The 144,179-nt window shown below is 34.6% G+C and overlaps 6 protein-coding genes across 13 annotated transcripts in view; 2 read left to right on the top strand and 4 right to left on the bottom strand.

Moving 5' to 3' along the window:
- The window catches only part of LOC106668953 (epoxide hydrolase 4-like), a 12,648-nt gene extending 10,032 nt beyond the window's left edge, over nucleotides 1-2,616 (bottom strand). Inside the window, exon 1 of the mRNA XM_014398173.2 lies at nucleotides 2,341-2,616. Within this exon, the coding sequence (XP_014253659.1) occupies nucleotides 2,341-2,562 (222 nt within the window). The 5' untranslated portion in view covers nucleotides 2,563-2,616. The remainder of the gene's footprint in view (nucleotides 1-2,340) is intronic.
- A 31,895-nt stretch (nucleotides 2,617-34,511) lies between these two features.
- LOC106668911 (ubiquitin-conjugating enzyme E2 R2-like) lies at nucleotides 34,512-59,916 on the bottom strand. 2 transcript variants are annotated; one of them, XM_014398093.2, is made up of 6 exons: nucleotides 59,709-59,916; nucleotides 59,423-59,638; nucleotides 45,019-45,105; nucleotides 44,850-44,947; nucleotides 36,361-36,495; nucleotides 34,512-35,700 (listed from the first exon to the last, which is right to left on the bottom strand). In XM_014398093.2, exons 2-6 carry the CDS (start codon nucleotides 59,597-59,599, stop codon nucleotides 35,481-35,483), a joined length of 717 nt encoding a protein of 238 aa, XP_014253579.1. In that variant the 5' UTR covers nucleotides 59,600-59,638; nucleotides 59,709-59,916; the 3' UTR covers nucleotides 34,512-35,480. The 2 variants fall into 2 exon arrangements, with proteins under 2 accessions (XP_014253579.1, XP_014253578.1); XM_014398092.2 differs by having other exon boundaries at nucleotides 59,423-59,892.
- Nucleotides 59,917-64,200: 4,284 nt separating this feature from the next.
- LOC106668942 (kinesin-like protein KLP2) lies at nucleotides 64,201-84,363 on the bottom strand. 4 transcript variants are annotated; one of them, XM_024225466.1, is made up of 14 exons: nucleotides 84,263-84,363; nucleotides 76,956-77,064; nucleotides 76,148-76,297; nucleotides 73,753-73,913; nucleotides 73,554-73,688; nucleotides 73,201-73,428; nucleotides 70,141-70,333; nucleotides 69,948-70,073; nucleotides 69,660-69,787; nucleotides 69,512-69,576; nucleotides 69,369-69,418; nucleotides 66,870-67,010; nucleotides 66,403-66,606; nucleotides 64,201-66,340 (listed from the first exon to the last, which is right to left on the bottom strand). In XM_024225466.1, the coding sequence occupies exons 1-14, from the start codon at nucleotides 84,346-84,348 to the stop codon at nucleotides 66,257-66,259; spliced, it is 1,860 nt and encodes a 619-aa protein (XP_024081234.1). In that variant the 5' UTR covers nucleotides 84,349-84,363; the 3' UTR covers nucleotides 64,201-66,256. The 4 variants fall into 4 exon arrangements, 3 of the variants coding, with proteins under 3 accessions (XP_024081234.1, XP_024081236.1, XP_024081235.1); XM_024225468.1 differs by having other exon boundaries at nucleotides 84,280-84,355; XM_024225467.1 differs by lacking the exon at nucleotides 84,263-84,363 and adding an exon at nucleotides 79,180-79,339.
- Nucleotides 84,364-85,239: 876 nt separating this feature from the next.
- On the top strand, nucleotides 85,240-90,056 carry LOC106668929 (neurochondrin homolog). Its single transcript, XM_014398130.2, has one exon. It carries the CDS (start codon nucleotides 85,736-85,738, stop codon nucleotides 87,947-87,949), a length of 2,214 nt encoding a protein of 737 aa, XP_014253616.1. The 5' UTR covers nucleotides 85,240-85,735; the 3' UTR covers nucleotides 87,950-90,056.
- A 569-nt stretch (nucleotides 90,057-90,625) lies between these two features.
- On the top strand, nucleotides 90,626-94,809 carry LOC106668932 (peroxisomal membrane protein 11B). The gene is made up of 3 exons (XM_014398133.2): nucleotides 90,626-90,863; nucleotides 90,932-91,050; nucleotides 94,285-94,809. The coding sequence occupies exons 1-3, from the start codon at nucleotides 90,808-90,810 to the stop codon at nucleotides 94,740-94,742; spliced, it is 633 nt and encodes a 210-aa protein (XP_014253619.1). The 5' UTR covers nucleotides 90,626-90,807; the 3' UTR covers nucleotides 94,743-94,809.
- Nucleotides 94,810-103,780: 8,971 nt separating this feature from the next.
- LOC106668920 (muskelin) lies at nucleotides 103,781-129,434 on the bottom strand. 4 transcript variants are annotated; one of them, XM_014398113.2, is made up of 16 exons: nucleotides 129,143-129,416; nucleotides 119,429-119,507; nucleotides 118,380-118,449; nucleotides 117,760-117,902; nucleotides 117,478-117,682; nucleotides 115,609-115,798; nucleotides 115,198-115,433; nucleotides 114,902-115,015; nucleotides 114,676-114,842; nucleotides 114,408-114,606; nucleotides 114,121-114,318; nucleotides 110,482-110,555; nucleotides 110,184-110,295; nucleotides 107,168-107,307; nucleotides 106,994-107,096; nucleotides 103,781-104,500 (listed from the first exon to the last, which is right to left on the bottom strand). In XM_014398113.2, the coding sequence occupies exons 2-16, from the start codon at nucleotides 119,470-119,472 to the stop codon at nucleotides 104,339-104,341; spliced, it is 2,157 nt and encodes a 718-aa protein (XP_014253599.1). In that variant the 5' UTR covers nucleotides 119,473-119,507; nucleotides 129,143-129,416; the 3' UTR covers nucleotides 103,781-104,338. The 4 variants fall into 4 exon arrangements, with proteins under 4 accessions (XP_014253599.1, XP_014253600.1, XP_014253601.1 ...); XM_014398114.2 differs by lacking the exon at nucleotides 119,429-119,507 and adding an exon at nucleotides 118,513-118,654; XM_014398115.2 differs by lacking the exon at nucleotides 129,143-129,416 and adding an exon at nucleotides 118,513-118,654.
- Nucleotides 129,435-144,179: the final 14,745 nt, after the last annotated feature.

Raw genomic sequence — 144,179 nt, 5'->3', positions numbered from 1 at the left:
TCCCTAACCAACACCACAGTTCAAAAGCTGCTTCCTTTGCTCAGCCTTCCCTATGTTCCAGCACTCGCAGCCATAGGTTATTGCTGAGAATACCATTTCTTTAACTAAGCGGACTTTTGTTATCAGTGTGTCTCTGCTCTCAACTATTTTATCAAGATTTGCCATTGCTCTCCTTCTAAGAAAGTTTAACTTCAACCCAGCTTTTGTAGTTTCTTCTTTCACCTTCGTCAGAAGGCTCCTCAATTTTTCCTCAATCAATGTGGTATCTTTTACATATATGAGATTTTTAATATTTCTTCCAGCGATGTTAACTCCAATTCCTCACGTCCAGCAGGATGTGTTCTGGGTACAGGTTGAATAGGTAGGGTGAGAGTACACAACCCTGCCTTACTCTGCTCTGTTCTTACCGTTGCTATTTATACAGATAGAAATCGACAGATAGAAAGGAGGCAGACAAGATGACTTGGTATATACCACCAAGAACTTGCCACAATTTATGTGATCCACACAGTCAAAGGCTTTTTTCTTCATTGTGATGGATACCAGGACTGGAGAAGTTTCCCCTGCAGCTCTCTAGCTTATTACTCCTTCCTGGCTCCATTTCTGTGGGCTATGTGTGTGTGAATTGAGCTCCCGGTGTGCCGATGTTCTTTCAACAAATTCATTTTCGAAGGGGGTCGAGAGCAAATTCAGTGTCACTGAGATCCGATCCCGCCCCCTACCACCATTGATGAATGCCGTGTTAATTTTCATTTCGGCCTCCGGTCCCCTTAGGCGTCAGGAAAAAAGTCACAGGCGCCTGTGGGAATTGAACCCAACACCGCGGGAGTTAAAGGCTTTATAATTGTCAATAAAATAAAAATAGATATTTTTCAGAAACAAGGATCCTTTGCCTTTTCTAAACCCAACTTGTACGTCTGCAAATTCTCGCTCCATGAATTACTGGAGACAACCTTGCAGGATCGATAAAGATTTTACGATACGGTAATACGTAAATGTAAGGATGCCCTTAAGTTTCCAGAGCATGCCCGGGTGTCAACTCGCCTAACGTGAAAGCACCTGAACAGCGTTAATAGAAAAAGAGAAAAAATAAATAAATAAACATCAATAACAATTCACAAGGCTAGCAAACTGTAAAAGGTACTTTTGTAGACCTTCCCTGCAATAAACCACCGGCGAGTACCGTTACGCACAGCTCGGTGACAACTTATTTATATCCAAGAATTGCGAAATGAGAAATTTCCTTACAAATCTGTTGTTTTAATACTTCCTAATAAAGAATATTAAGTTCCACTAAAAACTTTTCCATTTTCTTGTTTCGATAATTTCTTGTTCTTTTAAATGGCACCTTAAAATCTACTCAAATATGGTTATATGTAACGCCTCTCCTTTTCATATCAAACAAGACCTTAGATAAAATGTATAATTAATTAAAATAATCAACACCGTCAATTATGACTACTAAATACATATATGTTATTATTAGTAACATTGTTCTATATTTTATACTGTAGAAATACATATTTGGTTTGATTGTTATCATGGGAATTCATGTTGAATTCAAAGAATAATGTGTAATGACCGTTGAATTTAATGAAAATTAATATCAAACTTGTCCAATTAAGAAATTTGACGATAAAAACAATCAAGCGAACAATGAACAGTTATAAATGAAAATGAAGGCATAAGGGTAAATAAACACAGTTTTCAAAACGAACTGAACGTTACTGACCTAAAATGAGCAACAACTCTGATGGTCAATTTTGATTGGTCATTTTTGAACGATAGAAACAAGATGACTACGCAGTAATGATAAAGAACATCACGTACGAAAACACTAGAGAAAATATAAACAATTTGACCAATAATTATAAACGTGAACTCGTAAAGGGAACATAATAATAAACATGTTTCCTATACACAAGAATACGAATTTGGTATTCCGTGACCTTTACAACATGCTCCTCAGCAGTTTGAATGTTGTAAACTTGGTCAATTTAATGTTTACGACGAAGAGGTAACACGACGGACAAGATAACATAGCGTGTAAATAAATATCATTCCCATCTCATTCTAGATAACTTTTTATACAAAATATTTATTTCATGCGGGTTTTTTCCAAGTTGGAATGTATGAAAAGAAGATTTAAACAAGACAATATTGGCAAAAAAATTAATGAACTTCGTTGGTAATTAACTTTTTTATGAGGCATAAAAGTAAAATATTTTCTGATAAATATTAAGATCAAAGGGATAAATTGAAACGAGATATTCACACAAAAAAATGCAAGTCGTAAATAGTAAATACCACAAACGTTAAAGGATTAAGCTTCTTTCTTACCTGAAGTTGAATGAACTTGTGTGTTCCAAAGTGAGGATTCTCAAGGGCCTGTGGTCTGGCACGGTTTTTCACAGTCCAGGAATATTTTGAGGGTTTTCTTAAATAATGGAAAACTATTGTAAATAAAATTACAGCCGAGTAGACGAGGCATAAGGAATAAAATATTAAATTCAACAGCACGTTTAAAACGTATATTCTTCCGTAGTGACGTGCCCACTCCATTGGTGCTCTGCCTGCTTTTCATCATCCGCCTAATGCCCTACTTTTAAGGACTCGACCCTGTGCAAAAGTGCAAAATATATATTGCCCCCTCCCTTTAGCGTTCCCCTCCATTGTATGAGATTGGCAGGACATTGCCTCTGGCCCTGTGAAGAATGCTTACTGTACAACACTCGTAAATTTGTCAAANCAAAACACAAATGAGGAAGGGAAAAACATCTATAAAATATGGATGCTTGAGTCAAAGTCATACACCACTGAAAACGACACATATTTAGTGAGTGTTGCGGATTGATGATTTTTTGACAAATTTACGAGTGTTGTACAAAAAGCATTCTTTACAGGGCCAGAGGCAATGTCCTGCCAGTCTCATACAATGGAGGGGAAGGCTAAAGGGCGGGGGCATTATATATTTTGCACTTTTGCACAGGGTCGAGTCCTTAAAAGTCTGTATAAAACCTAAGTTTTCATCCCAGCGAGAGTGATTTTCGGCATGGGACGCTATAATCGCTGCTTTCAAATTCTTTATCTGACGTTTCGCTAGACTAGGATTGGGATAATGTCTGATCAGGTATTGTTTTCGCGCCCCGAAAGCAAACAAAAAGTCGTTATACTTTTTTGAACGAAAAATGGCTGCTATCAGAGCAAATTGTACCCCGAAAACCAAAATTATTAAAAAGTCTATTTTACTTTTACTAGAAAACGCGTCAATGGCCAGAAAAATATATTGGAACCCCTTATTCGTTTTCGGCAACGGCCCTACCAAATCAATAAATAATCGTTCATTCGGTTTACTAACGACAATTTGCCTTTTGCCCCTGTCTGGTCCCCCTTTGACCTTTGACAGACTACGCACTGCGCTATCCTTTTCTTTACAAATCGCCGCAATCCAATCCAGAAAAAAACAATCTTAGCTATTGTTTTGGTAATGCCCTCGTGCATTCCAATCTCAGAAGTGTGGTAATACTCAAAAATTACGCCTTTTAACTTCTCTGGCACCACCACCCTCCATTTATGAGGTGATAAGCAATATATTACTTTATTATTTATCATTTTGTACTTTCCTTCGTGTCGATTCGCTTTAATTTCGTCCTATATTTTGCTTATTACAGGATCATCCTGTTGACACTCGGAAAAATTTTGAAATATTTCTGGCAATTTCGTTAACATCGGTAACATATGTGATATCTTTGGGCTGACTCTCGGGAGGATCACAAGGATTTCGTGATAAGTAATCTGCAATCGAGTTCTTTTTGCCCGGCAACTAATGCACATTGTAAGAAAAAGGCATCAATTTCATGATCCACCTTGCTAATCTTCCACCCTGAGATGTGATACTTTGGAGAGCTTTCAAAGCCGAATGGTCGGTATGAAGTTCTAATGTACCTATCTCTAGATAACTTCTGAATTTGTCCACGCCATATACCATCGCAAGCATCTCCTGTTCGTAGGTAGAATAATTTCGTTCGTGAGCATTGAGGCATCTGCTCTTAAATGCAGTAGGGGTGATCTACCCTCCGCATCTTCTTGAGCCAGCATTGCCCCAATCCCTACTTTTGCAGCATCTACATATAAATGGAATGGTCTGTCAAATCGAGGCAACAATAATATTGGCGCCTTTGTGATTCTTTTGCGTAATTCTTCCCATGCATCTTGCTGGCCATGTGACCATTCCATGACTGATCTCTTGCGTCGCAATTCGTTTAAGGGTTCTGATACCACAGCCAAATCGAGTATAAACTTAGAAAAAAATTGACTGCCCCCATAAAATCGGCAATTTCTTTAGGAGATTGTGGTCTTTTTATGCTCATTATAGCCTTAATTCTGTCCTCTTTTATTGTAATTTTACCGTGCTTCACTACATGTCCAAGGAATTCAATTTCCGTTTTCGCTAATTGTAATTTCTTTGGATTAACTGCCAAATTAGCCTGTTGCAATCTTCGTAACACCTGTTCCAAATGTCTAAGATGGAGTTCATACGTCTCCGAATAGATGAGCAGATCATCCGAATATGGAAGTAGGAATTTGTATTTAAATTCACCTAAAATTTCATCCACCAAAAGCCATAGCACTTGTAAAATCCAAAAGGGATTTTGTTATAAGCATATGTGCCAATTGATGTTGAAAAAGCCGTGTGTTTTCTACTTGCATCATCCAATGGTTAACTGATGATACGGTTGATTTAGATCCAATATACTAAAATACTTTGCTTTAGATAAAAAATCGAAACCGGATTCTAAAGTGGGAAGTGGGTATTGTAAATATTCTATTTTTTTAATTATATATATTATATTAAATTAGTTTGTTTCTCTATTAAATTTTGCTGATGCATGAAGTGTGTGCACGGATGTGTACTCATTTTCGAGTCCACGCATTGGCCAATTGGATATTTACGAACAGTTTACTAGAACGATTTTAAACTTTTAGTTTCATTGTTCAACTGTTTTACGCAATTTTTAAAGAGATTTTTTTTTATTTTAGAAGAAAACTTTTCCGTTACAAAAGATTAAATGGATTATTTTGTTATAATTATTTTGTTAATTTGAAAGGATTTTCATGTAATGGCATGTGTGTTTATAAGGTCACTGGCGAGGTGGTAAAATACCCGTAAACCAAAAGACATTGCATTGAAATTTATTTCAAACTAACCTTCTTGATGTATCTCCACTTTGACGTAGTGAGGGGACTTAAACACCAAGAGATACGAATTTATAAAAAAAAATTATTAAACTCAACTGTTGCTTTGTTAAGACGTACTGACCACCTTTGTTAAAAACACCAGTGGATAAGGCAGGGATCGAACCCGCGACCGTCAAAAAAGAGTGGTACCACATTTCTTACATCAACGACCCCACGATGTTATTTTAATGCGATAACACGGTAATTACTACAGAATGAGAAATCCATCCAAGCGAGAAGTTGGTTTTCGACCCGTAATAAAAGCATATTCCCCACAGGTGTGAATGATGATATTTATTGATTATTCAAAAATCTACACCTCTCCTCACTTCACCCTTTTTCACCTCCCAGAGACAGGCAATCGGGTCCAAAGAATACATAGCCAAGACCCCTCATCACTTCACCACCACTTCAACTGTTCTAGAGCCAGCATTTTGTATCTACTGATACGCTCGTAAACCAAGCAGTTGTTGAGAAAAAGCAAATAAACGATTAAAAAAGCCGATATTTTTTATTTCTTTATTTTTCGATGTAAAACGTCCTGCAGGGTCGATTGGAACAATATTTCACCTAGTAAACGAAGCAATTTTCGGGGAAAAACCAGGAAAACGAGAAAAAAATTGATAAAATTTGATTTTCTTATTCGATATAAAACGGCCTGCTTGGTCGATTACAACCAGAATTCAGCTTGTAAACCACTTAGTTTTCGAGAAAAACGGGGAAAAACTGAAAAAAGTTTTATAGTATTACCCGATGTAAAACGACCTACTGGGACAATTTGAATAGGATACGCTCTTAAACCACGAGAAAAAGCAAATAAACGATAAAAACCGATAATTTTTATTTTCTTTTTCGATGCAAATCGACTTGCTGGGAGCAAAATGTATGCTCTTAAACTAAATCCAAAGAAAAAAATGGATTTTTTTTTAATTTGTTCGACGTAAAACGACCTACTGGGCCGATACCACGCAGTTTTCGAGAAAAACGAAAGAAAAAAAAAGTTTTAATGTATTATCCATCCGATGTATTATCCTACTGGCTCGATTGGAATAAAAATACGCCTGTAAACCACGTAGTCTTCGAGAAACACGCAATAACCGTGGGAAAAAAAGAGAGATTGTGAGAGATAGAGAAGGAGAACGCGCTAGTGAGAGAGACAGACAGAGAGGAAGAGAAACTCTAATTTAATTTCTATCAGACGGAGTTTAGCAGTTTAAATTTGGACGATTAGAAGTAAGGTGTAAATAGTTTGTGATGAAGTTGACCATGAGGGGCGATCCTCATTATTGTATTCATGACATGCCTTTTCCAACGGCAGTCTCCCTTTTGCCACCCGCACAGCAAACGACTCCCAGTGTTTCTGAGGACATCTTACCATCACCATCTACACACCGGGTCAAGGTACGCTTACTTCAGCCCAGCCTATAAAAGTCATTACATTACATCCTGTTTTTGCTGTACATGTCGTTCCGGCATTTTAGACAGCTTTGAAATTATAATGTAGAACTGGTTAAGATTTGTACAATGTTTATTACCATTTCAGGCTTAGTTTTTAAAGAGGGAGAATGTTAGGATTTAACCTAGCTCTGTAAAACTGTTTCAGACTTGACTTGCCCACACTAAAGCAAAAGTTTATTTATTTATATTACAATATACAAACGGTTTTTTTAAAAGAAAACGTATTGAAGTACAAAGAAATGTAGACGTTTACTGTAATAATTTAAATTCAAACAATCATTAATATGAAATTTGGTCGTTACCGGTCATTTTATTCTACCTGTCCTCGCTGGTTGGTCTATCAGGAGCTTTACGGCATTTCGCTATCTTCAGTGTATGATTCTGTTAAGTCGCATCTCCTGATCTCCACTAAGTCTTTCGTTTTGTCCGGTACGCCTTGTAGTGTAACAGACTAAAAATTTGAATCGTCCACTATTGTGAAGCTCCACCACCCCTCAGGCAACATGGAGGACGATCACAATTTAACAATATTAACAATTACAAATTTGGACAAAATAAATCCAAAAATACACACTTGTTAGATACTGAAAAATTTTCCTTGATAGAAAAATGTGTGGCTTATCTTAAGAATTTATTTATCGCTTTAACTCCGTACCTGTTCATCTTCAGTCGGGTTTTCTCTAAAAAAGGTCCTAGATTGGGACATATCCGATAATCAAGCACATAATTTGTACCTTTAGCCAATAAAATCCGCATTAATAACCAGATGTGGATTCCAGTAAACACTGCGCCCATGGTTGTTGAAGATTTAAGATATGAAGAAAACAGTCTTTTTTCTCTCCTCTAGTTAGTGTTGTTAAATTGTAGTTGTTAAGAAAAAAGCTAGTCTCACACTTTTCGTGAATTTTGACCTTCTCGCTCTGCTTATCATCTTTCGGTTGGGCTGTCATTTTGTTTTGGTTTCTCATGATCTTTAGTGCCGGACCCACCCATCTGTAGACCAAGATGACTGGTAAAAACAGTTTCGTATAAAAATGGCGCACCTCAATGCATGCTTGCTTGTATCTAGTCGGAAGTCTGAACTGAATGCACATAGTAACACGTCCTTTGTCATGTGTGAGAGGGCAAATTATATTCTTTAAGTTGGGAAAGACAAACAGAAAGATAACAACCAAAATCAAAAATAATTCCTAAAAAAATAACTTCTTTTCACTTCAAGCACACACTAATTGCAAGAAGAAAATCATCAAAGCTCTCCGAACTCAAAAACCAGTCTCATGCTGTTGTATATGCAAGATGACACCTGCTCGAGATGTTCAAGCAGATTCTCTCTTATCTGGAAATATTACCAAGTTGCACTTGAGAGTGAGATTTCCATCTGTGGTCTGCTGAAGAACCTTCAATTTGAATCTTACCGAACACATTGGTCTGTCAGAAGCGTTTCGGCAATACGCAGTGTGTGTGTGTGTAACTGAAGATGGCGTCTGATAGACCAACCCATCGAGACTAAAATCGGCCGATAAAGGTTCAATCAATTTTTCCTTAGGAAATTCAAAATAAATCCTTATTAGTGGTTTTAGTTTTTTTTTCTTTTTTAAACCGGGGCTACCAACAGAGAAGTCATTTCAAACCCGAATTCACTGGGGGGTGAGGTACCGATGGAGTACCTGCCCTTTGTTGCACATTAATCCCACACTCACAATAATTGAATTACGTACAAATTATATACATATACAAATAACAAACAATACACATAAACAGAGTATGTACAGTGTAATATGTGAGGAAATAATCTTAAGAAACAGAACAGGGAACCCTATATGGCGTTTTCATTAAACAGTTGGAACTAAAAAGTCCATAAAAATTTACAGATTGCCTTTATTTTTTTTCCAAATAAGCTGTTTATAGCAGCCGGAGATCCTACCCACTCACGCATGAGATCACAATGTATCTCAGAACAATAAAGTGGCAAATGATTTAACTACCTATTGTTCCTTGAAGTTTTAGAAATGTAGAAGGCTCGTGAGTCTTTTCGTAAGCATTTAGACAATGTCCCACCTGCTTCTGACTTTCATTCGGCTCCGTTGACTAAATTTCTCTCATAAACCATAATGTATTTAATTACAAAATTGCGATAGCTCAAGATGTACAGTTTTAAAATATTAACATTTGAGCTGTGAGAGTGGGTTTGTGTGGCTAAAAATTTGGATGTAAATCGAAAAGAAAACGGCTCTGACTAATGACAGCGTAGTCATATTTACGTTTAACTGTGTGATGTGGCTAAATATGCCAGATATGGAGATCTAGATGAAATCGTTATGCAATAACAAAATAACAAGTACTGACAAAAAATCGCCTTTTCATTAACGTGCTTGGGTCCAGAGGTGAACAAATTTTGTTGCTTTGAAAGAAACGTCGATGCTGTCTTTGTGAAAAGACGTTCTGATCTTTATGACAAACACGTACAAAGGCCCCCTCTTTCATTTTCGAGCTGAATACTAACTAATTTATTAATACTTTGTTTTCCTTCGTGTCCTCTTCTATCGAACGATGCGGGAACTCTATGGAATATATAAGTAACTATGAATATGTATTATTCTGTAAAGTTCAATGCCCTCTCAATTTTTACAATGAATACTATTTAAAGACCTGCGTGTATATCATTTCTATTGGAGACATTTCAAATTTCTATACACAAACGTTCCCCCTTGATAAAACTAACATGAAGAAATGGACGTATTTATTTATATACACATACCGATCAAAGACAATTTCACAAAGAAAATAAATCACAATGTTGTAAACAATTTTAAGTATCAGGTAAACAAAATAACAAGAACCACAGCAACAACAAACAATAACTATAGTACTAAAATGATAATTATAATAATAAAACAAGTATTTAACTTACTCAAGCTCTATGATTGCAATCTCGAATTAAATACACAAGGCTTCATCTTTTAAACTTCTATGAGAGAAATTGAGTCAATGAATCCGGGGTGAAAATCAGCAGCAGGAGGGAACATTAAGTCTAAACGTTTATTATTATAAAAAGACTCATGGGTCTTCTGCATCTTAAGACCTTCAGGAAACAATACTTTTACAATTTTTTTTTTTTAACGAGGGTTCGCAACAGCAGAGGTTATATCAATCCTCGGGGTGCCGGTGTTTTTGAAAAAAAGACCATTTGTAAGTATGTCGGGTTCGAATGCAGGGCCACTGGATTCGAACCCGGGACCTTTACCTTACAGTGATGAGCGCATAAGGCTGCTCGTCCATTGGACCGAACTACGACGGCCGTTCAACTGCCGAACTATTTGACCAAACGGACGACCGGCAATATAGCCGAACGCCGTCGTCCACTGTAGCCGATTTTCGTCAGTTCACGACACAGTCCAAATGGATGTCGAAGATTTGTTGCTGCTCGAAAATTCTTAGTTTGCATACAAATGGAATGAAAGAAATAAACAAAAATTTTGGATGTTCCATTTCTAAAGCTATCCTTGATCACAGCTTTCGCTGGACATCTCTCCGATGTCACTCAGTGGATCACGAATGTCCCAAGAGCCTGCTCCTCAATCGCACTTATCAATTTTTCGCAATCCATCGAAATGAAAACGAAACGAAAAGGTAAGCAAAAAGCAAAGAACGGCGTTAAACAATGGTGAACATTTGATGTCACGTGGTTGATAGTTGAAGTCGAAGTACGCCTCATCCCCGATCTACCTTTTGGAAAGAAAAAAATATAGTCGAAGTAACCATTCGGCCGAATAGACTGGAAAATCTAACTTTATTTGGATCGGAAAGTGCTTCGGCCGTACACGGCCCAACACGACCGAACGAATTGGTTCTAATGGACGCGTTCTCATTCGTTTCTTCGCTTTTGGATCATCCGGCCCTATTCGGCCGAATGGTTACTTCGACTTCAACTGTCAGCCGAAAACGGCTCCAGTGGACGGCCTACAAACCGTTGCGGCCACCGACGCCCCCGCCTGCTTATTATTGAGAGAAACATTGTGACTTCATGACTGAGTCGATAGGACCTCCGACTGCAATAAACAGCGTCGTAACAAACAAAAACTTCATTCCATGAACTTTTTAGGTTCAACTGTTTCATGAAAAAGTCATTCATGATATATAAACGATTCTACAAATATTTTTACAAAGAACTTTAGGAAAAACAAATTAGTAAGTAAAGAGCAGGATTTATTTTGTAAGAATAAAATTAAAGGTACTTCAGCAGAACACAAGATGAAATCTCGCCAAGAAAACAAAAGTGCAACTAGGAAATATTTGCAGATATAATAGTAGAGATGTAAGAATGTCTCCTGGATTATCCAGGGCAGTATCGAGGCGGATTTTCTGAAAATTTGTCGACCACTGCAAACTCAATTCATTATTTCTTATCGGATACCAATTTTCAATTAACACTCAAAAGCCAAAGTCCGTTCAACCTGGATTCAGTCATCGTCAATCTTGTCCATGTTTTAAGTCGCCTCAAGGTGATGATGGATCTATGAATTGTGCTCGTAGAACAAGAGTGAGATATAGATATGATTAAAGCTTTTTTATCTATGGGAAGAAGGAGGATGCCTCTTGAATTACTTCTACTATTTCCAACTGTTTAGCACTTCTTCGTCAATCCTCTTCTCCTTCCAATTGGTGTACCGAAGTTCAGCTTCACATTGAAGCTCATTCAACTTATAAAAATCATCGAACTTCGTGATTGTTTCTTCTAAGTTCTTAAAAGAAAACTTCAGCATCGATACGGATGCCGAGATAAAAGAGAGATCTGGATCCTCAGAGAATCTGCTCTCCAATACAAATAAGGAATGAGTTGACACAATGGATAACAATTGCGCTCATCCATTTTCATTGGTGGCAGCAGAACAATTAGAGCGATATTTTATGTGTTCTACCAATCCTGGAGGCTAAAGGTTGACCATAAACTTTTCAGTTATATTTGTTGCTAAAGAGTAAATTTCTTTCATTGTATCGACACTTTCCTGTGATGTTTTACAAGAGATAGAATTTTTGACATGGTTTGAGCATTAAAGGAGGTCTAGACCCTTCGATAGTAGATTACTCACTGTTTGCGCCGGAATAAATAGTTTTAAGAACTAAAAAATGTATTTGTTTAATATTAGATTTATTTAAATGTAATTATTATTTTATTCCGTTTTGTTTATATATTTATTTTCAACATGTGTTAAAACAATCATAGATTTAATATAAGTGATACAAGTGGCATTAAAATACGGTTGGCCCTGCAAACAAACAATATCTAGTAGGCCCGTTTTTTTCGCTTGGAGGCAGTGGCAGTGTTTTTCGAACCTTTGATCTGTGCGCACCTACGCTGTTTTCGTTCCGTTCCCTAACCTATTAAATGTTTGTCGCGAAGTGAACACCTATTGAAAAAACCTGATAACCTCGGCGAAGGCATCACATCACGCACGTCACCTGATCCCCGACCATCTGAATCTGACCTCGATACCTACCGCTACCTCGATCTGAACNATTCCCCCCCCCAAAAAAAAAAAAAAAAATTATAGTATTGATTGTTTATAAATTATATTTTTTACTAGATTATCTCTCCAATTCACCTTCAAATAAAGAAACCCTACATTCAAATTCCTGGAAACGGATTGGGAGGTACGCTAATAATTGCAGTAAAGCCCCTCCCGCCAACACTCACGATTGGTTTTAATATTGCCAAATACTTGGCCATAATGTAGGTCGAGAATAAACACAGATTTTGTGGCAGCACTGTTGTGAACTGAAACTGAAATGTATTTTTCTTTGTATCAACATTACCTTCTTTTGCTACTTTTTTCAGGTCCTACACTATTTCTACAAAATGTGTCATAAACAATGAAATACTGTAAATGTAACTGCTATGAATTTCCATCATAGCAAGGATAGCGTCCAATATGAATTTAAATTCAGCCAAGTTGGACACTTCGAAAAATTAAGTTTAAAACCCAAAACGTATAGAATTAGAAAAATGCAATAATAACTAAATATCTTCCCTCACAAATTAAGTTGTAATATGCTCATCTGTGCTGTTGATTGATCCTCTGCGATGTTCTTTCGCCTTTCCGGTATTCAGCCGAGAAACGATGATCAACTTGAAGCTCGCAGATTTTCTCAATTGTTAGAACAATAAGGTTCATATACGCTGAACTCAAAAATCAGTCCTACCGACTGCGTCAGTATAAATACTACTAGTTGCACAGCACCTCAAACAACACCATACAATATACAATTGTTTGCACAACACCCTCAATTGTGCAATTTGTTCGTAGGTATATGGAGGATTTAGATTACTACCGTTCCTCCTAGGCTCCGTACGAACCTTTTCTGTCGACGGCTGGGCTGGCGGATATCACTCCTGTGATTTGAAATTAAAAGAAAACTAAACTGAAAGTAACTTTTAAGCCTTGAAGTAAGGAATTTAACACTTCGTATGTTCGCAAGGAAGCAAGACATTAGTTTCTCTCGGTCGCATGAGAACAAGTCCCGTCAGGAGCAAGTTACGGACGCAGTCCCTTATCGGCCCGTTTAGAGATTAAAGCGCAAGGGAATGGGTCAGCATTTCAACGGAAACATAAATATTTACGCTAATTACTTTGGCGTAAACAACTAAAAATGAGACATCTACGACTTCAGCGTATCAACCTGCCTGGAAATGACACCGAACTTCTCTTCGAAACGTCAGGAAAAAACTGAAGCCGTACCTCCCTCTGGCATTTAGACGACCAGCATTCGATCTCGACCACAACCTCAGCCACCCCGGTACCCTCCCAGGTATGCTCCCGAAAACTGGTCAGATAACGTTACTTCTGGCCCGGGATGAACCTTGACGTCGGGGAAACGACGAAAAGTTGTTATCTTGTCAGGGGGCAAAAGTACGACGACACATAGCTACGCCCCTCGGAACCTTCGAGGCTGCCCGGAAACTCGAGCACGTACATCTAAATTTGATTCGCCCTCTTCCACCAAGCTTAACCATGATAGACCGTAACACGCATTGGCCAGAGGATATCCCAATAACCAGCATAGTCTCCCCAACATTCACCAAAGCGTTTTACAATCATTGTGTGACTTGATTTAGGATTCCAGCAAGGATAATTACCGACCACGGCCGCCAGTTCGAATCTGAGCTCTTCATCAATCTCACCAGGTTGCTAGGGGTTCAGCGAATTAGAACAGCACATTACCACCCCAAAGTAACGGCACGAAGGAGCACAAGACCCTGAAGACAGCACTAACGGCCCAACTGGAGAATACGTCGTGGACAAGAATTCTTCACTCGATATTGTTTGGATTACCAGCGGCAGTCCGAGCAGACACAGGTTTCAATACTGCCGAATTCTTGTACGGACAACCGTTGAAATTGCCCGGGGAATTCTTCGCACTGACTACTTCCGTATCCGGTATGGACGAAACTACCATTCTTTTAAAACAGCAGATGGCCGAAGTACGAGACGCGTCGAACAATAAAAAAGTCTTTGTACCAGGCGACCTCAAGACGACTACACACGTCTTCCTGCGATAAGATGGACTGAAGAAGGGTCTTACAGAGTGTTGGAAAGGTCAGAAAAACCATCAAATTTCCCGACAGAGCAGTCAACGTCTCACTAGATCGCGTAAAACCGCCGGACATCATAGGTGATACAACTGAGACGACCACAGACTCTGCACCGAAAGAAAAACCGGGGGTGACACGACGCGCCAGAGTGATAAAGAAACCCGTAAGATTCCGAGACTGAAGCATCAAACCACTAATGAAGGCCTCGCGCTCCGATGGTCAATTGGGAGGAGGTATATGTTATGCGTTTGCTCAATTGACCGTTGCAACTCTAGCTACATCTCTAGCAAGCACACATTCGTTAGTAATATCGAAAGAAAAGTTAGCGCGAGCATCGAGACACACAAGGCCAGCAGCCAGAAGTTCGCGTCACACCACAATGCTGCCAATCAGAAAGGAACACCACCACTCTGGAGGGGTACAAAAGCGGGCCGACCTCACCCTCCAGTCAGTCTAGTTCCAGACGCTCGACTGCCGCCTCTTCAACGCTCATGTTCTACATCGGACAACTCAGCGGAACGAATCATTCTCCATCGCCTGATCCCGATTCGACCTCGCCTGACGAGAGTTTCACTAATTGCCTATCAACTTTACAATAAGGTACAGCCCTACCTAGTGAAAGCACTGCCGCATTTCAACGGCCCTTCTCAGGGCCAACAGAGCGCAAACACTAATACCTTGCCACGATAATTATTGTCTCCAATCTTGACTCCACATTGCAACTCTTCCTCTAAGACATTGGTGAATAGGGAAAACAGAAGTGGACTCAGTGAGCAGCCTTTCTTTACTCCGTAGCTCACATCCACTTTTGAGTAAGACACTTTTCAGTCCAGGCTGTTGCTGTCACCTCAGTGTTCAGTCGCTTCAAGGTGTGAATGGATGTGCACGATATACCGATCTGTGATAATTGACTAGCAAGTAAGTTGTGATCAGTGGTAGCGAATGAAGCTTTCAGGACAACAAAAACGCAAAAAACGCTCGACGTTTCAGTTTTATGAACTCGAGAGAGTGAAAACGTCATCTATAGTGGAATAGTATATTTTTTAACTAACACCCTAGAAAAATTTTGCACGTATAAATTCAAAAGTTGACTTCAAATGATTTTATTTGGTATGTGCAATAGGTAATATTAATTAGATTTAACTAGAGCAACAATAGGGTCTAGTGTTCCTCACAATTTTTACTAAGGTGTCGATGGAATAAATAAACAGAGTCCCATCGTCCCAATTAGTGTTTTGTGACGTCAAATATAAAAATTGAATTTGAAATTGTTTTAATTCTTTATTAAATTGCTTCTAGAATTGTTTCTTTCTGGTAGAACTAACAATAAGTCAGTTTTAACAATACCCATTTACTCAGTATTTGCTATTGTAGCCGTTTTAATTGATTAAATGCGTCTTGTTTTGTTTTTAGGTTTCAGAGAAAAATCGACTGTGGACACTGCGATGAATAAAAAAGCAGGTTTAGATAGCCGGCAAGATGTAGGCATAGCCGAAAAACATATTGCGGCTATGTCACATCCAGCCATCTCTCGAACCTCACATCTTCGTCACTCCATCAAAACATCAATCCATTTTTAATTATTTATAATCTATGTATGTTTTTAGTTGGTCCTAGTTGACCAAAGAAATTATTTAAATTGACTTATAATTTTTGTGTAAATGCGGTTGAGATGAAAAATAGTATCACAAGTGGGATCCCCCCCCCCAGCAGCAGAAGGTCGTGGGTTCGAGTTTCGCTCTTGACAGTGATTTTTAAACTCAATCACACTTTACATAAAAATTATAAATCAATTTAAATATTTATAATATTCAAACACAAATTTTTAATATAGTTAAATCATATATTGCACTTCCATATTATGTACAATGAGTAATGCTTATGTATGTTATTATAAATTTTATGATTTTTTTTATTTGCCAACATTTTTAACCAATTAAGAAAGCAGGTTTGCACATTACATTTATTCTATTTTTCTCAACAATAAAACGAGTTCTAAGAGTACGGAAAATAAATATTCTTAGGCAAATTGAAATTAATTTGAAAATATCATCAGTATCATTGTTCGCCAGTAACCAATACAAAATGGCGCTGACGAACACCACCGATGATAGAAGAGAGGAAATTATAAAAAGAAAGGAGTTTATTGTTTCGGCACCAATGGAAATATAAAGTTCCGATTGAATGAGGGATAAATGGAGGTAAAACAAGAATAATGAAATAGAGGATGGAATTAAGAATCACCGAGTAGTAAGAACGCCAAGTCGTACACGTGGCGCGATGTTCTTCATCAAACATCTGTAGGCGATTTGATGCGTTGTTCGGCGATGATTAGGCCAGAGCACCGACCGACCTAACTCCAGTAGAGGCGATAAAGATGGATGTAGAAATCAAAGTGGCGATATGGCAGTGATATTATAAAAAGGACTTTCTTGAGGATAACGATGGATGATATTTTGTATAAGTGACCGTTAGTCGATGATTATTCGGAAATCGTGAGATGCTGTCTGGTGTGATGTAGGTTTCAGAAAAACATTTTCTTTATCGTGCCAACGTTTCGATCTTTATGGAGATTATCTTCAGGGCCTGGGATTTACAAACATTGTTTAATTTTAACAAATACATGTAGGGTGTGGAAAAAGTGAATTTATACTATAACGTTGTGGGAGCGTGTATTTATAACGTTGTGGGATTAATATGGCTATAAAAAATAAAATAATAAGTCTGTACCTGTTAAACATAAAAAACTTCTTACATTAATAACAAATTAATGAATCGAATATATCATATAAATGGTTACAACTAATTTAGTAAGGAAAAGGGAATATTTTTTTATGATAGAAAGTAATTAAGTGTAAAGTTATTTTTTTGGTTTCCTTTTCACTGGACAAGTTGTATAGTATAGTGTAACGAACCTTGATGAACGAACACCACTTCACTAGAAGTATGTGTATGGGTTGTTTTTTGATATAAAGAGTGCGTTTGTCAGACTGTGGTGGCCGTATGCTAAATTGCGGCTACTCAGGATGGGAGTGAACGGGACATGGTATCGGGTTCTGTCCAGTTACCTGTCACAAAGGAAGATGATTATGCGTTTAGGGCAGGAAGAATTTTGTGTGAATGCTGAGAGAGGGTGTCCGCAGGGATCGGTTCTTGGCCCGTACCTGTGGTGCCGTGTGTTCAATCCGCTTCTAGGTGCGTTGGGAGAGAAAGGGTACAAAGGTAGAGCGTATATGGATGATCTCAGCTGCCTGGTTGAGGGACGCTCCAGCAGATCCAAGCTCGTCGTTCTTTTCAGAAGAAGGTACATTTTTGTAGACAATGGCACCCCATACTTGGCCACCATCTCGGCCAGTTTTTTCTTCCTCGTGTAAAGGCGGGGTATGTTAGAAAAATGTGGTCGGCATCGGCTATAGTTACATCATCACAAGGGCAGATGTTCTTATCGGCTAACCCGATTTTATGCATGTGGTATGGGAGCCTGTTGTGGCTAAAGCTGTATAAGATAATGAAAAAGTGACGAGGCCGGTTAGTCTGGCCAAACCAAGGCTTGGAGGGTATACTAGGCTTTACCTCTGCGTAATAGCGACCCTCAGGGGTCTTTACCTGGTCATATATCTGTAGCCGATGGTTTTTTAATGTTTGGTTCACATGTGCGATTAGATCAATATCTGTCGTAATATTTACTACTTCTCCACTACTCCGCGCTCTATTTGCCAGGTCATCGACTTTCATATTGAAACGATTGTTACTATGTCCCTTAACCCATAAAAAATACACGTCCGCTCCCTTTTCCTTAATCATTAGGGCATACTGGCGGATGTCTTGTATAGAAGGGTTTCGGGGGTGCTTATCGGATTTGAGTGAATTAATGACACTTTGGCTTTCAGACAAAATTACTATGTCCCTCCCAGCATTTGGAATTCGGAGGTAAAGCTCAAAAACAGGTAGAGGAGATAATTAGAAAAGAAATAGGTGCGTTTGGAGAAATGATGTTACAGGAACTTAGGGCGAATGAAAAAGGAGAGAAAGTAGAAAACAAAAAACAGAGAGAGAAGGTGACACAAACTAGGAAAGAAAATAATAAAGAGGTAAGAAAGAAGGGAAAATTAGAATCGAAAGCATTAGGAGAGGCACCGTCTAAGGTTGGCAAGGGCAGTACTTATGCTCAGGTCTCAGGCCCAATGCTTGCAAGTGGTTTTGGATTCGTAGTGGTGCATGGTGAGGCTCCTTGAGAGTAGCCCAGGGGTATCTTAAATATCCCTGGACGGTGGTTAGTATTCCACTTAAATAAAAAACTGGTGCCGGCCCGTCTGTCGGAAGTACCTACGCTAGGGGTGCGCCTCCACTCGGGGTTTCGATAGAGTTGCCTTCTCTATCGAGCGGGAGTAGCCCTGCAGAAGGGCCAAGCGGGGAAGAGCCTTTTTTTAAGGCTCTACGTGAAAATCTACGGTATTGAACACCCCACCGTAGACGGAAGCGTGTCGCTTCCCTTCTTGAGAAACGATCCTGTGCTTGCACGGGGGACCGATATGGCCCTAAGGCTAAGCGCGGTCTTAAAAGATCCTCATGTCCTTCTCAGGACCTTGAGCAAGATTGGGAACGAATGTCCCTCCCAGCAAAGGATTAAGCATATTCCAGAGCTTTGCGGATTGCTATGCTTTCGGCTGTAAATATTGAGCATACGCTAGGCAGTTTCAAAAGCTACGTTGCGTTTTGGATCCATCTGTGTAGATCGCTACGACATCCGAGCAGAGACCGCCCTCGACCACGCATTTTACATTTTCCGGACTGTTTTTCAAATCTTCCACTGACATTACGACATTTAATACTTTTTTCAGGTCACCTATTACCCGTGAGACTTGAAAGCCTCGACCCAGGAAGAAGTTAATTGCTTCGCATTGAGGAACCACTCTATATACTTCGGAAGCGCTATAGTGCGGTGCGCAGAGGTTAAGAAAAGATGTTGGAGGGTAGACTCTAGTGAATGGCTTATTACTCCACACGAGCTTGACATTCGGGTTAATACGTATTTACAGGTGAGATCGTCTCTTCGGATACAAGTGGTGGAGTTCCAGCTTCAACTAAAAGAGCTGATGTAGGGGTTGATATCATTGCGCCCAGCGAAATACGAATCCCTCTGAATTGCACTTGATCTCATTTTTTCAAGTGTGTTTTGGCTGCATTGGAGAAAAATATACACCCATAACCAAGGCGAGATTGGACAAGTGCTTTGTACGTTGTTAGACATGCTTGAGGGTGTGCCCCATATTTAATTTTTGCCATACATCTTAAGACATTGAGCGCTTTTTCGCATTTTTCGGCTAAGTATTTGATACCATTTTACCAACGGCTTCGGGGCTTGGGTTTGGGGCCGATTTCGCTATACCACTGCAACTTCCTTTTAGCAACCTGATTCTAGACCTTACTCAGCTTGTGGATGTTTCCCTGTTAAGAGAGTTGCAGAAAACAGTCCAACTTTTCCTTTTCTTATCATAAAACAGTTTCCTGCAATTTCCTGCCGCTTTCTGAAGTGCGTTATAACGTTCTTGTGTTGGGTTTATACTATATTCCTTTATAGCACCCTGTTTCACATCCCAATATCTTTTACATTCGTCATCCCACTAATATTTGGGTGTTCTCCCCGAGCAAGGTTTGGCAGCAAGAGGTCGTTTCTTTCTACGTGGTATAGAGGTTTCAGCCCCCTTCCATAGGATATCTATCAGGCCGTCATAGGATGGTGGTTTGATTTCCTCCATCAGATTCTCAACAGCCAGTTACACACACCAGTCAGCTTTCTTAAACAGCCAGCGTTCGGTGTCATCTTTCATATTAGGAGGATCTGGTGTGAGAGAAAAAGGTTGTCACAATTGCGTACTGGTCGGAGCCCACATGATCCAGAAGGGTGGCCCAAGAAGTTGTCAGTGTGGTACAGCCAGTTGCAAGGGTAATATCGGGCGCTGACGGCCTTTGATCGGGTTTTCTGATCAATGTGGGCGAACCGTTGTTTAAGAAGCATAGGCCTTGCTGATCTGCGGCATTCATCAAAGAGTCTCCAGAGTAATCGGTGAAAGAGCAACCCCAGGCGGCACCATGGGCTTTAAAATCGCCTCCTATGATCGCTGGGTTAGTAATACATTGGCTTAAGACATTGAGTCATTCCGCCTCTGGGATCCTATGCTGTGGTTGGACGTAAATGGATGCTATAGAGCGTAAACGGGTAACGGGAGATTAACGGCCGTTATTTGGATGAAGTCGCAAGAGTTGTTTATAATTGAAGGGGTGAAACATGTTTTCTCATGGATGAGGATAGCGGCACCACCGTACCCATCACTACGGTCATCTCTTATTATATTTTATCCAGAAAACCGGACATGATCCGAATTTTTTAACCAGGTTTCAGAAAAATTTATCTGGGCCTTCCCTCCTAATTATAACGTCTAGAGTGTTTTTATTAGCTAGCAATGATCTAATGTTGATTTGTAATAGTTTAATTTGCGGTTTATGTGCCATAATAATATAATTATTTTAACAAAAGTAGATTTCTACTAACCAGGAGAATGGAGATATTATTGTTAATAGATGTATTAGAGTATTTTTGTATTTTAAGTAACAGACAGATGAGTCTATTTACACATCAACGTCCATATTTCGTTTACATTTCGAGCTTAATTCGTCCAAATTTTGTGGGTTATCTGCGACTAGCTAAATAGACCCTATTTTACCAACGGCTTCAGTTTTAGACCATGAGGATTTATTATTCTGTATGTCCTGTACCAATTTAATCAAACTCGATTCATATTTTTCCAATTCGGTGACTGTATATGGATTGTTTTTGATTGGCCTAGACGGCATAATTAAATTAAAGTCGGTTTGTGGTAAAAACGTTTTGTTAGTTATGGGGGACGGTACATTATTAGGAGTACGAGTTGTCCTAACTACAGTTTTACGATACTGTCGGCGTTCATTTGCCTGAGCGTGGATGGGAATTGTTCCTCGTACGTCGGGTACCTTTGATAATATATCGAACCTATTAGTTGAGAGTATGGAAGCATAGGATGATTCCTCGGACCGTTTTCGATTTTCCTCGGCTCTTTTCAAATACACTTCACAATTCTTGCTATCTGACATATGTTTCTGTTGACAGTTGACACAACAGGGTTCAGTGCTTGGGCAGTCCTTCATTTCGTGATCTGCGCAACACTTATTGCAGCGTACCTATCCACGACATTGATTCGCCGCATGGTTGTACCTAAAGCATTTTTTGCATTGCAGGAGTGGCAAAATGTATGGTTTGACTGGACAATAACTGGCGTAAATGGTAATGTACTGTGGGATATATTGCCCCACAATGTCACGACGCATGTTTCAAGAGGGATTATTTTGACATTTTTCCGTCTCGTTCAATTTTTTTCATTCGCTCAACAGAAAATGCCGGAATCACGGATCTATTTAAAAGTATTTCCTCCTCAGAAAGCACTAAATCTACACCCCTAATTACACCTTTCTTTTTCACTGCAGTCAGGAATGTAGGCAATTGTGGTTTTTTAGGGATTGACATTTAACAAGAAAATTAGCTGTTTCCCTGTCGTGCATCCAAATCTTTAGCTTGTTTTTTCCTATTGTGCGAATTTGGGCTATACAATTATTGTTTAAGGTAGATTCCTCTTGGAAAAGCCTATTGCCGAATAGGATTGGGTGGGCATTGCCTAAATTTAAATCCGGAATTGTACTTTCAGCAAACACAAAGTATGGACCTCCGTGATCTTTTCCATATTGGTTGTTTGAACGTAGGTTTTGGAAATATAGGCGCCGAGTTTCTTTGGCTGCCTGGAATTCGTCTTCTGTCGTCACCAGAACTTTGAATCTCGAATTGTAATTTCGGGTATCCTCGTTCGTACGTTTATTATTTGAATACATTAATACTAATTCATAATATTTGAATTTACAGCTCTAGGTCCTTTTGGGGGCACAAAATGTCTTTTAATTTAAGCACGTGCTTGGGTTTGGACGGAACTTCGACTCCAACCTTTTCCGCCAGGTGGGGGGGCTTCCCCGGATCAGGACTAGTCTCGAGGCCGATGTTGGGCAATAGTAACCCCCCAGTAGTATTTTCTATTGTTTCTTTCCAACTTTCAAATTCGGAAAGGCTTGAAAAAGTAAAGAATTCTGTTTCAACGTTAATATCATGAAAATATTGAAATGGCCAGTAATGTCTTGCTTTCTTCCATTCTGGCAAATCGGACATGTTAACATGTAAACATGTTAAGCTTTTGTTGAAGGGAGCGACAACCTTTTTTTTTTGTGTGTGATTATTTAATTTATATTTTGTCGAAAATTTACAGCCACAATCTTGGCAAATAAGGTCCTGATCATTATTGTGAGTAAGTAAATGAGCATTTAGGTCTACTTTATTTTTATATTGTTTTTCACACACGTTACACTCAAATTTTGGTCGCAATTCGTGGGTTTTTAAATGTTTTTTGTTTTTAAAGAATAGGGTGTTGCCAGTTGTTTTTGGCAAGTGGAGCATAAAAGTTTAATTTTCGATTCACATCGAAGGACCGACTCGGATCCGCCGGGAGTATCGGAACTTTGTGAATCATGTTCCATCATTATAATCCGTATTCAAGCCTGGGTCAAATCAAAAATATCAAACAGTAGCAGTTCAAATCGCAATCAAATGTGCAAGCCAAAGGCAATCCAAAAGTAATTAATCAAGTAGAATCGCACAGCAAGTCTAAACCAACAGTATTGCTATTTCAACAAAATCATTTGTCAAAGCGTGACAAACAACTAGACGTGTGAAAGCGCAGTGAGGCATCCCAGAGACTTCAGAATTTCGACAAGGGTTGGGAGCCGTGGTGGGGGGCTTGGTATGGTGGGGGCGTCCGCCATCTTGGCTACTGTCGTCCGGACTTACAAATCCGAGGACGACAAAACAGATTTAATAAAGAAAAATAAAAAATACAACAGAATATTCTTAGAGAAAAAATGAAAGAAAACAAATAGGAAGAAAATAATACGATTTTTCGTGAGAAAGTTCACTGGATTAAGCGTTGTTAATCCCTTGGAGCGACAAACACGGCCGATGTTTACTCCTCTAAGGCTCAGGGGCAACTGTTGCTAATGGTTCGGCTAGATTATCCTTTCAGGATTATATAGATGGGGATAAATAGGAAAAGGAAAGTAAATTGTTGAAAAATTAGACTGTAAAATTGATTGATGTGTGGAATGTGATGAATGTTTTATATGTTATATTATACGTTTTGTGTGATGTGATGTTATATGTGTGTTATCGATATTGAATTTGATTAATGATATTGGCGTAGCTGCGACTGAGTTTACATGTGTCTGTTCTGTAATTGATGCTGTGTTTATCTCTGTTGATGTAAACCATTTCTAAAAAGTTACGTTTATGTTTGTTTTGTTCTGGGTGTAATATTTTTGGCTTGTTGATGTCGAAATTGTGTTTGTGTTCAAAATGGATGAACGCGGAGTTAAAGATCGTATGGGGATTTGAATGGCAATACGTGGAGATTCGCGTGGCGATGAAAGAGTGATCTTATGCGGTAGTTAATTACTATTGTTCAACACTTAGGGGACATGACAGGGCTGTCGGAGAACGGGAGAAGAGAAGCGACGGAAAAGACAAAAGCTGGAAGGTTTTTTTTTTTTAGAGAGAGAGAGAGAGAGAGTAAGAGAGAAAAAGGGAAGAAGGTTGTAGATAGAGGGGTACTGTGTTCGTCATAAATCGGGCGTTTTGACGCGCCCGAACAATCATATCAAGAAGATATTGTAATTTAGTTGATTTTAGTGTTTTGCAAATATTTTTTTTTTTTTTATAATAATGTTAATTTCAAATGCATTATGTTTAGTGGTCCAAATTACTTCTTTCAATTGATTTTTCTTTTTATGTAAGGTCTTGGTTGAAAAGAAAAAGTTAGTGTCACGAGCGGGATTCGAACCCAGCCGAAGGCCGTATTGAGGGAAGCAATCCAACTTGAATCGAGTTAAGCATGTCCGGAGCTTGGCAGAATGTTCAACATAAGCAATGAAACCATTCGCTCTAGCTTACACCAACTTGGGAAGACATGGAAGCTGAGCAAATGGGTTCCTCAAAAATTGACCAATGATAACAAGCTTCAGTTTGCCTTTAAACATTTGCCTTCCATTGTGGCACAAAGGAAAATTTTTGACAAGAATATCTCATACAATGCAAAATGGATCTGTACAGTAACACCAGGAGGTGGTACCATTGGCTGTCACGAAATGTCACTGTCCCATTGACGAGAAAACCAAATATTCACATTGGTTTCCACACACCATGAAAATCACATCAAAAAAGGTGATGATTTGTTGGTGGAGTACGGCAGGCATTGTTTTAAATTTAACACAAATTAGGTTTGCTGTCAATTATATATTTAAATAGACCAAATTGGTGTTTGCGAAACATGGCTATACACAGTACAGGAGAGAATTATTTTCCACACACAGAACGAGTGTGCCGTAAAATTAACGTAAAAAAATCTCTAATTGAGTATAAATAAACCAAACCTGTAAACAACAACAAATAATAATGAAGGATTAAATAGAATGAATTATCTCCCTTAATTTAACAGTGCTTTCGAAAGATCTATGAAGTTGATAAACATATTTGTTAAATGATTATTCAGAAATCGTGAGATGCGGTCTGGTGTGACGTAGGTTTCAGAAAAACATTTTCGTTATCGTGCCAACGTTTCGATTTTTATTGAGATCATCTTAAAGGCCTGAGATTTACAAACATTGTTTACGTTGAACAAATACATGTAGGATGTGGAAAAAAGTGAAATATATTTTTTTATATTCAATTAAAGTATTTCTACTCACTCAAACTGTAGTAAAAAAACACTTTGAGCGAGTAGAAATACTTTGATTGAATATAAATAAATATATATTTTGCATTGTATAAATTCACTTTTTTCCACATCCTACATGTATTTGTTAAACATAAACAATGTTTGTAAATCCCAGGCCCTGAAGATGATCTCAATAAAGATTGAAACGTGGCACGATAAAGAAAATGTTTTTCTGAAACCTACATCACACCAGACCGCATCTCACGATTTCTGAATAATCGTCGACTAACGGTCACTAATAGCCAAACATATTCGTTAAAATTTCGAAAGTAAATTCCACAATTTATGGAAGAACTTTCTGCAACATCTGATAATTGACATTAAAATCTGATGTCAATGTAACGTGGCCTTGCATTAAAATGAATTTATCACCAATAAAGTGCGCGTATGGTACCATAGCCTTGAAAGATGACAGCCACGTACAATTGTGCATTACGTGCACCGCCACACTGCACCATTCCAGTTATGTTGCATGGTGGATAGCGTGCCCTAAGTCTTCGATAGACTCGCTGACGACCGTCAAAAATCGATCAAGTAGGAAGTAAGGAAACAGACCAAGAGATGTAAGAAGAAGAGCCGAGGATAACTCAGAATTTTTTTACCTCTTTATCATTTTATTCGGTTCTAAAGTAACGTAAAATGTCAGGAAGTAAGAAAATCAACCGAGCCGTCCACGAGATATAAGAGGAAAAAGGGGAGAGTAACTCAGAAATTTTTTTGACTACTTTTCCATCTAATTCGGTTCAAAACGGACGTCAAACCTTAGAAGTAAGAAAATCGACCAAGCCGTTCACGGGATATAAGAGGAAAATCGATGGGTAAGTCAGAAATTTTTTTTTACTACTATCCCATCTAGTTTGGGTCAAAAGGGACGTAAAAACGTTTGAAGTAAAAAATCCGACCGAGCTATCTACGAGATATAGGAGGAAACGCGATGGGTAACTCAGAAAATTTTTTTAACTACTTTTCCATCTAATTCTGTTCAAAACGGACGTAAAAACGTTAGAAGTAAGAAAATCGACCGAGCAGTCCACGGGATATAGGAGGAAAAGGGGTGGGTAATTCAGGAAATTCCCATCTAATTCGGTTCAAGAATGAGGAAAAGCGGTGGATAACTGATTTTTTTCCTCAAAATTGCATATCGTTAAAACGAAAATTCTAGTTCAATAAAAAAATGTTAAGTGACTTTTTAACATCAAAATTGCTAGACCACCTTCCTTTATTTTGATGTATTAATTAAGTTTAATTTATAAATATTAATTATCAACTTTCAATTAATTAAGTAAAATATTACTGGGCGTTTGAAAATAATAGAATGCTTAATATTGTTTGAAAGACACAAAAAAAATGAAAAATTGCGGTGGGCCTGAGATGATCTGAGCTGTTTGTCGGCTTTTCCTCCTTTGTATAAATCGTAGGCCGCCTAATATCATAGAAAGTAGGACTTGCCGACTCGGAGCTACTAAGTGACAATATATAAAGCCGGCTCCAGACATGCGGTATTCGCCGAAGGCCGCGGAAATTTTTGCGGAATCCCGACTAGTGTGGATGGACGCTCGGCTATTCGCCGAATAACAACATCCGGTGCTCGGCTTTTTGTCGGTTTTCTTGTCCACTTCAAAGGGCAGGAATATTTGTGATGTAACCACGCTTAAAATATCCATACATTCGAGAAGCTGTTTTTACTATCCGTTACCTTTATTTATATTGTGTTACTATCCTTCAACCACTGTCAACTGTTCAAAATCAACAGTAAGTGTATACTTCTATTTAATACTATTTGTTTTTCATTAACAAACGATTCTTAACTAGTATAAAAGTATTAATTTACATAATAACAACAGCTTTTTGATTAGGAATTGACTGGCCCAACGCAACCGTTCTGGACTTCCTCGATATTTATGAAACGGAATCAGTAATTTTTTGGCAAGCAGCTCATGGTAATCATAAAAATCGGAACGAGGTCGAAAGTAGGATGGGGTACCAGTACTCGGTGACTGATTAAAAAAAAAAAGATTCACTAATGGCATCATTTACAACTTGTCTCAAAAAAATCAAGGAGAGCTTAAAAAGCGGAGCAGGTGCCGAGGACATTTACCACGGTTCCCGTGTCGCGCGATCTCCTGATTCGTGACACCACCCCCCTTCTGAAATTCTTCTTGATCCTGCAGAATATGTACCCGAGACTTGGTGCTGAATGCCACGAAGTCCATCATCGCCATATCGAGCGAAGAGGAAAAGCTGGCACGCCTTGAGTGCCTGAAACGAGTCAGTCCTCTCTCTTATTAGCTGAGGTGACTGTCCAGGAATTTCAGGGGTAAGCTCTTCCTAGGAGACACCTAAAAGATAATTATCCTGACGTCTTAACCAAAACATTAGGATGTACAAGGGGATACTCGTATGACATTGCATTGAAGGAGGGGGCTGTCTTGGATCCCAGAAAATCAGGGATTTGCTATCGTTCAGGGCCCGAGCGGTTCCAGAGCCTCAAGTCCAAGATTGCAGCTCTTCTTGAAAGTAAATGTTATACAGAACGTTAATTCTCATTTCACGTCCCCATGTTTTCTTGTCCCAAAAAAATCTAGGGGAGAAAAATAAAAAGATTTTCGTTTGGTCGTGGATTATAGGACACTGAATGATAAAATTCAGTATATTTCACATCCTACCCCCACAGTAGAAGATGCAATTATCCATTTAAGAAACGGAGTGTACTTCACCGTTTTTATTTAAATTCAGCATACAATCAAATACCCCTGACTAGACAGTCACAAAAATTAACGGCATTTCAAGTCCCGTGGGGCGTATATGCTTTTAAAAGAGTACCATTTGGGTTGGCAACTGGATGTCAAGTGTTGCAAATTTTCATGGAAAAGACATTTAGGATTCAAGTTTTTCAAACACACGACAAAATTAATAGACGTATTTGAGGAGGAAGAACCACTAGAAATCATTTAAAACTACCATAGAGGAATCGAAGAAATTACGGAAAGAATCAAACGTTGTTATTATTGGCCAAACATGAGAAAAGCAACTCAAAATTTCATCAACAGATTAATTGGATTTCAAGTCCAGCGATGAAAGATTCGGCTGAGGGTAAGCATCCCTTTTCATAACGGCGTTCAGCTTTCGAAAATCAACACAAAATCTGTGACTCACGTCAGATTTCCGCACCAATACCACTGGAGAGGACCACAGACTCGAAGAACGTTCCACCACTCCTTCTTTTTACATTTTGTCCAGCTCTCGATTATCAACTGTTTGAACCGCGGGGGAGACTGGATAATACCTCTGTTTTATAGGTTTACTGTTGCCAGTATCAATAGAGTGTTGTACCAAGTCCCCCTTTCTTAACATTCGCAGACGCAGCCTGCCAGTATGCCAAGAATTCTTTCAGTTTCGCTTCTTGTTCAGGAGCAAGTTCAGCCCTTTCCACAGCGCAGCAGAAACATTTACCTCTCAAGTCACCTCTTCATTAAACATCCAACGCTTATTTTTCAGGTCAGGTACAATACTCATTGATTCCCAGAAATCGATTCCTAAGATAAGCGAGTTCACTAAAGATGGGACTATTAAAAATGCAATTACTTTCACTCTGCCAGCTAGTTCCATGGGAATCTCCACTTTGCCCAACACCTCGCATTTATTACCATTTGCGGTTGCTACTTTCAGATTATCATCCTTTTGATTCTTTAATCCCAAACTGCTTAATCTTTTCCATCTTGGTCCTCCAATTAATGATCGGCTGGCTCCGGGATCAAGGAGTCCAATGAAATTAATTCCAAAAAGCAAAACCCGTAGATGAGGTCTCCCATCCCGTTGTCTTGTCAATTGCCAAATTGGTCTGGACGGTTGGCTATTCATAAAACGCTTTACAACCGCCACCCATTCACGTCATTCTCGATCTGATGTGAACATTGAAGGTCTGCCCGAACTTTGTCCACTTAAGTTCGGCGACCCTCGGCGTTTCCCGACGGCTGTCCGCTTTCCTTATGTTTCTTTTCACAGTTGGTACACGTTTTCACAAGGCGCTGTCGGCAGGCCTTATAAATATGACCTATGTTGTTGCAGTTCCAACATCTCACGGGTGGTGATCGCGTAGCCACCCCTTCCGATGAGCTGGTCGGGACATCAGGTTTTGCCCTAATTACTCTTCCTCTTGGCCCGCGATAGGCTAGATCTTTCCATCGTACGTCTTGTTGGGGGCTCCTCGTAACGTGCTGACATCGTGGATCCTATTTTCAGCTTGTCAAAACCTCTTCTAATTCAGTGATAATTCGATAGGTGGTCAGAGGAAGTAAAGCTCGACATTCTCCCATAACATTTCGTCCGATCATTGAGAGATTTTGTTCTTTAAGCACTAGAGGCAGGAAAACAGGGATTACATTTTTGCAATGTATATAGCTAGGCTCTCTCTCATTCGTGCCTTGAGTCCGGTGAACAATTTCCTCCCATAGTCGGTGATCATAGTCCACATCAAGAAATGGTCGTCTGAGTTTTGCCACCTAAATACTAAAGCCGTTCCGCCAAGTATTCACTCGCTGAGTGGAATAAGTCTACTTTAGAGTCGCCTCTTGCGACTCTTCTATCCTCTTTATCGTCGAGAAAGAAGCATAGCGATTGCGTACGGACATGTGTGAAAATGAAACCCCATTTATAGACCTTTAAGTCTTGACTACTTCCAGTTGTGCTAAGGTATTCGGATAACATAAGATTCGGGCGCACCTTAGGGAATGGCTGCGCTGCTAATTGATAGTGACCGGCTAAGATTTCTAATTTGTTCCGCTAAATCTTCTTTTTCTTCCCCACTACCCTCAGAAATGTTTATTTTATCTACGCGGCCTAGTATGTAATAGACGAGTCCCAATTCGTTTCATTTCGTTTTTATCTGTCTCATCAGCCACTTCCACCAGTTCTTTTAATGTAGCCAATTTGGTTTGGAACTGAATTAATTCTTCTGATGCCCTTAAATCCAAATAAATGTCCTCTAATTCATCACTTCATGTGAGTGTCAAATGCTTTAATTAAGCGTTTTCTTAAGCTTTCTTAATTAAGCCTTCGCCAGATAGGCCTCTTATGATTAGTTCAAACTCGTCTTTCAAAAGCCTGTCCAGATGGCCGTGAAAGAGTTTGGAGAAGGCCTGTAGAACGGTATAGTCGGTGCTGCACGTTAGAAACTGAGCCATGTTCTGGGGGCGGCATATTGTGGGAGGCACATACCGAGTTAGTGCCAATCCTAGGAGGGGCCTTGAATGCTTTAAGGTATGTAGAATTGATTCTTGAAGATCATGTAGTGCCTTTTATGCCGTTCATAGGCTCTGAATCGTGGCTCATGCATGATAATGCCCGTCCTCACAAGGTAAGATGTTTCTGAGTACCTGAACACCACAGATATCCACACCAATGATTGGCCAGCAAGAAGTCCCGACCTTAACCCAATCGAGCACGTTTGGGATTATCTCAAAATAAAGGTTCGGTCACGAGATCCACCTCCTACTACCCTTGAAATGCTAAAGCCAGCTGTATTGGAGGAGTGGTACAATATACCCCAAGGTTTTCTTCAAAACCTTTTTACGCGTATGCCAAGACGAGTGGAAGCAGTCATTAAAGCCAGAGGGGGCAATACGTCTTATTAAATGTAAATTAAAATTTAAATTGTAATTTAAAAGTTAAAGTTGTAAAAAAGAAAATTTTAAAAAGTAAGTTTTCTAACTTTTTTGTTTATTGGTAGAAATATTGTAATTTATTTTAATAAAACTTGTTTACGTTCAGTTTAAAAATGTTTATTATAGACTTCAGAACCTTTTTTTATTATGAAAAAAATAGTTGTTTTCGTAAAATTCAAATATTTCAGTGTTGCGATACTTTTGACGGGGAGTGTATAATGTTCCTAGGCTCAATTTTAGAAATTGAAATTCATTCTATACAAATATGGCTGTGACTAACTATATTAAACGTAGCCCTTGAAACCGTTTGATGACGGAAGGGAATTTGTTATCTTTTGACAGCATATATAAACTTAAAAAAAGTTATTGTAAATTACATTAAGTTAATTCATTGTAATGATTAATAGTATAAAATGTATAATTGTGGAAGTTCCTGTAATTGAATAAAACTAACGGAAAAACGTTGGAAGTACGAAAATCCACCGAGCTATCTACGATATGTAAGAAGAAAAGCGGAGGAAATTTTTTTGAGTTGTTTCCCATCTAGTACAGTCCAAAACTAACGGAAAAACGTCGTTAGTAAGAAAATCCATCGAGCCCTTTAGGAGATATAAAAGGAAAAGCGGAGGTAAACTCGAAATTTTTTTTTTGACTTGTTTGCCATCTAGTACGGCCCAAAACTAACAGAAAAACGTTGGAAGTAAGAAAATTCATTGAGCCGTCTAGGAAATATGAGAGAAAAAGCGGAGGAAAACTCGTAAAAAATTTTTTCACTTGTTTCCCTTCTAGTACGGTCCAAAACTAACAAAAAAACATTGGAAGTAAGAAAATCTAACGAGCCGTCTAGGAGATATAAAAGGAAAATTTAGTTGCTAGTGCTGTATGGCTTAGAGTAAATAGTTAAACGGAGAAAACTGTAAAACCGAAAATATCTCTGAAACGTCCGTACATATCGGGCTGAATACCGCACAGCAAGTAAACCTGAATACCGCACATCGTGTGCAGTACCCAGCCGTTTAAAAATGCCAGTACCAATCGACCATGTATCTCTAAAATATTCATTTTAGTAATAAACCCGAAACACAAAAAAAAAAATCATCAAAATTTGCTTATATGTGGTTTGAGAGAGTGTGTCAATTAAAGGAGTGAGTACTAGGTGTACGTTTCTGTTCTATTTATTTACTAATTTTTCGTTCGTACATGTACACAAACCAATTTAAAAAACAAAATTATAATAAGTTACAGCATTTATTGGGTTTAGTGTTCTGACAGTTTGATTACTAATATTTAGCAGCAAAACTTTCATTTGAAACAGTAATTATCAAAACGGGAAAGAAGTAATAAGTTGTTTTATAAATGAACAATATTATTGTGATATCAAAGACCGTCCAGGCTAAAAGTTTTCCACATGTATATTTCTAGGTTAATATGGGAATACAAAATACACAACTTTTATTGTTATTATTTACTACTTAATCCCCTAACTAAGGAAATGAAGTGTTATAATTCTACACAGTAAACCCCCCCCCACTTATTTTACTTATTACCAGATCAGGTCCTAATTCCATTAATTAATTCAATTAAAATGTATCTTCATTTCTTCACACTGTTCATTATAATGCCCAAGTAAAGTTGATGTAGTTATACAAAACAAAAATAATTTGTTTTTATTTACTAGCAAAAAAATAATGATAAAAACATACCTGAAAATTAAGTACACTGGAAACAAACATTAAAGTTAGAAGGAAATCAATACAAATGCTAAATTTGCATAGGGCCCGTCTAAATTTTCATCAAAATGACACTAGAAAGCTTAATAAGGTATAAGTTTGAAAAAACAGGCAACAAAAGATTAAGTAATACATAAATTTGATTAAATTAAGAGCACAATTTTCAAATAATTCTACGAGTCATGCTTTTCACAAGAGTATGTTACCAAAATTTATAAGAAACAAACCTTAATTAATTCATGTGCATTTGAATTTATTTATTATCAAATTTATTAAAGATGTATTTTTTCACTTATAGATAACTGCTATTTTAAAGCACCAAATTTCACTAGCACAATTCAAATACAACAATATTTTTTCTATATAAAAAACTCATAAGGTTAAGTTAGGTAAAAATTAGACAAATGTAAAAACAATTTTTTTCTTGTATTAAAAGAAATCAATTAGTTTGTAACACAAACTATAAAATAAAGAATACATTGTTTGCATATAAAAGGAGAAGTTAAGGGTACAGGTAATGGTAAGTGTCAATGGAACTGTTACAAAGAGTAAAGCATAAAAGTTAAATGTTCTGATCAGAAGAAATGTTACAAGATTAAAACAATTTCACCCACTCAAAGATATAACCCAATGATATTACAAGAAATTAGTCAATTCCCACTTTTTATTCAAACCACACAAAAACAAATTGAAAATAAAAATTTCCTTATATCACAGAAAATAATCTTAAAATTTGTACATTGGTTTAGTTTGCAAACGACAAAATATTACATTAAACAGTATTACAATACATGTTGTTATGAAAACAAACTTATCGGTAATAAAGATGGATAACACAGAACCAGACATCAATCTTTAACATGGACAAGAGCAATTCGTATAAAAGAAGAAGGACGATATATTTTTTCAATCTGAGATTTTTTTTTATCATAATACAATGTACCAAATCTCTTATGTAGAACAGGTATGTCTGAAAGAAAATATGAATAATTTCGATGTAATGTAATATTAAATTGTTAAGTAGCTTGATATATTTTCTTGTGTAAATTAAATTACGTTTTTACATTAAGTTTAAAACTAAGAAACTAAAATATCATAAGCCCAATTGTTAAAAGGACAATGCCTAAACACAGAGAATTTTCAAATCGTCAAATTTTATTATTTTTGAAAGCTCAATTCAGAAATTTTTTAAAAACTATAAAATTAACCAATATTATTGGTGATTATTATTGGATTTTTACCAAATAAAAATTAAATGCTTTAGTAATGTTGTTTGTTTTAAATTGACAATCAAAGCCTAGTTAAACTCAAACAATTAAAAAACTTTTTATTATATTACATATTTTGCTTCACTCAGAATGAAAAAAAATTTATCATTAAAAGTGGTTAAAAATAAATAAATAATAAACTAAAATGGATTTGTCCAATTTTGATTACATGTTTTTTAAAAATATAAATTTGCTAATATAATTGAATTTGGTATTTATCATAGTGCAGGTAACACAATATTCGTTAACCAGACAGCCAATGAAAATAAAAATTCAGCAGTGATTTGAACTTAGTGATTTTCCCTCTTGGATGAATGATATATGGCATTTTCCAATCATTTTGCATTTGAACAAAGTAAATTGTTAAATTCTTAATGTAAAAAGATGAAATTTAACTAAAATTTGATAATATAAGCTTAAATTGTCAAATTGAGTTTGTGTTTGATGATTTAAATATATACAAATACAAAATATACATGTTTTTTGTTTAATTTATTTATGCTAAAAATTATTTAATAAATTTAAATACATATACACCATTTTTAGTAACATAAAAATCAATTTAAAATGTTTTCCTGAAATAAATGAAATTAGCCCTAAATTTTTAAATAAATATTTACAAAATATATTAATGGATGTAACTTTTTTTTTGTTTTTTGAGAAAAAGAACAAAAAAATGCAGGCTTTACAATTTTTATAACTGAAACAAACTGGTCATTGGGATAACACATTTATGCAGCCGTCTAATCAGACAAAAATTAAAAAAAATTAATACCTGCAATTTGTCTCATTTTTCCCAGTATAAATTACATTGTGCTGATGCAAAAACCCTAATAATATCACCATAATTAAATCAGAAATATTTATCTGGACATTTTAAGATTTTTAATATATGAACAATAAATATTGAAAAATAAACAATTTACCAATGGAATCCGAATTCCACAAACAATAATTTATTACTCCATGACAATTAAAAATAGAAAATAAATAAGAAAGAGAAATCGCCGTTATATTAAATATATGTAAGAGGCCTGCAATACTGTTCTATGCCAATGACCAAAATAAAAATGATATTTAACTATAAACAGTTTGTATGTTTACATTACTTTTAAAATAATGACATATCCATAAGCATTTGTTGGATGTATATATATACAAATAGAACTTCTCTATTTTTTTAACCTCAACATTACAGGCATAAAATAACATAATAATGAATTTAATTTTAAATGTTCCTTATTATTTTGTTGTATGATTGCCTGATCAATAAACAATCTTTATTACAATTCACTCAGAAGTTTCATCCAATTGTTTCACAGCCTTTTCTTTAACTTACTAAATAAAATTGTAAAAAGACTGAATGCCTTAGAGTTTGTAATAATTACATTGATTGTAATGATTATTATTACCTGTTGTGTTATGTAGTTCATTGTCAGGCAACCACCATTACAGCTTAGTGGACATTTAATTTAATGTTTTTCATTGCAAACATTGAAGTACTTCTTCCATTATATGCTTACTCTGTTTGTTTAATGTATTAATTTTAAAACAAACACAAATATTAGCACGCTTTCAAAATGATGAAACAATTTCGGCATGGAATAAAAAGTGAGACTGTAAAACGACCATCATGATTCTCCATTTCCACTATCATCACCATCTTCAAAGTCATCTTCTGACATTTCTTCATCATCATCTTCAATGTGATAGTCATCTACATAAAAATCTGTCATGTCCATGTTTTGTTCTGGGGCCCTTACTCTAGTTTTTATGCAATAATCTTCCAGTGTCATAGGTATTTCCACACCATCTTTTTCAGCTTCTGCTCTTCCACCAGAGACTTGTTTTCTGTAATGGAAAAGGCAAAAATCAATCTTTTTTTTCAATTTTAAATAATTTACAAAAATAATATGGATAAAATCAATCTATAAAATAATTTCCCACATTTACGTTAGGTAACAACACAATAGACCCTTCCCTATATACAAATACCATTCCACAAAGAAAACCCCTTTTTCGAAGCTAGTTGTGAGGTGTTGGTTAAAGAAAGAGAAATTGCCTTAAAATTGAAATTAATTTTTTCCCCTCATAATAGGTAAGTTTTATATCATCACGCTGTGAAATACTCATCCTCTCTTGATGGTAAATTTATCAAATACACTATCTCCCTACAATATATATTTTTTTAAATTTATTAAGACTTAATGTCTTACTTAGTGTCAGTAAGTAGAAATATACAATTAGTCAATTTTTTAATAATATATGGGTGGGCATATGTAAATATTGAGTGGGTAAACCATAAATATTGCTGATTTGCCTAACCTGACCCTCACATATGGACGTACTAAAAAAAATCTAAAAAAGGCAATTATTTAGCAAAATTTTAATCAAGTGTCCTTTAAAACCTTAAATAGATTTACAAATTCTAAAAAAAATCCATATTTCTGGAGTGCCTTAACAAATCAGTGCCACAATGAATGTGTTGTCCAATTTTCACCAAATGATTACCTTATTATATTTTCGTATTCTTTATCTTTTCCTTTCGAATCTCTCCACCTGCGGTACATCACTGATGCATCAACATTAGCGGGACTGAATGTGTTTGGTTCATTCAGCAAAGAGATCACCGACAACAAAATTGTTCTGAAAAATAAAAAATGAACAACTCAACTGAAACTCACTAAAAAATAAAAAAGGGCACACTAGATGCATATACAGGGTCAGCCAGATTTCAATGCATCTTTTTATATAATTAAAAGCTGTACTATGTTTTTTCTTGTTGTAATTTAAATTAATTGTTTATTCAGAGATTGTGAGATGCGGTCTGCTGTAGCGTAGGTGCCCACGTTTCCATCTTTATTGAGATCATATTCAGGGCCTGGGATTTATAAACATTGTTTAAATTTTACAAATAAGTGTACGATGTGGAAACATGAATTTATACAATGATAGAAATTTTAGATTAAAAAAAATGAATTTATACAATGCTAGAAAATTTTAGATTAAAAAAATATATAATGAATTTATACAATGCTAGAAAATTTTAGACTCACTCAAAGTGTTTGTTTTCCATGTAGATGTGTCATTCTTGTCTGTCGTGTTGAGAGTGCCAGTGAGAGATATTGATGTTTTACGTTTGTATACGTTGGATTTTGAAGGGGTGGGGAGGGAATTCGGGAATAGAAAGACATTTTTTATATGAGGAGTCGGCTTCTTTGAGGTGAAAGGAGCCAACAGTAGGAAAAAAATGGGGAAGGGTTCGGCCTGATTATCTTTTCAGGATTATATAGACGGGGATAATTTGGAAAAGGAAAGTGAAATTGTTGAAGAATTAGACTATGTAGAAATGTTTGATGTATTGAATGGGAAGTTGTATTATATGTTTCGTGTAATGTGATGATGCATGTTATCGATATTGAATTTGATTAATGATATTAGCATAGCTGTGACTGAGTTTACATGTGAGTTCTGTAATTGATGTTGTTTATCTCCGTTGATGTAAACCATTTCTAAAAAGTTGCGTTTGTTTGTTTTGTTCTGTGTTTAATATTTTTGGATTGTTGAAGTTGTGTTGGTGTTCAAAGTGGTCGGTAGCCAGTGCTGTAGGATTTTGTTTGGGCTTTTTGCAGTCATAGATATGTTGCTTTACTCTCTTATCCACATATTGGGATGTAATACCGATGTAAGTTGCTTGACAATTTAATCAAATGATTTTGTAAATTACGTCAGATTTATTTGTTACTGGTGTGGGATTTTAATTTTGGAAAAAAGTGTGTGAAGAGTGTTTTTGAAAGCTATTTTAAAGTTATCGGAAGAGAGCTTCTTGAACAAGAGCTTCTTGTTCTTGTGGTGAAATGATTTATGGCTTAGGGTAATAATTGCGTGAATAACCCTTTGGTCGTGTTTATTATTGTACGAAGAGGATGGTGAGATGTAAAGTTGAGATAGCGATCTGTGTTTCTTGGTTTTTAACACCAGATACCAATCTGTGATTAATGTGCCATCTGGTTGTTTTATTACGATTGTATCTAAAAATGGTATTGTTTTGTTCTTTTCACCTCAAAGAAGCTGACTCCTTATACAAAAATGTCTTTCTATACCGACTTTCTTCCCCACCCCTTCAAAATCCAACGTATATAAACATAAAACAGCAATAGCTCACTGGCCCTCTCAACAGGACACGCAAGAATGGCACAATTACTCAGAAAACAAACACTGAGTGATTAAAAATACTTTGATTGAATATAAAAAATATGTTTTGCATTGTATAAATTTCCTTTTTTCCACATTCTACATGTATTAGTTAAATTTAAACAATGTTTGTAAATCCCAGGCCCTGAAGATGATCTCAATAAAGATCGAAACGTTGGCACGATAAAGAAAATGTTTTTCTGAAACCTACATCACACCAGACCGCATCTCACGATTTCTGAATAATCATCGACTAACGGTCATTAATCACCATACATTTATTTTTATTATGATAATCAAAATTTGTTGTTGATAAAAATTGATTTTATTTATTTATTGATAAACGCATTTAAGACAAAGGAAACTACAATTGTAAACATTAGAAGAAACATAGTTAAAGATTTACTAGAAGAAAAAAACCAACACATTTTTTCCTATGGTGCATTGAAATATGCCACCACCATTTCTCAACTAACATTTTTACCTTAAGGTGTCTCTAAAACTGACCCACCCTGTATACAAATCCGTACAAACTTACTCATAGTACTGATTTAATTGATATCAGTTGCTCTGGGGTATTTTTGTACCCCAGAGCATTTTTTTTTTAATGTCTTGTAGAATTTGCATAACTAAAAGAGTCTATAGTCCATAATCTGATTTTTATTTATATTTCACTTTTCATGTTTCCCATAAAACCCCTAACTCTTAAAATAATTTCACCACTGTAAATTTGATTACAGCAATGGAAGGAGCATTAAAAATCCTGTAAGATTTTTTTGTATCCTTGAGGAAACAAAGTACAAAATCAGTTAGAATATAGATTTTTCACAATTCTTGCTTAAAGTTGAGTAATATTTTTGTGGCTCAGTAAATAGGTTCAAAAACCAACCCCCCTTCCTAGTAGTGAAAGCTGGGAAACGTTCGTCGCCTGCCTAACAGGATGGTTCATAATTGATCATCCACGTCATGGCACGGTGCTAATAGGCTAAAGGAGATCTAGTGTCCTACCCTTTAAGTGGGGTACTTAAAAAACCACTCCTCACTAAATGAAGTCATACCAACCCCCCTTGTCCCAGCACCTGTCAGCATCCACTATCCCCTCATACACAGAATCCTTGGGCACAAAACAGCATCTGCCCCAATCAATGGTGTTATGCAAACTGTCCCGAGTGACTCATTGGCACCCATGGTTAAATGGCTTCTTGAACAGTGCCTCTCTGATGCTGGGCGACCTCAGAGAGTAATTAGCCTTACTCCATCATGCGGGGGGGGGGGCTCTGATGGGGTGGACCATTTTGTTCCTTAGCAACTCGTAGGAATCTTATGAGTAAAGAAAATGAAATTCAAACAAACCTGAAGCAGGACATCAGTGCTTCAAAAGGTCACAATTGACGTCTGGAGATTGACGTTCAGCCCACAAAACAAAAGGAGAAACTACNGATGCTACGTGGGAAACCAATCACAACACAAACGAAGAGCCCAGTACCTTCAAGTACACAGGAAGAAACACACCCCTCTTGGGAAACCAAAAGGGAAGAAAAAGGTTTTCGCAGAGCACGAAAACTAAGAGAGCCAGGCAGAAAAGATGATCCTCTCAGGGAGGTGCTATGACCAAATGATACCTGAGGGCGAAACAATCAAGGGAAACACCAGAGGAAGATGGTCAATGATAGAAAGGCCAAAATCCAAAAAGAAAAACTGGAGACAGGAGCAATGTTCATCCACCCATCCAGTGAAAGGGCTAGAGAGCTATCTCTAATCCCAAAAGAACTCAGATGAGAAAAGAAATAAAGCCATCCACATCCCAGGTACAGGACAGGGCCAAAGTTGTTGCTCCAAGTATCAGTTACGCTAATGCAACAAAAATGATACACCCTGGCCATTCTACCAGAGGAATACCCACTGGTAAAACTGACTACAGAAAAATTAACCCATCTGGAGGAAACCCTCATCAATGAAATTGCGAAAAGATGGGAAAACAAAATACAGTTTGAAGGAATACACTTCAGGGCAAGCATGAATGTCCTTGACTGTCAGGATGGCAAAACTGTAGAGTGGTTACAGGAGATAACTCCCAAATTGAAAGTTAGCAAGGAAAAGAAATTAGTAGTAAGATTGCAGAGGATGTTCCGTCCGAGACCTCATTCTATTGCAATGTTCTTCCCTAGGACAAAGTGGGAAAAGAACAGAAAACCCTAGGCATTGATCAAGGCACAGAGCAATGGGATCAGCGCTGAGGAGGGGAAAGTACACTCAGTTAAAGAGAAGGGGCCTGGGATTGTCATGTCCTGGGCATTGATGAAGTTTCATCAGAAACGATAATAAAAAAAAGGACGCACCCTCACTTATCATTTCGGGAGGCCCCTATAGGCTTGAAAAAGGGAGAAGGGGAGGAGGATACAAAAAGGGAGAAATCCCACACCTCCACCCCAATAATGCCCCCCCCCCCGCATTCAAATGTAGCAGGCCTCTGCAGTGATACCACCAACTGTGGAGACTACTTCCATAACCAGGTCCTCCTGGGAACCCAGACCCCTCCTATTTAGCCAGAAACAAGAATGCTCAGTGAGGAGGAGAAACCTCCACCTCCCCCAGTTCCCTTTCAGTTCTCATCTCAATCGATCAACCTCTCAATCGTTAACCTCAAGTGCACACCTCACCTAGCATTGAAAACCCTAAGTTTAGCCCTCTTGCACCCAAATCCCTGGACCCCGAAGTTTTCCCAAATTTTCATCCATTCCAAACCTTTTCCAGTGTTCCATCTACCCTGCAGGTCACCAACTTCACGTGGCGGGGCCTGTGGATCTCCATCAATACTTAAACATACAGTCCACAAAACCAAGTAAGTGTTCCTTTTTTTCTTACTTCCTATTTTTTCCTCATTTGATTTTTTTTTTTTTTTGCTAGCCCAAACAAGCTCAATATCCACAGGGGAAGAAGAAAAATTCTGTGGAGAAATATCCTTAGTATCAACAGCAACTAGATTACACAAAGCACTAGCAAAAGACAGAGTAGACATAAACACTGCCCTACCTAAAGAAAGCAGAGGGTAGCTATACAGAAGATGCAAAACAAAAAGCAATGCTTCTTCTAAGTATACATTTTCCAGGCAGTACTTATGACACACCCCTGGAGAATATGAGAGCACATAAACACAAGAAAGAAAACTGGAAGAAAGCAGCTGAAATATGCACAGAGAAAAAGATCCTCTGGGTGATCAACACTTTCAGCCCATATAAAGCGCCAGGAACGGATGAGATTCTTCCCATCATACTACAAAAAGGAGCAGGAATAATAATCCCAACACTGCTGCGTATACATAGAAGTATCTTAGCATTAGGCTATATAATACAGACATGGCATGAGGCAAGAGTAGTGTTCATACTAAAAATAAGGAAAGAGACCTACACTACCCAAATCCTACAGACCAATCGGCCTAACATCCTTTCTACTGAAAACACATGAAAAGCTGATATACAACCATATAAGAAGAGTGCTGAAAGACAAACTACTACCTCAGTGTCAACATGCATATATGCATAGAGCATGCTTTGTACCAGTTAACTAGTGACCTGAGGGAAACACTGGAAGTAAAGGAAATTGCAATCTGCGCATTCCTCAAGATTGAAGAAACCTTTAATAATGCATCTCATGCATCCATAGGGAAAATACACTAGATCAGACCACGTCTAGATGGATTGGAGAAATGTTAAGAACCAGAAAAGCTGAAACGAGCATAGGAAAAACACTACACAAGTCAGCACAACCAAGGGATGTCCACAAGGAAGGGTATTGTCACCTCTTCTATGGAGCCTAACAGTTGATGAACTGCTCGAAACTCTGGACCATGAAGGAATAAAGTGTGAGGGCTATGGGGATGATATAGTCCTGGCACCACATGAGGCAAATAACACTCAATAATACTGTGATAGAAATTTAAAAAGAGGTTAAATATCTGGGCATCACTGTAGGTAAGACATTGATATTTAAGGAAAATATCGGCTCCTCCATCATGAAGGCAACACAAGCTTTGATGGTATGCAAAAGAATAGCGGGGAAAAACTGGGGAAGAAGACCAGAAACTCATGTTCTTACACGAGGAGGCATAAGCCTGGGCTGATAAAGCAGATCAAGTAACCAAATGAAAAAAAACACAAAAATACATATACACACAAAAATACACATAAATACATACATCTGTGTAACAGGAGCGATGAGAATATGTCCCGCAGTTGGTATGGAAATGATATTGGGATTAATACCCCTATATCACATGATAATGAGGACAGCACAGAAAACTATTATTAGTATTATTAAAGAGAAACCTCCAACAGGAATAAAAGTAAAATGGAGAGATAGCAACAACATAATGAATGACCATCCAATTATCAAGGCTCCAAGAGACGATGTGAACGGGATGTTTGAATTTGATCAAAACTTCCAAATAAATTAGGTACCAAAAAAGAATGGAAAAGAGAGAAAAACACCTCCTTTAAGAATGGCACCATCTATAGGTTACCCAGATGAATCTAGAACACAAGAAGGTACAGGGGCAAGTAGGAGTAATCGGTCCCGGAACCAAATACTCAGAACCCATGGGAAAATACACCAGAATCTTCCAAGCTAAGGTCAACACAATCGAGAGATGTACTCAATTCAACTTGAATAAATGGTACAAAAACTCTTAACATAGCTACATAGCCAAGCAGCCATCAAACCACAAAGCTCGAACATCAAAAGTTCAAAGATGGTGTTGAACTGCAAAATCAAACAAACAGTTTAGGTATGCTGAACAGTCAGTCTCTGCTGGGTGTAGAAGGCAATGAGAAAGCGGACACGCTTGCAAGAAAAGGGGCTGATATACCGCTGATAGGACACTACCAATGAGTACCTCAGACAGAAGGTTAAAAAGAAAATGAAGGAACAATGGAACCTTCTCATTGGACACAAACAATCCAAGAACTCTTACCAAATTTCAGAAGGAAAGAAGAATAGAATTTATCAAAGGAAGCAGAAAAAACTGTGAATCCTAACAGGATTCTTAACAGGACACGACAAACTAAACAGACATTTAAAGAAGATTGGCATGACCCAACAAGGCATGTGCAGATTCTACAAAGAAGCAGAAGCAACACCTGGCACTATACTTGCCCACAGGAGGAAGTGCTTTGGGACATACAATGTGACCAAGAAATTCAATCACTGAAACTGGGCCTACTAATCGAATTCCTTAATGAATTAGGGCTCACCGGTGAGCTATAGGCAGAACAGAGGATACAACTCTTAAAGGCCGCATATATTACACACCCTGACTGATACATCTACATCTACAAATACTGGCAAATATGGCACTTGCAAAAACATTGTCCCTACTAATAAGCTTTAAAGAAATGTATTTAATTTCTCAAAAGGCTATTTCACCCGTGTAAACATTTAAATGCTAAAAATTTGATTTTTTTGGTTACAAATGTTGGTACAAAATTGAACATAAGCAAATACAAGCTGCTAAAAATTACACTCAATGTTGAAAAAGAATACAAGCCGGGGAATGTTTCCACATAGATTTTACTGTTTTTTAAAGTACATTGTGCTTCTGTCAGTCTCATAAGACTGCCTCATAGAAATGATTCAGGAATCCAGTCCTCTCACGAGAGAAGAGAAGCAGTATGAACTCTTGAGAGCAGTAAAATCTGTCAGGAAACAGTGCCAGACTTTTATTCTTCAAGAAGGTGAAAATTTTGAACAATTAACTCTCGCACGATGATGAGTTTTTCCTCTTGTGTCATCTATTTTTCATTTGTTTAATCTATCCTCCAATGTATTCCTCTATTAGGTCTTTGCTGAACGTGAAGTAATTTTGTTTGAAAATTTTTGAACAAAAATGGTTATTGCCCTTTGTACAGTTAAAAAGATGTGTGGGTTTATTTAGATACCCTGATCACGGGCCATGATATAATGTTTTTCCCGTAGAAATTTGTTTGGTTGTTTTCAAGTAAAATAAGTGTTAATATAAGTCAATTTCCTCACTCTGATAGGAAAAAGTACCACTTAGCCCTACTACCCACACGCTAATCCCTTACCTTTCATCTATTGTCCTGTTTTTTCCATTTACCCCAAAGCTCTCACTTTTCAGTTTGTATTCAGTTTCAGTGTTTTATACTTGCATGGATGACAGTTTGAAAGTTTCCTTGGCATAAAGAACAAAACATTTTTCTTGACTATCTACATTATCTGCTCTGGTAAACATTTAGCGGTGACCAAAAAATGGGAATGTATTGTTGGAAATTCAGAACGTAATAATTAGGAAATAAATAAATCTTACAGAATTTTTAATGTACTTTCCAGTGCTATAATCAAATTTACAGTACAGTAATTATTTTATGAGATTTGGGAAAAAAGGATTTGGAAAAAGTCATGAAAGTTGAAGTAACATGAAAAATGAAATATCTCGAATATAAATGAGAATCAGTCTATGAACAACAGACACTTTTTAGACTCATTTAATATGTAGAGTTACCTTCTGCAGTATTGACATCTGTTAATGGGACACCCTAATATAAATACATTATTACAAATTACAATACCCAAGTTTCTTTTTGCCAAGTGGTTGTCTAATATTTTTTTATCTCTAAAAGATAAGTCCTAAAGATTTTTTGTAAAATAAATGTGGAAAATGCTATACCACAGGATCCCCCAAAAAAATAAAATAACTAAGCCTATTAAAATGAAACATTTGACTATATTTAATTGGTCATTTCACAAAATAAATAAATAAATAAATAAAATAAACTAATAATAATAATTACCTGACATTCTGGGTAGGTGTCCACCTTTCACAAGGTAACTCGCCTGACTGTGGATCATCAACCGGAGGATGTAAAATGGAAATGCAAATGTCTCCATTCTAGAATTACAAAAATAATTGTAAATTAATTAAACAAAATTAAGCAATAAATACAAAAATATAGAAATTACCTCATAAACATTTGGATGCCACACTTTTGTGAGAAAACGGATACTAGGAGGAGAATATGGATAGTCAGGAGGAAATTTCATATGCGCCTGCAATAAATAATAAAAATTATTTACAGTAAATTAAAATTTAGAAAATGTACAAACATAAATATTTTATTTTATGCCAATTTTATTATTAAAATTGTATCATATATAATTGACAAGTGTTTTCATAGATGCTTAATTACATTTCTTTAAATTTAGGTAATTGGTTAAATTGGTGTTTTGGCTATTTTGATTACGCCCAATTTATCATGTAAAATAGCTCTCTGGTATTTAAAAATAATGTAATTTTATTACGTCTATCTAAGTGATATAATTTATATGACCCAATATTGCGTCTCCGCAGCGCTAAGTAGACGAAGTAAGCAACAAGCAGAGCGTTTGTTCAATTTGGGGGTGTAGCTGAATAAATCGGTTTAAAGTGTTAGATGCATTGACTCCTTTTTTACTCAAGAATAATTTAAGACCTCGGTATGGTCTGTATGAAGAAACAAATTCAATTGTCATCTGCCAAGCTTTTGACCCCTTTTAAGGTAATCATCAGGGCAAAACTATCTTAAAGATGTCTACAAATGGACAAAATTAAATTTGATAAATGGGTTGAAATACCTTTCAAAGACCAACTCAGTCCCAACATTGCCAAGGACTGTAATAGACAGTTAAATAGAGTGTGGTTACAGTCCCTTGCAATGTTGTAAAAAATTTGAAACCATCTATTAACAACTTAATTATGTCAATTTGTAGACATCTTTAAGATTGTTTTGCCCTGATGATGTCTTAAAATAGGTATAGAGCTTGGCAGATAACAATTGAATTTTTTTTTCCATACAGAGACCTACTAACATAGTTTTTCTGTTTGTTCGTATCAAATTTCGACCCAGAACAACATCACACAAACTGGATTCTTCATAAAGGCAAATTCCAAAAAAATCATTAAAATAAAAAATATCTGTAACGGACAAGTGTTATTAGGAAACATTAATGTAAATAAATTAGAAATCCCTGAAGGAGTGATTATCATAAAAAACAACACAGCCCTTTGTGTGGTGAGAAAAAACACCGATAATAATATAGAAATAAAGTTTGAGCACCCGATTATGTTTGAAAACATCAATGACTTCATTGTACAAAAAAATACTAACAACTTCAACATGATGACTCAAACCAAACCAAACTTTGACCCCAATAAAATTAGAACATTTAAATTCAGAAGAAAAAAATGCTATAACCAACCTAGTGACATAATTTTCTGACATTTTCTACTTAGACAGAGATAAACTAACCTTCATAAAACAAATTACGCACAAAATACAAACCATAGATGAAATACCTGTCTACTCTAAAAGTTACAGATGCCCGCAAATATTTAAAGATGAAGTAAATAACCTAATAGAAAAAATGTTAAAACAAAATGTAATATGACCATCATTTTCCCCATACTCAGCCCCAGTTTGGGTTGTCCCCAAAAAACTTAACGCTTCTGGATGAAAGAAATGGCGCTTTGTCATAGATTACTGCAAGCTCAATGAAAAAACTGTTGAAGACAAATATCCCATACCAAACATAACAGACCTACTCGACAAGTTAGGCTGATGTAATTATTTCACGACAATTGAACTTGCATCAGGTTTCCATCAAAATGGAGAAAGACAGTATATAGAAGATCACATTTTCAATGGAAAGTGGACTACATGAATTCCTACGAATGCCTTTTGGACTAAAAAACTTCCTGAGGATGTTCCAAAGAACAATGGCCCATGTATTACATGAACTAAACAACAGGATATGCACAGTATACCTAGATGACATAACTGTATTCAGTACACGCTTACAAGAACATATAGACCGACTACTACAAGTCTTCCAACGGTTACCAGACACAAATTTCAAAGTCCAATTAGACAAGACCAAATTCCTAAAACACTACGTCAGTCATCCCCCCCCCCAAAAAAAAAAAAAAAACAACAACCAAACAAATAAAAGGATTTCTCGGACTATTGGGTATTACAGAAAACTTATCCCCAACTTCTACACCTGATGCAACTTCTACACCATTAACAAACCATTAACAAAATGTTTAAAAAAAAAAGCGCAAAAATAGACATACACGACCAAGAATACCTGGAAACATTTAACATGCAAAAATTAATCATCAATGAACCTATCCTAAAGTACCCAGACTTTACCACAACATTCCACTTGACCACTGACGCTAGTAACATAGCGTTTGGGGTTGTCGTGAGCCAAGACTTTGACTGTTCAGACTTACCTGTAGCATATGCTAGCCGAACACTTTCAGACACTGAAACAAAATTATCTACAATAAAACATGAACTTCTAGCTATCGTATAGGCAGTAAAATACTTCAGGCCCTACCTATACAGAAAAAAATTCCTATTTTCTCACCATTGCAGTGGCTTTTCTCAATAAAAGACTCTGTATCAAAATTACTGCGATGGAGACTAAAACTGGAAGAATATAACTGTGAGGTTAAATACAAAACAGGACAATTAAATTTAACGCAGATGCTCTATCTAGAGTAGAAATACACATAAACGAAGGAAACTTTCTCAAACCCGAGATTTCACGTTCACAAACTCTAGACCTGGACAAAATCTTAACAGAAGTGCTAGAAGACAGAAATGTAAGCTCACCAAACAAAAAAGTTAGTGTCCCACTGGTCAAAGAATTACTTAACGTTTACAAAATCGACACACATTTTACCCGCACATAACATACACGATCAAATGGGATGATAGAACAACTACACTCCACAGTAGCAGAGCACACACGAGTACTCAAAAATAGAGAAGAATTCAATGATCAGAATATGGAAGACAAACTTAATTATGCTATATTTGCCTACAACAGTACGACATATTCTGCCACAAAGCACACACTACTTCGAATCCACAGTGGCCACATAAATAGAGACTCCCTACTAGATATAAATGTAGACAAACAATTAATTAAAGACCGCATAGCAACCCACAGAGAACGAGCTATTATTACATGAGAAGATTAGGGAATTAAGCCAAATCAACAAAGAGAAATCTTCTAACAAACGGAACGAAAACAGGGAAACCCTCCTGAAATCCCCAAAGAAGTTTACATGCAAAACGCACAAAAACAGAGCAAAACCAAAGATCGTTACAAACCAGAAGAGATAGACTGTTTCCGAGAATGTGCATGTAGGTCGTCTTTGGGCAAAAAGGACAGCTATGGTTTTCAACATCAAAATTTAAAGCCTTTTTCTAATAACCACTTACTTACATCATTTAATGCATTTTACGTATAGTGTTGAAGAGTTTCAATATTTTTACTGGTAGAAAATAAAACAACATTATATTAGCATACAACATTACTTCAACTGGGAAATTGACACACTCTAAGACTTTATTAATGGCAGCGCAAAACAACATAGCACTTAATCTCTTAACAATCTTGCAGCACCCTGTTTTCTTGAGCAAACTCGCCTGAGACAGTACCACCGCACCTGACTCTAAAACTTATATTTTTCAAGAAATTTTCTATGAATTTCATAACATTCCCAGTAATGCCGAAACTTAAAAGGGTATCTAAAATTGGCCTTCTCCAGGTACAATCAAATGCATTCTCCAAGTCAAGAAACACTGCTAGCTAGTTTTCCTTTTTACTGAAAGATTCGCAAATAGCATTCTCTAACTTTGTAAGATTATCCCTCGTACTTCTCCCCTGTCTAAATCCACTTTGCCAAGCTGGTAATAAGACTATCTATCGTACTCTAAAAACCAATGAACCCTGCTAGAGATAATTTTTTCTACCAGCTTACACATGGAGCATGTAATAAATATTAAGCGATAACTGGTCACCTCTGGTGCAGGTTTACCTTTCTTTAAAATAGGAATAGCAATGGCTGTAGAAAAGATTTTAGGAAATATACCAGAGACAAAAATTCTGTTTATTGCTTTTAGCACGGTTTGTTTATCGCTGTTTGCCAGAGTTTTGATGAAGGAAATACAAATGTTATCGGTCCCGGCGATGTATCTTTGCGCGAATTTAGTACTGTAATGAATTTGACTTCACAGAGTGGTTTGCTCAAAGGATTGGTTTGGCTGCATGATGCACCACAAAAGGGATAATCTCATGCCGTGCCTTTATTTCTTTAAATATAGTGGAATAATTTGAAGTAGCCGAAATTTTGTGAAGATGTTGGGCAAAAGGATCAGCAATTTCTTTAGATTCAGTTAGGAAGCCATCGTTATCTCCTTTAAGGGAGGTAATGAGTGGGCTGTAACTGCATCCTTTAATTTTTTTATCGTGTCCCAATAAACAGACATATTGAGCATGCTTTTCTGCCACATTATAATTTCCTAAAATTTCACTGGAAGGTTGTCTTAGGAAAATACTAAGGCATTTTTTCCTATTTTTGGTCGCTTGCCAAGTCTTCATTCCACCAGGGAACTGTGACCTGATTGATTTGCCAAGTGCCAGGCCCCTGATAACGATTCTTTAAAAAAGTATGAACGATAATTGGAAAATGATCAGAACCATGTGAGTCTTTTAGACTTTCCCATTTCAAAATGGGTTGCAGAGTTGGACTTGCAAGACTAAGATCTATTACTCAAGTTTTATCAGACCTAGAACAAAAATGTGTTGGAGATCCATCATTTAATAAGTTTAAGTTACATACATATATAATTAATTAAACGGACTTTCCTGAAGTATTCGTTTTATCCCTACCCCATAATGGGTTGTGGGCATTAAAATCACCAAGAATAATGACGGATTGTGGAAGTTGATTGAAAGCTATAAATAACTCCTCAAGTATTACTAAGTCCCCTCTAGGATGGTAGAGGGAACAAACCGTGAATTGAGGAGGGGTAAGTATCCTGGCAGCTATGATTTGTAGTCCAGAATCTAAGTCAATTTGTGAATATGGTACGTCATCTCTAATTACTACGACACCGCCACAAGCAATCTGGCTGTCAGTACAATCCTTTCTTAGTAAAGAGAAATTTGTAAAGTTAATTTTATCAGAGGTTAGTTTCCTGTAAGCATGCTATATAGCAATCAAACTTTGATAATAAACGTTGAAGTTCATTTCGTTTCAATGTAAGGCCATCCATATTCCATTGTAATACTGGCATAAGTAATTGAATTGAGATAAAAAATTAAAAGCTATCAAGCAAAGGATTTCGGAAATCATAAAAAAAATAGTGGGTACAGGAGGAATTGAGGTTGTGGTGGGTGAAGAAGAGGGTAGGGGGTTTCTAGATTCACTAGAAGCTGCTCAAGCATATGACGTTAATTTATCTTGAGGTGATGAACACTGTTTGAATAAAATTTCGGCCTGTTTGAAAGACACTTTTTCACTTTGACAAATGTTTTCTATTTTCTTTTCTGTAATGTAAATTGAACATTGTTTACTATAAGCAGAGTGAGAACCAGTACAGTTCATGCAACAAGGCTCATTAGAGCAGTTAGCAGTTTCGTGAGATGATTTACCACAGCTTTTGGTGTGATGACATTTACCTAAATGCCTATATTGAGAACAAGAGTAACATTGGGTTGGGACTAAACTGGCGCAATTTGGTTTGAAGAAAATCTAAGATAATTTTCTCAGGGATTTCAGGCTTCTTTAATGTAAGAAACAACATAGTGGTGGGGAGGGGTTTACCATTTTCAGTTTTCATCACTCTTTGTACTTTAGTTACTCCTTGAGATTCTAGCTCTGATAAAATCTCAGCTTCGGGACAATTTAGCAACTCAGGAGCAAATGCAACCCCTCTAGAAAAATTCAGCGAACGATGTAAAGTAAACTTTACTCTTGGGTTTTCTTGGGTGTTGATGTTTTGGGGATTGAAATAGTCTTTTTCACTGTTTATGTCACGAAGGACAGATCCATTCCTTAAAAACTTCATATTTATTGCCAGGGCTTAACTTCTGACAAACCGACAGACCTTAAAAGGACTGAAATTGTTAAACGAAATATTTTCTTGATCAGACTCTAAGGACACGAGAACAAATTTTCTGCACCATTTCATTTTGGTTTTTATAAATAGACCTTTGTCCGGGGAGCAGTTTTATTTTTCAAAACAAAATTTGAAAAATAAAATAAAACAATTAATTTAAAAATAATTATAAAAAGAAAATTATTTGGGTATAAAAAAACTATATTATACTCCCTGAGTTAATAAGGATATAAGAGATAACACAATCCGATGTTTACCGGTGAAAGGACATACACAGACTGAGTACTAAGTATTGTGTGTCGCAATGGAACATGCACACATGTTATTGTATTATGTTGAATATTTATTTAAAATACTGGTAACAAATAACTTTTTAACTAATTATAATATAAATGGTACACTATTGTTTGTTTATCTTACGTTTTATCAACATTTTAAACTGCCTACCCTTGATGTTTTATCAGTGAGACCCATTTCTACAATTCACCATCTTCAGACTTGGCAGAGAAGATGGCGACAAGCCAAAACAAAATGACCGACCAAAATAATTTGATGAAACTTTTTTTTTGGGGGGGGGGGATCAGCCTACCAGCCACAGCCAGATTATGTTTTATTAACTGAGTTGTAGAGGGCCGTTGTAGCCGAGTGGTTAAGGCATCAGACTCTCGGCTAGTAGATCCCGCGGTCATGGGTTCGATCACCACTGTCACCTCTGGACTTTTTTTCTGATGCCTAAGGGGAATGGTGGCCGCAATTTAAAGAAATTGACACGGCACTCATCAGTGGAAGGTCTGGGGCGGGATCAGATCTCAGCGACCCTGAATTTGGTCCCAACCCTCTTCAAAAATGAGTTTCTTCGATGGAAGAACACCGGCACACCGGGGGCTCGTATTCACACGCGTGTTGCGTGCAAGCCCCTAAAAATGGTGCCAGGGATAAATAATAACAAAAGCTGTACAGCTGCAGTGCTCAGGGGAACTCCGCCAGTTCCTGGTACCCATTGTAATATTTAAAAAAAAAAAAAATTGTGAGCCTCCTCACATCATCTCCGAAGCAATAGCCAGAACAGCAGTGACAAAAGTGTCGGCAATTAGTGTACCCTTCTGCTGCATATGGATTTTATCTTTACTACTACTTTACTACTAATTAAGTCGTTAATAGGAAGTCTAATCTCCTTAATTGTCCCAGCTTTGTTTCCTTCGCTAGTAGTATATCCACTGTTTCATTTCCCTCAATCCCCACAGGGTTTCTGATCCAAGCAAGGTGGACCTTTTTATGCTCGGCAAACCATTTCCCTAAATTAACTAAGATATTAAGGCATATACTATTTTATGAAAACCTATTTTTCTTGTTGGCAATCAACTGAAGTACACTTCTATTATCTGTCAAAATTGCAATATGACTATTGCAAAGAGAGGGTGTGCATTCCAAAGCCTGAGTTTCGCAACTAACTCTGCAGTATAGACAGAAGCGATGTTAGTAGTTGTGTTTCAAAAATCTCATAATGTGCTGGGTCCCAAACAGAATAACCCACTGTTTATTTTATTTTTGACCTATCTGTAAAACTAATGCGAGCGCCTTTCCATCTTTCTTTAATTATCTCTCATTACGACAATAGGTGTGGATCTCAAACTCTGGCACTTCAGTTCTGAATTACATCCAATGTTTTTTAATTCCCTTAGGGATTTTTTTTTTCATTAATAGTTGAGTCATTAATCCACCCGGTGGAATGCCTTGCTTAGCCACCTCTGGGTTGATCTGAAATTGCCGTCGAGTAGTTGATAGAAAAAGTTTATTTATTAAAATCACTAGTTTTCGTGGCCTGTTTGACCAATTACTATCTTTCAATTTTTATCTCAACTAAAAGCCTTAATTAATTGAGTTTATTTATTTACATTTTACGCCTATACTCTATTGCGATCACTGCACCGGGTTACTTTTCTTTACTTTCTCATTCATTGGCCACTAAATACGTATAGCTTTACCAGAAGCCAGAAAAATATGCTTGCTTCAAACTTTAAGACAGATTTCTCAAATGAGGAAATTTCTCTATTGGCCAAGGATATTAAATCTTCGATGTTGAACTTTATTTATTCTCTCTCTCTTCTAAGGGAGCTGAGATTTTGGACAATAATATTACTTATCTTGATATCATACAATTTATTTCAGTTGAAAACATGGGAAATGCAGTTCTCTATTTCATTTTTACCTACCCCAACCATCATTGTGCCCCTCTCCACTTATCCAACCGGACTCTCACCATGCATCTTTGCTTGTTACTATTCCTTGTTATGTTCGCTCTCATTTCCATGGGAAGCTACCATCTGTCGGGGTGATTTTGTTAGTAAGAATACATTTCTTAGTGAAGTCAATTGGGACGGATTTTTTTTCCTTTTTTGGATGACATTAACAGTAGTTTGCTGAATTTTTATGACATTTTTTATCGTGCGATCGCTTTATTTGTGCCCTTTAAAAAGAAGTTTAATCGCCATTTTCCTAACTGGTACTGTGTGGAAACCATTAAATTCATTCATTAGAATAGGACTCATAGAAAATACAAGAAATCCGGTGACTTAAATGTATACAAAAGGTTTTTGCGAATGAGTAATGATTTGAGAGAGCCTGCCAAAAATCATATTAACGTGGACTATAAAAATTATGTTCACAATATTCAACTAGACAGTCAGTAACATTAAATCCTTTTGGTCATTTGTTAATTTTAAGTATTCTAACAATGGTATCCCATCAATTCTACACCTCGATGGTCAGAGCTTTCCTGATCCTGCAATTATTCCCCATATCTTTGCAATTATGTTTCATAAAAACTTTAAATCAAGTACTGACTATAGTTTTTTGTGTTATCATTATTATGACGTCAATTTAAAAAAACATTGACTTTTCTGAAACTACAGTACTTAATGCGCTTAATTGCTTGAATCTTAACCCAAATCCAGGACCGGATGGTATTTCTGAACAACTTCTTCGATCATGTAGTCATTCACTCTGTTCATCAATAAACCGCCTATTTCAACTGTCTCTTAGGACCAATATTTTCCCTGACTCCTTAAAACGTTCTTATGTTCTCCCTGTGTTCAAAAATGGTTAGATCAAATTCTGTTTATACTGATCTTTCAAAAACCTTCGACACAGTGGATCATTTTGTGCTGATTCACAAGTTGTGATTGGCGGGGGTTGGTGAACCACTGTTGAGTTGGATCTGTTCTTTCCTGATTGGTAGATCTTTTCGGATTAATTTAATTTAATTTTTTTTTTTCAGACACGGATCAATGGCATCAGGAGTCCCTCAGGGATCACATTTGGGGCCAATCTTGTTCAATATTTTCTTTAATGACGTTGCTAATTCAATTAAAGTTTCTGAAGTTTCTTTATTGGTTGATGACCTAAAAATCTACAAATGCATCTCTACATTTCATGATTGTTTGTTGTTACAAAAAGATATTTCTGTTTTTCATGATTGGTGTATGCATCATAAATGTCATTACATTTCTTTTTCTGCAAAAAAGGTTCCTTTCTCAGAACAGTATTTATATTATATTCCTTAGGTGGTGTCTCTCTTGGAAACTCCATGATTACTGATTTGGGGATGGTCTCATAAGAAGTGTACCTTTGAGGATCAATATTCATACATGATCAATGTGGCATACATAACTTTTTTCATTAAAGGTCTGAAGTCAGACATTATAAGTGTTTATGCAATAAAAATATTGTATTTGTTTGGAGTATTTTTTGTTAGGAAGTGAATACGGTGATTTAACTTGGTCTCCTTTTTACAAGACCCATTCAAATGATTTAGAAATGATTCAGAGAAAAGCTACCAAATACCTAATGTTTAAATCTGGTCTTAATTCACAGTGTATTCCGCAGTCCTAGACTTAATATGGACTTCTTGGTCACTCATCATTGTGCTTTTTCGCTATTCGGATGGAAAATTTTAAATGGTTTTATTATGTAACAACAATGTCAAGCAACACTGCCATACTGTGCCTACAGGATCGAGAGAAAAAAAAGAAGAGGAGGACAGTTCTACACAGAACGCGGTATCTTAAACTACTGCCAAAATAAGAGACCACATTTATCAACGGTGAGCCATAAAAAATAACCATTCAAAAGAAGGGATTCTATTTTGTTTGTTTATTAGAGAAGAAAATTAAATTTTGATTGTAAGAGAATTATTTTTTAATTAATTTTTTTATGTAAAAAAGGAAATTTTTAGTTTTAAATTTATTTGTGATGTAAAAACAACTTCGAATCTTTATGCCAACAACCATAGACCGATAATCCCATCACCACTAATACAAACATCACAATTATAATTCAACTGTCATCAAAAGTTACATTTTAAATTTACAAAAAATAAGTTATAAGATGTTTATATAAAAAAAGAAATTTTGCTAATTTATTTAAATTTAATACTTTATAATATTACTAATTATTATCATAAGGGTTTATGTTTATTCGGAGATCGTGGATGCGGTCTGGTGTGGCGTAGGTTTTAGAAAAACATTTTCTTTCTTGTGCCAACGTTTCGATCTTTATTGACATCATCTTCAGGGCCTGGGATTTATAAACATTGTTTAAATTTTCAAATAGACGTAGGATGTTTATAAATCCCAGGCTCTGAAGATGATCTCAATAAAGATTGAAACGTTAACACGATAAAGAAAATGTTTTTCTAAAACCTACGTCACACCAGACCGCATCTCATCATCTCCGAATAATCATTGACTAACGGTCACTTAACACCACACATAAGGGTTTATATTGTTCATGTACAATTTATCTCAATAATAAACCGATGGTTTAGTGATAATTCATTTCAATATTTGTTCTTTTTTTCTAAATCAAAAACTTCATAAATAACTTCAAAATAAAAAATTCATTAACTTTATTTATTTTTGGGGAAAGTGTTAATAAATAAAATTAAGAAACAACTACAGTTTTATTGTTACTCCAGAAATTCTATCAGCCTACAGTTACCTGCCTGTATTATGTCAGCCAGCAAAAGTGCTATACAGAATATTCAAAACTTTAGCCTGACTATTTGCTTTGTGAAATTATTAAAAGAACTTTCGATCTCAGCAGACAAAACAAGAACGTGGTTTTCTGTTAGATTCGAGGCCATAGTGGAATAAAGAGTAATGACACAGTGAACAAATTGGCCAAGCATGCTACTCAATTCGGCAGCATTCAAGATTTGAAGCTTCCACAACTTGATGCGCTGAAGTTATTCAATAAACTCTGGATCAAAAAGTGGCAATATATTTATGGTACAGATGAAAAGGGGTCTTTCTAAAGGGCCTTATTCCTAAATGTTAAAACTCCCTGGATTTTACATGTAGATGGTAGTAAGGGATTCTTTTCCGTAATGACACAAATCCAAACGAGTCATGGAATAAGCAGTGCCTTACCTTTATAAAATAAAACAGAAACAATCCCCCAATTGTTCCACTTGCAATGTACTCAAAGATTTAAAGCATTTACTTTTCGATTGCGAGGAATACCACAAAATCTGAAAAACTTTCCTAGCAGAAATTTCTGCATGTAACCTCAACAATACCTTCAAACTTGAAACAATGATAGCTTCAGAAAACTTATTGATTTACAAATTGATATTTAAATTAATAAAAAATGTAATTTAAATATATAAAGTTAGAAGTAACTATAGCACATCCGAAGTGGGCTGTCGTGCTTCCCTGAGGGGTCCATGGTGTTGGGGGCGCTGACAGGTCAGTAGGTCGGAGCAGTTGTTAGTTAGTGGTGCACATCTTTTACAATGGCAAGATATTAAAGAAATAAAGCCAAAAAAAATATATTGCCATAAATCAGAGCTATCTAATCGAAGTATGTTGTAATGTTTAAATGTACAAACGCATTTTGGCTTAAACCATGTCTCTGACCAGGCGACTATATTAATATTATTTTGAAAAAGGAATATTTCTAAACTTCCCTTATTTGCTACAGCTGAACGAGCGTTTCATTGTAATATTTTTAGATTTTCTAGCATATTTATATTAATGCTAAGCTTTTAACCTGGGTCTTTAATCATGTTTTTAATATCCTCTTCTTGTTGTGTGGGAATTTTGTTCCCTACTGCATTTAATATGGAAATTACTATCTCACAAATTTTAGACTCATCTAAAGCATTGTTACTAGGAGTTACAAGAATAGCAACACTTTATGTGAGTGAGTATTAAATACTCGGTTCAAAATTTATATTTACATCTGTATTGTATTTTTTCCAATCAATACATGTTTTGTAATTCACCCAGGTCCTGAAGATGACCTGAATAAACATTGAAATGTAGGAAAAAAAAATGAAAAGGTATTTTTCATGACCATCTCATTCTTGAATCCAACAAATAAATTAACTTTATCAATTTTATTTTATCTTTTATTTTTCAGATGGATAATTTCAATTAATTTACCAATTGACATAGGGTCAATTGACCTTGATATCCCCGCTTGGTATTTTTTTTAACTTTCTATGCAAATTCACTAGTTTTGTGGTCCGCTTGACCAATTAATATCTTACAATTAATTAAAGTTTTCAGTTGAGATAAAAAAAGTCAATGGCACGAGCAGGATTCGAACCCACGATCTTCCGCTTGATACGCTGCTGCTCTACCACTTGAGCTATTGTGACCTCGATCCACTGGGACAAGTGGAAGAGCAGCGGCGTATCAAGCCGAAGATCGTGGGTTTGAACCCGCTCGTGCCATTGACTTTTTTATCTCAACTGAAAACCTTGATTAATTTCACTGCAAATTTGAAAAGGACCAAGATCTGTTATATGATGACCATGTTAGACATTCATTAATTTAATTTTTAACTGTGGACTATTATTTTAAACTGACTCAGTTCTAAGATCGAAGGATCTTTTAAAGTGATAATTCCCAAATCCATAGCAATGATGTCAGATTAATTATTACGCTAGAGAAAGAAAAATAATTTCTTTGCAGATTTAGACAAAAATAAATAATGATCAAAATTTAATTGAAATGGTTTTGAGTAAACGATTCTACTTACCACTCTCCTAAATAATGTTGGTGTTAATTGTTCAAAGTCTAATACTCAACTGTACCTATCCTTGCTGGTTTTGTCGGTGAGACACAGACCCGGCAGAGAAGATGGCAATAAGCCAAAACACAATGACAGACCAAAATAATCAGATGTGAACAAACAACAATTAAAATGAGGCAAAAAAAAGTTGAAAAAAATTTATCAGCATACTGCTGACAACACTGTTCTTTTTCAGTCAATAAATCTATTGTAAATAAAATTATTGTGTTGAACTATTCAATTTATTTATTTGAGGCTCTGTAACTAAATGCTACGCATAATTTATTCAGTTTTTTCAACATTTTGGGTCTGTGTATCCTTGTTTTGTCAATGCGTCACGTTTCTGCAATTCACCATCTTCAGACCCGGCAGAGAAGACGGTGACAAGCCAAAACACAATGACAAACCAAATGGTGAGGCTAGACAGACCAAAATATCATAAATGACAAACAAAAGATTCTTCACCCAACAGATGCTGTCAGTGTTACACAGTGTTAAACTGAGACAAAAACAATTGAGAAACATCTGTCAGTACACTGCTGATAACACTGTTTTTTCTTTCATCATTAAATCAGTTGTGAATAAAACTGTTGTGTTGAAATATTCGATTTTTATTCGAGGTTCTTTATCTAATGTAAATATGGTATCTACGGTTGATTCGCTTGCGAAAGCGATTTTTTTAAAAGTTTAGTTTAGATCGATGAATCCTCCTAGAAACTAAATAGTCAAATTGTTTAATTTTGGTGCGTCATCGTGAATTTTGCCTGAGGCTATAATGGTTGAACTGTGCATCGAAGTGCAAGCGACTTTTCAATCAGCACGACTCATCCCAAGAACAAAATCTTCCTAATTCAACAGTGGCCTAGGATCGGGCCAATCTGACCAAATATGGATAAAAGAGAAATACACTTGGAAAGGTTCCGCAACCTTAGCCCCGAAACGCCTTGCGTTTAGACGGGTCCCGTATCGCTTTCGTTGGAAAATAATTCAAATAAAAACCCTCATTTACCCGTGATAGTACTTTTATAAAGAAACGTTTCCGAGGGAAATGGCTCGGCTGCGTACTACCATTGCGGGACTTATCGGTTTTCAAAATGAGTGGGGAAAACGTGAAGATTTATTTGTGTAAATATTTTGACAGGTGAAGAGTAAATGAATTCTTATCAAACGAGAGGGAGAAAATGCAAATAGAAGACAAATCGGGATCGAGTCGGCGAAGAGCTGCAGACTATTGTGGCGGTCGTCCTGGGGGACGGTCGAAAAATAAAGTAGTCGAAAGTCGGGTCGGTGAATGTGAAGAATAAAAAAAGTTGAAATTATAATTTTACCTTAAAATATCCACCCTGGTAAAGCGTCTCCGGGGGTCCGAATATCGCGACTTCCCATTCGAAGAGTGTGTCTTCGTGGAGCAATTTGACGCGAAATCCCTCGACTGGCTCTTCTTGCAGGCTCTTGTATTCTAGTGCTAGTGTTCTCGCCGCACTGCCCGTCGGTTTTTGGGTCATAATAAACGAGAATCTGTTGAAAACGACTCCAGGTAGAAACTGTGAAAAAAACAATGGACTCAACCGAAATAGTGAACTAATAAAAATCACGGTGACGTCATGCGCCTACAGTTACAGAGAGGAGCGTTTTATATAATTCCGTTTTTCATAATTCGTAAGGGCGAGAATCGGCTTTGGCCGAGGGAGAAAAAGTCACACGTCGAAGGAAGGCCTAGACACGAGAGGCGAGTTTTGTCCCAAATCCAATTTTGAAGAAAGTCCCTCGGACGAGAGAGCGGAGTTGACAATGTATACTCTGAATCAGCTGGCGATTTCAGCCAAGGGGAGAGAAGAGACCGCAGCTGCGCACTCCCTCACTACGCACCTTTCTAATCACAATTCTCTGGAATAACCAAACCCCCCCACCATAAATTTATACAAGTTATATATATTATAAACAATATTAGTTATAGCGTTACTTATACAGAAAAATGCACTCGGCTTATAAGATGTCGATTAAGCACAATTGCCTTTTTCTCCCCCTTAACCCGAGGTGACTTAATGATGGACCGAGGTAATTTAGATTAGATTCTGTGTACGCTTTCTCGAATGCATATCGGCGGAGCTACTACTTTTTAAATAAACGTTTTTAAAAAGGAAGATCTCGAATAATTATCTATAATTGGTGCAGTAGGTAGGACGGCAAAAGTGTTCAAGAGAATATTGAAACCAACTGTATCAACGGTTAATTTGTCGTCTCGAAATTCATCAACCTATTTGTACTTCAGTCTAAGGAAGAAAGATCTAGAATTGGACATGGTACACTTTGTAATCGTGCTGTGAGTAAATATTAATTTATAGGCGAAATATTATAATAATTATAATAATATATTAATAAAAACTCGCAAAGTTGTAATAATAAAAATTTAAAAATTCGTCAGATTTGAAACTAATACTAGATGCTGTACCAACTTATAACGGTAATCCTAAAACTTTGGCGCAATTTATTATAAAAGTGGAAGAAATAAACACTATTGAGCAATGTACAAAATGTTTCTACTTTACAGCGACAATTAGTGTCCCTACACATAAGAAACAAATTGACAGACAAAGCTGTAGACAAATACTACCTCATTTATCTCTCCTAACATAGCATTCAAACACTTTAAAGACAACATAAGGAACGACCCATTTAGTATTACTATTGCACACACGACATCAATAGGAAAATTTAGCACAATTGTATCTTACGACGAATTGTTTAATATAGACAATTTAAAATTAAAGTTTCAATTATTGGAATTTCACGACCGATTTGATATGTTGATACGTTTACATACTCTTAAAAAGCTCAATGCTCAAATTGATTTTAAAGAAAATAAATTAATTACGCCTGATACTGATATACAAATCTTTTACCTTGATACCCCTCAGAAAACACCAAAAATGTAACAAATACAAGCAAAAAGTTAACAAGTAATAAAAGTTCCAATAAAAAATGTTCAATCTGGATATGCAATTATTCCCCACATCTTATCTAATGACTTAGAAATTAATGAGTGTCTCGTAAAAGTGGAGAACCACCGAGCCTTATGCATTATAAACAACAAGAGCGATTCACATAAACGTGTACAATTACAGAACCCCTTAAACATGAAACCAGTCAGCCATGAAGAAATAATAGTATTATCAAATCAAAGAAATAAAGAACCAAACACCACATTGTCTTGGCAAAAATCAGGACAGATCACATGAATACGGAAGAAAAACTAGCTATAGAACAATTGATAAAAGAATTTAGAGACATATTTCATCAAGAAGGCACACCTCTAACATTCACGAATGACATAAAACATGTAATAAGAACGAAAGACGAGGTACCAATCTACACTAAATCCTATAAATATCCTGAGATATATAAAAACAAAGTTAAACGACAAATTGACGAAATGTTAGAACATAACATAATACAGCCATCTAGCTCCCCATGGAATTCACTGATATGGATCATACAAAAAAAAAAGAGACGTCTCTGGAAAAGAGAAGTTCCGTCTTGTGGTAGACTACAGAAAATTAAACGATAAACCATAGATGATAAGTACCCACTTTCAAATATCACAGACTTATTTGATAAGCTAGGGAGATGTCAATATTTCTCTGCGATAGATTTGGCCAGTGGCTTTCATCAGTTAGAGTTGAGTCCTGAGAGTATCCCTAAAACAGCATTCAATGTAGAACGGGGACGTAAAGAGTTGCTAAGAATGTCGTTTGGGCTAAAAAATTCGCCACCCACGTTCCAATGGGTTGTTATGGACAATATCCTCCGTGATATTACAAATTGCATGGTGTACCTTGACGATATAATTATCTTCAGTGCTAGCCTCCAAGAACACATTGCTAAATTAAAAGAAGTATACCGTCAGTGAAGGAAATACAATTTCAAAATCCAACTGGATAAAACAGAGTTCCTAAAAAGAGAGATTGGATATTTAGGGCATATCATAACACCTAACGGCATAAAACCGAATAATGAAAAAATACAAGTAATACAAAATTACCCAATCCCAAAAACAACTAAGCAAATTAAAAGATTTTTAGGGTATTACAGAAAATTTATTCCTAAATTTGCTAAGTTAACGAAACCTTTGACAAAACGATTGAAAAAGAATTCTTCCATTGACATTAATGATCCAGACTATAAAAACTGTTTTGACTTGTGTAAAAACATGCTAATTAATGGACCCATTTTACAATTTCCATTCTTTGCTAAAGAATTTATACTGACCACGGACGCTAGCAACTTTGCAATAGGTGCCGTACTTAGTCAAAAAACAAACTGATCCGACCTTCCTATATCCTTCGCAAGTAGAACACTGAATAACACGGAAACTAAACTTTCGACAATAGAAAAGGAACTTCTAGCCATAGTATGGGCTATGAAATATTTCAGATCCTATCTCTTTGGACGACGATTCAAAATTTTCTACAATGGCTCTTTGCACTAAAAGAACCGAACTCTAAACTACTAAGATGGAGATTGAAATTGGAAGAATATAACTATGAAATAATTTATAAAAAAGGATCTGAAAACGTTGTAGCTGATGCCCTATCTAGAGTAGAAGTAAATGCTAATGAAACAAACGACATAGACAATTTGGATGATATGAGTATAGATGAACTGTTAGAAGAATTTTATAGTAAACACCCCGAACAAACAGTATTAGACAACAGAGTAGAATTTAACCATGCTCTTGTTATAGAACTCTCAAAGTTATACGAAATTAATTTACACTTCATATCTTCACAGCACCCTGATTCAAACGGAGTAATAGAACGCTTTCACTCTACACTAATTGAACACATTTAACTCTTAAACAATGAAGAACATTTTCAAAAGGAAACAATAAAACGTAAAGTAATGATAAATAAATGTGATATTAGCATACAACAACACTATTCACTCAGTTTCAAAAGTGAAATATTATAATAAAATAATTACAGGTCATATAAAGCAGGAATCCCTATTATCTATAAATTTAGAGTCACAATTTTTAAATGATTACATTAACAAACATAAAGATAAAGTAAAGATAATATATCGAATAATTAATGAAAACAGTTTAAAACATAAAGAAAAAATTATAGAAAAACTCAACGAAGATAGAGAAGAAATATCAGTTATCCCTGAAAATGTATACATAAAAAACAATCTAAAACAAAAAATTTGTATAAAAAGGAAAAAATAAAATCTCATAATCCTTTAAGGAAAACAGCTACAATAGAAAAGTCCCATCATAATACAAAACCGAATATTCATTTAGCTAATGTAAAGAGACCACGCAAAACGGTATCAATTAATACCAGAAATGTCGATGTTACAGAACCAGGACTTTCGCGATGTCAGCTGCCAGGCCTGCATTCCAGATAAAAGATATCTCACATAACATCGGAATTCTACCGATATCATTAGGAATATTCAACAAATAGCCTCAGTTAAAGATACTTTTAATCAATTACAAATCCTTTATCAATTATTACTAGAAATAATACAAGATATTGAAAATTCAATAACTTTTTGCAAATTAAAAACAATGCATCCATGCATAAATTATTTTCAGAGTTAAAAAGATTGGAGAACCGATTATATACTAAGTTGCCCTTAGAAGTGAAATATGAGAATATTATAGACTTTGAAAATATGTTAAAAGTCGACAGTAGAATAGAAACAAATCAAATTATCTACTTTTTATGATTATCATTATGTAGTGACAATAAATTTGAATTATATAAATTACAACCTATTCCAACAAAAGCTGGCCAAAAAATACTAACAACTATTCCAGAAAATAAATATGTTCTTAAATCCAAAAGTAATGAGATAACATATTTAACAGACGAATGTATTAAAAACAAAGTTTACCATTGTCCACAAATTCTAATATCGAATCAACAAAATCATTGCGAAAAAGAAATCATCTTACACGGAAACAATACATAGTGCGTCTACACAGAGCTTCAGATAAGCAACAACAATATTCATTCCGGAAATCAACCAATTTTTATGCGCCTTCATCACGCCAGAGAAAATCCAGATCACGCAAGCCACCATGATAGAAACAAAAATCCTGGAAGGTATATTTCTGTTAAAACCAGGCAACAGCGAAATAATATACAAAGGATACCCACTCGTCTATCGGACAACGAGCCATGGAAAACCAAGCATCAATTTCAACCTCACATTTGGACCAAAACAAATCTCCAATTTCAACATCTAGCTTTCTCCAAATTTTGTGACAAAAAATAATATTTTACCATATGTACATGTTAATTTAAGCCTATGGACATTATTCTTTTATATTTTAATCATTATTAAAACAATAATATTTATAATTAGATGCATAAAAACTAAAATTGTAAATAAAAATAAACACAAAATAAAGGTAGTAAACGACGACCCCCCAGGAGAAGCTTTATTCTAAGGGTGGAGGAGTTATATATATTATATTATAAACAATATTAGTTATACAATATTACACAGTATATATACAATATTACACAGTATATATACAATATTACACAGTATATATACAATATTACACAGTATATATACAATATTACTTGAACAGAAAAATGCACTCGGCTTATAAGATGTCGATTAAGCACAATTGCATTTTTCTCCCCCTTAACCCAAGGTGACTTAATGATGGACCGAGGGTAATTAGATTAGATTCTGTGTACACTTCTCCTGTATATCGGCGGAGCTACTACTTTTTAAATAAACGTTTTTAAAAAGGAAGATCTCGAATAATTATTTATCATTTTCATCTTTCAAAAATTCAATGTTCATCTCATCCAGACTTGATCACTTTACTGGGTCTTTCTACATTATATTGTAATCTTCAGTGAACAATTACACCAAACCTCAATAAATATGCAAAACATGTAATTTGATCCATACCGATTATCTTGGTCTTCCAAATGCCTATCCTCACTGTTGACGATGGACCTTAAGAGGAAATTTCACGAATTATGCAGAAACTAGATCAGATACAACGCTTTTCTATCTTACTGCGAAGTATGTATGATTAAGATTAAAAGGAGTTGGCCTGTTTACGACCAATATTTATTGTGCATCTCCTTTGTTGTCTAAAGCTATTCATTAATCAGATCCCTAAATTTTGTTAAGGCCTACAGTGTGTATTGTTCAGGATTTGGCTTTTCCTCTCCCAATTGTAAGCGTCTTGTGAATAGGCTTTACACCAACACGGTTGTTCCACTGGTTATGTTTCTTCTCCCTGACAATGTCTGGTTTGTTTCTGCTGCTCTGAGAATATACATGTGATTCCAGAGTCTGCAGTTTTCAGTTAAGATTTAGTAGTTCTGCTGTTAGTCAATGAAGGTTAAGGTTAGAAGGAGTTGACCTCTTTATGGCCTATTGCACCGCAGCCAATATTGGTCAATTGTACAAGCTCCAGTATTATCTAGGACTGTTCATTAAGCCTAAAGCTTTTTATCAGATCTGAAAGGGTTGTCTGTGTCCTTTTGGTCTTGGAGGAGTAAGAATCTCAGCCTGCTGAGGCCTTCGCACCGACAAAGGACTAGTTCCACTGTTTCTTCATCTTCCTGGCAATATCTGGCCTGTTTCTGCGGCTATGAGTCTCTACATATGTCTCGGGAGTCTGCAGTGTTCATTCAGCCGTCCAGGTTTAGTAGTTAAGGTTAAGGCTAGAAGGAGGTGGCCTCTTTATAACCTTAAGCAGTGTCACTAATAATTGCCTATCTTTGTTAATATGTAGAGCTGTTTGTTAAGCTTGAGGCTTTTTGTCAGGGTTCAAAGCTTACTTAAGGGTTGCCTTCATCCTTTCCTTCAGGCTTTGAAGGAGTAGAAATCAGCCTGCTTAGGCCTTCACACCAACAATGTTCCGCTATTTCTTCTTCTTCTTCTTCTTCTTCTTGGCAATAATGGTTTGTTTCTGCGACTGTGTGTATATGTATTGTTAGTACCAGAGTTAAATATTAAAAACAAACTTCATCTACCATTTATTGACTGTGTAATGATAATAAACAAGTTTGACTTTCAAATAATATCTAATACATTGAAATAATATGACAATAAATGCAATAAAAAAATTCATAGTGTTAAATTTAAATAGTTTGAAAATGTTGACATAAAATTTACTAGCAGGAACTTATCTTTGTTTGTTTAACATTCTCCTTTAAAATCGATATCAGCAAACTCACATGATCACGAAAATTGATATTCTAGAACATAAAGAATATATGTAAGTAAATATTTGAAATTTGAATAATTGTAAAATACTTACAGTATTTTTCTTTGTCATGAAGTTAGTCTGCAATAAGTTGAAATCTCTTTCAAATGATTTCATGACACCTTGTATATCATTTTTGTATTCATGAACTGGAATGCAGTCATAAGCAGACAAATTTATTTTTTTTATTTTTTCAGCTGCACAATTATGCAACTCTGTCAATTGCTTTGATTTATCATGAATTTCTTTAATAAGTCCCTTTAACAAATGGTAAATAAATTATTATAACCAATGAAGCTACTTGAATAGGTTGTTTGAATAAAATGGTTAAATTATTCAGAACAATTGACCTGGTGTCATTGCTTTATCATTGCCTGTGGAAGTGTAACATATTATATTTACAAATGCTAGGCAGAATACCAAATTTTAAAAAATATTTATTTAATAAGTATAAATTTTGATTTTAATTACTTTTGAAGTGTCATGCACCAATTAAAATTTAAGAATAATATAAAAATCACCTCTATTTCTGTTTCTATATGCACAAACTTCTTAACTTGTGTATTGAATTTGCTTGAACAAGAATTTTTTTGTAGTTGTCGTTTTTCTAATCCCTGTTTCTCTTGTACATTAGTTTTTAAGTTGTTTGTGTTGCTGATAATCTAAAACCATTGGATGATTATCAGTTATAACTATCTTATTTAATCATAAATTTTCTATTTATGGTTTTAATATTAAATATAACAAAAGCTGGGCATTTTGATAATGGACAAAATTAATTGTATTTTAGTGTTATTTATCATTATGTGATTGGAGTGCCAATTCGAGAGGAATGGACAATTGAACTGACTGGTGAATTGTTGAATAAACAGAGTAAGATACAGGGAGGTAGATTACTACTTCACTCAATTTCTAACAAGGTACAACTGTCTTAACTCACACTTACACAGAATTGGCAAGTATGGAGCCCAGCTTGCCAATATGGTGATTCGTCAATCACACATCCTTCAAATGTAGTATATGTCTCAAGGAAAGCCAGACAATGTAGTTGGGAGTGACAAAGCCAGACAATATTATTGTATTAGAAAACTTCTGTCAGGTAAATTATTATATAAAGGATAACCTGAGCACAAAAAAGAAGCAAATTGTTTAAGCAGTGGAGCCCATCCATATATAATCTGATGAGCGATTACAGATTGAAATCCAGATCACTGCAAAACCATTATTTTCAATTACATACCAGTTTGCAGATAATATATGTAGGTACTCCTTTTTGCTCTTTTACATTTTTATTATATTTTAATATTTTATAAGTAATTGTTGTTTAGATTAGGCTAAATAAACAGTTTATTAAAAATTAAATGATTAACAAATAGAATAATAATACAAATTTGTAGATATTAAAAAGCCAGAACTGGGAGATTTACTCATTTTTGCTCTTTTACGTTTTTATTGTATTTTATATGTAATTGTTTAGATTAGGTTAAATAAACAGTTTATAAAAAAGAAAAGAATAACGAATGGCATAAGCATACATACTCAATATCAACATGTTGACTTTTTCCAAATTAGTTTTTCTGTATATACAGGAAATAAATTTAAACCCGATAATTCGGGATCGGGTTTGTATGTGAAATAAAATAGAAAATATGTGCACATACAGGGTGACTGGTGATAAGTGTCAAAAATTTCAGGAGGTGTTTCTATTCACCATATGCAACAAAAAACTTCCTATAAACCCCTGTTCAAATCTCAATGGTAAAGAAGTAATTTAAGGTTTTGGGCGTTTTTAAATTTTTCAACTAGGTCCACCAAATAACTTATAAACTTCAACATTTACTACTAAATACTATAAAACCACCTGAAAGAATGTTAAATTTCCACGTTGAGACGTTCCAGCAGATTGCATGTTCCAACGACTTCATTCTTGCAGTCGTGGCACTCTCAACACGACACGCAAGAATGGCACAATTACACAGAAGACAAACACTTTGAGCCCTGAAGATGATCTCAATAAAGATCGAAACGTTGGCACGATAAAGAAAATATTTTTCTGAAACCTATATCACACCAGACCGCATCTCACGATTTCTGAATAATTTTTTTTTCTGAATTTTTCGCGCAGAATTTTTTCATTAATTCTGCAATGTAAATAGGTTTCCTTACAGCAAATTTAACATTCTTTCGCGTGCAAACCAGATTTTTCTATAGTCAGTAATTCTGAAGTTTATAAGCAATTTCATGGACCTAAGTCGAAAAATTAAAAAACACCCAAAACCTGAAATTACTTATTTACCATTGAGATTTGAACAGGGGTTTAAAGGAAGTTTTTTGTTGCATATGGTGAGCAGAAACACCCGAAATTTTCAACACTTATCGCTAGTCACCCAGTATATGTATTTACTTTCTAACAAATATGGAAATAAAAATGAAAAATATGTAATATAAAAAAAAATAGTTATGCATATTTTAAAAGAATTTTACAATTTACACATACTAGTTGAATAATAAGAATGAATGAATAATATATAAAATAGTTATTATATAGAATATATAATAATATATAAAAAGTTAATAAAATAGAAAATAAACCTTTAAAAAATAAATAATATATTTGAAATAATGCACATTTTTTAACTTTTTGTAAGTAAAAATATATATATCTTACTAATTCTAAAGAAAATTCTATACAATAAAAATGCATTTTTTTTAAATGTTACAAGTGTAATTATATTAGATATTTTAAATAATGCACATTATTAAATTTTCTCGAAATTTATTAACAACTTGAACCTAAGTTCTCCAAAACTTTTCTTACATTTTTGCTCATTTTTTAAAATTTTCTAAATTTTATTGTTTATTTTATCAAATATGGTCCAAAATGTGTAATTACATGTAAAATCTTCCCAATATTTACAAATATGTAAAATAAACTATTGTTTATTTGTTTGTAAATAGCATGAAACGAACTAAAAGTATCAAAAATGATGTACGAGGTGAAAAAAAAAAAAAAATCGTACCTCTAAAGAATTATGTACATAAGTTTTCCACAATGTATCCATTATCCCCTCTGAAATATTTATACAGTAATTATTTAAGACCAATAATTATAGACTAGTTTTTTTTTTAAATAAGCTACATCTATTTTTACAATAAAAATTACCTTTCATAATGGTGAGATTATTTTCAAAAGATCTAAACGAATGTTCATATTCTGTAATTTCTTTCCTATTTATAAACATTGCTATTTTATTATAGATTTATAATATTATTGTAAATTATTTAAAATACTCCAACTAATCATAACTTACCTTAATTTATCAATTTCCACTTTCATATTTGCATAGTCCATTTTAAGTTTTATTTGTTTCTCATTTCTCAGCTTTTGTTGAGCTTGAATTCGAAAGTAGTTCTTTTCCTTTAGTTTGTTTAGATAGTCCTAGAAAGAGTACATATCTTATAAAATTATATATCATATACAATAAACAAACTGCATGATATGTGTGATATTAACAAATATTTAAACATATTTGCAATGGTATAAAAGTACAAATGTATAAATATATCTATGAATTATTCAGGTTGCATAATATTCATACCTGAACTTCCTTTTCATCTTGGTGCTTTTGTGCCAATTCTCTTTTCAATTTTTCATTAAAGAGTGTTGGGTTAGTTGACTTTAGTTCTACATACTCTTTACGTACTTCACGCTCATAGTAAATTCTCTAAAACCATGATCAGACAATCAGTATATTTGTTTGTCAGTTGAAATTGAGTCTTGAGAAATTTTACCTGTGCCTTTAATTCATCGCTTCTTAAAATATTTGCAAAAACAAAGTTTATCAAACTCTTTGCTAGAGTTGCAAAATTGAGAGTTTTAAGTGTTTCATCAACATCCTTGTGAGCAGCAGACAAAGTGGCGATCAGAACTGTTTTTGTGTTTCCTTGAATCGAACTTTTCAGATAGTGAGTTAAATTTGAATTCCTGCAAAGTTAATTTCATTTATCTAAAATAGACCTGAATTAATCAAATTGAGAAATTACATTATAATAATTAGTAAAAGATTTAGGTAATACTCAAGGTCCTGTGACTGTTCAAGGAAAAAATAATAGTAGACACGTAAATTTATAAAAAGGTTTGATGAGCAGTAAACTTTTGGAACTTCAAAAGCTCTAGACGGGAAATGCTTCTAAATATTTTTTATTTACATAAGTATTATGAAATATTAGTTATAGCTTTTGATTTTTTTAATATGTAACAGATAAATAAATGGGGTTCTTCTGTTATACAGATTCTTAAGGGAAAAGGAGCAAATTGTGATAAGGTCTGTCTTACTGAGACAGGCTCTTTGTTATTTATCCTTGAGAGCTTGGCTATTGTGATGGCGGCTTTGGAGCTTCTCTGACCCAAACTATCACATTCTATTTGTTTTAGGGTGCTTTGCAGAATTGAGAATTTTGTCATTTGTCTTTAAAGAGGATTTTTTTTCAATAGCTGCCGGTGATTTTTCAATTTAAAGAGTTCATTTCTTAATCGGCACCCATTTACCTCTGGTCAAACAATCGTTAAAGATAAAAAACAATGTACATATGCCGATAGAATGGGCACAAAGAGGACCACATGGGTCTTTGATCCACTACAATCATCTTTCAATCCAAATTGCTATCCAGAGTGACATATATATATATATATATACATGGTCATAGTCATCTCGTAGGACGCATTAATTTGCAGGACAACATGGTATATACTTGTATACCTGAGTTCAACCAATATTTGACTGTATTTCCTAATGAAGAACCTATTAGTATAAGCCGCCAGGATGGGACTACAGTAAAACGACTAAAAGGAGTATTTTTACTGAACATCAACAGCAGTAAAGTGGTCTACAGGAACAGAGAATTGTACCACTCTTCCAAAACTTATGGACATCCAAAAGTTATTAGTAACATTAAGCTCAAATTGAGCAAGAATCAACAGCCAAAATTCTCAATTAACATTAAAAAATTGGGATTAGAGGAGCTGAAACTCAGTCACGTTTTGCCAATTATCAGGACTTCCTACATTTCAACATCCATGAGCATATGGACCATGCCTCTACTGTTTATTGGTTGTAGCCTCAGCTTATGGAGTCCTTCACATGGTATGGCACACGGAGACAACCCTTGGCCATTGCAATCCCTATCAATCAGCCGCCCCCGGCAGCTTCATTTGGTGATGGAGGAGTTACACCTGCACAAATACGTTAATTCAGCGACAGATGATGTTGCCACTGTACAGATTCGGAGAATGTGTGTAAGCAAAAAACCCTTCCCTGTTCACTATTCACATTACATTTGTAAAGACAAAATGAGATTAATCATATCCGTGAACAGGAAAGGTTCTTCTCAAATTGTAAGTTGCGTTTAACTAATAAAGTTTTTTAAAAAGACTTTTGATTAGTCAACACACGCAACTGGCACAAGTAATGAGAATGAACCAGGAGGACTGCATTCGACTTATCCAAATATATCTCAGCTAATGATTTTTTTGGAATGCTAAAGATAAAACTCATTGTAACCAGAACAAGAGAGAGGATGTGTGGAAGGAAATGAGCATCAAAATGGGACAAAGACAAAAAAAAATACATTAAAAAGTAATGCCATGAAGCAAATACTGATGCAGCAGTTGGTGTATTTATAAACAGGATGCTTGTCTTGTACAAATTGATGTCTCATTTTGTTTCACCTCTAAGTTGTGAAATGTTTTGCCTTGTGGATATGGTTAACCCGAGACGGCGTTTGACGAGTGATTCTTGCGTTTAGTTGAATGAGTGCTTTTTTTTTCACAAAATGCAAACCCAGCTAGACCTTATTACTCACTCTTGGTCCCATAAATATTAATAATAACAGTAATCACATTGCACATAGAAACATGTGCACATGCAATAAATAACAAATGTCTCAAGGGTGCAACAATTCAGATAGCCAGAAAGCTCTAAAGGCTTTCCAATCCAATGAGATCAATTCAAAATTAGCCTGGAACTGCTGGAATATCTTTTTTAAAAAATCTACTGGTATCTTAATTTCTTATATGATATACTAAAGGCTTGTAGATGGGAAATGGTATAGGCTTAGGCATAAAGGGGCCAAAATGTAAGCCTATTAAAGGTGAACTGCTACCAAAAAAAAGTCCACATGGAATAAATAACAAAATCTCAAGGGTGTAACAATAACAATATCTGATAGCCAGACATTTCTAAAGGGTCTATAAGTCTACGAGATCAACTCAAAACTTGCATGAAATTGCCTGAATATCCTAAAAAACTGGAATCTAGGAATAGCCAAACTTTAAGGTGGGTCCCAGGCCATGAGGGAATTTCAAGTAACGAGGCAACAGACATCCTAGCTAAAAAGTTACATTCAAACAATAAGGCCCAAATCCTATTTGTGGCATAAATTATAGCCACAGTACAAAAGCTGAACTGGAATTTGGGTTACTAAAGAGCACAACAAATATTGAGGGGGTAAACCAGGCATAAGATAAGCAGAAAGCCTACTCGCAAAATTAAAAACCCTAACCATGTCTAAAAGAGAGACAACTGCCCTGCATAGCTTGGAAAGGCTTTCTTGAGCAATGTAGACCTCAATACTCTACCTCAGAGAAGAATTAAAGAAAGCAAAATCTTGTAGGAAAACTAGTATCAAAGCTCTAACACAATAGATACAAATTTAAGTGGAAAATGTGACAATCCCTATGACCCCAAAAGGGAAAGTGAATAAATTTAGATATTTGTACACAATTTATTAATGTTATTTATGTTACACATATGTTAATGAAACATACTAACTCAGATATAACCGTACACCTACCTGAAAGGGATGTATGCAGTTCCATTGGCCAAATGTGTGATAACACGGCTTAGAGTTGACAGTGACTTTTCTAAATTTTCATTCTGCGACTCAGTACCACTGGTAACTCCAGAAAATGATGTAGGGTTTGATCCAGCCAATTTAACAAAAGTTATTTTACCAATTTTACATGTATTAGACATGTTATTATTTACAATAACCTTTAATGTAAAAACAGAGTGGAAGAAACTAAAATTAAATAAAAGATATACATATATAAGTATCATTTGCAATTAAATTTATAACACTTACCGAAAATTTGAGTTAAAAATACAAGAGCAAAACATGTTCAATTCTGTTTCAGCAACACATACCTTGATTGTTTATTTAATGAAGTGTACATTTTTTTATTGCCCTCTTTTAGGACTCTGTTGAATTCAGGGATGTTTTTTACCACAACCTCTTTCAAATTTTGAACATACATTTCTCCTTTAGATCCTTCACAAATTCTATTAACAATAAAATTTTAAAATCCAATAATATGGAAGTTTAAGAAAACATCTATTGTTTTACTTCAGTTTCTTTTCAGTGAAACTATCAGCCAAGAGGTCGACAATCTTTTCTTTGCATATTGCAAAATATGATATTTTGACCATAAAATCAATATTTCCTGAACAGTAGAGAGTTTTCAGTACATCGTTACAAGTCCTTGGAATTATTCCACTCTTGCACTCCTACAAACAAACAAAAATTGTTATACAGGGTAGTCATGAAAGTAATCTACTTATTTTTCACAGATTGGTCACACTTCAGAAATTAATTTGAACTAATTTCAGTTACAACTGGAATCCCAAGGGGATCACATTTGGGTCCTTTATGATATTTAATTTTTATAAATGACCTTATATTCTTTCTTTCTGCTACATCATTTTTATTACATGCTGATAATCCTAAAGTTTTCCTCTCTATAAAATCAACACAAGACCCTCTTCTTTTGTAGCAACCTGTAGATAAACTTAGTTTCTGGTAATAAATAAATTAACTGTATAAATTTAAATGTAACTATTGGGTTGTCCGGAAAATAATGCAGGATTTTAAGTTTTCATTAAAAAAAATCTATATAAAATATTCTGTTTACGTTTACAGGATTANTTTTGATTAAAGAACATTGCTTTAAAGTAACTAGTTTCTTTTTTTTTTTGTTTAATACCAAAATCCTGCATTATTTTCCGGACAACCCAATAAATGCTAGTAATTTTGTTTAATCGTTCATCCAGTACCATTGTGCATAATTATTCTTTCAATAATACACTAAACAAAGTATTCATTGTCAAAGACTTGTGTATTTTATTTGATAGCAAGTGAAAATTTAAGAAGCATATTATCAGAACTCATGAAAAAGCTCTTAAAATTCTGGGTTTTGTAAGAAGAAACACTCGTAATTTTCATAATCCCAATTTATCATTGACATTGTACAAAATTCTTATTGGTACTCTTAAATTTTCTACTCTTGTAGAAATCCACACTGTTCATCCCATTCTGAAATTTTAGATAAAGTTAAAAAACAATTTTTAGAATCCTTAATTTTTGATATCAAATTTAAAAAAAAATAATAATAATAAATTTGTCTAACACAAATATTATTCCAATTCTCCAATGAATTAATTCAAATCTTTTTCACACATATTTTTGTACTCATTCCAGTAATTAAAGTAGCTGATATTTCATCCTCGTTCTTTAGATAAAAAGATATTCTAATGTAGATGAAATAATTTACAATTTTCAGTTAAAATCAGTGTCACGAGTGGGAATCGAACCCATGACCTTCAGCTAAATATGCTCCAACACTTGTGCTATCGTGATTTCGTCCCTCTCGTACACCAACTCTCCATCTCAACCTACAACCATTCAAATTGTCCTTCTTTTTGCCATTTTCAAATGTCGTGTAATCAGGATTCGATTCTCAGCGACATATGTCCACGGAGAGCTGTTTAATGAAGTGATACTTCTTTTACTTATTAAATATTGTATATTTAAAATTATTATATATTAAAATATTATATATTAAATATTATGTCCATTTGTGTTTTAGTGGTCAATTGACCAAGTTACTTCTTTCAATTAATTATTCCTTTTATGCAAGATCTTGGTTGAGATAAAAAAAGTCAGTGTCATGAGCGGAAGAAATGGCAGGAGAAATGAAAAATGGTAAAAAGGAGGGAAAATTCGAATGGTTGTAGGTTGAGATGGAGAGTTGGTGTCCGAGAAGGTTGAAGTCACGATAGCTCAAGTGGCAGAGCAGCAGCGTATTTAGCCGAAAGTCGTGGTTTCGAATTCTGCTCGTAACACTTTTTATCTCAACCAAGACCTTATATAGAAAGAATAATTAATTGATTGAAAGAAGTAACTTGGTCAATTGACCACGAAAACGTAAATGGATTAATATTCAGCTAAAAGTTGGTACCATACAATTTTTCTTAATTATTTTGTTGGTAGGAAACAATTATACAATTACTGACATAATCAAATATAATGAGTAGAAGTCAACCGGTTCACATAAGTAAAAAAATTAAGGATAAATTTTATTATTTTAAACTCCAGGTCAATGACCTAGAGCTTTGTTATAATGGTGTACCCTTACAGATTGGAAATTTCAGGAAATTGAGAAGGCACTTGTCAATGTATTAACTCATTATAACACAGAGGGATTTCATAAGCAAAGGGTGCATTTATAGGAACAGTGATTTCCAATTAAAAATAGAACAATTTGATGATACAAACCAGAAATGAGCAGCTGGGAACAACTGGGACTTAGGCAATGCAATAACCAATAAAATTATTATTTAAAAATTGAACTCAATGAAGAATTTCCAAGCATAAGGGTAATAGCCAATTATTATAATTTTACATAATTATATCCATCCATTCATTCATCGTTTACTAAAATCTTTTAGAAAAATGTCCTTACATTTGTTATGGAGAAAAGATTTATAGGTGAAGTGCCATCCAGTGTGTAAGCCTTTCCACTCTTGCTTTGTCCATAGGTGATGAAGGTACAATTGAAGCCTTCTAAAGCATCCTTTACAAATGGTGCCACAGCAGCATCATAAAAGCTGCTCTAAATGTATGCAAAAATAACATAATTATTTACAGTAGCAGAAAAAATATTAAGGTATATTCTATATTTTGTAATTCATAATTAATGGTGTAGAGAAACATATCCTTCTACTTCTAAGAACTGGTACAGGGGACCTAATAGTCGACTCTCTTGCCCGAGAACTGGTTTTATTTTGAGTGATATGCCTACTCGCCCCTTGTAAGGAACCAAGGCATGACACCCTTTGTGACACACTTAACTTTTCCCTATATCAGGATACCTGTGTACGTTTAAGACCAGAAATAGGTGCCCATGTGTCAGTCAGATAAGGTCTATCATTAGTTGGGTAAGCAGGACCTTTTCCTTGCGGTTTAAACTCTCGGAGGGCTATTGTTCAGTTGTACTCTTAATACGCAAGAGCTTCTTCATAGTTTGTCCTCACGGAAGTGGCTTTTGCGACCTCGTCTGTAAGTGATTCCCTTCACCCAATGGGTATTCAGACAACAGGAGACTATTGTATTAGTAAAACCGTCAAATAAATTACTCCATGCTTTTCCATATGAAAATAATAAATTATTAGGTAATTTGATAAAAAGGTTTTCATTTCAAATAAAACGTATGTCAAAATCAAAATGGAAAATTGTCAATAAATTTATAATTTGTATAAATAAATATTTACCTGTGAAGTTTCAGGCCCAAATATTTCATCAAATTCATATCGCATTTTTTTGTCTTCAATGGTAATTTGACATTTGTCATATTTTATATAACCTGAATCAACTGATGGCCTACAAATCAATAAAATTAATAATCCATTGAAAAAATTAGAATATTTAATAAGTATAGTAAAATAAAATAATTCCTGTAATACAAGAGGGCTTAACCTGCTGGTTGTTGTGAACAAGAGGTCAAACCTCTTTACAATTTTTTTCATTTTATGATCAATTAAATTAAAAAGCTGGAATTCGAACGCAGAACAGCTAGTATGGCTAAATGCATATACAAGTTGGATGCATTAAGCCCTCATGTATGACAAGAATTATTTTATTTTTTACTTAGTTTAAATAAAATTTTAATGATTATTTGGAGATTGTGTGATGCGGTCTGGTGTGACGTAGGTTTAGAAAAACATTTTCTTTATCGTGCCAATGTTTCAATCTATGAGATCTCAATAAAGATCGAAACTTTGGCACAATAAAGAAAATGTTTTTCTAAACCTACGTCACACCAGACTGCATCCCACAATCTCCAAACAATCATTAATTAACAATCACTAAACACCACACATATAAACAATTCAATACTTATGTTCTACTGAGGCTCATAATATCAGATACATAAAAAAATGTAGCACACTGGCTGATGTTTCAAAATTCCATTGATTTCCGTATTTAAGTATACCATACTTGTTTAAAACTGTGACACTCAGTGTTCAACGTTTTTATATAGTCTTACATGTCTTATTACACATAAAATACTGGTGGATGTTGTTGATGTGTTCTAATGGCTACTGTTTTCCAGTATCTTCGCAATACACAGTATTTAATACTTTTAGGGTACTTTTCACAATAAATTAATTATAAATATACCAGATATTTTGTTGAGAAGTCCCTTTGATTTTAGTGTAAAGAGGATACAAAATACGTGTGTACGGCACAGTATTTCTTTTGTACCTAAATAGAGGTAGTGAGTGAGTTGTTAGGGCATACACTTGTATTTGATCTTTGTTTATTTAATAATACATAATTAATAATTATAAATATATTATTCTTGGAAGTAAACATAATGTGGAAGGAAGTAGAGCTTCAATTGAAACAAAAAATGTGTCAGTCCTCATTCGTATTTCCAATTTATTACCTAAACCTAAGAATGCCACAAGTGAGAACATCCAACTAACTTTTTTAAAAGGATTCAAGTGAGAACTTCACCTTCTTTTAAAATAGCAGGATGTTTTTTCCTTTCAACGTAAAACAGAAACCCCCCAGCAATGCAGGAATGATATTAGAACTGAAATTAAAAAACTTCCTTGACAAAAATATCTGATTGACTGAAATGGAGAAAATTAATGAAATCTTAAAAGGAAACAATTATTTTGTTATACAGGGAATCTACGATCAAATTATATTAAGTTCCTACTAGTATGCTCCCTTTACCTCTGTTGACAGTGGAAAGTTTCTATAGAAATGATGAAGGTGGGGTGAGCATATAGATTCACTTTTTGTAAAAAGTGGTTTTACTCAGATTTATGTTGTTAATTGTTATAATCCATTAAATGCTTTGACTAGAAAATTAAATAGGAATGATGAAGATGGGGTACGTAGTCACTTTTTGTAAAAGGTGGTTTTACACAGAGATTTAAATTAATTTAATTTTTAAATCTGTGAGTAGAAACACCTTTTATAAAAAGTGAAAAAAAAAGTTGGAATGCTTTTGTCAAGGTACAAATATTTTTGAGAGGTAAACCCTGTAGTTTTACATAAACTAACTTTGAAATTGTATATCATAGTCAATTTTAATTCAGATCATGAACTTTTCATTGCCTATAAATCCGGGCTGTAGTGATAACATTATTTAATGTTTGAGTTACTCAAGTGGCTTTAAAGGTTTAATATTTAATAATTAATAAATATATATTTTATTACACAAATTGAACATTGTAGCATTATCCACACTGAACTAAATCAGGTTGAAATTAAAAATTGTTTCCTGTTTTCAGAAATGATTTTTTTTTTTTTAATAAAGCAGCTGCAGCACTTCCTTAATCCCAGGCTTTTCTCATTTGAACTCTAGATTGTAAATATTTTTCTCATTTATAATGATTATTGATTAATAAAGCTGTTTAATATTTTAGATACTTAACTAAATGCAATATACAATTTCAATATGACTTTCTTTTTACTTACTTAATCCTAATAAATGTTTTTACTCTTGCCATGACTGGAGCTGATGAAAGGTGCAAGCAATGTTTATTTGATAAGAATGATACATAAACAAGTTTATCAACAAATTTTAGACACTATACATTGACCTTTAACCAAATGAAACTAAATTCAAAGGGTGGGGTTGAGATGGGATGTTAGTGTCCAAGTGGATCGAGATCTCAAGTGGTAGAGCAGCGGCTTATCTAGCCGAAGATCGTGGGTTCGAATCCCGCTCGTGACACTGAATTTTTTATCTCAACCAAAAACCTTAATTAATTGAAAGATATTAATTGGTCAAGCGGATCACAAAAAATACTGAATTTAATAAGTTTAAATGAAGTGTACCTTCACTAAAGCTCTCCATGGCCATTTCATTTGTCACCGAGAATCAAATAGATTACACGACATTTGAAAAATGGCAAAAAGGTGGGAAAATTCAAAAGGTGGGGTTGAGATGGGATGTTAGTGTCCAAGTGGATCGAGATCTCAAGTGGTAGAGCAGCGGCTTATCTAATCGAAGATCGTGGGTTCGAATCCCGCTCGTGACTCTGACTTTTTTATCTCAACTAAAAACCTTTATCAACAAATTTCAGACACTATACATTGACCTTTAACCAAATGAAACTAAATTCTTTATCCGACCTTGAAAATTGGTGCCAAAATAATAAATGTTCCTCAACATAAACAAATGTAAACTCATTACATTCTATCACTGTGAATTAAGATTGGTTTATGAGTTTTATTATTATAAATTATTTGGATTTAATATTGCTAGGTGTGACTGTAAAAGATCTTGAAGTTTTATTTATTTATTTAACCAGCAGCCACACCCTTTTTATAAAAATGTACAAAATGGCAAGGTGGCTAAGGCTGGGACACCCAACCTTTCAGATATAACTAATGTGATCCGGCCCTATGGTGCTAAAAATGCAACTAGATTAAAAAAAAGTGGTATGGTCAGTGGATCCAATCGGAGAAGCTCTCATGTATCAAGAATACTGTCGATAGGCCCTTGGAGGATTCACTGGCAGAAGAGTCATCTTCACCTCATTAAGATGTGAGGTTGAAACCTGGACAATTACTTTGGGGCAAAAGCTCATGTATATGTCTTAGAGACAGGTTGCTTGAATGTCCCTCTTAATTGAAGGGTACCATTCCTTGGCTCCATATAGATTCTTGTGAGAAGAATGACACACTAGAATTGTGCTTGAACATGGCAACAAGTATTTTGGTCCCCTGTTCTGATTTTTAGGGGTAACAGTACTATTTTACTGTATATAATACTTTACTGATATATCACTTTTTTTTCTTTTTTTCGTGTGAGTATTGAGATTTAAAGTATTTATTAGCATGAATGTGTAGTATGAGAGGAACGATGGCAGAATATTGAGTACCCCATCAACCCTCAATTGAGTTAGTTATATTTTAATATGTGTGGAAGATGAAGTTGGAATGTAAAGTACTCCACCACCATAACTGAGTGAATGGTATGTAAATAGGAAATAATGTATTTAAGAGTGAGTGGGTTTAGGGCAGAATCTGAAATTTCCTAGCTGTTGAAATCCGAAGTTGTAGCTTTTTAATGAAACTCATTAATGTAAGACCAAATTAAAAAGACATTTAAGCATGAGTTTTGAACCAAGGAAACATCTTATTTGTTATTCTATGAAAAGCTGCATCTTTCATCCGTTCTACTACGTTGTAACACGAAGATTTGTACACTGGGCCTCTGTCTTTTCATAAAACAAGATGTCCTCGCACTCATTCTGTTGGGTGAAATAAAATACTGCAAGTGTATAAACAACACAAAGTAAAGTATTACAAATACTTTAATAATAATTTAAATAAAAAATAAAGCTACATAAAAGAAAAAGAATGTTTTTGAACTAATAAACAATCGTGGAAATTAAACCAAGTAATGTCATGCAGTGACATTAATTAAAATAAAAAATAGACAAGAAAAATAAACTGTTCCAATTTAAAACTAAACATGCTTTCAAAAAATTAATATATCTGGGACTTGGTCAGCTCACGTGTCCTGCATAAGTCTCTTGGACTTGTTCACATACCCCAAGATTTTAGACGATTTTATCTGGGGGAGTGATTTAGTGATGTCCTCTCCTTCAAAGATTTCAAATCTAGACCTAGCATAACTATCACACTCTGCGAGGTAGTGCCTTGCCGTTTCTTCTTTTATTTCGCAAAAACGGCAAAAGTGATCTGGTAGAATACCCATTATGGAGAGGTGTTTTCTCAGTGGGCAGTGGCCCATCAGAATACCTATCAGCCTCCTAATTCCCTTCCTTGAGATAGAGAATAGCCATTTTGATTCTGCTGGTTTGATTGCCTTAACTCTTTCAATTGCCTGTGTCCAGGGGATAAATTCCACTCCCTAAGGAATTGTTTCATGCCCCAGTTATTAATACTCTCTTTTGCTGTGCTCATAGAGTGAGGTAATACCGGTTGTGGACCGACAAACGCAGTATTAGAACCTTCTTTGGCCAGGCCATCCGCCTTTTCATTGCCATGGTGTCCTTTATGTGCTGGTATCCAAATAAGGGTTACTTTGTTCCCAAACCTGGAAGAAAAAAATTCTAATATCTTTTCCCCTAATTTTATTTTCCATAAGTGTTCTACAACACACATTAATGGCCCAGATTTCCACCTGAAAAACGGAGATGTTATTGCCAAGAGGGGAGGAGATGCTGATTCCTAATTCCTGCACCACTTCCTCTACCTTTGATAAGTGAACCATCTGTGTAGTAGTCTATGTTGCGATGGTCATCATCCAAACTATTAATTACATTCATAAGGGGTGACTACCTGAAAGTACTTTTTCCCCGAAGGGGTTTTAATCTTTTTATCACTAATGCTTAATAATAGGCCGTTAACCTTACTCAATGGTTGTGAGATTTTAGAGTGACCTATGTTGATGATTCGCTAATTAATCTGTAGCAGCTGATTAGTGCTCTGACCTTAACCTCAATGTGTAGAGGTGTGGTATTGGTTATGATTTCAAGTGCTAGGGTGAGTGTAGTTGAAAATGCTCCTCTCATCATCAAACAGCCTAGTCTTTGAAATGACCTTAATTTGTTACTGTTCCCTTTATTTTCTAGACCGGTTGCTAATAACATTATACAGGTCATAATCTCTGCGTATGTAGAAGCGTGTCCTGAAAAAATACTATGCCAGAATCAACATCACTGGTGGAATAAAGATCTCACTAGTTTAAGAAAAAGAGTCAGAGCATTACACAAAAAAGCCCTGCAATAGAACTCTGAACTGTACTGGAGAGATTATTTCTCCATGAAGAAAGAATATAAAAAAAGAGTTAAGGAAAACTAAGAGTAAAGCCTGGTGGGACTATTGTACAAAACAGAAAATATTAAGGAAAGTGCTCGTATTTTTAAACTTCTTGGAAAATATTATATTAATCGTTTAAGTTTATTACAGGATGATAATGGGGTGTACACCACATCCTGTGAGGAGACCCTGAACCTGATGGCTAGAATTCATTTCCCCAGGTCAGACTCTTCCACTATCCTAGCCGAGGTTGAACTACCAACACCAAACTGGGATAAGGCTAATGAGGTAATTTCTTGGGAGGCCAACAAATGGGCAGTACAGTCCTTCAAGAAATACAAGGCAGCCGGGGTGGATGGAATATTCCCTGCCCTCCTTCAACAGGATACAAATTTTGAGGCATAATATGAACAAAAACTTCACTCACTGAAATTCAAGAAAAATTAGATCTGTTCCGTTCAAAAATAAATATTTTAGAAGGCACAGAAGCCAACAAAGTTACCTAATTCAGTTTCAAGAATTAGTATATGCAACAATTTCATAAGTTCACTGAAAGATCCTTTACAAAACAACTTAGTGACCAGGAACCCGAAAACTTTGTTACAAATTGAAAGGTTGCTAGTTAATGACTTCCAATACATGAATTATGAACCATACGCAGAGTCATCCCATTTAAAACCTTTAAAAACATTTCAGAATTCTCATCCCAGGAAATGTTTAACACAAATTTCACGACTGGACCGGTGCATATAACACCAAGACCCCTTAACCCTCAAGGAAAATTTGCACCTAGAATGCCAATAACCAGCACACAAAACACAAAGCCCACACCGATGTCAACCCAAACGACTCAAAGCTGGCAAAGAAACAGACATCCCAACAATTACTTTACACAATAAAATAACAAATTTGGTCAACACAACCTAATTATATAACGGAAGAACTTAACCATATGAGCAAGAAATCAGCTAAATGAAACAACATGATGACTCATTGTTTAGAGGTTCCCGAACACTACCCGAATTTCGGATGATGACGAACTGGGACAAAGTTCGTCTCCTGTACATCAAATTACCTAAGTACAATTTAAAAATATTATTAGATACCGGAAAATCAGGACATATCACATGAATACGAAAGAAAAACTAGCTATAGAACAATTGACAAAAGAATTTAGAGACATATTTCATCAAGAAGGCACACCTCTAACATTCACGAATGACATAAAACATGTAATAAAAACGAAAGACGAGGTACCAATCTACACTTAATCCTATAAATATCCTGAGATATATAAAAACAAAGTTAAACGACAAATTGACAAAAATGTTAGAACATAACATAAAAAAAAACTATGCGATATTAGTGTACAACACTATTCACTCAGTTACAAACCTGAAGTCAATCGAAATAATTACAGGTCATATACAACAGGAATTTCTATTACCTATAAATTTAGAGTCGCAATTTTTAGATGATTATATTAGCAAACATATAAAGTAGAAATAATATATAAAAAATAATCAATGAAAATAGATAGAAACATAAAGAAACAGTGACAGGAAAACGCAACGAGGATAGAGAAGAGATCTCAGCTATTCCCGAAAATATTTATGTAAGAAACCAACAGAAACAATCGAAAACAAAAATTTTATTAAAAAGGAGAAAATAAAATCTCATAATCCTTTAAGGAAAACAGCTATAATTGAAAAATCCCATCGTAATACCAGACCGAATATTCATTTAGCAAATGTAAACAGACCTCAGAAAACAATTTACCAGTTTAATACTAGAAATGTCGATATTACAGAGCCTGGACCTTCGCGATGTCAGCTGCCAGGCCTGCATTCTAGATAAAAAATATCTCACGCAACATCGGAATTCTACCGATATCATTAGGAGAAGCGAGAATAATTACGTCAGAACACATTTTGATGCATTACTTACTTGGCAGAAACATTTAGGAATATTCAACAAATAACATCAGTTAAAGATACTTTTAATCAATTACATATCCTTTATCAATTATTACTAGAAATAATGCAAGATATTGAAAATTCAATAACTTTTTGCAAATTGCAAACAGTGCATCCAAGCATTATAAGCACCCGTCAATTATTTAGATTTAAAAAGATTGGAGAACCGATTATAAATTAAGTTACCCTTAGAAGTGAAATGTGAGAATATCATAGACTTTGAAAATATGTTAAAAGTTGACTGTAGAATAGAAACAAATCAAATAATTTACTTCTTGCGATTATCATTATGTGGTGAAGATAAATTTGAATTATATAAATTACAACCTATTCCCTATATACATATATATGGTCAGTATACATATGAAAAAAGGAAGATCTCGAATTATTATCCATAATCTATATCTATATATATATATATATTATGGATAATAATTCGAGATCTTCTTTTTTCCATTATTAAGTCACCTCGGGTTAAGTGGGAGAAAAATGCAATTGTGCTTAATCGACATCTGATAAGCCGAGTGCATTTTTCTGTACAAGAAACGCTATAACTAATAGTTATATTATTGGGTTGTCCGGAAAATAATGCAGGATTTTGGTATTAAACAAAAAAAAAANTGTATGTGTGTGTGTGTGTGTGTGTGTGTGTGTGGTATATGTATAATTTTTTTTTTAATTAGGAAAAATAAATTTTTTGTAGATCTTAACACTGACGTTTTCCGCGTGTCAGATTGCAAAATTGGAACCTTCTCACCGTGCCTAAGCACTAAACCTTGTGGCGGGAGTTAGCTTAGGATTGGTGCCAGTGTCGGTGATAACAAAATTTCAGAAATTAATAAGTTGAACATCTTCAGATTTAGGAAAGAGGAAAGGTGTGGAAACGAATAAAAAAATTAAGAATATGAAGGTGTTTCAAATGAGTGCCTGGCCGGCTTGGAGCATCGTCGGTCAACAAGTCGAGAATAGAATTTTAACTCAGTGTAACACTAGATAGAGAAGACCAGATTTAGAATTTCCTTTGACTCCTTAGCTCTCATTCAACCTAGACGCTTGTGTTTAAAAATAGCCTGCCTCTGGCAAACTCCCAAAATAAAAAGAGAGGCGGATAGTGTATGAGTGAAAAAAGGAGAAATTCCCAGTACGTCCGAGTCTTGTAAGAAATGACCCATTGCTGCAAAAAGGGATTTCTGTTGATTTAAAACATAAGTTGAATCTTTTAAATTTTGTGAAGTCAGTGCTTAAAAATTTCGTTCGGTATGAGTGATTTACCCGAGCCAGTTCAAAAATGTGTTGCTGTGCTGAAAAATGCTGCTGAAGACACAGATAAACTCTCTGCACTGTTCTTGGTAACGAGTGTCATCAAAGGTGGAGAATGTTCGGACGCGGTGAAGGTGGCACTTTACGAAGCCATCGGTGTCGATTTCTTGACAAGGATGTTGAATCCGGTGGCATCCGGCTTTTCGCCTGATTGCCCTTCACCGATCCTAAGATCCCTGGCCATGTCGATATTCTCAACTTTCTGCACAGTTGAGGAGTTGGCTGACAAGCCGCAGATGTTGGCGAGGATCCCCGACTTCATTAAGACAGTTGATGAGGTGGATGAAGAGGATGAACTTATGACGGTGAGCGACGCTTACGAATGTCTCAAATTGTTTTCAAATTTCTCCAGGGGTCGGGACACCTTGATCAAAGAAGGCGCTATTGAAAAGCTGATAGAAGTATACTGCAATCAGGGTTTTCAATCAGACGAGGCTCTAAAAATTGTAGTCATTCTTATCGAGCACCATGGCCCGAAGACATGGGAGAATCACAGTTTAGAATATTTCAATACGTTCGTTGAGAAGCTGGCTTCCGACTTTATGACTGATCACTCAGAGCGTAAATTCGTTCTCTGTAATGCTCTCCACTATATTATTTCGTCGGCTGCTTCAATCCCAGAAATCGATAAAGTGGACACCTGGCAAGGTGAGATATTCAAGGGTGTGACTGACATTTTAGGAGGGAAAATCAGTAAGTCGCAAAGAGAACCAGCTTTGCATTTGGCCTCAACTATGGTTCAGGTATTTGGCATGCAATGGACTTCTCGTGATCCAGAAAAGCCAAAACAGTTTTTTTTACTGCTCACTCATTTGAGCAGTATAGAAGTGCGTATGCAGCTAGAAGATAGAAATATAAGCCAGATAGTACCCAATATTCCTATAATTCTTTCTTGCTTCTTTATCGTAGAATGTGCTGTGACCTCGATGGGCAATGATTTTATAGAAATGGATTCCAAGGAGAAACAACAGATATACATCGCTTTAAAAGGAGCGTTTACTGCTGTCGTAAACTTATTGAAAAAACTTCATGTCAAAAGTAGTCAGACTACAGCTGGGATTAATGATGTTGAAAAAATGTTGACAACTGCGTTGATTCGGGTCTTAGCATCATGGATGTCTCAGGAAACATCATCACTGAAAGAAAAGATTTATGAGTTGTTGCCTTTTATACTGAGTGTGGCAAATGAATCTTTTTATTCTTACCGCGCTGCCTATGTGGCTCAGAAAGTGAAGCAGTCACAAGGCAGCAGTGAATTGGTTAAACCTGGAAAAGAAGAAGCTGATCTTTTGAGAGTGTTATTACCAGCATTGTGTCACATTACCATAGATGAAAAAGGAAGGAGGATTATGTTGGACAACAAAGAAGAGGAGGTTCTTTTTGAGAACTTTGGCTTTCATTGGTCTGTTGTTAACTATAAAAAACCGGTCATCCCCAAATCTGAAAGATTGAAGCAAGTGAAGACTCAGGCTTTGGAGTTACCAGAAAATATTAAAGAAGCGATTAAAGACTCTAGAGTTGCACTGGTCAGTATGTGCAATATATTTATGAATATTATTGTGTTGGATCCACAATTCGTCGAGACGAGCAGCACATTTTCGTCTCTCTTAAAATTTGTCTTGAATAATTTAACTGAACTGAAAGATCTATCAGATAACATTGTGCTTCATGCTAATGTAGCTGTACTGGGTTTACTCCTCCTAAAACATCAGTCAAAAAAAGTAAGCAAGACAGACTTTTCTATCTGTCGGTACATTCAATCGACGATCAGATTTTTATGGGATGCTTACCATGTTGATGAGTCGGATCACATGTCCGATCTTGTTGTGTCTATGGCTTACAAAAGATTTTGGATTGAAGTCATGGAAATGTGGTTCCTCGGTATGCAGACCATGAGCATTGTATTATCTCTCATCCCTTGGATATCCGAATTCATAATGGAGACAGGTTGGGCGCAAGGTACTCTAGACATGCTCAAGCGCGCTAGACCAGGGTCGATCCCTCATAATACAAAAGCTGCTTATGAAGATTTCCTTTGCCAACTTGTCAAAACAAATAGTACTGTAATCCCTATATTTAAAGAACATGATGCCTTAACAGTATGCAGAAATCACATGTTCCTTGCACTTGGTAAACTACTCTTTGGTGATTAATACTCACCACTTAGTATGGTCAAAAAATCTCTTCTATATAAGTTGTTATCAATGGTTTTGTGTATATTTCCTTTGTACCACATGCAAGTTTTGTTTTCTTTTTTAATCTTCTTGTAATAACTTGAATTTCAATAGATGTTCCACACTAATATATATGAATCGAATGAAGTTTTGAAGCTTTTTAAATTACCTAATGAGCAGTAAGTTTGATATTGGCTTGTTCCTAGTAATTTTTGGTACCTTAAAGTTTTGAAGCTTTTGAATTTCGCTTCATTTTTCATTCATTTTTTCTAATGTATATTATTAAAGAGTTTATTAGCTGAATATTTTTTTCTATGATATTATATAACAAGGTTTCATTTATAACAATGATGACTCCAAATATTAGTATTTTTATAACATTAAAAAGTGTATTATGCCAGAACTTTGATTTTTAGGATAATTAATATTTAGGAAATGGTGTTAAAAATTTAATGTACTTTTACCCTAGTACAGTTCAAAAAGAATTTAATGTCTTGCTTCTCTTTTTGTTGGATCTTTTTCATCTGGATTATAAAAACTTCTTCGTTTTCCAATGTTTACTTATTTGTTAGGTAGATGCATTCGAGGATCTTTCCACCACCTCAGTACATTTTTCTAAAATTTTGATAAATCAACAATAAAGAAATAGATTTTTATACATTAAGAATATTTTACAAACTAACACATTTCTTACACTTTGAGTGTCAACAAATGACTGGCTTTTTGTATAAAAATAATATTGATTATTAATAGTATTGTGTAATATTGTTAATGTTTGAAAATTATTTCATTAGTGATTTAAATTTTTTTAGAAAAATGTACTGCGGAGTGGGTGTAAAGAGCCTTGAAATGCATCTCCTTAATAAATAAATAAACATTGGAAAAGTTTAAGAAATTTTTTTAATCCAGAATTTAATGTTTTCATATTTCATTAGTACTAAAAATGTGATTTGAAAGATTTTTACACAAGAATTACTATTTGTTCATCATTATTATTGTTGGCACATATGCATTTTTTTCTATTTGATTTCTTTGGGTAACACCATACTTTAATATAAATATTTGAGGCTAATGTAAATCTATTTGAAGACTAACCCAATGGAATTAGTCTCCTGAAGAATTATGTCTTTCTGTGATAAAATGTATCAAAAATATGTTTATAAGAAAGATTATATTTTCTCAAATTTGATGCTATTGACTTAAACGCAAAATGTTTTGTGATGGAGTACAATATATGTTTTTAGAAATTATTAATACCATATAAGCAGTTATTTGAAATCTGCATTGAGCAATTTGAATTTTGTTGAAAATATGAATAATGTCTGGTATTTAGTTTTTATTCCTGTTTTTATATTTTGCTTTTTTACTAAACAGTTTGTAACAAAAGGTGTAATTGAATAGTTTTGCTTAAGGAAACAAAAAATTTTAATGTTTAAATTTTTTTAAATTTAACATGCTACTATCGTTGCATTAACAGTACTTGCTTTTACATTTAACCTTTTACAATACCTGTAAAGACATATTAAACTTAGGTACATACTTGTGAGCATAACAATTAATAAACTATTAATAACCAAAATGAGTGTTGATAAAACAAATAGTTCTTCATTTTTCAATTGTATCATTCAGTCATTTTTCTTAATTATCACAGAAATATAAAAATATTATCAATGATTAATTGTATGTTCATTTTTCAAGTTTTTCTGTTGTATTTTTTTACAAATTTACAATGATTTTATTAAATAATGAAGTATTTAATTTTATTTAGAACACATGGGTTAATTTGCAAAAAAAATATATATATAATCAATTAATGCTTGTATGACTATAATTTTAATGGATTTTGTCATAAGTGTGTCAAATTGTCAGTATAGTACGTTTGAATTGCTGCTTACAAGCTTACAATAGTTACCATTAAATAATTGATTTACCTGGTCAAAGAACCTTATATATGAATGTTTTGAATCATTTATTGTCCAATTTATGAAACAACATTATATTACTGTCAAATTATCTCAAGAACTTCCATTGTAGTAAATAATATGTCTGTTATTAAATGGAGGGAATAAATGTTTTAATTCAAAAACGTATTATTTTTCTAGCTAATTTCCCTACCTATGAAAAATATGGAAAAGTTGCTAATCTGTGGATTTTTGAATAAGCAGCTAAAAGAAATAATCAAAAGTTTCTTTGTACTCCATGATCATAAGTGTTAGCCAAGTGAAAATGCAATTGCATACAAATCCGGGCTCTACACATAAGTCACACGGTGTGTCTCAATTGTGGAAGCCTATAATTTTTACCATTTTCCTTTTTACTTTTTCTATTGTTAGGTTGTAATTGTAATATGATGATCAAACTAAAGCAATATTCCAACAAAGATTATTGAACAGAAAAGTAGTCTCACTATGGAATGTTCCGGAAAATCTCTGGTTATCCTTATAAATCCAAAAATTGTATAAATACAAGTAATGGATAAGCCATATTGCATATTTGATCAGTGGGAAAGATAGATTTCTTTTTAATTTACATGTGCATTTTATTTTTGTTGATTAAAAAATTTACTCTGTTCTGCAACTTTCGACACGAAAGATCACTCATTGAATCGTTCACCGAATCGAATACTGAATAGTTCGTTCTTTTATGAACGTTTGAAGTTGAAAGTTGAAGTTTGGACCGGTTTGATTGGGGATGACTATCGGGAATGTTTTGTGACGAATTACACAGCAGGTTTCACGCATTGTTTATTAAGTTTTTAGCTGATTTCGAATGACGAAATTGCCTTTCTAAATTATCTCTGATAAACTGTCCGGAATCCATCCGATTCATTACGACAAATGGATATGATAATAAAATTCAACTGTCAGACTGCGGCAAGAGACAAACTCGCCAGGTATTTATTTTCAGTTTCTTGACTAATTTGGCGCTGACTATGCGATTTTCACGCATTCATATCTAAAGGTTGTTCCAGTACTCCTGTCGAACTCTCTGGTACGTTATGAAAGAGTATCAATTGTCCAGTAACAATTCAATTGGGAAATTTGAAAGTTTAGAATATCATTTCAGCACTTTCAGAAAACGTAAGTAAATAGAAGGCGAGAGAATCTGACAAAAATCGTTTTAAATCTCAAAGAATGTCTCAAGCTCACAGTTAAACAAAAACATTTGTTTACTAAGAGAAGTAGTATTTAAGATCTTAGATTTTATATGATTGTGATGTTTGGTGTAGTTTGGTTATTTTCATTCATCTAATAATGATATTTCTCGTATTTTGTAAAGAACTGAACTGTATAGAGCTACTTTCCTGAAATTAAAGTAATTGTGCTGCATTATGGAACCATAAATTACTGATGTTTAAAATTCTTCACTTCTTATGTTTGCCCAGTTTTTCTTTTATCCTGGGAAAAATATTGGCACCGACAGTAAGCATAAATGGTCAACATAGTATACTCAAAGAAAAACAATTGGACACTTTTTATTGTTTTATTGTCTATAATAACTAAGTATAAAAATTAATAGTTAACTTAAAACATAAACAGCATTAATAACTTGTTAACTTTATAGAATGTTACTAACCCTTTTACACTTTTTAGATTAAAAATAAAGAAAATTAGTTAAGTTTCATCCTTCCCAGGGACAACTTGTTGAGTGGGTCAATTGGTTTTTTAAATGGTTTTCTTTGATGAAACAATAAATTTGAATAAAAAATTGATTATTAATTTTTATCTTAAAAGTATGGTTTTAAGTTGAAAAGATCTTGTCTGGGTAGATGCGTCAGCCAACAACAGAGTACTGTTTGCTACATAGCACAAAGTCCTTGGTGTGCACCACAATCCTTGATGACCTACAGCGTTTAGGGCCACTATATACCTCAATCAATTTGAAATTGATGGCCAGAGTTTTATTGCTTTTTTTTTATTTTTTTTATTGGGGCTTCCGACATCTATGTCTATATTCTATTTACCCTTTCAAACACTACATTCATACAAATAAATACATCCATACAGTACACTCATTCCGTTTGGTCAGTGGAGTACTTGATATTCCTCCACCGACCCTATACTGAAAATTATCTAGATTGGGGTTGATGGAGTACTTTTATAAATATTCCGCCATCGACCCCGAACACACACTCTTACGCTCTCATCCTTCGAGGAGTGATGATGAATTATATTTCACCCTCACCCCTTGCCTTCATGTTAATAAATACATACACTCAGACAAAACATATCGACACATAAGACATACTATATACAATAAAAAAAAAACCAATTTCCCCTAAGAAGCGGAACAGGGGACTCTGAAATTCGCTACCGTGCTCGAGAACTCTTCTTAAGTCCGGCGGCATGCCTACACGCTCTCTGTTTGGAGCCAAGGCATGACACGCCTCTATTATGTGGGACACATCGAGCAACCTTTCTGTGCATAAGGGGCACCTGCGCGGGCTTTGGCCCTTGCTCTTATTGCACTACAGAATGTCATTTAAAGGCAGTCAACTCTAAATGGTCCATAATGTAAGGGTGAGCTTTAAACAGTCATCAGAAGGCTTCGTGAGAATAGCATTCAGCATCAGGTTCTCTACAACTGGAGAGGCAACGACTAGAAAGGCAATTTGCATATCAGCAACTCGCTTGGACACTTGGACAATGGGGGCTGTCCTCTTCACAGACGAGTGCTGGTTTGGTTTGTGGCAATCAGATGACCAGGGCTGCGTGTGAAGACGTGGAGAACACTTCATGTGCCATGCTTGAGTCTTTTCAAAGAGAGCCATTTTTGGTAGGTGGATTCTATGTGCATGTCCGTTCTGAACTAATTGCCATAAAGAATGGAGCTTTGTCTTCAATAAGGTACATTGAGTAAGTTCTTCTGGAATCCCATTAGCTCCATTTATTTAGGGCAACTTCATGACTGATAATGTAGCTCGAGTTGTTACCCATTTCATGGAGGATGTAGCAATCACCACAATGAATTGGCCAGAACGTTATCTGACATGAATCCCATTGAATACTTATGGGACATGATAAAGAGACGGGTTAGAGGTCGTTTACCATCTCTTTTTTTTTATTCAAACCCGGGACCTTTAACTGTGATGAGTGCTGTGTCATCGCATAAACCGTTGTGGCCACCAACACCCCTCCAACAAACCTTGAATAGCTTCAAACTGCTATTATTGAAGAATGGGATTCTGTTTCACAAGACAAAATCCGATCACTACTCAATGCCTAGGAGACTTAGGCCGTCTGCATGGCCAGAGGAAATATGTGTTATTAAGAACAAAACTAGGTAATAAATTGTTAGTTAAATTTTAAGAAATTTCTTTCAAATAAACAATTAAATAAAATTAAAAATTAAATTTAAATTAAAAATATTAAATTTTTATTAAAACTCATGAATCTCTGATCTCATTTATTTTGGTTTATATTAAAATAAGTATACTGTAATTAATATAATGATAAAATAAATATATAGTTTAAAATAAACAAGAAAATACAAGTGTCTGGTTTTTTTCTTTGAGTACCATATTACTCACCACCTACATATTTGCTTAAAAAACATAAAAACACATTGAAGATGGTGGGATGCCAAAACACATATGACATACTGACTCAGCAAGGATAGGCAGTCCAAATAATCAGTAATGATCAAATTACAAACTCACTAACACTCTCACCACGACACACTGACACATCTACACAGAAAACACACACTTTGAATGAGTAGAAATACTTTAATTAAACCTAAAATTTTGTATATTGTGTACATCATTGTTTAAATTCATTGTTTCACATCTTACATGTATTTTTATAATTTAAACAATGTTTATAAATCCCAGGCTCTGAAGATGATCTCAGTAAAGATCGAAACTTTGGCACGATAAAGAAAATACATCTCGCGATCTCTAAATAATCATTAACTAATGGTCACTAAACACCACACACTTGAACATATGTAAGAACGCTTACAGACAAATCACACAAGCCTTCAAACCATCAGCAATTTATTTTTTTTTAAACACTTTTGGCTAATCAATACACCAATCAAGAAATCTATAGTCAATCCTTGCTTTGTTTCTGTTGAGATACATTTCAGAATTGTAAGCCACCATCTGTGAGAATCTGCTGTGGTTACCCTTTAATGTAAATTCTTTGAGGAAAAAAATTTCCTCGGACAGTTGGCATCTTTGTCACTCTGTCCTATGAAAACATACCATTAATTGTGTTGATTATGTTACAATCAAAACTATTAGATATAAGAATGTGAAGAATAATTTCAATTTTTTTAATTGTTTTATTAATTATATTTTTATGTTTCAGTGTTAAGGTTTGGAAGATTTTTTGAAAACTTATATCACGCATTGAATACCATTAATCGCCCAAATATTATTGTAAGCACAACGTCTACATTAGCACACATATCGAATGCTATATTTCTTTTTTGTGACCATATCCTGTGGTTGGGAAGGGCTGGTCTCAGCGATGTACACTCCAAAAAGTGGTTTAATTTGAGCAATAAATACTGGCTATATTCTATAATCATGAATCTTGTTAAAAATTATTTTGAAATTAAACAGCTACTAGAAAGAAAAACGAATCTGAACATTCAATTCTTGATCAAACATCATAAAACACTGTTGTGTGACGTTATTAAAAACAGTTGTGATATTTTCATACCACTTACAGCTCTAGGATTTCTTAAATTTAGTCCTGGTTCTGTTGGATTGTTTGGAGTAGTTTCATCCATTGCTGGTATCTTATTATTACTAGATCAGTAATTTGGCACTTTTGTTATTGTTGAGTAATATTTGTTTACTATTAAATAAATACTTGTTTTGAATTATGTGCCGTTAAAGTTTCAATGAGCTATATATACCTCATATGTTTAAAAAAAATGCTACCTTAATTTTTTATTTTCATTACTACTCATAGATATATTTTCAAATGTTATTAAACAAACTTTCTTTGAAGGGAAGGAAAATTATTATAACTAAAAGTACTGCATCTTTTGTTGAACTTTTATATCTACTAGCCAGAAAGAAGTTAAAAGAGCAGTTTCATTCAAAATTCAAACTTTTTTGCCTTTACCTTATTTCTTTTTGATCATATTTATTGCATTTTTTTAAAACAGCAATACCATTGTGAGTTTACTCCGTGTTGTCCACGGATGAATCTGAAATTTGGTCGTTACCGAAATATTTCAGTCTGCCCAGTCTCATTGTGTTGGTATGTGAGACAACATGCAACAGTGATGGCAAAATGCCTAAAATACAGTGAAAAACCAATGCAGGAAGGATAGGCAGGCCGAAATTATTGGTAACAACCAAATTTCCGCAATACTATTTCTAAATCCTGTACAAAACATGTGGATTTATATTCTTATTATTAAAGCACTATAAATTAATGGTATCCGAATTGTACACTCAGTAAAAAAGTCTCTGAACACCTTCAGTGAAAAAGAACCTTTCAGAAATCTTTTAAATTAAAATAATGGGCTAAATTGATTTACAACACAATGTCTTGCAACTATAAACTTTCTTCAATGATAAAAACCATATAACATGTAATAGTAGTCAATACATAGAAATTAAACAATGAACATATATAGAGTTATACAATTCAAGCAAAAAATTTCTGAACACATTAGTTTTCATTTGGTTAATTACTGACACTTATTTAAATTTTATCTCAATAATATGTAGGTCCACCCTACTTTTTATTACAGCTAATAAATGGTTTTTCATTGATAGAACTAGCTTTTTTTTTATCAATGAAAAACTGTTTATTAACAGTAATAAAAAGTACACAAGTGCTAAATCGGGGGATAGAAGTGTCGGAGTATTGTGGGATTCTTGAATTTTCTAAGCCAGGTGTTTGGGGTCGTTGTCTTGCTGGAAATGAAAGTCTTTTCTATAACAAATTAATAATGCTTTTTCTTAAATTCTATTTTAGAATATAGATGTATGTATATATTGGCCCATTATCCCTTTGATTATGTGTAAATTGTCAACTAATCTATAGCCTATGCAGCCCAATCAAGCACCCCCATGTTTAACCATTGGTAGTGTATTTTTTAATTTCAAGTGTGTCCCTGGCTTACGCCTCACTTTTTTTCCATGTAATTTGCTCTCATTAATGAAAATAAGTCTCCTAAAATGCAAACTGGAGGCACATTTCTCTGTTATTCTTGCTTATGTAGAACTTTTTCTAGAATTGCATCTCAATCTTGGTTTTTAATAGTATTTCATACTGTCTGGAGCGTAACTGAAATATTATAATCCTGATACTGAATGCCTACAATTTTTGGGGCAATTGTTGAAGGGATGGTGGCTGCTTCTTTGAGAATGGCACACTTTTAGATGGTGTTTAATTTTTCTCGCCGGCCTAAACACAGTCTGTTTTCATCATTAACAAACTCCTTGTACAGGGAGATGATATAATGAATTGTTGAACGCCACATATTAAGTACATTTCCTTCACAAAATGATTTTCGTTCATTGTACAATCTAAAAATTACTTCCCAAGTGAACTGCGGTATTTCCATATTGAAGACTAATATTGTACTAAGCAAAATATGCTTGCTATTAAGATAATACCGCACAAAGAAAATGAAGAGCCAGGTTGTAGATAGTAAACTTTGGAAAATTAAAATATTTGCCTAGGTGTTCAGAAACTTTTTTTGCCTCTCGATTAGTGTATTCAAAGTTATTATGAAAACAAATAACCTTTAAATTAAATAATTTATTTTTTCTTAATGTTCAAAACCCTAAATAATATATTAAGAGTTACAAATATAATTTTTTATATACAACTTTATAATAAAAAAAATTTGGTGCTCATATTATGGGCAAACTAATAGGTGTTTTACTGAGTGAATATAAAGTTGATTAATTCGTTTTTCTTCTAATTTGGGATGTGTGATCATTTTGGGTAAGAGAAAACTATTTCATTTGGCTGATGTTTCCAAAAATTTATTTCCTTTCTCAAGGCAAAATGAAACCAATGATTTTGAATATTTCTCTGGTTTAAATTTTAAAACTTTATACATGAAGTTCCCTGAGTATTTTCTGTATTTTATGAAGTTAGGCCTACAGTGATTACACACCTTAAATCAAAAGTAAAAAACAATGTAATTAATCTTAACAGTCAGCACTTCTACTTATAAAGTTTATTTCAAAATTTCACTCTTGCATTTTTTTTCTTTCAATACTTAAGAGAAAGACAAAATTCCACCACAATTTTGTGTTATTCCACCACAATTTTTCTATGTGGTGACTAAACCAGTGTGCCTTATTGATTACAATAAAAAATGATTTTGTATTGATAAAAATAGTTGGTAGATAGATAACATATTATTTCTGAAAAGTTAAGGACCATGAATGATGAGATTGGCGTAGCTTGTTATTAGTAATGAACCTCTCATTCATGATATTTTAAAGGTAATTGGAATATATTGAAAACGCTGAATTTAGAGAAAGAATAAGTTATTACTACCAACTATAATAACACTGTCCATTATGTAAAAATGTAATCAGCATATGGTCTGCAAGTCTGACTGGGTCCATTATGTACATTCGTAGGTTTTGATATCTCTGAAACACTTAGCTTTGTGCCAATGTCAGAATTGTTTTCTTCTGCTATAATTGAAAGAAGTATTTCTTAATTTATCGTAGGGTTTGAAAGAACTCTAAACAGTAGAAAGTGTGGTGTGGTATGCAGTATATCAGGGTGAAATGATGTTGACTATACTGCAACAATAACAAATATTAATTATACTTCTTATTGTGAGTGCATGAAAGTTGATTTTATAAATAGTTACACTTTAATGAACAACTTAAAAGAAAGCTTTTACTTATATTATACATTATGTGGCTTTATGCCATATTAAGATTTTAGATTTTAAAACACAAATGTTAAGATATTTGTAATTTTATCATGTGAGTACGATGTGATGTCTCATTTCAGTTTGTATTTGTGATATTAATTATTTTTATACATTTGTACATAAAAAATGTTTGTTTTTGCCGTATTTTGTTATTTACATGATTTTAATTTTTTCCCACTGTACTAATTTACCTTTTCAGGCTACTTCTGAAATCATGTCTGTATTAGTAGAACTTGTAGTATAATCTTACATGAACTCAATTTACATTTGCTCTTCAAATATTTGGCTTTTTTTTCTTTTTGTCTTGTGTGAGGCAGGAGTTTTTGGATTTGGATTGTACAACATACAAACATGTGCTGAGTTGAGCCAATTCCGTTCTCGTAGTCCACCAGCAATTCCAGCTTTTGCTATTTACAGTAAATTGTCGGCAGATTCGAGTATCACCCACCCCAGGTGCCAGGGGTAGATCTCAGTCTTATGCGTTCAGCCACTGAGGTTTTGTGGCTGGGGGGTTGCTGTCAACAGCTAGGTTAATTCAGCACCCAACACATGCCGTTCAAACCCATTCGTACTCATGTTCATTCTTAAATACATTCATTCCTATTTACATACCATTCATTCAATTAAGGTAATACTTGATATTCCTCCATCACCCTTTACACATATATTATACAACTAACCTAATTGAGGGTTGATGGGGTACTCGATATTCCGCCATATACACTCACATCACACATTCACACTAATAAATACATTCTCTCTCAACACAAACTAGGTATACGCAACTATTATTACTATATACAATAGGACAACCCCGTTTCCTCCAAGAATGCGAACAGGGGACCCAATTACTCATTGCCTTGCTCAAGCAGAATTCTCATAGCGGGTAGCATTCCTACACACTCTCTGTATGGAGCCAAGGAATTGTACCCTTTGATTAAATGAGGCACATCGGGCAACCATTCTCTGCGGACACATATGCGGGCTTTGGCCCAAAACTATTTGGCATGTGCTTGGGGATGGGGTGATTCGAGACGATGGTGGCTCTGCCTACCTAGTCTGCACATACTCCCTCAGCACGTATACACATTACTCGAACTTATTTTTGGGCCTTCAAATTGCTTATCTTACCTGCATTAGATACTGTTATGATCTTAAACCAAATCCTATATTAATGTCTTCAGCAACATTCTAAAGATTTATAAGCTTAAAGTTTTTATATATATATATCTCCCAATCACATCCCTAGCCTTCAACACTCTCTAAACCTTTAGCCTTATACTTCAGAATTGCAGGGTCAAGACTATGGAATTTGCTGCCCCAGGAAGTAAATTCTGCTTCCTCATTCACTTATTTCAGATCCGCGGCATCTTGAGTTTTTAAAAACGACATGAATCATCTCCTTTTCTTCCCTCTTCCTTTTTTTTTTTTTTCCTGTTTCCTTTCTCTCTCTCTCTCTCTCTCTCTCTCTCTCTCTCTCTCTCTCTCTCTCTCTCTCTCTCTCTCTCTCTCTTCTCTTCATAATTTCATCATTTGATTATTAATGATTAATATTTTAAAGGATGTATTATTGTCATTATTGTTTTGTTGTTTTATTTACTATTATTTTATTATGGGTATTATCATTATTGCTGTTACTGTTATTTTACTATGTTTATAAAACTTAATTTATTTCTAATATAAGTACATGTAAGAGGGCTTAAATCCCTATTTGTACCGTTACATATAAATAAAATAAAAACATAGTTCTGCCATATAAACCCTACAATGCGGCAGGACTGAGCCCGAAGTGATTACACCCTCGCAATACATGGCACACGCCACACCTTTGTCTGTCTTAGACCCATATGTAAAGATGAGCCTAAAATCAGCATACATACTTCTAAGCTTCTAGAACTTAGCTTGGTAAAGGTATGGCGGAGTAGACAACTTGGCTAACATGGTGAGATCTTCCTGGATGAGTACGGCTGTGAGGACCCAGGGTTGAGTTGGCCAGTTGCCCAGTTCAAGTACCGTTCCAAGAGTTATCCCTGCCCTCCACAAGGCTTTACTGAAGCGTATAACAAGCCTCAAAGAACCGGGGCAATTAGCCTCAAAATCCAATATCCCAACATTTCCAAAGTATCACGTATCTCCACGTTGTATCTTCTGTAGGTCAAGGAATACAGCTAGAGCATGCTCTCTATTTGAGAGTAAAAAAGAGAAATTGAGTGAAGAAGGGGTGAGTGAGATTGAAAAAGAGAGAGAGAGAGAGAGAGAGAGAGAGTGAATGAATGAGAGTAAGAGAGAGGCAGCAAGTGNGCCTGGGTAGACTCGTACCCCATCCCTAAAAGGTCCGGGACTTGGTCGACTCACGTGTCCTGCATAAGTCTCTTGGACTTGTTCACAAACCCCAACATTTTGAACCATTTTATCTCGGGGAGTGATTTGGTGATGTCCTCTCCTTCAAAGATTTCAAATCTAGACCTAGCATACCTATCAGACTCTGCGAGGTAGTTTTACTTACTTTTATTTTGCAAAAACGGCAAAACGGATCTGGTAGAATACCCATTACGGAGAGGTGTCTTCTCAGTGGGCAGTGGCCCGTCAGAATACCTAATTCCCTTCCTTGAGTTAGAAAGTAGCCATTTCGATTCTACTGGTTTAATCACCTTAACAAACTCTTTTGATTGCCTGTGTCTGGGGGATAAATTCCACTCCTTCAGGAATTGTTTCATGCCCCAGTTATTAATACTCTTTTTCACTGTGCTCATAGAGTGTGATAATACCGGTTGTGGCCCGATAAACACAGTATTAGAGCCTTCTTTGGCCAGGCTATCTGTCTCTTCATTGCCACGGTGTCCTTTATGTGCTGGTATCCAAATAAGGGTTACCTTGTTCTCAAACCTGGAAGAGATCCTATTGATAAGATCTACGGTTTCCTCCGCCAATCTTGAGGTTGACAAATCTTTTTGTAATGACCTAAGACTAGCCTGACTGTCAGAAAAAATTCTAATATCTTTTCCCCTAATTTTATTTTCCATAAGTGTTCTACAACACACATTAATGGCCCAGATTTCCACCTGAAAAACGGAGATGTTATTGCCAAGAGGGCAGGAGATGCTGATACCTAATTTTGGTAAGTAGATTCCTGCACAGCTTCCTCTACCTTTGATAAGTGAACCATCTGTATAGCAGTCTTATATTGCGATGGTCATCATCCTCACTATAATTATATTCAGAAGGGGTGACTACTGAAAGTACCTGAAGGCATTTTAATCTTTTTATCACTAATGCTTAATAATTGGCCATTAACTTTACTCAAGTTGTGAGATTTTCGAGTGACCTATGTTGATGATTCGCTAATTAATCTGTAGCAGCTGATTAGTGCTCTGACCTTAACCTCAATGTGTAGTGGTGTGTTATTGGTTATGGTTTCAAGTGCTAGGGTGGGTGTAGTTGAAAATGCTCCTGTCACCATCAAATAGCCTAGTCTTTTAAATGACCTTAACTTGTTACTGTTCCCTTTATTTTCTAGACCTTTCTACCACACTAAAGCTGCGAAAAAGAATCTAGGTAGAATAATTTCAGTATGTAGCCATTTGGCTACCCATGGTTTACCGACAATTCTCCTACATTGTACCATTGATATAGTGCCTTTCCTGTATATGTTATTAATATGACCTTTCCAATCAAGTTTACTGTCAAGTGTCACACCAAGGAATTTGATTGAATCCACTAACTTTAATTCTATGCCCTGAAAATTAGGGTTTTTAAAATTACCTAATGTTCTTCTCCTACTAAACATTATCAATTCCAGTTTAGCTGGATTAATTGATAAACCTGTATCACAACACCATTCATAAAGCAATCCCATGGCGTTTTCCGTCAGTAGTGAAAGAGTCAGTGGACCCTACCTGTGAGCATTTGGTACCATCATCTGAAAATAATTGACTGTAGAAACCTGAATTGTTCAGAAGTTCTGTTGAACTGTTTACTGTAATTAACCAGAAAAAGATGTGACAAGCAGCCTCCCCTTGGACAGCCTCCTTTGACATTAATTCTAAGAGTGCTACCACCTAAGCACATATTGACCACCTCTACCACCACCCTCCAAGTAGGTCTTCACCCATCTAGTATAGTGATGGTCAACATTGTAATTATCTAGTGCTGATATAATGCAAAAAGTATCAGCATTATCAAACACCCCTTGGATATTGAAGAAGCAGCCTAGTGTCTATTCATTATTAAATAATGATTTCTCAATCCTGCCTATCAGTGAATGCAAAGCAGTTTCCACTGATTTTCCTGGTAAATAGGCATGCTGATTGGGATGTATCATTGTATTAATTCCACAATCATGTCTAATATATTTATCTAAAATTTTCTCTATAATTTTTATGAAAATAGAAGATATACTTATAGGTCTATAACATTTAGGTAATTGATATGAGGCCTTACCTGGTTTGGGTAAGAAAATTACCCTTATTTCCTTCCAGCATTTTGGTATATGTCCTAATGCCAGACTAGATCCCACACTGTACTAGATAGACTGGGTGTATCCTGTTGAAGGAGGGCAGAGAATATTCCATCTACCCCGGCTGCCTTGTATTTCTTGAAGGAATGTACCGCCCATTTGTAGCATCCCAAGAAATTACCTCACTGGCCTTATCCCAGTTTGGTGCTGGTAATTCATCCTCGGCTAGAATGGTGGAAGAGTCTGACCTGGGGATATAAATTCTAGCCAAAGCCAATGAGAGTAAGAGAGAGCAAGTTAGTGAATGATAGTAAGAGAGTGAGCAGAATGAGAGTAAGAAAGAGAAGGAGAGTGAAGAATGGGTGAGTGAGATTGAAAAAAAGAGAGAGTGAACGAGAGTAAGTGAGAGGGAGCATGTGCAAGTTAGTAATTAATAGTAAGAGAGTGAGCGAATGAGAGAGAGAGAGAGAGAGGGAGAGAGAGAGTGAGAGTGTGTGTGAGTTAGAAAGAGCGAGTGTGAGAGCATAGAAAGTGAATGAGAGAGAGAGAGAGAGAGAGAGAGAGAGAGAGTGACACCCGAATTATGGGTTTTAAAGACATAAGAGAGGAAATTTTTTAATTTATAGTGAATTGTTCTACTTTTTTTATGAATTGATACATTAATCTCTAGGTATAACGTAAACACCTATGTAAAGAGAAAGGTTGATTAACAGTATTAAAGCAATAACAAATAAAAAACCGCACCAACGTTTCTGGTTACCTGGTATGTCAAGTTAGAAACAGCTATCACAAATTAATAATGAATACTTGAAAATAACTCATAAGCAAGTAAAATAATAATTATGTAACATTTCATACATATAACTTACAAAGGAGTCATAAAACAATGCTTTTCGTGATCATAATTTAAACAAGCCATATGATCTACAATTTGTTTCCACATCTGAGAGCAATAAAGGTAAACTTTTTCATCCCCAAACTTTGGCAAAGGCTTACTAACACACAATTTTATTAAAACATTTATTAAAATTAAAACAAATTTTTTTACATTGATTTAACCTGAATGACCATATAATAGTGAACACCTATATTGAAAATGAAGTATTTTCTAATCGTTAATTGGAATTTATTTTTAAGATAATGTAATTTGTTCAAATGGTATTTTTTCAGTCTAAATGAAATAAAATGAGGCTAATAAACACTTATTGGAAATAATGTCACATCGATAATTTCAACTTGTCAAAATCAAAAAGTTAATAACTTTAACCAATAACAAAACACTTAGTACTATTTAACAATAATGGCTGTGATGTAACCACCAATCTTACACTACAGTTTATGTCTTATAATACCCTGAAGAGAACACTCTGGGGTAAATAACATTAAAAAACAGCTTATCACAATGCTATAACTACTTCTAAAAAAAAGCGTGTGCTAATTAAATGACTGGATAAATAGGTGAGTAAAATTTAGTATTACTTTAAATTTGTTTATTGGTAATAATTATAATACTCACAGCCACAAATTATCTCTCATTAATTAAATTCTAAAATTGTAGTAATTACAGATGTAGTTTTGAACACAATTTGGGTTATTCCACATTAAGCTTTATAGTAAAAATGTATAATCAATTATTTAAGTCATAATTGTAACTGAATCTTCAACAAAGTATTCAGTTCTTTAAAGTTATTATTATTTAAATTGATAATAATAATTTAATGAAGTATTATTTCAATAGTAAATTAGTATATACAAACATACTTATATACAAAATCTCATATCTGGTTTCAAAATACACCCATAATATAGAAAAATTGAACTTAACATTGCAGGTTTTCACAAATTTGAAACAATAATTAATTACTAACATTTATTCCTGTTGCTATTATATTTACAAAAGACACAAACGTAGAACACAATAAAAATGATTATAATTATGATTGACATTGATAACTCATATTCTACGATAAATAAAATTTATATATATATATCAAAAAAAATAAAATGTGTTTTACTGTCCTTTCACAGATATTTTACATTACTAAGCCATCGCCTATATTCCTTCTTGGCTGAGCCATTTCTTCTGGGAAATAGCTTGATAATGTTTCAAATAGATTTATTCTTATTTCGTGAATGCAGTCATTTTCATTATCAAATTTGCAGTCATGGAAAACAGACTCAATCAATTTGGGGAGCTGAAATTTTAGAAAAAAATTATTATTTTTTAATAGAATAAAATATTCTTCATTATTAGAAAACAGTTATTAAACTCAGAGAATCGAGGGCCAAACGATACATTTGTGTCCAGCATGTAGAGAAAGGATGCTTCAATGTGTCCCACCTAATTGAAGGGTGCAATTCCTAGGCTCTATATAGAGAGCGTGTAGGAATGCCGACCGATATGAGAATCGTGCTGTTCTGGTCCCCTGTTTGGAGGAATATACTACCCCAATATACTAATAATATTGTACATTTATTAATGATATGATGATATAATCCTCTGTTAGATTAGTTATATAATAATACGTGAAAAGGGTGATGGAGGAATATCGAGACTCCACCACACTAACTGAGTGCACAGCATGTAAATAGGAAAGAATGTATTTAAGAGTGAGTGAGAGTGTGATTTAGCAACTGATGGTGTTGGGTGCTAAATGACCTATCTGTAGCACCTGCAGCCCAACCTTGGAGGATGGGCGGATAAGAACAAGGTCTGACCCTGGACTACCAACACCCGAGGTAGGTGATTTTCGCTGCCTACTGGTAATTTACACAAGCTGGAATTACCAATGAACTGTGAGAAGTGATAGGCTCAACTCTGTGTTTATGTACATGTATGTGTGGATTTGAGCTTATATTAAATCAGTAATTAATTAACAAGGTTTGCATTAAAGCAGAATCATTATTTACATTTAGGATAATTAATGGGGGAACATAAGGGAACATCAGAATTTTGTAGGCTTATTACCTGAAGTTTTTCCAGTGAAACTGGAATTAAATAAATACATAAAGGTGAAGTGTTTTGTAAGAAACTAAGTTATTGCCTAATGACCCTAGGAAAACACAAGGTTACCATGGATTCCAGGACATGAAAATCTACAAAGACATGAATGAAAATGAAGGGGAAGTCCTCTTATCCATGGGACTGGAACCATAACTCGGTGTAGAAGAAAATTATAGACCTCCATACCAGTCCTCTTTAACTTTTTCAGTACTGATTTTTGGATGCTAAAACAGTTCTGCCAATAGTATCAAGCTTTCATTTTAAATTGCTCTTACTCCTTTTATGTTGCATTGATTCCGTTCAAAATTTGACCATACATTCCTTGAATATTATATTTTACAACAGAAATATGTAAACATTAAGCCTAGTACACACTGGGACCTTTGAGTCGATTCAGAATCTATGCTGATTAGATGCAATGTTCAGACTCAGCCCAGATTCAGTTCTAAGTGGATAATGATTGACCAAATGCTCTCTCAGGGATTTTGCTTGCCCTTTTTGTTTAATAAATAACAATCATAATTAAAAAAAAAAAATTAAAAACAGATGGTGGATAAGAAAAAAAGATTCATAGCCGAACCAAGAACACTTCATTGCCTTTTCATTCTTTGTGTTTACTTGAATTGGCCCTTCAAGGTGTGCAATTTATTTATTTCTTTAAATTTCTGCTAGATACTCCCAAGACGCACATGGGATTCTCCCTTGATGCAAGGAGTCGCCCCAGTGTGGACTAGGCTTTTAAGGAGATGGTGATGGATGGAGTTTACTAGTAAGCAGGGTTTATGCTCCCTACTCCCTAGGCACTGCAGCCTTCTGGCTTACTGTACCTTCTTAGTTCACTAGTTCAGTGCAATTGTCTCAATCCTTTTTCTCAGAAGCATTAGATCATTGACCGTCGCTGCTACAATTTCAATCCCTACATATTTTTTGTATACTAGATATATTTTTTTCTTTCCAAAAAGTAGATTGGGGATGAGGCCAGGAAGTCAGAAACAACATTTATTTTCTTGTCGAGCTTTCGGCAGAATATATCGCCTTCTGCCGGTACAACTTAAAACTTAAAACTGAGGCCACTTGGTAGACAAGAGGCGAAAAATTAAAAAAGACAACAGGTAGGTGGTTGAGAAGAGTAAAGGGTTAAAAAGGACAGGGGCGAGCGATAGACAAAAGTAGGACATTCCCAATGGGATGTAGATATTCACGGATGAATGGATTTCCTGAAAAAGGAATGCCGAAAAAGTTTGAGAGAGAGACCATATTGCAAACAGAATGGTGTGGGAAGTCTTCATTCACTACCGAGGTGTGTGCTACACATTGGATACAACCCCAATACATGCCGTGAGTGTCCAGCTGAGGCAAAAAAAAAAACATGAGGATGAGGTAACTCATCACTGGGCTTGGGGAGCATACACACCTGAATGAGATATCTCGCCACTAGTCCCAAAAAGGCTAACTACCATCTAAGGAAGATGGGCAAACCAGAGATAGAAAAATTTGGACTCTGTCAAGAGAAACAAGATACCTTGGTATATAATGTGTGAATGTGAGACACTAGCCCATATCGCAGAGAGTTTCACAATATACCTGTATAGGTCACAGTGTATTAAGTCGAAAAAAAGTCCCATTCCCCCTCCCAAAAAAGTAAATACATTTATATTTCCACATAGTATTAACAAGCACTAACCTTTTCTATTTCAACTTCGTTTTCTTGTTTTATCAAAACTGAGACTTCATTCTGAAGGAAAATTATTGCTTGAACTTTGTCTACATGTATTAACTCTTGAAATCTGTACAAGAAAAAGATTTAAAAATAAATAAAATTGTATAAAAATAGGTTAATATCATTATATGAATTTACTTTGTCTTTCTTATAATAAGTTTTAACTGAGCCAAAATTTCTTCATTTGTTGGACGGTTAAATGATAGTCTCCATAGATCATCAAGCCTTATTCTAGGCAGACGTAAAATTCCCGGATTACCACCAAACAAAAAATGTAGCTGAAAAAGAGGAAATTGTTTTCGTTTTATGAGATTGACCAATTGGCACATCAATATAAATTGATAATAAAATAACAAAAAATTAAGGAAAATTTAGAATCAACAATTCACAACAACAACGATTCATATCACACACAATATACTGTAAACACTATTAGAAACATTACATTATGTACTGTTCAACAGAAAATGATACTTCATACAAAAATAAACACAGTTTTGATAGAACAATTCTTAAAAAAAGAGGTTTCAATCCTTTGTCTGCACATGGGCAGTTGGACTACACCTTTATTTTAAAAAAAAATAAATAAAAAAAATCTAAGCTATAAGATAACTTTGATGTTTTGATATTATTTTAATATATATTGAGAATGTAAGAAATAGATCAATTATTAATAAGTATTGAACTGTGATGAAATGAAATGATAACAGTGGCTGGCTTCCTCCCTTATATCAACTTCTGTACTCCAAACAACCCAGTATGGGAAGACGCCAGGCTGCGCATGGTAGAGGAACTCACTGCACCTCCCACAACTGCAGATAGTGATGGGATACTTTCCAAATTACAGCATGAAAAGTGATACTAATGGGAAAATCCTCAGATTTCTCAAGAAAGAAAATGAAGACTTCCAAGTAGAGGCCTGGATGGTTGTACAAAGAAAAGAGGAGGACAAATTAGGAATCCTACCATGTCCATCGATCGTGGGTCAGCAGAGGCTATATAGAAAATGGACACGGTAAATTTCAGATTCAGTATGGCAAAACTGCATATCAAATCAAACAAGCAATACATTCAAGAAATGGACAAGCCTGCCTGCTCCTTTGAAGGGGTTGTAAAACAACCAGAGGAAGAAAGAACTACACCAAGTACATCAGGGGTGCAGAAAAAGGAGGCAATTCCAAAATTAAAAACCAGTACCTCAAAGGGGATAACATTCGAAAGAAGAAAAGAAGGATGATGGACAAAACAAGAAGGGAAGAAGAAGGAAATATAGACCTTCCCTTACCACAACAATCGCTTCTCGGCCTTTTGGCTAAGATCAAAGTGTACCACAACAAGATGTGGTAAAACTGGCCATCCCCACCTCCCCAAACAAGAACTTAGGGGGAAAATAATTGGGGGCGGAGGACAGAAATAAAATCCACAGCATTTGGAGGGCATCCAAGGCCATCTTGCACCATGCAAAGGCCGCGAGTGACGTCTTGCCCTGATCAAGGAACCATGGGTAAGTGAGGGCATGATAAAAGGGATACTATTAAATGCAGGTAAATTTGTTTACTGTAGGGATCATGATAAACCTAGAGCCAAATGTGAAGTTTTTATCTGTTTCAGATTATGCCACCAGGGACTTGGTTGGAGGGCAAATAGAAGGTCCATCCTGCTTTGGAATGGGTAAAATTATATGAGCATCAGCCTATTTCCCAGGGAAGGATATAGAAACACCTCCAAAGCAGGTAAAAAAGCTTGCCAAGCACTACAAAAACAACAATCTACATAACTGCCACTTCATATTGCGGTGTGATGCAAATGCACACCATACCAGCTGGGGCAGCACCGGTGAGTCTCTATTTACTTATTGACATTAAGACGCCCTAGACTATGCAATAAAAATTGGGGAATAAACCCAAAAATGGTGTATTGGTTATACACAATGTTTTACAAAAAATTGATGAACAACACACTAGCGAAGTCCATGCAATACAACTCTGAGCACAGGAGGTAATAAAGAAAAATATGAAAAGTGCATATACATATATATATATTTATATGCCTGCAGGCATAAATCCACTAAATGCGTATCCTTTTAACTCCAAACTTGTCTGGGAGTGCCTAAACTGCCTAATGACTCTGGGAAAAGAAATTAAAATTATCTTAAAGTGCGTTAAGAATGGTAAAATCGTAATGGAAGGCATAGAAGGAAATGAACAGGCTGACCAACTAGCCAAAAAAGGAGCAACCCTCTCACCAGAACGACAGATAATTACTACATAGTGTTTGCGTAAGTTGGAACTGGAAAAACGGATTGAGAAAGAAAAATTCAAACACTGAACAAATAGTTCAGGTATAAGGCAAGCTAAGAAATTTATAAAGCTCTCAAAATGGAAGGCGAAGGAACTCCTCTCTCTCTCTCAGCAAGCAGAATTTGAGGAGAAATATAGGCCTCTATACTGGCCACTGCCCTCTTAACAAGAGATGTAATCTTAAGATGGATAAAGCTGAGACGACGACAAGTCGGCTCTATGAATGTAAATTGTTAGCCTGTTAACAGCACAGCCACTTTAGCGGGATATTTCTCATACCAAAAGAGATCCACAAGAGGCACCAAGGAATGCGCTGTTTTATAAAGAATAGCGCACTTTCTTATCTTTTATATATANTATAGGGGTTCCACAACAGACTTGTTTAGGTCACAGTGGAGGAAAGAGCTGTCTTCTGCCTCAACTCCTCCCCTAAACCCTTGGACAAAAAGATGTTTGTACGGTTGGTTTTGGTCAATTTGGTCTACATATCTTCACTGTTTTGGCCTGTTAAGACACATTGCCGGCTTCAGTGCTAGGCGCCGAATTGTTTGCACCCTCTGTCCAGTAAAGCCTTTCATGGCATTTGACAAAGGCTAACTTCACATAAATGGTAGTACTAACTCACCTGCTTATATCCCTGATGCAGCATAGAAGATGGCGAGAATATAAGACTTTGGTGTCAGACTGACCAAAATAATTGGAAATGGCTAAAATACAGATACCCCAAAAAGGAAATCTCACAACTACTAAATTGATGTTTTAACAAATAAGATGTTTATAATGATAAAAGAACAAAATAAACCTATCATAAAAACAATATTTAAAAAAATATTGGATAGACGAAAATAAAATACCTTGTTAACTGAATCATACACAAGTTGATGTGCGAACCTGGGACAAGGTTCAATATATTGTTCACGGTGCCAATAAGCTGTAGCTACTTTAAGGCTGGTATACAAGCAAGTCCTAAAAATATTTTAATTCTCATGTAATTCATTATTTACTTAAGAACACAGTTAAAGATTTTGTAAATTAAAGATTAATGACAAAGTATTTTTTCTATATGCCATTAATTAAATAGAGCATTATTTTTATACAAAATATTGTCATGTATACGAAGCATTTCTTCTAAATGCATTCTTTTTAACTTACCACTCATCTTTGTTAATTGAATACGACCAAAAAGTGTTTTGCAGACTATTGTCCAATCTCTCCTTACTGAAACCCTAATAAACACAAAAAATAATGTTGGAAAAATTGTCAAATTTAATAACTATGAATACTTTTTTAGTTTTAAATAAGTAAAAAACATTTGTCTAAATAATTCAGCAATTTTTGCATTAGAGTTTACTAAATTAAGAAATGACTGTACAACAACTGTGTTGAGAGAAGTGTATAATCATATGCTAACTTTCGGGTTATCTGAGAACTTGAAACGCCCCATGGGTGTGAAACATGAAGTTTGATTTTTTTCAACAAAATATGTGATAGGGCTCTTATCCTCACCAGTGGCGATTGTCACGCCCATCTTTAAGGAGAGCAGGGGCCACGAGTTACAGATCGATATCCCTGACAGCCTGCTTGAACAAACTCCTGCAGTTCATGATCCAAATGACCTGTGATCTTGAGATGAAATGGGTTTATAGCCAGAATTAGGCAGGATTATGGAAGCATCATTCTGCTGTTGATTATACATGCCTTCTTGAGTCATATTTAGAATAAATCTCTTTATAAAAAAAAGCGTGCTCTGGCCTTGTTCTTAGGCCTCGAGAAAAAAATGATACGACGCAGCTATGTATTACTATGGAATTGCTGGAACATTGGATTCAGAGGCAAATTACTTTGCTTCCTTAAGGCTTTCCAAGTCAGACTGAGGTCTGTGTTCTCCAGGGGCAGAGGCTGGAGTCTTTCAGGGGTCAGTGATGAGCACACTTTTTTCCATTGTAGTGAACATTATCACTGTCAGGGCCCCCAGACCAATTAGATAATTACTAAACATCAATACGTCTGCTTTTACATTTAGCAAGACGTATTTATTAATGTGAATGTGTAGTATGAAAGGGCTGAAGGCAGAACTTCGACCTTCAATTAGATCAGTTATATGTGTAAAGGGTAGAGGATTATTATCGATTACTCACACACCTTACTTGAGTAATAATATAGAAATAGCAAAGAATAATGAGTGAGAATATGAGTGTGACTAGGTTTGAATGGAAATGTGGACCAAACTTACACCCCATTTTATTTTCTACACAATCGGAAAAACATTGCATCATAGAAATGATGAATGATGGAGTGAGTGCAGTGTTCAATCCTTTTTTAAAAAAACATAGTTCATAATCACAGTCAGTTGTTTTCCAACGATCCGGATTTCGAGCCCTTAGCTCATCATCAGGTTGAAGGATTTCTACAACCACGTCTCTCGACATGAATTGCAAAAGTGAATCCACCGATACGCCCGCCAACGCGACATTCCAATGAGAAGCTGGTTTTTTAATGGTGCTCAATTTGAACGTGCGAAAAGTGGGAATTATAACACAAGTAAATATTATAATAGTAAATACTGTAAGAAATTAATTATAAATTAGTAATTAAAGAAAAAAGATAAAAAATTAGAATAATACCTTAATATTATTAAATTATTATAAAAATAATAACAATTAAAATAATTAATTTAATTATTTGGACATTTAATATTATTTATGCACATATTTAAAATGGGAGGTAGATCAAAATCTATTATATTAGGTCTATTATATTAAAAAAAATATTAACAGATATAATGTCGTTTTAAAAATGATATAATAGACCTCTTAAATATATGCCTTAAATATCTAATTATTGTAAATTTAATAATAAATTTTACGAAATGAAAGGTTACCAATGGGGTCTCCATTATCCCCACTTTGTGCTGAAATATTCATGAATAATTTCGGAAAAAAATCTTTTCAAATCAAAGAACAAATTAATTAAATCTGTTCATTTCTGGAAACGCTATGTAGACGATATTTTATGCATATGGTTGGGAACATTAGAGGGTCTCACAGAATTCCTCCAACTAATTAATTCTCTACACCGTAATATAAATTTTACATTGGAAATTAACAAAGATGGTTGTTTGAACTTTTTAGACCTAAAATTATCCATAATAAACAACCTAATAAAATAGACGTATATAGAAAACCCACAACTACAGACACTATCATACCCCAGCGGGTTCTTTCCACCCACGGTCCCAAAAGGCTGTTGGTTTCATTTGGCTCATAGACCATATGTTAAAACTCCCATTAACACCCGCTAACTATAAAAAACAATTAGAAACTATTAAAACCTTAGCAAATCAATGGATATCAAGAAATATTTATTGATAGGTTGCTAGAAAAAATAATAAAAAAGTTGACTATAAAAGAAGCAACAATAGGACTCAACCACTCCACCATAAATGAATCATTAGGTTTCTGTTGTTTGCCATATATTGGTGAATTATCAAAAAAAGTAGGTAAAATTTTTAAACAAAAAGTTTTAGAGTAGCTTTTAGAAGTACGGGTTCACTTAAAAACATCCTCTCAAAACCTAAAGACAAGGTAAACAACTTGGCAAAAAGCGGGGTTTACCAATTCAATAGTAACGATTGTGATATTAAATATATAGGACAAAGCGGTAGAGAAATAAAGACGAGAGTAAAAGAACACTTGCCTAAATCGAACAAATTTTCAGAATTTAAGGACCATCTAAAAGAAACAAAACATAATTTCAATTCAAATTTAAATACAACAGTGTTACATAGTTTCAACAAAGGGAGAGAACTAGATTGGTTTGAGAAATTTGAAATTAAAAAATGTAAAATTGAACATGGTGATAAATGCATTAATAATATAACAAATTTTGATCTACCTCCCATTTTAAATATGTACATAAATAATATTAAACGTCCAAATAATTAAATTAATTATTTTAATTGTTATTATTTTTATAATAATTTAATAATATTAAGGTATCATTCTAATTTTTTATCTTTTATATTTAATCACTAATTTATAATTAATTTCTTGCAGTATTTACTATTATAATATTTCCTTGTGTTATAATTCCCACTTTTTGCACGTTCAAATTGAGCGCCATTAAAAAACCAGCTTCTCATTGGAACGTCGCATTGGCGGGGGTATCGGCGGATTCACTTTTGCAATTCATGTCGAGAGACGTGGTTGTAGAAATCCTTCAACCTGATGATGAGCTAAGGGCTTGAAATCCAGATTGTTGCAAAACAACTTACTGTGAGTAGGAACTATTTTTTTTTTAAAAGGTTTAAACAGTGCACCATATGTAACCTAACTCGTCCTTAACACACCTAACACAATCTAACCTACTAACCTAAACCTTCCAACCAAGCACACTGCCCAGTAACATACAAATGGTCATGTGAAAAAAACATCTATGTTAAAACTGCATGTATTTGAGTCTAAAATGATCTTGTTGTTGATAGCTCCTGGAACTTAACTTCCTAAGCAGGAGGCTGGAAAAGAACGAGATGGCAAAACACCTTAGTAGGTGATTTTAGCAGTTCAATCGTGTATATATGTGATGTATATACATGTATACATATGCATACAGCAGAGTTGTGCTTATAAAAATCAATCAACAACTATCCCATCCCCCATGTATGTGTGTGTTACTTTTTTTAGCCTATAGAAATTTTAATTGTTAATTTTTAAATATTTGACAATTGTAAAATCACTCACTGCTTAGTATATGTATGTATTGATTATATAAAATTTCAATTTTAATAATTACCGTCAAAACATAAATTTCATTTAAATTAGGATCAATTGTAGCTCGCTGAGTAAAACCTGATGCAGGAAAATTATTACAGAACTTGTGGCAGCCATCACTGATATACTCAAATTTCTTTGTGACAATATTGTAGGAAAAGAAATCATTTAGATACGTTTTATTTCTATGTCCTGCAAAAATGTATAGTTTGTCTGTAACCTGAAAAGAAATAGAATAAGTGCAAGTTAGTTAAAAAAAATTACTACACAACTAACATATGCGATAAATTTTAATTGATATAAACTTGCCGGATGAAAAAGCATTGAATGACCAATTCTAGATTTAATCACAGGAATTGGAGAGGGATCTTGAGATGCAACATCTTTACATAAATGAGTCCAAACATTATTAGTAATATCATAGCAATACATCCCTGAGTACAGTACATTATCATTTCCTGTTTCAATCTTGGTTGAATTATTTCTATCGTGCACAGAAGATTCTTGTCTATAAAAGTAAACAAAATATTAATGTAGTTGAATAATTATAGTAATAAAACAATATTTTACTACTCACTCCATGTCTGATGTCAATATACGGCCACCAAAAATGTAAAGAAATCTCTTATGAATATCTATACACATTTGATGGTCATAAATCAACTGTGGACCACCTTCAGCCTGAGTATCACTACTTATCAAACGCCAACGATTCTTATCTATATGGTAAACATAAAAGTCAGCCTAAAATCAATTAAAACTCAGTCAACTTTGATTTATTGGGCAATAAAATGCATCAGTACCTTCAAATTCTCTGTGTTGCGACTCTGCAGATCCAGATACCTGCCTAAAACATATATTTCTCTTCTTTCATAATCCAAACACATTTTGTGACAAGATCTAGGGCCAGGGCCTCCCTAAAATTATTACCGATCGAAAAATTTTAAAAGAAAAGAGGCTTGAAAAGGAATTGTCTCTTCATACTTTTTATTTTTGTAAATGAAAGATATAACAGAGCATGTTGATAACTTATTTAGCACACAAATATTGTATAACAAAATACTGTCTATTCAAAAATGGAAATCTAACATTAACAAACCTCAACACGAGTATCGTACGATACCATGTTCCACTTTTTATTGGCAATATCAAAGATCCATAGATCATTAATATCCTGGTATCCATCCCATCCCCCATGTAAATATATGTGACCACTTTTAATATCGACACACATCTGATGCCCCCCTCGCATACCAGGTCTTGGTTTTGTCAATTCCATGTTGACCCACGAAGGATAAAATACAAGAGTTGATAAGTGATTGTTGAACAAACCATCTAAAAAATAAGAAAATAACGTTCACTTCCAAATTTCATACATAAGTAGCACTTGGATTAAGTGCTTATTAGCAAGAGAAATTAAATATAAAAAATAAACACAATGCCTATTGTTTTTAAAAATTTAAATAATTTTTTTCACACAAGAGTTTGTAGGAAAATGTGTTATACTCACTGTTCGAGGCTCGGGTGATAAAATCTTCTACTTCATCATACAACCCCTCATTCACTAAATGGAACAACATTTCAAGAGATGGATGTTCAATTTTCATTTTAGATTCTTGTTCCAAACACCGAAATGTTTCTTTGAAATTCATGCTTCGGAGATATTTCATACATAATTTAATGGATTGTTCATCAGTATACTGAGGGGAAAAGAATCAATTAGGCCGGAATTATCAACTATAATATTATTATGTTTACATCAAGCAATATTAGTAAAAATGAAATTAAATGCATCAGAATGTTTAGTGTGCGTGTACTCTTCTACTATTGCATTATTCATTGCCGAAACCAAAATAGTAAGATAAATACATTATTTATGAGTCGTAGTATTATTTATGCATTATCTGATAAGGTCAATAAAATATTTAATTTCATTTGCACAATTTCCATTGCTTCTATGAGAGAGAAGAGAGAAAAAATACTTTATGCTGGGATGAAGGTCCCCTAAGAACAACAAGTTTACAGAAATTTGAACAAATCTGGCGCTTGAATTAATAAAGGTTTGTCATTAACATATAGTGGAATAAGTTGAAATAAATCACCTAATACAAAACCAAGGTTGAATATCAATAAACCGTTTAGCTCCAACTGTTTCTAACCAAGACATCGGAAGTAAAGGCTTTATTGGTATTCAAACTTTGATAATAGAGTTCACCACAAAAGTACACTGAACATCGAAAAAATCATTACCTGATACAAAATATAAAAATGGAAATAATAGTAGCAATAATAAAAATTTAGAGAAAAATGATAATAAAATAATACTTTGTCTTGTGCGAACATAATATTGGGTTGTCCGGAAAATAATGCAGGATTTTGGTATTAAACAAAAAAAAAAGAAACTAGTTACTTTAAAGCAATGTTCTTTAATCAAAATAATTTCCCATACTCTCAATACATTTCTCCCAACGTNATACAAATGAGTAATCCTGTAAACGTAAACAGAATATTTTATATAGATTTTTTTTAATGAAAACTTAAAATCCTGCATTATTTTCCGGACAACCCAATAGAAAAAAAGCTTTTCTTATGAAGCAAAAGGACTGGAGGCGGCTTTGCGGATTGGCAAAGGGAGATAATTCCCAGAGATTTGTGGCTTGAGCTAGAAAGGACTGTTCAAATGTGGAGGTTTTATGAGAGGGAGATAAAAGTCATTGTTAAACGAGCGGGTGTGAGAGAGGATAGTATATTTGATTTGGAGTAGTTGAAAAATAGAGCGAGATCGATGAGAGTTTATGGATTGGTGAAGGAAGGAGCCTAGGAAATACTTCCTACAGAAGGAGGGATAAAGCCAGGATAAATCTGTACAGGTGCGAGACTCTGAACATATGGGGGGAGGGAGAAAATAAATATGACACTACAATTCATCAATCTTTTCAGACGCTTATTTGTTCCTCTGAAAGTCCCTCATAAGTAACAGAGCTGCAATCGAAGAGAGGAAATTTGAGGGAGGAGACAAGGAGTTTACAATAGTAAATAGTAAGAGGAGCCATGACCAGTGGAATTGAATGATAGATGCAATACAGCATCGGGTAATTTGGGAAATGTGTGGTTTCCAGAAAAGGCTTTGGTCAACGAGGTTTTCAACAGTGGAAAAGAAGGAAATGGGCTGGTTGTAGATAGTGAAAGGAGGGTTGAGGGAGGGAGGGATTTGAGGATGTGACTGGATCCTGTAACAATGGCTTTGAACTTCCTTGGAAGGACTGATAAATCTAGGAGTCTTCATAGAGAGTGTTTTGAGTATACAATAAAAAAATAAGAAAAAACTGTATGAGCTAAAAAAATAAAAGAAATAAGACAAGACTAATATATCCTGTACCTTTCTCACACAATCCATAGCATGTTTTACAATGTCCCATTGATCAACACCTGTCAATTCAAATGAACAAATTGAATAATAAAGGGTTGGAGATGTTCCCCAACACTGCAGAGGAATAATTTTTATATAACGACAGGCGAAAGGATTTCCTCCAAGGGCATGTTTTAACATGAAAGCCTCTTCCTTATCCTCGCTGTTCAACGAACTACAAAACAATACATTGTATATATAAAAATTGTAATCACATTCAGAACCAAAAACCAGAACAAAAGTAAGACATACCCTTCAACTAATTCTATCATATTACAGACTGTAAGGCCACCGTATATTTTAAACCGACGTAGGCTACAGAGGTGACTTTTTCCAGTTTTTCCAAATGTTATTGCTTTAATGATAGCATGTTTTGATAATTTCAATAGAATTTCCTTAAAACAGTAATATGAAAAAAGTTTTTAGTAAAAATAATGTTTAAGAATTGTATAATTTGGTGCAAGTGGTGAGTTCAGATAGTTAATTCGTTGTATAATAAATACAATATAACATTTAATTTAACTAATACAAAATATATGAATATAAAATTTATGTGAAACATCCTCTCTTTAGTTTTCCATATTTAGAGATTTATAGTTTAAAATGTACACTGAATATAACGAGTTATAAAATTTCCTTAAGACAGTAATATGGAAAAAGCTTTTGGAAAAAATAATGTCTAAGTATTGTATAAAATGGTGCAAGTGGTTTCAGATAGTTAATTCATTGCAGAATAAATTTGTTATAACATTTAATGGTTTAATAATATATGTATATTAAATTTATGTGTAACATCCTCTCTTTAGTTTTCCATATTTAGAGATTTATAGTTTAAAATGTACACTGAGTAGTAGATGTATATAAAAACTTACTTTAGGGGTAACGTTTGACTCCAATCTTGATCCCCACATCTGATTTGAGCTTGAGCCATTGGTGAAAGGGCTAAAAATCAACACTTCATTAATATTTGTTGTAATAACTAAAAATTAATTGCTTTCAACAAACCGATTTTTTTATATTTTTAATTTTTTTTTTTTTAATTTAAGAACATATATTAGAACGTTCGTGTTTCTTCAGTTAGAAATTGGAATTGACTTAAATGTTAAGGCTCATCAATGATGTAACATGTAAAAACAATAAAAACTGGCTAAAAAAAACCAAACAAACAAATTTTTCCAAAAATATAAAATGGTATACATATTTTTTTAAATGATGAAGACGGAATGCTACAATTATTGAAGAAAGGAGTGAGACTTCATTAAGATGTTAATGATTGTACATAAAACAGAAATAATAAGAGAAAAGTATGGGGCGTCGGTGGCTGCAACGGTTTGGGTGTTGATGTGGCGCTCATCACTGTAAGGTAAAGGTCCCGGGTTCGAATCCAGCGGCCCTGCATTCGAACCCGACATACTTACGAATGGGCTTTTTTTTCAAAAACACCGGCACCCCGAGGGTTGATATAACCTCTAATGTTGCAAACCCTCATTACAACAAGACAAAAGTCTTAACATTAAAAAGCAATACAGAAATTTTATTTTCCCTAATAAATTGAATTGAAATAGACTGCTCAATTTAAGGACAAGTACAAACTGTTTTCTTTTTGTACAGATTTTTAATTTTTTTTTTAACAAAAAGGACAGTATAAACATGAAACTGAAACTTAGAAAGTATACATGGACTAGGCTGAAAACACTATGTACAATCAATTATTCAGTTACCCTCCCCCAGAAAAGTGTTACATTTATTCTATTCGAGATCTATTTAGAACAATTGCAACATACACATAACATATGGGGCTTTGGAGAGGCAAAACCCAGCTTTTGTGAATAGGAAGAAAACTTTGTTACAAAAAGTCAGCTCTGTACACTTCTAGACATAAAAAAACTTTCCAAAATAGTTTGAAAAGCTTCTACCTCACCTTCCCAATAGTCCTGCACTTTGTACCTTCAGACTACCACACATTACGATTGGGTGGCATAATCTTAATTACAGTTAATCTGAAAAGCAAATAAATGGAATAAGGTAAATAAGATAATAAAAAAAGACTTTAATATCCATAGTTTTCCTAACCACCCTTTATAATGCAACTCTCCATACAACTCACTTTCCAAATTTTCTGTAGTTCACTCAATCCCTAAACCTAACAAACTACACCATCTTACGAATTCCGACTGCCCCATCAGTTTAGTGCCATTTCTTGGTAAAATCCTTTATAAACAAATACATTCCGTCCTCGGATCCTTTGGTATAATCCCCAACCATCAATTTGGATTAAGCATCACCATTCCAGTGTTTAACATTGTCATCACATTGTTGACATCATCACATGCTCCCTTGAGAAGAAAGCATGTTGCTCGAGAATTTTTTGCAATGTTGAACTGACTTTTGATGAAGTCGGCACCTGGGTTTGCTATGAAAACTCAAGGGCAAAATACTTATACACAACTCGATACTGAAACCAATATGGACATACGGCACAGACCGAGCCAGCCACCAATATGGGGCTCAACCAAACCTTGCAGTCTCGACAGAATCCTTACTGTACACTCATGAATCCTTAGATCAATCGTTTCTAATCGCACCATCCAGAATGACTTAAATGTTCCCTTTTGAAATGAAGTTGCAAAATCCAGCTCCAAAAAATTATACACTAACCTCCAATCTCACTCTAAGTTTTGCCATTTCATCCATATAGCACCTTTAGCAACTGAGGAAAATCTTTTGTGAGTACTTTTTGATAGGGGATGCTGTCACTCATACACTCAATAAAAATGCCTTAGAACACCTACTGGTTTGCCCAAAATATGAGCTCCAAATTTTTTATTACGTCATTGCATTTAAAACATTATTTTTGTAAATCTTAATATATTATTTAAAGGCTTTTGAACATTAAAAAATGAATTATTTGATTTAAAGTTTTTTTGTTTTCATAACTTTGAGTACTCTTATCAAGAGACAAAAAAAGTTTCTGAACACTTTTGTTTTCCAAAGTTCTCTGTCCTCAGCCTGAATCTTTGTTTACTTTGTGCAATATTATCTTAATAGCAATCATATTTTGCTTATTTAGTACGATATTAGCCTTCAATATGGAAATACTGCAGTCAACTTTGGATGTAAGGTTAGATATACAATGAATGGAAATCATTTTGTGAAATAGGAAATGTCCTTAATAAGCGATCTTTGACAATTCATTAATCATCACCTGGTATAATGAGTTTGGTAATGCTGAGAACAGACTATGTTTAAGTCAAATTAAACACCATCTAAAAGTGTGCCATTCTCAAAGAAGTGTTCCAACAACAAGTGCCCCCGAAATTGCAGGTATTCTGTATCGGGATTATAATTAGAGCCTGGATTAGTATGCAATTTTCAATGTTTTTGCTAACACGACCATGGTGATTCAGACATTTATCCAAATCATACCTCTGTGGTAGAATGGTTCAAATTTTATTGTGCATATTTTTGCATATTTGAAGGGCGTTGCAAATTTGAAATATTTTTTATTCTGCTTTCAATTAACTTGCCAGGAACTAAGATGAAAACAATCTGACACAATTGAATTCTCTTGAAATGATCCAAAACAATGATTTTCAAAATTTCTAGATGCAGTTTTTGGCCTTTCTTGAAAAATGACTTTTTCTGAAGTAAGCAGGTTGTGGAAAAGGGCCTCATTTGAAACACAAAATAATCAGCCTCAGTCCAGAAGTTGGAATTTAACTTTTTGTAAAACATCGAAAAAATTGTGATAAATTTAAAAAATACAAATACCTGTATATATGGATTAAATAACTGTTAAAGTCATACAATATATTTGTAATGTAATTGAACAATTTGCTGATTTAATGCATGTATCTATAAGGCTTAGGGATTTTTCCAAAATATCTAGAAATAGCCATAGTGTGCCCAATACATGAGGCAAAAACTAAAGACCAATTTCACTTTTGCCTACATTATCCAAAATTTTTGAAGCTGGGATTAAACACTGGGCTTGCTATTGTTGACTTCATAAAGTACATACTAAATAGTTTTGAAGAGGGAAACTATACTATATCTACTTTTTCAAACTTGAGCAAAGCATTTGATTGCATTGGCATAGGGTCACTTATTGGATCTGTCTTCAGTTGTAGGTGTTTATTGAGTTATTCAAACCCACAAGCGAAGACATACCCAATAAATGAACCTATGCTGGTTCAGCATGAGTTCACAGATTCACAGGCCATTATTACACATCATCAACACAAAAACAATGCTAGTTGCCTATTATGCGACTTGTGATAGTAAAATAAGGTACACTATTTTGACCTAGGATAGCTCATCACATATGAACAAGATGAAGAAGAAGAAAGGCAGTAACAATAATCAGTGGGCTGTCATACAGACAGGATTGCAAAGACAAATTTAGAGTACATTGTATTTTGACAGTTCCCTCGATTTATATACTAGAATGTATCAAGTATGTTTAACTTAATTGAGATAATTTGGCTAAAACCAAAGAGTTCTCTTTGTATAAGACAAGAAACTGTGATAAATTAAGTGTTTCTTATAATAGAATTGAAATGAGTAGATTTAGTATAAATTACCACTGTACATTATTTTTACAAAAAATAAGAAGTTTCAAAAAATTGAATTTTAATGCATTTATAAAATAAAGCTTAAAAAGTTTTGATATAACACATGTTCTATAGTATATTGGAATTTTTAAACTTTGAGTTTTAACTTTAAAAACATTTTTTGTAATGTAAATACCAAATAAAATTGGTAATGTAGAAATTTTATTACAAGGAAAGCTAAAAAAATATCCTTTACAAAATACCTACTTGTTTGAAATGGGGAAAATTAATATTTTAAATATAAACAATAAATTATTTTATGTTTAGTGGTCATAACTGACCATATTAATTATTCAGTTATACCCAAGGCCTTAGATAAAAATAATTAATTGAAGTAAACAAAAGTTGTTTGTACAGGGAATTGATGATCCAGGTATGTAAATTTAAGTTTCTACAAGTATGGTTCCATCACCTTTGTTGACATTGAAAAGTCTTTTTCAAGGTAGATATATTTTTTGACCGATAATAGCGGAAGTCTTACAGAAACTAATTTTGAAATGTGTCTTCAGATCATGAACTTAATTAGGCTTAATTATTTATTTTGTGCTTTCTAAGTTATATATATATTTTTTTTGTGGTTCAGAATTTTCTGTCCTTTTCCTTCAAAAGGAATATGACAAAAAATAAAATATAGGTCTAGGTTAAAAAAATTAATTATTGGTCAAGTGATGACTCTAACAGTCATGCTGCTTCTTATTTTTAGTGCAAATTATACATCTGAGGATTATTGCATATAAATTGGGGTTTTACTTATAATATTTCAGTTACACCCCAAACAGTAGGGGGGGGGGGAAACCCACATTCAAAACTACAATTAAAAAACAATGCAATCCCAGAAAGAAGTCCTACATAAGCAAGAAGAACAGGGAAAAACGCCTTATGTTTGCTAAAGAGAATTTAAGTAAGCCTGATGCATTTTTGGAGGCTGTTAGGAGTAAGCCAGGGGAACACTTGAAATTAAAAATACACTACCGACAGTTAAACATGGTGGCTGTGAGGTGCTCATTTGAGGCTGCATGAGCTATAGATTAGTTTGCAATTGACATATAATCGTTATGATCATGGACAAAATATGTCTACTTCGATGTTCTAAAACAATGTTTAATGGAAAGATGACCAAACACATGACTCGGAAAATTCAAGAATGGCTGCTATACAGGGTGATTCACTAATCATACAACAAAGTATGTCAGGCGCTTCTACACCTCAAATACTACAAACAAAGGAACTGTACGCTATGGTACTTATTTTAGAAGTATTTATAAACAATAAATATTTAGGGTTGAAAAGAGAACTCATTACACTTTGCTTCTTCATACATTACATTTTATTTTAAGATAATAAATTTCCTTCCTTGCTACAGTTTCCCTACTGATCTGCAAGATGGCAGCATCATTAAAAAAAAAGAAGAAGAAAAGTGCCTGAACATGCCGCCCACCTTGAAAATATTTAATAAATTGATTCAATACAAACAAATAAATTGTAAAACAGCCGTAGTATATAAATTTCAAAATATTAATTAGTATTCAACATAACTTGATAAATAAACAAGAATTATTAGACAAAAACTTGGATATCAATTTAACATAAAAGAAAACTTTAAACTTCTTTTTCTGGAGAATCTTCACTTTCTATTTGGGATGGCAAAGGACAAATTTTGTTTATTGGTTTCTTGATGTTTTATTGATGACTCCATTACAGGATTTTAGGGTAACCACCCTAATCAAACCATCAGTTCCTGGATGCATCTCACAGATTCTTGCTGAAGGCCATTTCAGTGGAGGCGTCCTTTTATACTTTAAAAGAACGAGTTCTCCAATTTGCAGATTATGGCTTCCTTTTAGCATCTAAGTACGTACTTGTAGGTTGGATAAGTATTCATGTATCCATCTTTTTCCAAAACGATTGGAATATTTGTTGCACCTTACACCATCTTGGGAGTGTTGACTGTTTAGCCTCTTGAAGATCCTCTTCATTTATAGATGTAAGGGGGTCTCTTATCAAGAAATGGCCAGGCGTGAAGGTGCAAGGTCATTGGTACTAGGACTAAGTGCAAGGATAGGTCGGGAGTTTAAGAGTGATTCTATTAATACAAGAAATGTCATTAGTTTCTCAAAAGTGGAAATTTTGTCTTCCACAACTCTTCTAAAGCGAAATTTACAAGATTTTACTGCTGCTTCCCAAAAACCACAAATTCTGGTGCTTGCATGGGGGGAATGAATTTCCAGGTAATATTTTCACCGGTTAAATAGTTCGCTACTTGTGGGTCTTGTCTTGCTCTGCAGATTGAATGATTCAATTCATGAGCTGCTCCTATGAAATTCGTGCCATTATCTGATATTATAATTTTGCCTTTTGTCTCCTCGCAAAAATTCTCTTTAAAGCAGCTAGGAAGCTTTGTGTTGATATATCATTAACGAGCTCCATATGAACAAATTTTAATGAGACAGATAAAAATAGCAACATAAGTCTTTTGTAGTTTTGTATTCTTAATGGTACCCGATTTAATTGTAAATGGGCTGCAGATATCCACTCCTGTATTGAGGAAAGGTCGACCAACCTTCAGGTGTTCATACGGTAAATTGCTCATTTTTTGATGGGTAACTTTAGGTTTGGCCTTGAAACAAGTGATACGGCATTGTAGGTTCTTCTTACAAGATCTCTTCCTCCCAATGGCCAAAATCTTAATCGCAAGGAAGACAAGAGTAATGAAGATTACGAATGAATATGCTCCCATCTTCTGATTAATAAAGTTACTTGATGGCCTTTAGGTAATAAGATAGGATGCTTCTGATTATCGGAGATGTGAGCCTTATCAATCGTCCACCTACCCTGATGACGTTATCCTTATCCAGAAAGGGGCTCAATGTCAGCAGTTTACTATTAGCATGAACGTCCCCATGAGAATGCAGATGGGAAATATTTTCAACAAAGTATTATGTTTGCACATATCTGATGAGTGCTCTCAAGTGTCTTTATAACCTCTTCCTGAATTAATTTGAGATTTTCTATATCATTGCAACCGTTACTTGATGTCCATGTAGAAATCTTGGAGGATTGATCTGACTGCAAGGGTTATTGATCTTCTTGTTCTCTAGCAGCTTGTTGTAGGCATCGCATAGCGAGAAACGAAGGTGGAGCAGTTCCATAGGTAAAAATATTTAACTGATACTCTATAAGTGGTTGATTAGGACATTTTCTCCAAAATATTCTATGCAAATTTTTATTCTCTTCTGAACTCTCAATCAGCCTGTACACTTTTGTGATATCAGCAGTTTTTACATATTTATAAGAGCTGAATCTAAGTATTATTAAAACTAAGTCCTGTTGAATTACAAGGCCGGCCATTAAAACATCATTAAGAGAAAGCCCACTTGTAGTCTTAGCAGAAGCATCGAAAACAACACGGTATTTTGTTGTTGAGCTGTGGATGTTATGGACGCAAAGATGGGGCATGTAATATGTAGGCACATCTGTTACATTAAGTGTTTTAATAACTTCCATGTGCTTTAGCTTTATACATTCTTCCATTAAGCTGCCACATTCTTCATTATATGCAGCCTTTAAATGTTTGTTTTTATCCAATTTTTTCTCAAGTAAGAAAAATCGTTTCATTGCCATTGCTTTACAATATCCCAACTGGTTAACCTTTAGTTGGCAATTTCACTACAAATCAACCATCTGAATCTCTCATTGTTGTTTCTTGAAACAGTTTCTCACAAGCCTTTTCTTCTGAAGTCAGATTCGGATGTAAAAACCCTTCTTCAATCTCCTAAAACTTGCATAACTCTTCTTCGATTTGACTACAGGCTGCTACAGATACATCTTGTGTTAATTCCTCTTTAGAATGTTTGCAAACCTCCAACGGTTGCGAGTTGTATTTTTGGCAAGTTCTTCCCCAAAGATAGTTGCTGACCCTTTAGAATACAGAAAAATTGTCAACTGGACCAAATTTATCAAAATTAGGGTCTGCAAGAAACAGATTAGAAATAATATCCCAATCGATGGTATTTATACTAATGTCTGGTATGGGTAAGGTAACCCTTGGAATTACCAAGAATTCTAGCTTAGTCTGAAATGGCTCAAATCGAGATTTTATAATGTAATCCTTTCTAAAAAAGATAGTTCCTACTCACAGTAACTTGTTTTGCAACGATCCGGATATAAAGAATCTACAGATATAAATTTTATGAGGTTTCCCACAATAAGCACATGTGCCTTTATACTGTAATTTATCTTAATCATGATTAGGTAAATGCAGATTTTTTTTATTTATTTCTATTTTGTTTGAAATCATCTTTTATTGTGGTACACTTATACTTGTAAATAGATTCTAAGTTTTCAATTGACTAAGGGTTGGAACTTCCTTTCCATTAATTACACTTTCCCAGTTTTGACGTGTTCCAGGATCTAATTTTCTGCCTAAAATCACAAATAAAAGTGGATCACAGTGGTCATTAGGGAACTTTAAAGCTTAAAACTTCTTAAATTGGCTAAAGTAACATCTACAATATTCTGCAACTTACTAGCTGAAGCCTTTTCCACCTTTTCACAGATAAGGATTGCTTTTATATGCATAAATACAATATGCCTTTTATGATAATAGCGTTCTTCAACCAACTCCCATGCCAAGTTATAATTATCATTTGTTTATTCCATACTTTTTAAAGCTGAAGCTGCATCATCCAGTAATGCTCTTTTTAAATACTTTTGAATAGGTGCTAAATCTGTTCTTCCATCTATCATAGATATCTTATACTTTCCATTGAAAGAGAGTAATAACATATCCCAAAGCCTAACTTCCATGATGTGTTACTTAACAATAGACTCTTTACTATCTGTACTACTAGTTACTATTAGTGTCCTAGCCCTGCTAACTAATCTACAAAATTCATTTTCAAAATCTTGTCTTTGAATTAATTCTGTTTCATTTTTAGGGTTAACTATTTCTATTTCCGTTTGTATAATACCAAATTCTGTCCACAGAGGCTCAATTTTTTCCAATTTTACTTTAATTAAATTTTTATCGTCCTTATTGAGATCAGGAGAATGCAAAAATGTCTTAAATCGTGTTAAATAAGTTTTATCTATACTTCTCTGAAAATGAAGTTTTTTAATATCAACTTCCTCAGTTATGCTATCTGGAATTATGAGGTAGTTTATGTAAGTAATTACTTCCCAATAAAGGATATAAAACCAGTGCTTATTAATTGGTATTTATAGTGATTGGGATTTGGGGTTAAGGATATGAAGGGAAAGTGCAGCAAATTAATGGCCACTTTCATTCATATGAATTTAGGAGACTCACCCTTTTCTCGGTGGTTTCTTTCACTATTTCTTCTAGGCAAATGAGAATCCGGCCTGGAGGACTATCACGTATGCTACAATACTTATTTTAGAAATATTACAATAAATATTTAGGGTTGAAAAGAGAACTCATTACATTTTGCTTCTTTTTACATTACATTTTATTTTAGGATAATAAATTTCCTTTCTTGCTACAGTTTCCCTACTGATCTGCAAGATGGCAGCATCATTTAAATTAAAAAAGAAAAAGAAAAAAAGATAAGTGTCTGAACAGGATGGTCTGATTCTCAATCCTTTTGCAGATATTCAACATTTCATGTTTTTTCAATTATCTTCAGTTTTTTCATAAATCTACTTGTAGCTCTTGAACCATTCAATTTTGGGGAAATCCAAACAAAGACATTGAAAAGAGTGTTAAATTTCCTTTAAGAATGCACCCTTATAGAACTCAATTTAATTTTTAATTTAAAAAAAACTTTCAACAACTGTTAAATTTAAAATTTATAAAAACTAAATGTTGCACTAAATCTCTAATGTAGTGTGGGAGCTGTGTTTTTAGTGGTGGTTAATAATTATTCAAGATTTTGAAGCCTAAGTCGTGTTCAATATTTACAGCCGAAACCATGGCAATTCGTGAATCCTTCTGGTATGCTTACTCTTTCACTGATAAGGATCCATCCCTAATCACCACCCACAATACATCCCCCACCCATGTTATTATATTCATTTGAATCTTATTAGTGAATGATTCATTAGATTATAGGGACTGTGTGACTGTTTTTGAACTTACAGTTAGTTTTCATTTAATTTACAGTTAATTTAAAATTATCTGAGGCTTTATAGTCTTATAGTTTTATTTATTTATTGTTATCTTTATTCTTATTTTTAATTTTCCTGTTTACTTATTTTACTGCTTTATTTATCTATTGGGTTATTTACTTATTTATATTACCTTAAGTAGGTTAGATATTTTAAGAAATTTATACAATCTATCTAAACAGGAGCTTTATCTCTCAATATATCTTTTAAATTTGAAAGATTGACAGAATCTCAATTTGTTTTAAGATGACCACATTCTGTTAAAACACAGTATTGTTACATGGCAAGCATTATAGAGTGTGTGTGGTTCTTTGACGATGAGGAAGCCATGTGTGTAACAAGTATGGCCTATCCTCAGTCTAGACAACACTACTCCTCGTCTGTTCTGTCGAGTGGAAGATTACTATCTATTGACAGAGTCTTTAATGTCTCTTAGTTCGTTGTCGGTGGTGTTTAAAATTGGTTTAGCCGACCAAAACACCTGCACTTGTGATAACACAATTGTAGCCAATACCGACCACATTTTTCTAACATATCCCTTCACTTCACGAGGAAGAAATTGTTCAAGGTGGTGGTGAAGCATGGCACCCATTAACTGGTTATGATCAATAGTATCGAAAGCAGTTTGAAAGTTGCTAAATGTATAATTGCAATAACGAGTAAACGACTTTTTTGGCCTATTTCAAGCCCGATATATTTGGAAAAATTGAAACAAGATGAGAATAAAGCCGATTAATGTTTACAAAAGTAAGTGAAAAGAAGCAAGAAACAGTTGAAGGTTGAAACTCATTGACAGGAGTGTTGACGAGAGGAAGGCTTCGCAAACACAGATCCAAGAGACTGTTACCGTCTCTAGAAAACCGTTCTCTAAGAAGTCTCTTGTCAAAAATACTTACGGAGGTTGCTGCGGTAAGTCATATATTTCGAAGCTTAGCGGGCTGTGATTTGCGGTATCCATATCTGCCTACATTTAAGAAATAAGTCGGATGTCGTCTCTGCGCGACTCTGAATAAAATAGGCTCAACAGACTGTTGAAAGTAAAAAAGAAAACTCCACCGGTGAAATTCGATTCCCCCGGAATTAAGGAGCCATCAAAGAGGGCCGGTCTGAGTCACATTTGAGTCGTGATAGAACTAGTTTGTTACTCTAAACTTCTAAAGTCTAACGTTTATCACGGTCGATATCGATAAGAGAAGGCGAAGAAATCGATTTCCTCGGTTTATTATCAAAGGCCTCTTGTCGAGGATCGACTGTGACGGTTTTGTTTGCCTAAGACTTTCCTAGATGAAGTTCAACTCTATTAAAGACATCAAGCATTATCACAAAATTCAATAAAGTGAAGATTTTAAGCTTCTTCAGCTTCCTCAATAAACGCATGCAGCTTCTTTAATTCCAAAATAATTCTGATAAATTAATTGGTCTCTCTGCAAGCCCTGATGGAATCTCTGTAAATTTCTTTTAAAAAAACTCTATTCATAAACTATTCATAAATCTTAATGATTTTCTTAACAGATCAATAAAACCTCTACTTATCCTCCAAGTCTTTTGAGTGGAGTGTGGGGTTTCCAAGAAGGTCTTGTCTTTCTAAGTACCAAACAGCAGACAGTAGTTGCAGGGAGAGGAACAGAATTGTAGTAGATTAGAGGAGAGGTGTTAGAGCTGTGAGGTGAATGTTAATTGGTGCAATTTGGCTTCGTTGCGTCTCATCCTTCAATGTTTCAAACTCAAAGTTTCTAAAGGCCACTGGGTCTGGGTTGCTAAAATGTTGTCCTCTAACTCGAATCCTATTGAAGGTACCTCCACCAACCGAGAACACCTTGAGCTTATCGAAGACTGGGGCAAAAAGTGGAGGACAAGGCTGAATGAAGAAAAATGTGCTCATTGTACGTTCACATAAAAAATGTCAAATATTTAGGACTATACGTAGACTGATGCGCAATCTGTACACACGACTTAAGATATATTTTTTCCGAACTCTTAGACAACTACGAAGACTTCTAGGACGAAACTCTGTCTTGACTGTTACAACTAAACTAACCATATGCGAGACTTTACTGCGACCACTTTGGATATATGGAGTGGAACTGTGGGGTTCTGCAAAACCATCCAACATCCAATGAACCTATAATTTGGTCGTTATTGACCGTTTTGGTCTATCTATTCTCCTTTGTTCGGTCTGTTAAACGCATTTCGCAATTCGTATCTGCACCCGCGGAGAAAGACACAGGAAGAATTGCTGTGAGTTCTTCCTTGATGTGCAGAGAGAAATGCATTCTGTCCATAGTGAATGAATTAGGTAGTTTCTGATCCAATCCTTGAATCTTATGTGATGAGTATTCAGATATCAGATCTATACAGGCCGGTGAACAATGTGAGTGGTTGTCACATTGCATATTTAAGTTGACTGTATTGATAGTTAATGACGAAAGAAAATCATTTGTTTATTAAATTTACAATTGACTGATTATTTGCAATAAAAATAATTTGAACCGTGAGTGAAATGGACAAATTTCAAATGAATATAAAAATGATGAATATAAACACAATTACACAAATGAAAAAATGAGACTGAGTTCACGACAAGTTTTCTATTTGAAGGATGCATGTTACATACTCGTTTGACCCTTATCTGTTACAACCCTTCACATTCCTCCCTTATCACACCTGCACTTGTTCGTGCTTTACTGATTCATCAGTCAGAAAATTGCGGATCAAGTTCATCGAGAACATCAAGATCATCGGACGACAACTCTCATGAAGATCTTCGTAATATTAAAACTGTAAGTTGCTTTCAAAACTTCAAAATTTATTTAACAATTTAGGAGTCGAAACTTAATACAAAAATATTAAAAATTAAAATAAAATAAATATCATAAGTATTTTAAATAAATTTTAAACGAATAATAATAATAATAATAAAATAAATAAACAAAAATGTCACTTAACGTCTTAAGAAAAGAATATTTAGATATGTTACCAGAATTTCATGGTGAAACAAGTCTATTGTACGATTTCGTACAAATTGCAGATAAATTAATAGAGAAATTTTTCAATAAGCAGGTTGTTAACGATTTTCAAAATGTATGGCTACTGGGGAGCATAAAAGCTAAGATTAAAGGCAAAGCAGCTGAGATTTTTGGAAGTTTATCATTAGGTTCTTGAAGTGTGAAGTGTCACAGGATATAGTGACAAAAGAGATAGCTTCACGTTAGAAATCGAGATGGCAAAATTAAAACAAGAACATAACGAAACTAAAAATAAATTGTAACAATGTCAAGTTGAAATTCTTTTTGTTCGAATTTCACACAGAATTTGACATACTGCTAGGGATCGATAATTTAAAAAATTTAAAAGCTTATATTCATTTAATAGAAAATTGCTTAAACACACCTACCAAGTGTGTACCATTAGAATATTTTAATACTTCACAAAAAATTTATCAATTCGAAATATTAGGAGAATCAGAACAAATAATTAAAATCCCTGTTAGGAACATTAAACAAGGTGATGCTGTGGTACCAAATTTACGAGTGGGTAAGGTCGAAATACGGAAAGCTCTAGTTAGGGTACATAAATATGAAGCTTTATGCCCAATAATCAATACAGATAAAGAGTCACAGCAAGTAAAAATAAAAAACCCCATACCGCTAACGGAAATATCAGAACACTAAAATCACCACAATAGGATTGGTATAAGAGGAAAAGACAAACAATCAATTTTATCATCATTGCGCACAGATCATATGAACGACGAAGAAAAAATTACTATAAAAAATTTAGTTAGCCAATATTTTATTTACAAGTCAAATTAAGCACACAATTAGAACAAAAGATGAAATATAGAAATATAATGAAATATAAAACTTATAGATATCCAGAACTACACAGAGAAGCAATACAAAACCAAATTAAAAAAGATGCTAGATCAAAAAATAATACAACCTTCAAACAGTCCATGGAATGCCCCAGTTTGGGTGGTTCCAAAGAAATAGATAGTTCGGGAAAAAAGAAATGGAGATTAGTCGTCGACTATAGGAAACTAAATGATAAAACTATAGACGATAGATATCCGATCCCAAATATCACTGATTTATTGGACAAGTTAGGCAAGTGTAACTATTTAACCACACTTGACTTAGCGTCAGGATTTAATCAAGTGGAAATGGCTCGAAATAGTATACAGAAAACCGCATTTAGTGTCGACCAGGGACACTACGAATTCTTAAGAATGCCGTTCGGGTTAAAGAATTCTCCGCCCACGTTTCAACGAGTGATTGATAATGTTTTAAGAGGATTAAAAAATGTTATGGTATACCTAGATGACATAATAATATTTAGTGCAGGACTCCAAGAACATGTTACCAATTTAAAAGCAGTCTTTGACAGATTAAGACATGCAAATTTTAAAGTACAACTCGATAAAACTGAGTTGTGTAAAAAAGAAGTGGCATATCTTGGCCATATCGTAACTCCAGGTGTTAAACCTAATCCACAAAAAATTGAAGCAATACAAAGATTTCCTCTTCCAAAAACTGAAAAGGAAGTTAAATCATTTCTAGGATTGCTTATTACAGAAATTATGTGTGGTGATTAGTGACCGTTAATCGATAATTATTCAGAAATCGTGATGCACACGACACGCAAGAATGGCACAATTACACAGAAGACAAACATTTTGAGCCCTGAAGATGATCTCAATAAAGATCGAAACGTTGGCACGATAAAGAAAATGTTTTTCTGAAATCACACCAGACCGCATCTCACGATTTCTAAATAAATATCGATTAACGGTCACTAATCACCACACAAAATAAGTATAAATTTATAGTAGCAATTTGTGAATGATTATATTAACAAACATAAAGAGAAAGTAGAAATAATGTATAAAATAATCAATGAAAATAGTTTAAAATATAAATAAGCAGTTATAGGAAAACTCAACGAAGATAGAGAAGAAATATCAGTTATTCCCGAAAAAGCATATGTAAAAAACAAACAGAAACAATCGAAAACAAAAAATTTGTATACAAAAATAAAAAATAAAATCACTTAATCCTTTAAAGATCCCGGCTATAATTGAAAAATCCCATCATAATACCAATCCTAACATTCATTTAGCAAATATAAAACGGCCTCGCAAAACAACTCATCAGTTAATATGAGAAATGTCGACGTTACAAAGTCCTAGAAAAATTATTGAACAAATTCACATTGTTCCAGGTCCCTCCTCCTCATCGTCGAAGGAACCACCATCAGAGACATAACACATAATGCAGGAATCCTCACAATTTATCTGGGACCCGCTAAACTACAAACAAAAACGCACACATTAATTCATTATTATGAACTCAAAACTATTGGGTTGTCCGGAAAATAATGCAGGATTTTGGTATTAAACAAAAAAAAAGAAACTAGTTACTTTAAAGCAATGTTCTTTAATCAAANTAATCCTGTAAACGTAAACAGAATATTTTATATAGATTTTTTTTAATGAAAACTTAAAATCCTGCATTATTTTCCGGACAACCCGATATATGCAAGGAATACGAAATTCTTACGACACAATACAACAAAATTATTACAACAATTAAAACAAATCGAACTATACTACAAGACTTAGAGACCCCAATTAAACTTCTGAATTTTACAAAAATTACCGTAGAAAGAAAAATTAACAATATAAAAATCCATTCGAATAATCGAACAAGACGAGGATTAATTAATGGACTAAGCACTGTAATAAAAGTAATACCGGGTAACTCAGACTATGACGACGGAAAGCATGTCAACACAGTTTTAAGACACAAAAAGGAAAATCAACTGAATATCCAAAACCAATTAATCTCTCAATATTCCGTCAATAACAAAATCGTTGATAATTTTAAGCAAACCATAGAAACTATAAAATATAACAGTGAAGAATTGGAATATAAAATACTACAACTAAATAGGAAGATTCGACATATAGCCGATTTAACAATTGTAAAAGAAACAATTCACCACTTACAAATATTATTTAATCTAGTTATGAATATGTTTCAAGATATCGAGAGTTCCGTAACATTTTGCAAATAAGGAACGTTACACCCAAATATAATAACTTCACATCAACTCTACGAAGAACTCAAAAATTTCTCTGCATTATGCAAACCAGATGCCTAAAGAAGTAAAATTAGAAAATATTTTAGAGTATGAATATTTAATATATTCAAAAGTAGAATACGATATTTATAACTTCTATTCAATGCCTTCTAAATTAGGCCAAATTTATGTAACTGTAATTCCTGAAAATAAGTTTGTTCTGAAAGCAACAAAAAGTAATTATTTAATTTTATTAAACAATAAATGTAAACATTTAAATCGAAGGTTCCAATGCTACGAAGACGACGTATCTTATCACCGATCCAGTTGCATTGAAGAAATTATGCTGAACGAGACGTCGACTTCCTGCACACTTGTCAGTCTTCACATGACAAATAATCATATCGAACTGATAAAAGAGATAAATAAATATTTAATCGTCTTTGTTACGCCTGACAAATTAACGATTGTCACGCGTAAAGAAATCGAAACGAAGACACTTGACGGAATCTACCTAATGCAGACGGCGTCCGCGACGATCTACTACAAAGGAAATCATCTGGTCTACGAATCGACATCTAGTGGACATCCAAAAATTCTGCCTAAAATCGACTTAATGAATTCAACGGTGAACCAACAGCCTCAAATGGAAATCCATCTAAGGAAATTTTCTCTACAAGATATACTCTTGAATCCTCTAATCCCTTTAAATATCCATAAAAATATTATTGAAGAAAATACAGGTTCAACTTTTTATTGTATTGTATGATGATCATCATTGTATTAATTATTGTTTTTATAATTATATATTGTATGCTTAAGTTTGAACTTTGTCGAAATAAAATAAATAGTGTAAATTCAAAAGATCCGAATTAAATAAAATTAATGTTTTATAATCATATATTATTGAATTATATTGTATTATTAATATGACTTGAATCATGGGAATTATAAACAATGTATGTAATGAAGGTAATATGTAGCTTATTGTAGTATTGTATGATAATATTGTAATAGGGAATCTTAAGGTCCAACTTCCAGGAGGAAGTTTATTTTTTTAAAGGGGGAGGTGTTACATACTCGCTTGACCCTTATCTGTTGCAACCCTTCACATTTCTCCCTTATCACACCTGCACATGTTCACTTCCGTTCACTTCCAAGAAACCCCTCCTTCGTTACATCCCCAAGCCTTTGCTAATATTATGTTTTATTCAATCCGTTCCGGGCTTTCATCGAGTATAGACCGAAGATTCCCTAATTGGAATTGGTTATTCCAGTTTTGTATTGCCGTGCTGTGTAATAAATAGTGTTCTTTTTAAAAACTAATTTAATACACGCAAAACCATAACTTGCACAATTACTACTCCTCTTCTACTCATCCCTTAATTTTCTTCCACTCGAAGAAGGGCTGCCAACGTCTCAACCATGCCCCGCCTGGAATAATCATTCTTCAATATGTGGTGGAATTGGTAAAAACACAATTTTATTATTGGTCTCTTACTAATTCCACCTGATGTCTTCACTGTCGCCACTCGAACCTTGCCGTCTGCTCCTGGATGGTTGTTGATAACTCGAGCCATTTTCCAGCTTAAAGTAGGGAGGTTGTCCTTCTTAATCGGGACTAGATCGCCAATTTGAAGTCCGTTTATTATGAATGGGCTTAAAGTAATGAGTTTGCTTTGCTTCTGTACTGGATTTCCTGATTCAAGAGCAGTAATCTCTTTAGAAATTGATTCTTTCTACACTATTTTTATTAGAGCAAGTTCTGCCGCTTGGAGTTCAGATACTGAGAGCTCACCTTAAATCGAGGCCCTTTTGACTGAGATTTTAATAAATCGTAGACAATAGGTCATGACACGTTTTAGTCTGGCAAATTTTGAAAACTTACTCAGGCTGATGCATGGGTTTGTAAACACTGGCACTTAATTGTGACAACGTTCAGTTAAGTTGACATCATTGGGTATGTCGACAGTTTCTTGTAATGCCGTTAGTGTATGAACGATGGACCTTCTCAATACAATTTTGCTTCCAAAATTTCAGATGGCTATAATCCTCTTGACAGAAAATCTACAAGATTTTCCTTACTGCTTACATATCTCCAACAATCCACCTTAGAAATAGTTTGTATCTTAGCTACTCTATTGGCTATCCAATGGAAGTAGTTAGAAGTGTTAGAAAAAGCGCAAGGTTACATACATACATACCAAACTCTCCCACAAGGAATAGAGCCACTATTTTCCACTTTATATGTGAATTGTACGTTCTCATGATAACTATTAAAAAGGATAACGAGATTGTCTAAATTATCTCTTCGAAAAATCAGAAAAAAGTCATCAACTCAACGTACTTACATATTTATTCAGATATCGTGAGATGCGGTCGGGATATCACGATATCTGAATAACTATCGATTAACGGTCACTAATCTCTACACAGTACTTACACATGTCCTAAATATTTTTTATTATATTTATTATACATATTATATTTACTATATTATTTTATTATAACACAAAGTAATACATTTGAATACATAATTTTATTTATTTTGTACAAATATCGACTTACCATAATTTCACACAGATGGACTCTATGAAACTCGAACGTGCTCTCGATCAAATCACTGTTCGAAAAAGAATCGCAAAAATTTCCGATTTAAATGTAGAATTCGCTTATGAGGTGAAAGGTTTGGCCAAAATCCCAACGAAATACGGCGAGGCCATTGGCGCCGACCTCGAATACTTCGGACCTACATCGTACTCTCTTCGACGAGAGTTTTCCTCTCGAAACGTTTCACTGAGATAATCACCGCTGACGTCCTAACTTCGTACGGCGAAACCCCAAGTAAAATGTCCGTGTTATACAAAGGCGACCAAGAAGTTGAATTCATTTAATTGTAACACTTTGTAAATATATAAATTAATAATATATATATTCATCAAACCTGCAGTTTTTCTTAACCCCTGACACAATATGGTGAAAAAAAAATAACAGAAGGGAAGCCACTACCATCGTCAAATCTCATAGCGGTGGAAAAAATCAGTGACGTCACTCGTCAAACCCCATTGAAAAAAATCAGTGACGTCACTCATCAAACCCCATTGAAAAAAAATCAGTGACGCCCTCGTCAAATATGCCCGATCAGACCCGACGACTAGAGGTGGGGGTGTCTGGGACTTCTGTTTCAGTATCAGATAAGTAACAATTATAACAAAAACTTGATAAGGATTGACATGTAACTCTAAGACTAGAAATTTTTTGGTAATAATCTCTATTACCTCTTTGTTTATAAAGTGTATGGTACAGCTTTTTTTGTTTGATAAAATTAATTAGGTCTGAGCTGAACCACTTCGGGTAGTTGGTAAAGTACATGTTTTGACAATAGGGACATACTGATCAATAGCTCTTGATAAAATGTAGTATACATATTTTATGCACTCATTAATATCAGTGAATTCTAGCATTCTGTCCCATTAGACATTAGAAAGAAAAGGTTGCATGGATTGATAATCTCCTTTAGGGAAATTATATTCAACATTGTTAAATTGTAAATGAGTGGGTGAATTGGATGACTTTTGTTTAACATTAATAATTAAGATAGACTGACATCAGACACTAAACACATATAGACACTAAATTAACATCAGATTTAGTTACCTCAATAGTAGTCTTCTTTTCCAGCAATTGTAGATGTGGTTTACCTGTTTTAATGCTAATAAAAGAGTCAGTAATTATATTGGCAGATAATGACGCTTGAGCGGACACAGAATCTGTGCTTGCCAATCAGGTAAGTCACCGCAAAAGGTGAATTCGTGAATAGAATACTGCTGTAATGTAGTTTCGATTTCACCACAAAGCTGTTCGTAAGTATCACAGTTCTCACTAGGCGGTAAATAGGCCGTCTAGTAGTTTTTCTATTGGGTTGTCCGGAAAATAATGCAGGATTTTGGTATTAAACAAAAAAAAAGAAACTAGTTACTTTAAAGCAATGTTCTTTAATCAANTGACATTCATACAAATGAGTAATCCTGTAAACGTAAACAGAATATTTTATATAGATTTTTTTTAATGAAAACTTAAAATCCTGCATTATTTTCCGGACAACCCAATAAATAATTGCATTCGGTAGGCAAAAATGATGATGCGTAACAATTCCGCATAGCAATCAGAACACCTCCACCATGGCACTTAACACTGATATGAAAATTTCTGTCAGCTTTGTATATACAATAATTATTCAATCTTAATTCTGCATCAATAACACTATTTGACAGCCACGGTTCATTTAGAACAATAACATCACAGTCTAAAATTGGTACAATACATCTTAACATATCTAGTGTAGTGTTTAAACCTGTAATATTTTGGTAAATAATACTAATTGTATTATTTGACCCGTAAATTACATGTTTTTTGAGCTGAGGTTCTTAGATTCAACTATTTTAGGAACTACATTGAAGTACCGAATAGCTAAGTTATTTTCACCATCTTTTAACTTTTATTTAAGTTTTTCTTTTAATGATGAATAATAATGTTATTGCTGAAGTTATGTCTTGTCACAGGTGGCAGAAATAGAGAACAGGCCCGTTTTTCTGGCACTATAACAACCACGTAACAGTTCTGAGGCATTCGTTTGAACAGATTGCTTAAGGGAGCGATGTTTGTCAGGTATTTGATTTTTGCCAAGCCTAAATGATCTGACAGGTTTTTCAAAGCTTGGCGAGCCTATTTTGAATAAGTCTGTCAACGTCAGAGCATCGTGGTTAAGATTAGGCAAAGTTGAAGAACACCAAATGTGCTAAGCTACCTTCGAAGTTCATTGGAAAGCAGCACAGCGGATCCTCAGACACTTAAAAGGCACTTTGGACATGGGCATCAAATTCAAGAGCTCCCTCATCGGTTTCTGTGGAGATTGGGCCAATTGTCATGTTTTTAACATGCCAGTAGGATCTGTGACCTACGAAGCCAAGAAAGAGAGGACTGTAGGTAGCACTATTTAGTGCTGAAGTCAAATATATGCGTCTTACAAGTTGCAAGTCTTACATTTTTTTTGTCTATTTATTGGATTTTTTCGAAAATCACCAAAATGTGTGTAACTGAAATGAGTCAACCCATCTACAGAAAACATTACAGCGTTTAGAACTTTATAACCTACAAGTAATGGCACAAACGTTGCCTCTGTAAACAAATTACAACCGGAAATAAAATATAAAACTTGGTTTTCGTACATTTGATTCTGTTTTTTCTCACTCACAATGATTTGAAACCTAAACTATTGTCATAGCTTGAAAAAAAGAAATATTCTGCTTTCGAACGGTTGTAACAGCATGGTCTTTGGATGAAATAGAGAGTAGGTTTGAATTTTTATATGGAATACATGACATCAGCGAGAAATTAAATTGCCCCTGAAGAACCCAGGCCAAAAATTTTTATTTCTTTTGTTTTCCATACAAATTCGTGTTTAAGTAGTTTAAAGAGTGCTTGAAAAGAATCCGGGGAAGGTGGTAATGATAGGTTTACAGAATTTAATTGATATTCGGGGGGCTTCCTTTCGATTCTTTGCCTAGTCCTAAAAAATGATCGAATTTTTCTGTTAGTGTCTCGATGGTGTTTTCTAATTTTGTCAGTCTGTCTTTAACAGCATGATTCGTCTTTGTTTTCTCACAATGAGTCACTTCGTAGGGAGATCGTAAATCGGGCATTCGCGGTCTACCTATGGAGCGCATAGAAACTTGTGTTTTGCGAATCATGTTTATACGCGGGTCTGTTTTTATTAAAAGGATGATTTGGGTCGTTCGGGTTACTTGGTCCTCTAAAGTATTGTCTGTTATTGTATTGGTAATTGGGTTTATTTTCAGATGCTCTGTTAAAGTTGAAGAGTTGCTGTTGTTGTCGTTTATAATTTTGGAATTTGTTGAATAGTGTATATTGTACATGAGAATATTGTTTATTAAAATACGTAGGGTTATTATAATGGATTGGAATTCTATTGGATTCACTGGACTTCTTGTAGTTGATATTAGATAATGCAAAAGAACATTTGTTATATATTATGCTTCTAATTTCATCTATTGTTTCTGGATTAAATATCACAATGTGGTTACTTAAAGCGGGAGGTAAACATTTAAAAATGTGAAATATAATTTCTTTATCTTTCCTAGTCATTAATTCTTTCAAGGTGTCCGAATTTAGTCCGTTTAGCTTTAATCGAACATAAACTAAGTTTCGTAATTCTTGAATTCTGTTAACAAATTGTATGGGGACTTCTTTAGGATTGAGTCTAGTTTGCATTATTTCTTCTTTAAGAATTTCATATGACCTTGAATCAGGGAAATTTTGTTTGAAATGTTTGATTAAAGTTAACAAATGACTTATATCATGCGAAATAAGTATATTTCTGGCAGGGCCAATTAGTTTGCTTTTTGTTTTTATGAATAAAATATTATGGTTGCAATATTTTTCAATAATATTTTCTGCACACAATACGCTTTCCAACATTTCACAAAAGAAGGCTAGTTCTAAGGGTTTCCATCGAGGAAAGGAATGTGATCGAAGTCTTCTTTTGTTATTTTATAATTAATTCTTGGAGACATGCTAGAAGGACTGCATTAACTTGGAAGGTTTAATAAACTTCCTCCTACGGTAGTATTCTTCCTCTCCAGGTTGCTGGTTCTTCTTTCTTCTGTCTTTGGCGATTTTCAAAACGTTTCCTCCTGGATGAGACGTATGGTCGCTGCAGTAATTTCTTCAATCTTGACTTAACGAGAAGTTTCTTTGAATCGCGATCAAAGCACCGATGTGCGCGCTAAAATTTCAGTTGACTCAACTGGACGCAACTGCGGGACAAATGGTCACAACTTTAAAACTTTAGCTATTCGCGGTCCCTGTTCCGAGCGCCAGTTAAGTAATCGCTCGAAGAAGACTTTTTAAAAAAGGAAGAAACTTTATTGTCAAAACTGTAGAACGTTTAATTTTAAACGGACAGAGTGACGGGCAGAAGGATATCGTAAGAGTAAGGCAAGGATATTTGGGGATTAGGGTTTTTATACTATTTTAAAGAAATGCTGATTAAGATGATGGGCTGTCTGGACCCGTCAAACTTTGCTGACGTGTTGGTCTGAGGGGCGTTTGGTTACTCCATAACTTGGATATTTAGCCCTGTTTGATGAATTAATACAGTAAATTGATGTTTTTTGGGATACTGGAAAGCGTGAAAGATGACGCCGGTAGATTAAGTATGTTTCCCTCCAATATAACATTTTGGTTGCCCAGACTGGTAAAACTTGTCTTTTTATGATCTCCGTCTCTTTATGCCAAGAAACGCGTAGAGCTATAATCGTCGCTTTGTTGTCCCGATTTCCAATCCATTGTGAGATGGCGGAGTAAGAGCCGGGGGGAGAGGATCTAATCCTGAAATCAGGGTTCAGACGTCTTTTTGTTAGCCGTTGGCCTTGAGAGGCGTTGGCCCTGCCACCTCCCTTCTATACCATCATCTCAACATATGATAATCCATAACGCCCACGATCCTCAAAAAAAAAACAAAAAAAAAAAAAAAACAACAAAAAAAACAACTGAAAGATAAATTTTTAGAAGAGATGAAATATACAGACAGCCTCGAGGTAAACGCTTGTTTTTCCATTTGCGTCAGTAAACAATAAAATCTCAGCTTTATAATAATGAATAATAACTTGATTGTAGTATTCGCCTGAATCAGAGAAAAGATAATTTTCAACAGCTTGACAGCCTGTTTTATCGTCGCAAAATTGTCGGATGGTTCGTCAATAAAGCGATAGATTAAATTAATTAATACCTTCACCGGCTATACGAACCCCCCCATGAATTCTTGCCAATCATTATTAATCAAACAAAAAAGAGCGATGACAGTAGACGTCCTCTTTACGAACTACGTCTTTACTTTTTTTAATATTATATATATATATATATATATATTGGGTTGTCCGGAAAATAATGCAGGATTTTGGTATTAAACAAAAAAAAAGAANGTAGCGGAATGCTACAGAGGTAAACAAACAATATCATTTGGAAGAGGATTAATAAGTGTTGACATTCATACAAATGAGTAATCCTGTAAACGTAAACAGAATATTTTATATAGATTTTTTTTAATGAAAACTTAAAATCCTGCATTATTTTCCGGACAACCCAATATATATATAAATCCGTACAGTCCTCTTTGGTTTATACAATTTACTTACTTTCTACTGATTATCCTTTATAGAACTGTGTACTATTTAATATTATGTGTGTAAATTTTCTATAATCTATTACGATTGTTATATTCTTTTTTCCGGAAGCATCAGGTTTTTTGGAACTACCCAAATGGGTGAACTGTACGGGGAGTTCGAATATTGTATAATTAAAAAAAAAAAAACTTATCTATTTTGATGTGTACGTCATTCCGAAAGATTTGTGGGTACCTACAATTTTTGCTATAAATAGGTAGTTCGTCTTTCGTTACTATTTTGTGTTTTAGAAAGTTAGTACTGCTTAAAGGGTCATTCTCACGCTTAATAATCTCTGGAAATTTTTAAAAATACGTTAGTTCTTTCTTCTTCATTCATACGGTTTGTACGTAATAACAAAGGTATTTCATTAATTAATTTTTCAAGATTATCGGGACAATTGGTCGCGTTATTCTTGGGTTCGAGGATTGTTTCTAATTCTTCCACTTCCATGGCTCGGGGCTAATGGTCATGATTTCATTGGAGTGTATACGCATATACATTCATTATTATTGATATTAACAATCCCTTCTTCAATGTTATATTTATTATTATTAACTGGTTTGATTAGTCCTGTTTCCATGTTGGGAATTGACCTAACACGGACGGAAACTACATTAAACCCTGGTTTTAGAGTAATCTTTTTTTCGATAAAAAAATAATACTTCCTTTGAACCTTTTTTAAATTCTACCTTTTTCTTTTCAAAATTAACGTTTACTTTGATTTCGCTTAACGTCTCATAGCCTAGTAATATGTCATATTTAGGTGAAAATTGAAATAGGTACATTTTTATTTTTGAAGCAGTAGGGAATAAGGTCAATAGCAGTAGGATCAAAAAGAATATATTCAGAGCCTTGACATTCGCCATTCGGGGTTTTGACTATAAAGTTTTCTTTAAATTTTGTAATATTAGGAGGGACTAATGAGGGGTTTATATAGATTTTGAGCGATCTGGTATCTACAAGCCATTTTCTGTTTTTCCAATCGACAAAATACGGTAATGATTTGTTTATAGTTTTTATTTCAAACTGACTGGGAGGTCTTTCGGTGATTTGGGGTTTGTCTCTAAAAAATGATCGGTAAGATTGTTCACCGCTTTAGTTAATGAATCAATTTGTTCTTTCATACGTTGCATTTCATTGTGACGTAATTTACCTTGATTATCTACATGAGTTAATTCATACGGGAAATCGATTTTTTTTTTGAAAATTCTTAAATTTCGGTCTTGAGGATACAGTTCTCAATCAGACTGTGTTTTGGGAATCCCTTTTGTATTAGGAAATTGAGGTTTGAAAGGTTGATGCTGGAGTGGTCTGTTGTAATTGGTTCGTCTGAATATTGGGTTTTCATGATGTGGTATTTTATAGGGTGGTAATGGTGTAAAATGTTTTTAAAAATCTATTTTATTAATGGCATCTAATGTTGCATTGTATTTCAGTTGTTGTAAAACGATGCTGCAATCATTTATTAATTTAGTTCTTGCAATTAATTCACCGTGTACTAGCGTTCTGATTAATGTGGCGTTTAATTGATGCGTTAAGTTAATCAAGAGTTCTCCCGATATTCCATCTAATCTATATCGTGTGATTACTGTAGTTCTTTTTTCAT

The sequence above is a fragment of the Cimex lectularius genome, unplaced genomic scaffold, assembly GCF_000648675.2.
Source record: "Cimex lectularius strain Harlan isolate CLEC.00 unplaced genomic scaffold, Clec_2.1 scaffold29, whole genome shotgun sequence".
In the NCBI taxonomy this organism is placed as follows: Eukaryota; Metazoa; Arthropoda; class Insecta; order Hemiptera; family Cimicidae; genus Cimex; species Cimex lectularius.
Note: the sequence above shows the minus strand (reverse complement) of the source record. Positions and strands in the feature narration are given on the sequence as shown.

Bases quoted from the DNA above. Each gene is read 5' to 3' on its own strand.
- LOC106668929 (XM_014398130.2), top strand. From the start codon at position 85,736: ATGAGTGATTTACCCGAGCCAGTTCAAAAATGTGTTGCTGTGCTGAAA.
- LOC106668920 (XM_014398112.2), bottom strand. From the start codon at position 129,204: ATGGATACCGCAAATCACAGCCCGCTAAGCTTCGAAATATATGACTTA. The intron at 117,903-118,379 runs GTAAGTTTTTAT...TACTGTTTTAAG, and splicing joins AGTCAAACGTTACCCCTAAA to GAAATTCTATTGAAATTATC. The intron at 110,296-110,481 runs GTAAGTTAAAAA...AAATATTTTTAG, and splicing joins TCAATTAACAAAGATGAGTG to GACTTGCTTGTATACCAGCC.
- LOC106668932 (XM_014398133.2), top strand. From the start codon at position 90,808: ATGGATATGATAATAAAATTCAACTGTCAGACTGCGGCAAGAGACAAA. The intron at 90,864-90,931 runs GTATTTATTTTC...TCATATCTAAAG, and splicing joins GCAAGAGACAAACTCGCCAG to GTTGTTCCAGTACTCCTGTC. The intron at 91,051-94,284 runs GTAAGTAAATAG...TTTATGTTTCAG, and splicing joins TTTCAGCACTTTCAGAAAAC to TGTTAAGGTTTGGAAGATTT.
- LOC106668942 (XM_024225466.1), bottom strand. From the start codon at position 84,348: ATGCAGGCCTGGCAGCTGACATCGCGAAGGTCCAGGCTCTGTAATATC. The intron at 77,065-84,262 runs GTCTGTTTACAT...ATTGATTTGTAG, and splicing joins CTGGTAAATTGTTTTCTGAG to GCCATCAGTTGATTCAGGTT. The intron at 69,788-69,947 runs GTATGAATATTA...TACTCTTTCTAG, and splicing joins AAGATGAAAAGGAAGTTCAG to GACTATCTAAACAAACTAAA.
- LOC106668911 (XM_014398093.2), bottom strand. From the start codon at position 59,599: ATGACCCAAAAACCGACGGGCAGTGCGGCGAGAACACTAGCACTAGAA. The intron at 45,106-59,422 runs GTAAAATTATAA...TATTTATTGCAG, and splicing joins ACCAGGGTGGATATTTTAAG to GCGCATATGAAATTTCCTCC. The intron at 36,496-44,849 runs GTAATTATTATT...TTTATTTTTCAG, and splicing joins ACACCTACCCAGAATGTCAG to AACAATTTTGTTGTCGGTGA.